The following is a 133,698-nucleotide window of genomic DNA, read 5'->3' on the forward strand; positions in this document are numbered from 1 at the left end:
CGCTGCAGTGCTGGTCCTGGGCACCTACACCCCGCAGCCACCCCCCTTTCTCCGGGGGCACAGCGGGAATGAGCCACAAGGCACAGCCCATCGCACCTGACCGTCCCGCTCCTCCGGGGCTCCGGGCCAGCTGAACCAGCAGCTCTGGCTGGGGAGCGCAGCCAGGAAAGGAAAAGGTGCTGCCAGGGCTCTGGCTCTGGCACTAGATGCTGCTACAGAGCAACATCGTTCTAATTATAGAAACGGTGTCAGTGCTCAGCAGTGAGAAAAACACGTACTTCAAAAGGTCTAGAACTGTGTGACTTGCTGCTGGCAAAACTCACTGAAAACCACGCCAGAACGAAAACCGTTTTTAAATGTGATTTGTACTCATCTGGCTTGCTTTAAATTGGCTAAAGGCTCAGCAGGGGAGCAGGGGGATGAGGTGGGCATACGAGCAGTAGAGATTTGTGGCTAAAACTGCGTTTCTACTCCTAGGGCTTTACACTAGTTTTACACAAAACAGCAACATTTGGTGGATCTATGTTTAACCTAAATATAGCACGGGAAAGTCAAGTCAGTACAGCAACACTCGTGGAGAAAGGAGGGAGTCTGGTGGGCAGGCAGACATTTAAATGTCACTCTTCAGATGTGTTTTTCTAGTGATGATTCCCTAAATTATTTGATTGTGTGGAGCAGAACCGCAGGGTTGGGGATTTACCATGAGTAAAGTACAACCCAACCCACTCCTGTAACTCCTTCTCCAGTTCCTGCTGTCCCCAGAACGGCCTGTCACTGTCACTGTCACTCCACCTGGAGAGCAGCTGTTGCTCTGTGTGTGTCAGCCCTGGGGTCCCACGGGGACTTGCTGGGGCAGGAGGTGAAGCGGAGCAGGTGGGACTCAAGTGAGAAAATAATAACCTTGGTGCTAAGAGCTGCCCTTTGAGATAGGAGCAAACCCCCATGGAGTGACCCAGACTGGGCCCTGTGTGAACACAGAACAAGAGACAGAGACAGTTCCTCCCTCAGGGAGCCACAGGCTGAACAGGTGGGACAAAGGGCAGGGGAGTGAACCCAGCAGCTCTGGCAGGGAGCTCCCGGCCTTCCAGCTCCTTTCCACCACCGCGCTGCCTCAGCTGCATGAAGCCAGCCAGATGCACGTGGCTTTTCCACAAGCTGGTGTTGTGCAGGGAACGTGTAACTGATGTTCTTGCCCCTCCTCATCTCCCTCTGCTCAGTGAACATCTCATTTCTGTGCCCCAAAGCCACACATCTCACCCACAGAAAGTTTGACTAAGCCAGTCCCTTTGTAACTGGTGCTGTGTGGTACAAAACGACATTTCTGGTCAAAAATGTCAGGGAACATCAGCTGTGGGAGGGGAAACCCAAACAGGAGTGGAAAAGAGTCCTAATTTGGCTTAGTGGAAATGATTCTTGTGCCATCAGTGGGGAGAAGGAGAGGATCACAGTCTGGCCCCACCTCAAATCATACTCAGTGCTGGAAGTTTCTGTTTCACACCAGGCAGAGAAATTTGCCCTTTGGGGGTGGGTGCCCTGGGCAAGGCAGCAGCAGGGAGAAGGAAAGAAACAGCCTGTCAGATGGGTGCTTAAATCAGAGGGACAATGAATGATGAGTCTGTTGCAGCCGAGCAGAAAGGGATGGAAAGAACAAGGGGCCCTTGGGAAGGCAACAAGCCGCTGATCTGAGGCTGGGTTAAGAGCTTGACTGGCAAATACCTTGAGAGCACAATGACATCCCCAGGCAGTGGGGTTTACTTACATGTGGTGATTCACTTCTCATGCAGTTCCCTGCATTTCCAAATCCAAATTCCTTTGGCACAAGAACGCTTAAGCCTACATTGTCCCCTGTGGTGAGTGGAGGAAGACAAGAGTGACACTGCTGTCTTCCTGCCGAGTGCCTCAGTTTCCCTGCTGTGCACTGGGTGTGGGTGGGGAATGCACATCAGAAAGCAGGTCCTGGTGAAGCTCCCACACTGCACACAAGCCCCAGGCTGCACAATCCAAACTGGGAGAAGGAAAGCTCGCTGCTGCTGGTGGGGGAAGGGGATTAATCAGCAGGAGATGACAACAGAAGTCCAGCCTTTCATTAATTAGAGGAGGGCACAAGCTGATTCAGGGAACATCTCCCACACAGCACCGGGGGGGTGTTTTTCTGCAGCCATTCTCCTGCTCCCTGGAGGCACTGGGAGTTTGTGGGTACTGCTTGAAACCACAGCCCTGTGGAGCAGAACTGTGTCACACAACACAAGCCATTCCCCTGGGGAGAAGCTGCAGGCCTGCCAGGAAAATAAACATGTTTGGCACAGCACAAACCAGGCCATTACCCTGTCAATCAGAGGGCTGAGGATTTGGCCAACAGGCAGCTCGGATGCAGAGCTCAGACCAAGCCCTTCACAATTTTTTCGAAACAGGTACCCCAGAACACACAGACCACCCTCCATCACCCATCATCTCTGCTGCAGAACTCCTCTCACAGAGGATTTATGAGTATCTGCACAGGAATTCAATAATTAATGTGGCAGAATGAAGCCCTATGGCTGCAAACCCAGAACAATTTCCAGCAGAATTAAGGCACAAGGGGAATTGGCCATTGCCACAGCTGATCTATGGATTTGTGGCTGCTATGGAACTTCACGTTTTTCTTGGAATCTGAATACTTTTCTACGAGACCTAGCCCAGCCCAGCCATGTTCTGACACCAGGAGATAAAATTATCTGGCTTGTCCTGTGCAGAGCAGACTGGACAGCTCCTTCTGGCTGGTAAAGAATCCATATGCATATATGTATAACTGGCATAATGAGAACCCAGTTTCAGCATGGCCTCGAGGCACTTTACTTTAACAAATAAGAAACAGACAGTAATAATCCTGGGCTGGTTAGAAATGTATCTTTCTGGAAATATTTGGGTAAGTATTTTTCCTCACCATTTTGGCTTACATGAGGTGCCTGGTTACCCAACATAAATGGCAGGGGTTTCAGTTCTGGTTTAGTTATGTTAAGGGGCATCTTCCTCCTGCACCACATCCCTAAGAACAGTCTGGAAAAAATGTAATAAAGACCCTTTGCTGGATTAAGCACAAATCAGCCGACCCAGCTGCCAGTGGGGCTTTGGGGCTGGAGGTATTTTGGGTACCTTATCTATATTACAGGTACCGTGAGAGCTTTTCTAATTAGTCTTCTGGAAGATGAAATGCCTGCAATGACAGTGGCAAGTGCCATTTCCAGCCTGCTCACACAGGACTGAAATGGCTCGTTAAGTCATCTGCAATCAGTGGTGGGGCCCTAAAGCTTTGAATACTTGATTCGCTGCCATACAGCAATTTTCTCATGTGAGGAGAAGCAGGAGCAGTCAGGCACCTCTTCCCCATTTTCCCTCTCTCTGCCAAATGAGCTTTTCTTTTTTTTTTTTTTTCCTTTTCTTTCTTTTTCCTTTTTTTTTCCCCATAAACTGTTCCCTTAGAAACAGCCTGTTCACCCTTTCACCCTGCTCCTCCCCTCCCTGCCGTTCCCTGCAGCTCCCGTGGCCTCTCTCCTGCTCCCTCTGAGTGAACAGGGACTGACGTGCTCAGCCCTTTGGTAGCAAAGGGAGGTGATGTTTCTGGCAGCCCTGCTGTGACAGGGGAGGTGGCACGCTGTGACCTCAGCTGACAGCCACAGCCGTGGCGGCTCCCCAAGGGAGCTGTCAGGCTCTAAACGCCTGGTTCAGCTCCTCATCACATCCAAGGAGAGAAAATGTTAACCCCAGCCTACTTCCAGCTCTGCACTGAGCTCCCAGCTTCACCAGAGCATTTCATTACGGAATGAAATCATCCTGTTTGCTGTCAGCTCCAGCAGCTTCTCGCCAATTTGTTTCACAGAGCTCAGAAAAATTGGAAGGGGCTGAAGCAATGGAGAGGAACACGAACATCTCAAAACCAGATTTTTTGTGTTGGAAAAGATTACATGATCCACAGAGACATGTGACCCAGGGAAAAGGTTCAGAGCACATCTGTGATTGAAATAAACCCGAAGAAGTTCAGTCTGCTCTGAGCTGTGCCAGTTCTGTCTAAACTTGGGTCTCCAAAGCACAGATGGGAATTTGGGAGATAACTGCTAGATGAGTTCACACTGTTTGTCCTGTCAGACCAGGGCTCTTACTGGCAATGCCTGGCACCAGCTCTCTGCTGAGAAGGTCCAAGAAATCCTGCTGCACACTAGTCAGGGGTAACATACTCCAAGTGCAAGCTTACTCCTGATTCTGACAAAGGGTGTTAGTTTAAATCACAATTTGGAAAATTTATTGCCCTGTAATGTTCTTTTTTTTTAAGTGAAAAGGTCTCTACCAGAACTCAAGGTCTTCTCCTTCTCCACAGGAATGTCAAATATCATTTTGATCTTGTTAAGTTTCCGCCAGGCCTCAGGAAAACACTCAGGCAAAGGCAACTGCAGCCACGCATTGGATAACTGGCCTTTTGGATGTTTTTTTGTGTGCTACAGCCTCAAGCAGGATGTATTTACAAAGAGTAGGAATCCAAAAACCTTTTCAGTCTCACCTGCACTGTGACTGCTGCTTCTGAAATGCATTTTGACTCTGTTCTCCAGAGGAACTATCAACATGTTCCCTTCCCAGTTTGTTCCTACAAGGAACAAAAATTCATGGTGGGGCACATTCTGTGGGAGCTAATTTTGGTGGCTTTGATTGTGTGGATGATCTCTCTGCAGGGATCAGACGGTCTCGGACCTCTCTGTAGTTCTTATCCACTGTGGAAACATGGATGAGGTGGATTTCGGGGGGCTTTGGCTTCCTGTCATCCCATATATACTCTGGAGAAAGCACCTTGGAAGGTTTGTGGCACAGGAAGTGCCTGTTGAGGTGACTCTCCTCCTGCCAGGCTGCCACAATCCCTTTGGCTTTTGTCTCCAGGATGGTCATGTGGCAGGTCTTGGTGAGCTCATAGACCTTCCTGACCAAGCCTCCAAACACGGCTCCTCCACAGTAGAAATCCCCTTCTCCCTCAGGGATGAAGGCTGCCGAGGAGCTTCTCCTCTCACAAAGAAACTGCTCTCAGGGGTCTTGGGAGTAGCCAGGGTGGATGGCTGCCACCACATCCCCCAGGATCTCGGGGCCCCAGGGGCTGTGGGACACCATGCTGATATCCAGGCAGAAGAGGCACCGATGGCTCACCTCGGCCACGTGCTGGTTGATGGTCTCCATCCTGCACATGGACATCTCCTGCCAGCTGGAGTAGTTCTGGATGGGGATGGTGACAAGCCTGCACCCTGGCTGCAGCTGGACGTGGGGAATGGCCTCGGGGCTGTCTGTGAAGGTGTAATAGTTCACCTGGGAGCCCCGCAGGAGGTGCCGCTCTGCCGACTCCAGGAAGCGCCGCACAAACCTCGTGTACCTGCACAGACACAGCCCATGGAGAGCACTGCAGGGACAAGGAGGGGCTTTCTGTGGAGAGGGACTTTTTGCAAGGGCATGGAGTGGTAGAGCAAAGGGGGAATGGCCTTCAGCTGAAGGAGGGCAGGGTTAGATCAGATATTAGGAAGGAATCGTTCCCTGTGAGGGTGGGGAGGCCCTGGCACAGGGTGCCCAGAGAAGCTGTGTCTGCCTCTGGATCCCTGCAAGTGTCCAAGGCCAGGTTGGTGCAACCTGGGATAGTGGAAGGTGTCCCTGCCCATGGCAGGGGGTGGAAGGAGATGAATTTTAAAGTCTCTTCCAACCCAAACTATCCCAGGATTCCAAGGGGAGGAGTGGTGGATTACAAAGGGCATGTTAGTGAATGCAGGACAAGGAGTGAAGAGAGTTCACTGATTATCACTGCAAGAATCCACACACTACACAAGCAACAGGTGTAGTGGAGGATGAGGAATAAGGGGATTATCCCCATTTTGACCAGCTCTAATTCCCAAGCCACCTGCTAATTCTTAAAAAATACTGCCCACACTTCAGGTTCCTTAATTGTTGTCATCCCGTGGGCTTGTGTGATTATGGATGCACTACACAGGCACAAAAGCCCCCTTTAAACTGGGACAAATTCCAGGAAAAGAAAAGCCAAAATCATCTTTCCACAGAGGAAAGGCATCACCCTGAGAACTGTGTCCACTGAGTGCTTCCCTTACTTTCCAACAGCAAAGGCTGTCACTCCCATGCTCAGGTTCAGGGTCTGTGGCACTGTCCAGGATCTCAGGATTGAAGGTCCCTTCCCAGATGATGGGGACCAGCCATGGTGTGACTGTCATCACATCCTGGTGGCTGAAGGGGGAATAAAAAAGAAATGCTGATGAAATGTAACTTCTCGTTTTGGTGTTGAGGCCAGTAAATGTGAAAGAAGCACTAAAAAGGCAGCAAGAAGAGTGTGTGAATCAGCATTAATTCACCATGGAGGGTATTAGCCTCAGGTATTTTCTCCCTGCACTCTGATTTGAGGTTACAGACACAGATATTTCAACTCCTGGGCTGAAATTAAGCACTTTAAAACATCAGCAAAAACCTGAGGATCTGCTAAAATCTCATTTAAGGACTTTCCTGCTGAGGAGAGTTTAATGACCACTGAACTCTCAGAATGGGAAGCTGTGCCTATTTGCTATCAGCCTGATGCAGATTGCTACAAGCAGATTAAAGCACAAGTAATAACATGAAAATTACTATAAAAATATACCCCATTGCTGTGTTATTAAAACACAGCATGCAGCACGACAGCTTATTTTTCCAGTATTTATATATAGCTCCAACACATTCAGATACAATTTAAAATGCTGTATGTGAGCCAGCATTCAAATGTGTAACAAAGTTAGAAAAAAATCCTTAATCTCCTGTGAGGAAAGTGGAAATACTGAATATAAATGCAGCAGAATCTGATTATGCCCTATTACAGCTCTGCAACGCTGTTTCAATTTGCTGCTTTGTTTTCAGTGTTTCATTCTTACCTTTTTGATTTTAAAAGGAGATGTCATTTATGGTGCAATTCACCCCAGCCTGCTCACATCTGTTCCAGACCAGGAGCTGGAGCCCTCTGCTAATGGAATTTGGCACACACAGCACGTGGCCACACTTGGGGGCTGCCAGGCTCCCACCTGACACAGTCCCAAGGCAAAAAAAGCACCAGAACCAAACTGGGGGAGCTGTGGGGAGCAGCCTGGTGCTTCAGGCAGCAGATCCAATTAGATCCTCCAACCCAGATATAATACTTTCAGTCTGAGAGGATACAAGAATAACAGTTTGACTCCTTCCTACAGCAATGCATGTGATTGAAGGATTAAATTATACAGGAAGAAGAATTTGGGTTGGAGAAAATGTACTGACTTGATCTGTTTCTGGGTTGGTTATCCTTTTTTTGGATGAGGGGGGTGAGGGAAGGAAACATGCATGTTCCCTTCTCTAAGCTTTTAAAATTTCATTTTCAAGGGCTGCCCTGGGAGTCATGGTCATGGTCACCCTCTCAGTGCCAGTGAACTCTCTCCAGAAGACACAGAGCACAAACAGGTTCAAGATTCTCCCCATTTAGCCCAGTACATACCAGCTAATCTAGCCCAGAAATTGATTCCAACATGGAAGAATGAAATATTCAAGCTGAGTACATCCTGTTGAAAGGTCAGGGAGGAAATAACAGATAACAGTAAGTGTGTGTACCCACAGGGTGTGTTTGTTAACATGCAAAAGGACGTGGCTGTTGAAGGTGAACTGCTCCAGATAAAAGTCAACTCACACTAGCAGAGCCAAAGGAGGCTGTAACAACCCGAGCTGCACAGAGAGTGTGTCCAAACCACTTCCTGGTGCTGCTGTCCCAAATCTTCCCTTAAACTCCCTGCTTTGGCTGGGTCTCGGAGATTTGTCTGTGTTTGCTGAAACCGCTGCTGAAGGTCACACAGAGCACCTGCTTTATTTTGCCCTGAAATGAGCTCAAAGCTCTCCCACAGCTGGTTGCAGCTACAGCACAGCTCCAGAAGGTATTTCCCACCATCTTACAGATATTACAGATTTCCCATCTCAAAAAGAGTTCCTGCCCATGACAGAGTGTGTGTGCTAATGTAATATTTAGGAATTAACAGTAAGTGTGCTAATAAGTGTGCAGTAACCAAACCCAACCTTAGAGCAGCACAGGCAGCTGCTGACACACCCCTGTGGTTGGGATTCTCAGGGAACAAGGTCCTGCCCAGTGTGCCCCAGGACCCTGGAACTGTGAGTGCTGCAAAGTGCCCGAACCAAACTCAGCAGAAACAAAGTTCAAACAAAGAAACTTACTTTGGCGCCAGCACTCTTGGCTGCTGATAAAATAATCTGTAAAAAGGAAGAAATATCCATTGAATAATACATGAATATGCCTGGAAGAGAGGAACAGCAGTTTAAAGGTCAGGAGATAAAAAACCAGTACTTACTGGGGGAAAAGCTGGATTAGCTTCTCTTCTGTATATTGGAGTTTTATGGAGCTGCATGAAGGGGTGGGAAAAGAAAGGGATTGTTATGCTTTTCCTAAAATATCAACCAAGTTTGGCTTCAGGACCTGCTGCTGCACTGACAGCTGTCCAAATCCAGCTCCAGCTGCTGTGGATGCTGCCCTGCCTGGCCCAGGATTAGGCATCACCTGGGGCTGCCAAGCAAGGGACAGCTTTGGCACAGGACACACAACATGATAGGGACAGAGAGATGCTGCAGCCATCCCAGTCTGTGGGGAAATCAGGGTTTAGGGGTCAAAATGCACATGGGACTGTCAGCAGGGGTCATGGATGTGCTCCATGCCTGACATAAATGTTCCTGGTCACCTGGAGGGCTGAACTACCTGAAATACACCACATTTCCAACAGCATTCAGAGAAATAAGCACCTGACCAGACACAGTGGTTCAAAACGGGCTGAAATCATGAGAAATACCTCAATGAAACATGAATTCTTTTCTATTTGCATAATTCTGTTTTGTTTTTACAAGGACAGTAGGTCATGGTAAGGGATGGGAGAAGCCGTGGCTCTGGTCCCAGCTCTGGTGCAATGTGGCAGTGAGGAGGTCACTGGGGCTTGGTCCTTGTCCCTGTCCCTGTAAATTCTCTCTGGGAGAGCTCGTGGCACCCAGGCCAGGTCAGGCACATCAGTTTGCAGCATGCAAGGAAGCTCAGAAGCAGCTCCCCTTCAGCTGTTCAGGTCCAGAGGCCAAATGCCACGGCACAAACACATTCACAGAGTGCAGGGAGAGCACAGATGGCAGAGGGAAGAAGCAGAGCATGATAAGAACTGGGGGTTATTCCTCACTGTGACAGCACTCCTGGGCCTGTTCATCTCACCTCTCTGCTTTAGGTGTCTCTGTCTAGTGAGTGGATACTTAAAGCACAGTTGTGCATGTGCAGGTGTGTGATTACACCCTGATAAGGAATCCAGCTTTAACCTTTAGTCCTGGGCTCTGTGACCCACAACAAACACAGCCTCCCCCACCTGTGCAGCCCCAGAGCTGTCCTGCAGGGCAGGCAGGCCCAAACAGCATTGTTAGCTTTTTGTTTTAAGAGAGCGACTAATTACAGCTTCATAAAGAAAGAACAAGCGACTTGTTAATCACTGTTTGTGTTGTCAGTGTGAGTAACAATGATCTGTGTTACTCATTAGACACAAAAAAAAAAACGTACAAGATTTCAGGGCACGGAAGGTAGTAGGGCAGGTACTGCACTTTTCCACTCCCAGATGTAGCCCTGTGGGAGCAAAGAAACATCTGAAGGTGAGTAATGTTGAAGGAAACCTTCCTAGGATTTTCCAAGATCACCTAAGGATCTGGCACAGATTTTTGAGAGGTAACTGGCTAACTCCATGTCAACTTTGCTAATTAGTGTAGGATCTCCTGGGTTCACATTTTAACATGATGTCCTGCTGCTGAGGCAAAACTACCCACAAGGTGAAAGTACAGCAAATTGCAACATCATAAATAGGGGATAATTCATAATAATTTAATAATCAGTATTTTAATAATTAATGGAATGCCTTATCTCAGATTCCCTTCCAGCAATGTTTGAGTTTGCTCCAGAGAATCTATAAGCCACACTCAGTCATCAGAATATTCAGTTACAGAATTTGAAAGCTGCGATGTCTGACAGCTACAAACCTGTCCCTGGTGACACTGGAGTGAGTTTGGACTGTTTGAAGAGACACATACTCACCTCTGTTAAGGCCTGAGCTGAAATGTAATTGGAATATTCTATACTTAAGCATTTGTTTGATTTACCAAAATATGAATATCGATCTAATATCGATATACAGCTGAGACAGACAAAAACTCTCTAACAGTTTAGAGTCAGAAAGTGAATGTTTTATTTGGTGCCAGGCTCAGTGTGGGATAGTTCCCTAAGACGCAGGGCCCCGATACAAACAAACACAAAGCTTTTTATTTACAAAAACTATGAATATCCAAAATACAAATGCATATTCATAACATTAACACCTCCCATTCTCTGCTTCATATGGAAATGAGCTTAAATGTCATTAAGCATGCGTAGTGTGTGTCCTGAATGGAGTCGGTGGTCTCGAATTGGGTCAGTGGTCCCAAGAAAGATGAAGTAACTCATCTTCCTCATTTTGACATTTTTGCCTTTCTGAACTTTAACAATCCTAATTACTTTAGTGACCTCTACGTTTCCTCTTGGGTGACTTTTGAAGGGGTTCCCACCAAGGGAGGAAATTGGTAATTGTCCTTGTTCCCTACACCAACTCATCAATGTTTCTATTCCTCGTTCTTAGCACAGCTAAGCAAACATGCAAATGACAGATCATCAGTTATTTGGTAATCAGTTACTAACATCTTAAAACCCATTGCAGGTCCAGCTCTCTTAACTATTTTAATTAACTCTAGCTGGGCCCATATTCCTTCTTATTCTAACTAATTTCAACACAGCTAGCCTATAATTAAAACCTTTATGTTTCTTCTAAATCTATGTTTCAGTTTGCGAGTCACTATGGTGTTAGCAGCCTGATTTGGACACAATTGTTCTTTTTTCCTCACTCCCTTAGCGCCTTCTCCCTCTACCAGTGCTCCTTTATCTATTACACAAATTGCTGTTCATTCTTGCAGCTTGAACAGGGACTTCCCATAAAAGTCACAGCCTTTATTTTCCCCCTCCTATGAGTTCTACCACAGGGTATCCACAGGATGTTTTAGATACGGCTGAGATGGCCAGCAAATGCTTACCAGATAACTGCAGCAACAACACCCAGGCAGACAAGAGATCCCACCACCACTCTCCTGGAAATCATATCTTCTAGAGTAGAAGGAAGGGCAAATTCTGAATTCCAGCAGCTTTCACTCTGTAAAGAACAAAAAGAAGGGGAAGTGAGCTGTAGGTATCTCGCTCTGGGAGAAACTGGTTACTTCCTCAGCGGAGGATGAAGCTTCTCAGCAGTTTCTCTTCCAGTTCTGATGTGATGAACATGGAAAGTGCCAGACTGTAAGAGCCAGGGCACTGAGGCAGCACCTGTAAAGTGTCTGAGCAAGTTCTCCATTTCAGGGAGCTTTAGCCCTGGGTGTAGTGTGTAAGGAGCCTTTCTGATCTGATTCCACTTTCTGTGGATTCCATTTTCTCATCTCAAGCAGCCACCTTTGGCAATGGAATCAAATCACCCACCTCAATTCTATCAGAGAGCTAACACCGTTATCACCTGAGCTGATAAACTCCACCTTTCACAGTCCAGTAACTGCCAGAGGCACTCCCTGCAAAGGTGCCGGTAGGAAAGGTAAACTGAGGTGTGACACTGGCACAGAAACATCTCACAATCCTAATGCATGTTGGGTAGACATTGAGCCAAAGAAATAATTTCCTCTACAACAGCCATGAAAATCAACTTTCCCAAGCCCAGCAGCCTCACCTTAAAACATGAAATCAACCTCTTTTTCTGTTCACAAGGAAGGAAAAGTGCCCACAGAGTGAACTTTGGTCCCTGTGACGAACACACAGAGCATTTGCATGAGGCCTCCAAAGGCGTTAGGAGCACATTAATTGTTATTACTTTGGTTATTACCTTCAGTGAGGACACGAGCAGGGAGCTGTGGATCAAGCTCATGTGGTTTTGTTTCACTGCTGCTGTCTCAGGACCCAACCCTCCACACCAAGTGCTCTTCCAGGCCGGCTGGAAGGACCAGATGCATTTCCAGTTAGAACTTTCTGCTTTCTAGAATGTGATTGGAGCCTGCAGGAAAAAATAAGAAGAAAGAGGCTGTTTAGCAATTCTGTTTATAGAGTTGGTAGCATTTCTATTAGTGGGAGGAACTGGTGCATGGTGCCTCTTGGAGAGTGCTGAGGTAATCCCAGAGATCATTACTGGCTCTTGGTGAGGCACAGGACAGTGCCAGTGGATCTCAACAGGAAGGGGTGATTTTCCTCCTTTAATTTCTTTGGCTGGAAAAAGACAAGTGGCAAAAGTTCTTTAATTTGCTTTACTGTTTCACACAGAAATCCTCACTGGTGCTTCTTCCTCACCTCCCTGTGAGACAATCTAATTAGCTTTCACCAGGAAGCATCACAGAATCCTACTTTAAAATAACGACTGACTTTATACACATATATATATGTAGGTGTGTGCATATATATAAATATATATGTCTTAAGGCCTTCCACCTAAGGCCACCACCACTTAAAGCCTTCGTAGAGTCATGCTGAGCAGTTCTGGATTCTTGCCTAAAAATGCTGCAGATCCTCAAACACAGAAGGAAGTGCAAACAGCCTTCCCCCTCAAGCTGTTATTCTGTGTTTTGACCAGTTTTATCTCATTCCTGTGCCAGTTGTGTCATGAGAGCTGCTACGCTGATGCCAGGATTTGTCAGTGCCACGTTTCTTACCTTGTGCTTGATGCTTCCAGCACATGCAAAGCAGACAAATGTGCAGAGGGGAGTTCCAACAGTTGTTTCCAGTCCTTCTTTGAGAGCAGGCTGCACACAGGGCAGGTAGGAAAGCCCTTCTCATCAGCAGGCTTCCAAATTTCCAACCAGGATCTCACTCGCTGCAGTTCAGATCTGGGCAGTCTCTCTTTCCATACCTGAAGGCTCTGATGTTTCCTTCCCTCTTTCTGTTCTGTGACCTCCTTCCATCTTTCTTTGTAATTCCCTAACTTCAAGATATGGGATTATTTCTGTCAGTTCTGACTGGACTCTCTCTAATCAGCCCATCCTCGTGAAATTGGTGTCAAAGCAACCCAAATTCTCCTGCTGAGCCCTCAGCAGTATGAAGCAAAGCTGGATTACTCCCCAAACTGAAATGTTGTTACAATTCATACATTCCCACAGGACATTTGCCTACTTTGCAAGGACCAGCACTGGGATGACATTCAGCCTGTGGCCAAATGGAATCCACATGTTTTCTATGGAACCTCTCCCAGCCAGGTCTGTGGCATATAAACCCTTGTACTTCATGAAAACAAACTCAGTTTTCAGGCTCTTTGTTTTTCTAAAACATCAAGCCCTGACTGAATCCTGTTTTCCCTGGGGCTTGCAGCCCCTCCCAGCTTGATGCCACTTTCCAATTGCATAAATATCCTCTCAACATTTCCACCCAAAGCATAAGGGAACACACAAACAGTCCCACCTAGGAGCAGAGTCTCCTGGGGGTTCCCATTTTCTGCACCTGACCCATGCTCTTATCTCCATGGCATACAGAGGCTGATAGCACAGAACGTGGGCGATGGGGAAGGACAGAGGATAAAAACAGAGAGAAGAAAGGGGACTAACAGTTACCCTCAAACAGGACAGTAAAATTAACACAGAATAAAAAAAGTTGTTCTGGTTATTTTGGTGCAGTTTCAGCTGTTGTAATGGGCACAGAGTACTTCCATGTGTCTTTTACAGAGTAAACATCTAATCCCTCAGGAAGAGAAATACACATATTTTGAACTATTACATCATTAGGAGCACAGCTGATGCATTCACCCTTTGCTTCAATTTCTGTGGTACAAACCTGCCAGAGCACTGGAGCCAGCTGAGATTGGAACATCTTTTGCATCTAAAACCATCTCACTGAGATTTAGCTCAACTGATTTACAGCTTACCATGAAAACATAAATGAAATCAATGAGGTTGCAGCCAATGAAAGAATCTCCAACCCAATAGAAATCACAGCTAAAGCATTTTTAATAGTTACTCAGGTTCCTCGAATTTGTTCAGAGAGTTTTTTCAAAGGGATATGGCTGAAAGTAGCTCTGTTACTCCCAAATGAACTTGCTTGACCTCCCAGAACAAAGCACTACTTTATCTTCAAGCCCTGCTTGGAAAGCATTCTGGACAGCTGATAAATACCTCACTTGTAGACTGTTCCATGGAAAATATTCTTTGCAGAGCAACTATTTCAGATTTCCAAACGTGCATTTCAGATTTCTACAACTGAAGTGGTGAGCTGTGACTGCAGGGTTGCTCAGAACGTGGAGAAAGAGAAGATATCCGTGGGGAGGGCTCCATCTGTACCCAAGCAGAGGTTTCCTTGCAGGACTCCAGTGTGGAACAGGCTGCCTTTGGCTCCCGTGACACAAACGTGTTCAGTCACACCTGAGGCTTGAACACGAACTTCTGCACAAACCCACTGCTCGGGCTCCTGGCTTTGCAGTGTCTCAGATTACAGCTGCACCACGGAGATACCTGGGCTCTGGCAGGGATCCAGCTGGGAAGCACTGCCCAGCCTGCATCTCGCTCACAGCACATTCATCAGCTTTACTGACAGGGCAAAAAAGAGCTTCTTCCAATGTGCCAGATGGAGAGAATCGAGAATTCAATTGGACTCAATTTATAACGTCTCTGATCGCAGTACAAATCATCAGTTCACACCAACCAAGATCAGGAGGACATCAGCAAGATTTGACTGATCTCAGGGGCAGAAAATATTCTGGATGGATTATCCCCACCAATCTTCCCCAGGCTGAACTGCCAGCAGCCAAGCTGTACTTTCTCTCCTGAGCTGGGCAAACAGCTGCTCAAATTTCCATTTGTATTTCTGTATTAACGACAATAAAGGACAAAATTGGTAGCAACCAAATGCAATTTTGCACTGACGAACTGCACAGAGAAGAAACCCTTGCAGGCACCTGTGGTTGCCAGAAATCTGGCTTTTTTTTGCCAAATTTTTTATTACTGCCAAAAATAGATTGGGAGCAAATCCTTCTACCATCGAAATCAGTCAGTGTCCTACAGATGATCCAAAAAGATCAGTTAGATCCACAATAAATCCATGCACGTTTACATGTGTGTGTTTATGTCTATACTGACCTAATGATGATAAAAACTAACTCGAAAGATACACTAATAGCATTGCCTAAAATTGACAATTATTTCCAGTTTCCTTGTGATGGGGAGGACAAATGTATCCAAGATGCATTTTCCTTTCCAAAGGCATCATCTAAGTTCGTATTAAGCAACGGTTTTACAACACCTGCAGTGTCTTTGTGTTGAGATGAATCCCATGTTCGATCCTTTTGCCTTTTTGTTTCCTCCTCCCCCTTCCCAGGGGATGCAAAGAACACACTGCGCTGCCCATCAGAGGAAGAGACAGCAACTGACATTCCCCCTTTAGAAAAATAAGAATTCCTATTAGAAATCAGCCAGAGGGGGTTTCTTTGGGATAGAAAACTTTATTAACAAACATACAACTGTTTTTTTAAATATGATGAGGCTGGGAAACTGTGGCAGTGCCTGCCCCACGGCCTGGGACAGTGACACACAGCCCCATGTGACAGACGGACACCCCACCGTGGAACCCCAAGGCCAGGCGTGACTGCCTCGCTCTCACTTTAACCCAGCTTTTTTCAAGTCCTCTGGCAGAACTCGGCCTTTCTTCCGGGCCCTGGCTTTCTTCTTCTCTATCCTCTCCTTCTTCTTCTTCTTAATGTTCTTCTGGCGCTTGTCCTGCCGCTGCTGCATCTTTTCCACCACCCTCACAGTCCGTTCCTCCCACTGCCTCTTGCGCTGGGCTTTCCGCTTCTCCTTGCGCTTCAGGGCCTCCTTCAGACGCTCCTCGTCATCACGGATCTTCACCCCTTCCGCCTTATAGAGAGCATTTGTCCATTTTATCTTAGTCTCCAGCTCCTGAGCTTTCTTCTCGTCCTTCTCCTTGAGCTCCTCCAGCTTATTCTTCCTGGTCTCCAGCCTGCTCAGCAGCTGCTTGTAGTTTTTTCCTGTCAGAGGAGTGATATTGCCTTTCACTGCTTTCCTCTTCTCTTTCTTCTTCTGCATCTTGTTCAACTCATTCTCTTCATGAACTTCAACCCTGTTGAAGACAATATCAGCTCTGCTCTCCTCCTTCTTGTTTTCTGGCTCTGCTGGTACCTCCTCAGTTTCTTTCTTCTCCATTTTTGCCTTCATCTTCAACTCCTTTCGCCGGCGCTTCTTTCTCTCTCTCTCGTACTTCCTTCGCTGCCTCTTCTCCAGGACTGCAGGAGTTAATTCTTTGGCATTATCCTAAGGAAAAGGATGGACATGAATGAGCAGCCTTAAAAGGGATAAAGCAGAATTAAAAGCGGGCTGTCCCCAAGTTCCTGATTTCAAACTTCTCCTAAGAAGCACTACCTGTGATGTGAAGCTGTGATGTCTCAGCTGCTAGGGACACTAAACACAGTAGTAACACTTCACACCCTTTGCTTTCCCTCAGCAGTCCATAGCTGTCCCCTTTCAGGCTCTCACTATTTTGCTTTCTCCTAAAAATCACCAAAGGCATGTTCTCATCCCAGCTGACCTGTCGGCGATTGAATCATGGACCCACACCGTGATTCAGGGAATCTGAATCGTTTATTCAAAGGAGTGAGTTGGTTTTACACACCTTTCCAAGGCACAGTATTTCCTTCTGTGGTGTGACCTATCCCGTGTTGCCACATCAGCAACACGCTTTTTCCATGTCTTTCTATGGGGTGATCACTCACTGTTCACCCGTCTGTCAGCTCCCGGCAGGCTCCTCTCCGTAGGGCTCTGCCGTGTGACACCTCCTCTCCCCAGGGTCTGGTGGAGACAAGTGTCTGTGTGCTGCCATGTGCTCCTTTGTGCTGCCAGGTGCCTCTGCAGGCAGGTTTTACAGCTCACAACCCAATTCTCTCTTATAATTCTCCATACTGACCCCACCTTTTCTCACAGGTTTTTCCGAAGAACACACACAGGTCACCTGGCAATAGCTACAGGCAATTCCGTATGAGATGGAGTCAGCTCCAACCCTGAGCCTGTGAGATCTGTCCCCACACCCCCTGGGAGGCTGGGGAGAATTTCAAGTGCATAAACACACATATGCACACACATTCAGAGTTCCCATACCTGTCCAGAAGCCTTTTTAATCTTTTCGTGGAGTCTCTGACGCAACAGATTGATTGCAGAAACAGAAGGGGAACTCAGTTCACTGTTACTTCCTGAGAGAGAGAAAATAAAAATACTTCAAAAGCAGCACCAGCTAAACAGAAGCACTTTCTCTGGCTATGGGAAAAACTCTGGGAACTCTTTAGATGCTGTGAATGGAATGGAAAATCCAAACAAACCCATAGTTTCTATTTCATTGGTTTCTTTAGAATTTCCTCGGTTTCTTTAGAATTTCCTCTTTTATCATTCAACACTGCCAGCAGTGGCCTGGCATGCCCTGGGGCTGCCTGGCAAGCCAAAGACAAATACCAAGTCTGTGGAACAGAGAGGCTCAGGACATCTTTTCTCTGTGATCTGGCTTTTCATTGTCATAAAGGCAAGCTGAGCTGGCAGGACAGGGGTTGCATCCACCCGTAATTCCCAAAGTTACATGGGACACGCACAAAACCTCTGCAGTTCAGTCAAACACCGTTTCCAGAGAGCCACCCAGTGGTGATGGCACAAATTCATGTCCATAGGCAAAAGCTTCTGGGGCACACGGGGATAAGCAAAGGTGTTCTCAATTCAGGCTTTCCAAACCACACTTGTGGGAACCAAGTGAAAAGCAGCCAGCTCAGCCCAGGTCACTTTCACGGTAAAGCTGGAATTCTTACCTGCAGCCACACTCTCATTTCTGTTCTGTGTACCACCCTGTGGAGATGATTTGCTGGCTTGAGGGGCTGCTTTCTGTCCTGGAGTGGGTTTACTGGTGTTAGAAACCACCTGTTTGGCTGAAGGAGCATTCTTCTTCTCAGCTTGCTTCCTGGGTTTCTTTTTCTTCTGTTTCTTGACCTGTCTGCCAGCATCATCGGGCTGGCCTGGCTTAGACACTAGAAGGCAAAACCAAATTAAACAAAAGAAGACAATGCTACATTCCCACTCTTAACATCCAGTTATTACTGAACACTAAAGTTCCAGCATTGCAAAGACATATCTTAATGTTCAAAAAGTGTACGTTTGAGGATTTATTTAAATAGACCAAACATCCTCGCACACTTTCGTAAAATCCCAGCTCTCCCACATTCATCACCACAGTGAATGGAGACCACTGATTTCCAGGGCTCCCAGCACAAGGTGCACAACGTGCTCGGGAACTCCGTGTTTCAGCAGACTGGTATTTTGTTATAAAACGGCACAACCCCGGGCCAAGCACCCCGCGGGGGCACGGCTGTCGCGCCCAGCCTCCCACAAACCGGCCGGAGAGGGCAGAACCGAAGCGTTACTGCTCCAATACCAAATTTCCTCTTCCGCGACTCCGGGGCGTACTGCACGCCGACCCTCCTGGCCAAGCCCTGCAGGTAGGAGTCCTGGGCGGCCAAGCTGGCCATTGCTGCCCCGGGCCCGGGTTCCAGAGGCACCGTCCCCTCCCCGGGGCAGCGTGGGGACCGCGTCCCCTCCTCGTGGAGTCCCCGGCAGGAAGTGATGGATGAAGCGCGCCGGCCGGGAAGTGACGGCAGCGCGGGGCGCACGGAGCGGCCGCAGCCGCCGGGCCCGGAGCCGCCCCGCCTGGGCTGCCGCGGGGTCCGTACGGCCACCAAGGCTCCCTCAGCCACACCGGGGTGCTCTGGGCTCTCCTGGGGGGCTGCGGGTCACCCCGCGACCCCCGTTCTTTCCAGCCACCACCCCGGAGCCCCGCAGGCAGCCTCCGGCTCGCCTCCGCCGCACCTCCCAAACCTTTCCTTGCCCCTATATTGTAGGGCAAAACCGAGCTTCCCCCTGCACGGGGGTGAGGTCCCCGGAGCACGGGCGAAATTCGTGATGGTTTCTGCAGCCCCTGTACGGGAACAGCTGCGCAGAGCAGGGTTTTTTTCACAGCCTGCAAGGGAACGCTTAATCCCATTGCATGTGCACGCTCATATTGGGACACTTCCACAAAGCCTCGTGGCTGAAAACACACGCCTTAAAAATTATACAAAACAGTTTTATTAAATCACCTAATTACAAAAATAAATGGAATAGAAGAAAAAGAAACAACAACAAAAAAATAATAGCAAAATCCACATCCTAAGAAATGAAACATTACAGCAGAAAGCTGGGGAAGCTCAGCTCAGTTGTTGGAATGCCCTGGTGGCTCTGTGGTGCCCGTGACACCGAGCTGTGCTGACAGTGTTCCAGTTCAGTGGCATCTCCCTTTCAGCTGCACAGCTCGAGCCAAGGCATGCTGAGCTGCTGAACAGCTGCAGACCAAGCACCAAATGTGTTTCTTTGGAAGGAAACGGAGAGTTACCGAGTATCCCTCACTGCTCTCAAGATGTTTTCATTAGACAAAACTAAAAGCCAACATAAACAGTGGCTCCGTGTTAGCTCAGACTGTTAATAGGAATTTCTGTGTAAACACTGAAGAAGGAATCGACTGACTAAAGCATGACACTGCTTCTCTTTGTGGTTTTGAGCACGTGGCATCGTTGATCCCTCAGTCTGATCCCTGTCTGCCTGTTGGTCTTCCAAGGGGGGAACACTGCTGTTCCATAAGGGTCTCCTGGGAGCCTCCTCCCAAAGCAAGAGTTCAAGTTTGTAAAGCATTTTGACAGTGAAGACTGTTGTGTAAAAATACTATAAGACTCTTTACAGTAGACCAGAGGTTGTCGGATGCCATCCTGAGAGAGCTTTTAAAGCAGCCAGAATGTCAATAACCTTGGGAAGCAGAGTAAAAACCCCAACACACTCACTGTGCCCACATTTGGCTCAAGTTTATCCCAAAGAAATTCAACTCCCAACACTCACACGGAAACAAACTGGACTTCTAATGAACTCTACACGTAACTATCACGCTAAAGCAAACCTGACTCTAATTTGTTATAACGAGATACACTTTGTGTCTACTTATCTCTATCTCTTAAGGGACAGGAACACTCCTGGCAAGGTCCTGGGGTGGAGGAAGCACACGCAGGGAGCAGAAATCTGCCAGCACAGCTCCAGTGCCTCCTCCCGACAGCAGGAGCCGCTTGCTCAGCACAGCAGGAGGAAGACTTCCAGCAGCGCGGCGCTGCGGCAGGGGCAGGGTCATCACTGGATGAGCCGCACCCGGCAGCAGCGGATCCTCTTCAGGAATGCTCGGCGGGGCCCGCCCCGTGCCCGTTCACGTGCGGGTGCGACGGGGTGGAACTCTGCGAGGTGGCAACGCTCTGCTCTGCTGTGGCAGCTGCCAGAGGCATCGAGAGGCTCTCGGGGGACAGCGTGGCAAAGTCTTGTCTCCAGTAGGCTTCGCACAGTGGGAGATCATTGCTGTCACACAGACTGTAGCTTTCCAGAATAAACAACCCCAGTGAGGAGAGAGCAGGTGTGGTGACAGAGGAGGGGAGGGATGGAAAGGGTGGAGGGAGCAAGACAGAAGCAAAACATTAAGAAAATGGCAAAAAAAATGCTGGATGTAAGGTCTGTGTTCATGAAATCATCCCAAGTCGTGTGACACTGGCCTTTCCTAAGACACCCCCCTCTAAGGGCCTGATGAAGACTGGGGCAATTTCAGAGACAAAACTGTGGCTACAAAATGAAACAGAGGCTCAATTCTAGTCCAGACACTCCAAGTCTCTGAAAAGATCTGAGCTGAAGTCCTGGCACCGCCAAATATGGCAGTTCTGCTACTGGTGAGTGAGACATGGACCTTACCCACAATTTTTTTACTTGGAACTAGACTGCAACCTATGTGAGGAAAAAAATAGAAATCCTGCTCTAATTTCACTTCAGAAAAAAACCTGCCACAATTGTTTTGGGGTCTGTCCCTGTCACAATAAAGAAGAAACTTATTTGCACCCTTGCCCTTCCAAAAAGTGCTCCAGAGGTTTGGGTCTTCCATTGAAGCTTCCCAGTTTGATTATAAAGTACTGACAGCTCCTGCCTTTTTCCAAAGAGCCTGAGCTAACAGTGCTTCTAAAAGCAGCTGGCTGGATTCCAACACTGGATGAACCAGCAGTGTGGGAAAATAAGGTTTTTAAACAACTGGCTAATTCTTCCCCGTGCTCTGAGGAAAACATAATGTGGAAGGGCCAAAACTAAAAAGAAACATGGAAGGAACTGGAACAAAACCAACACAAATCCCAAAGAGAAGAGGGAGCTGCATACACAAGAGACACCCAAGACAAAGTGAGTGCTGGAGCAGAAAGCAGCTTGCATTCAGAGAAAAACAAACCCAATGGGTCAAGTGATTTTGTTGTTGCAGCTTTATTTACATTTGTAATGTATGGATTGATGCTTAGGGAAATATTTTAAGTATAGAAATATGAGACAGTTCATATTGCACAAACATGAAACGTGAGATTTAACCCCACACTCAAGACAGCTCCTGTGATCTCAGAGGAGGGAGCAATGGAACACAAATGCAGGTCTGGGGGTTAGGATGAGAGAAGGCAAGCTGGACTTGCAGTTACCACTTTGGGGAACAAGCACACAAAGCACTAGTTGCAAGCTGAACTCTTTTCTGGCAGCATCACCCAGCTGGCTTTGCAGGAGAAGTGAGAAGGCAGTGGATACATGTTTTATATCTGGGCCTCTGTAAAATCCTCTGGAAGATGAGCCCCCAACACAGCGGAGCTGGGTTCAGTTAACAAAGACCTTCAGGACTGAACCAGAACTGTAACTCCTGTTCTGTCATGGACCTCAGGCCACGATTTCCCAGGAGAACCTGACCACAGCATCCACACATCATGGCAGGGGAGTTACTAACCACATTTCAGCTGTGTCAGAAGCATGACTGTTTCTCCTGCTGCCCCAGTTAGAACAGTTCAGAGTCTGAGCTCCACCTCTCAGGTAACACTCCTCAGAAGTCAGGGTCAGTGAGCAGCTCTGCACAGCCCCCAGGAGCAGTGGCCAGCCTGCTGCTCTGTCCTAGGAGGGCTCCTCAGGGCATGGAAGGGACTTCACTACTCCCCTGAGGCACCCAGCCAGTCTGAGTGCAGAGGGACAGCTCTAGGAAACTACTTGAACACAGGGCAGGAAAGCAAAGATTCCTTCAGGACAATCTTCTTGGGTCCAGTTTCAAGGATCTGGTTTTGGGTCTCATCAAAAGCCCCATGTGCACATAAAAAGCCTGGCAAACACCCGACCCTACAACTGAGAGGTATCCCAGGGCTGCCAGGACAGCAAGAAACTCCCCTTCGGGGGCAAACAGGCTGTTGTGTTTACAGCCACTGAAACATGGCTGTGACATAACAGAAACCCTTCCCCCACATTAGACAATAAGATTTCATTAAAAATATTGTAGTATTCTAATTATAAAAGGACTTTGAATAAATCGCTGTTTCTGTATTTACACAGACACAATTTCTTTGGTGCAGAAAAAGACAGGAAAGAGCACAGGAAGGGAGGAAGTGCTAAAAGCAAACGACCAAGTGCTACATGATCACAAGTGTCAGACCACAGCTCTGCAGAGTTGCCAGGTTTCCTCACCTCAGGACCAATAAGAAAGAGCAGGAAGGCAAATCCATCTGATGTACACCAACATTTGTGCTTCCATGTCAGTTCTGTCAGCAAGGGTTGCTTTATGTGGCACCTGGGGCCAGGCAGGTGAACAGACCATGCCAGCACGGTCAGAACCCCTCAGTCCAAAAGTGAGTGACCAGCACACAGTGGTGGCAGTCTGGGGACAGGGTGAGTGAAGCATGCGTGGCACATGTGGGGCACTCTCATCCCACACCACATCCCTTTGGATAAGCTCACTGCTATGTCATGGACCTATCAGCACCTGCACAGGTGCTTGGGTTTGTGATCATCACAGCTTCCGCAAAAAACTGAATAAAGTTTGAAAAACAACTCTTCACTTTTACCTCTAAGCTGTGTCATATTATTATCTTTTTACTCTTAAAATATATATTACTCATAAACAATGGCCTTACATTCAAAGATACTGAGCAATTTAGTTGACTTAGCTGGGGTTATTATAGGCATTCAGCATTTTTAGAAAAAAAGGAAAAGTGAAATGTAGAAAACCTGGTCATTGAAATTTTAAATAAGATTGTTTTAAAGTTTTGTTTAAAAGTCCTAGTATTATTGCACTGACTTCACTTAGCTTGGAAAGTGCAGCCAAAATAACCACGTTTGCATTTGTTTTCTTCTGCTTTCATTTACTGCATCATTAACTAGAAGTGCTGGAGTGCATGACGAAAAAAATAAAAAATAAAGTGTCTGAATTCTCTAAAGTCTGTTTGCTAGGTAAGAGGCTTATTTTTTTAGTAAAAATACTAAAAATCCCACAAACAAATCAGTAATAAGTCATTCCTTAGAAAATCCTATCGCAATACTTCATAATGCAGTGAAACTGAGCAAGTTTGTTTGCTCCTTGCAAATGCTGACCCCAGCAGGACTGGAGGCAGTGGACCGTGAAGGAAAAGGCACAATGTGTGACCAGGTCACTTGTGAAAGGACTCACCACGAAGGTGTGGTGACATCAGGACCCAGCTCAGAAAGCTGGTCTCTAGGGAGAGAGCCAGAGGCTCCTTCAGAGGGATTTCCCCCAAGGGAATTCATTTCCTTTTCTAAGGATTACAACAGAAACCTAAGGAAATTACCTATCAAACCTGGGATGCTGTGAACAACTCCTTCATCAGGACATTTATACCCTGTAGAATATCTACAAGGAAAAGGCAGTTGCTTTAGTTGCAGAAAAAGAGTTTGACCTAATTAAAAGTAGGACTAAAAATTTTTGGGAACATTCTCAACACCTATACTTTAAGGGCTACTTGATGGTCTGGACTAACTACCCCAAAAAGGCCTATAGTTGTAAGGCAGAGTCCACTGCCCTATTTGTACCTGGAAGAGTAATATTCTTCTTCTAGCTCGTACAGGTCAATGGAGATCTCATCCCGCAGCGCAATCAGCTTCTTGTCACACTCCTCCTGCAGACTCCTCAGCTGCTGGTTGCGCTGGTTGATGGCCTCGTTCACAGAGGGGAAATCATTGAGGATCAAGAACTGCTTCAGGTCAGACACGAGTTTCATCAGGGACTCGCCAGCTCGGACCTTGCAGCAGCGAGAAAAATCACACATCAGAACAGAGCTCTCCCCAGCTGCTCCTTCAGCCCAAACTTTGGATAAAAACTCCCACATTACATGAGGATTCTGACAAAATTCTGACCTAGCCTTCCCCAGTCACCCCAAACATCAGGTTACTCTCCTGGCAGCAGTCCTTGGGAATGTTATAAAGATCCAGTAATGAACCCAAAAGCCCTTGCAGGATGTGCTGCCCACAGATCTGAACAGGACAGTGCCACTCACAATATTTGCAGCTCTGACATGCATCTCGTAGTTATCTTGTTCACCCTGGGTTGCTCGAGAGACTTGAGTTTCATCCTCGATCTAAAAAAGTAAGTACACAAATCCGCCTCAATGTATTTAAAATCCAAACAGACAATTACTACGCTATAAGGTATTATATATGGGAATATATATATGTGCATATGTGTGTGAATTTCCTATAGATGTGAAATGAGATCGCACATTACATTTGCGAAATTCGCATCTGTATGTGAATTACAGTTCAATTCACACATAGTGTTCAAGGCCAGGTTGAACGGGGCTTGGAGCAACCTGGTCTGGTGGAAGGTGTCCCTGCCCATGGCAGGGGGTGGAACGAGACGATCTTTACGGTCCCTTTTAAGCCCTTAACATTCAGAGATTCTATGAAGGGTCCTCCCCTCCCCGCTCACGGGCTTCGCTCTTCCCTCACAGCCCCTTCCTCCTCAGTGCCCCCGCCCTTTTCCACTTAGCAGCCGGGGTGCTCCCGCGGGGGAGATCCCGCTCAGGCCCACCTTGGCCGTCTTGATGATCTCGGTGAAGTTGTCCATGATGGACTTGACATCGTCCTTGAGGCGCTTGTTGTAGGACTGCAGCAGGGTCTCCTTGCTCTGGGGCAGCACCCGGGGCTGCGCCATTGCCGCGCCCGCCCCTCACCAGCCCCTCCGGCCCCGCCCCTCCCGCGCTCTCGCGAGATCTCGCGCCCCGTAGATATTTCCCAGCATGCACCGCTCCGCCTTTCTCTCCCGCTGCCCAAGATGGTGAGTGATGGCGGCGGCGCGGGGGGGGCCGGGGCCATCCGCCGCCATCCGGGGCTGCCCGCCGTCATCCGCACCGCGCGGGTGCTCGGCAGCCGGGGGAGGCGGTGGAGCGGTGTCTCGTGCCCGGTTTGCGGTGATGGGGGAAGGCCGCATATGGGCCTGCCCGCTCGCGCTGGGGAACTGCGGCTGCTGCCGGCTTGGGCAGCCCGGGCAGGCCGCAGCGGGTTCCCGGGGTAGGTGGGATCGCGGTGGTCAGTGACGCGCGGTGAGGGTATCTCGGCTGCTGTCGGGGAGCGCCGGGCCGAGAGAAGTGATCAGCACGCTCGGTTTAATCCTTTCCCTCGCGGGGAGGTCCATAAAGCTCGTAAAGGCAAAGCGAAGGATTTGCTCTCTCTAGAAGAGCAGGATGAGCATGGGAGGCCGCCAGGCTGGTGAAACGCTTAGGAAAATAAATGCATTTCCAGGGTGGGCTGGTAACTTGTCCAAGCACGCAAGTTTTGGAGGCGAAAGAAGACAGAGTGTGTTTCTTGCTTGCAGCCGAAAGGAAAGAAGGCCAAAGGCAAGAAGGTGGCCCCGGCCCCTGCTGTAGTCAAGAAGCAGGAGGCCAAGAAGGTTGTCAATCCCCTCTTCGAGAAGAGGCCCAAGAATTTTGGCATTGGTGAGTATGTGGATATTTGGGATATTTTCTCCATGTTTTTTTCTTGTTCAATGAAAGATATCTGAATTATAAACAAATAACTGCTGCAGAGGGGAGAGGGTGATGAAGGCAGTTGTTTTGCTGCCTGCAGTTAATAACTGTCCATATGAAGGTGATATTGGACAATTTGCCCAATTTCCCTTATTACACGGATTCGTTATATGATCCTACTGGGATGAGTGTTTCCCTTTTTCATGTTCTGTGGGAAATCGCTCCAGACTTGTGCAGTGCCATTCTTGTACGGGGCGCAGATGATGTGAAAGAATATTTGCTATCTGAGTGGTCGTGCTGACACATCACCACCAAGATCACTGATGCTCCTGTGCTGTTCCTGTGCTGCTGCTCTGGATTTGGGGCAGTCCTGAGCTAAAGGCTGTGTTTTTTAGGACAGGATATCCAGCCCAAGCGTGACCTCACCCGGTTTGTGAAATGGCCACGCTACATCCGGCTGCAGCGCCAGAGGTCCATCCTCTACAAGCGCCTGAAGGTGCCTCCTGCCATCAACCAGTTCACCCAGGCCCTGGATCGCCAGACAGGTGAGGATGTGCCCCACAAGGTTCTCTTGGCTTGGGTTGTAAATGGGATGTGCTTCAGGGAAGGGGAACAAACCAAAATAAGCCTTAACAAAGGTAAGCTGGGGTGTATCTGTGGAAGCATTTTAGGGAGGCTTTAATAGTGACCAGGGTGGTGTCAAAATCAATTTGCTGGCTTAAATCTTGGATTGCTGCTGTGTACCCTGGAAAGGGATTTAGAAAATAGCAAAGCTCTATTTACTGATTCAAACGCTGTGTTAAATCTTAACTGTGATTTCATTCTTCCAGCTTGATATAGAAACTGCCCAGGGTGGTGTAAACAGATTGAGAAATCTATAGAAGGGGAGGTTTTGGGGGAAAACCAGCATCCTACTGGCTGGCACTGAAGGAAGAAGGGATTTAGGGGTCTTCTGTGAATGAGTCTATGTAAAAAACTTTGGACTTGGTATAATAATTTCCTCCTTGTAGATTCCTTGCTTTAAAGGAGCCAGTGCACCACCTGTAACCATAATTGCTGTGGGGGTCCACAGGCATTTCCTCATGCAGACAGTCAAGGAGCTCTCAGTGCCATCAGAGGTGCATGCAGATGCACCTCTGAGTGTTCTTCTCTTGGACTGTGCAGATGATGATCACTTTTTGCTGTGTAAAGAAATGTGATGACAACCACCAAGATCGCTGATGCACTGCAGTATTTTTAAAAAGTAATGCTTAGATTTTCAGGTCATGCAACTAATTAGTAGGTGTTCTCTTCCAGCTACACAGCTTCTGAAGCTGGCACACAAATACAGGCCTGAAAATAAGCAAGAGAAGAAGCAGAGGCTACTGGCTCGTGCTGAGCAGAAAGCTGCAGGAAAGGGCGATGCTCCAACCAAGCGGCCACCGGTCCTCCGAGCAGGTAACTTTGTACCTGAGCTGATGGAATATGGGAGTGTGGCACTTGGTGAGAGAGAAAACTGATGGAAGAGTTGGTTCTTCAACCAGACAGGCTTGGACAAGCTATGGCAATGATGTATGAATTTCTTCACCTGAGCTCAAAGTGAAGAGCAAAACAGACGAGCTTTTTAACCCTGAGCTTTAGCAAATTGTCCATGAAGTGTCTTTGTGCCCTGATGTGAAAAGTTTTTGTAACTTCCATAGTGATGCTGTGGTGTGGAATCAGAGCTTTAAAAATGAACTGAGAGGAAACAAAGCTTATCTAGAACTTGTTTTTCAGGTATTAATACTGTCACAACTCTGGTGGAGAACAAGAAAGCTCAGCTTGTTGTTATTGCCCACGATGTAGACCCTATTGAGGTGAGCATGTTACAGCCTACCTGTGTAACTTAGGGTGGGCTCAGAAGTGCTTTTAAGGCAAAAATGCATTTTAGGACAAACTTATTGCATGAGAGAGAATCCATTAAAAAAACCCCACACATTTACCAGAACTGGGATGTGTATGCATGTTTGTAGTTGTCCTGGTTTGACAGCGAGGCTGGGCCCTTGCAATGATGTTTTGAATTTCTTCACCTGAACCCAGCAGTGAAGAGCAAAACGAGCTTTTTAACACTGAGCAATTGCCACAGCCGAGGCTGGCACCCAGCACAAAGGGATGTTCTCCCTCAGTTCCTCAGCACTCCCTTCCCTTTCAGCTGGTGGTTTTCCTGCCAGCCCTGTGCCGCAAGATGGGGGTTCCCTACTGCATCATCAAGGGTAAAGCCAGGCTGGGCAGACTGGTCCACAGGAAGACCTGCACCTCCGTGGCCTTCACCCAGGTTAACCCGTAAGTGTTCTGGGAGCTCACTTGATTCTGTTGTGGAGAAAGCAAACTGCCCTAAGCACAGGCTCTAGAGCAGGTGGGTGGCCAGCTTGGGTCTCTCTAAAGTAGTAAAATTAAAATACCACCTCTGTAATGTCTGATAAAAATGCCTCTATCAGGTCTTGAAGGTGCAGATTATTTTGGTTTACCAAAAGGGTGGTTACTCTAAAATCTATGTAGAACTGTTAGCCTTAACCTGAGCAGTGCAAGATTCTGAGTGTTTATGCTTTGCAAGTGATGCTTTTGCTTAACCTGAAAAATTGGGTTGCCACTAGAAGCTCTCAAATTCTGTGGCAAAATATTAACAGAAAATGTTAAATCGAGACTCTAAAGGAACTAAAACTGTCACCAACAGGGAGGATAAGGGAGCTCTTGCCAAGCTGGTGGAGGCTGTCAAGACCAACTACAATGACAGATATGATGAGGTAAGTTTCTCTGGGCTCTTGGCCTTGTCTTTATACTGTGAACATTCCCAAAAGCTTCCCAGAGAAATGGGACATAGTGACATCAGTTTATAGTTCTTGGGTGTGTTATACCTGGGTTTTCTTACAGTGTACTCAAATTCTTTACCTGAAGATGGGGTAAAATGTGAAAGCTGTCACCAGGTTAGAAGTAAACAGCAACCCCAGGGCAAGGATTGTAGAGGGGGCAGCAGCTTTTGCTAAGCTAAACTCCATCCCCCAAATCCAGGAGTTACGGGATAGCTGAATCCAGTATCCCTCACTGGGAAAGATCTTAAGCTTTTCTCTTTGCTACCCCAAAATGTAGTGCAGTGCTTGAAATGTGTAGGACTTTCTAGTTGAGGGAGCTCTTCCCCTTGTGCAGAATTGAGTGATACAGTAAGAGGTGGAATGAGGCCTCTAACCTGTTGTCCCTCCCTTGCAGATCCGTCGTCACTGGGGCGGGAATGTCCTGGGTCCAAAATCGGTGGCTCGCATTGCAAAGCTCGAGAAAGCAAAGGCTAAAGAACTGGCCACGAAGCTGGGCTGAAGATGTACTGCATTGCACCGTGTTTTCTGTACATAATAAACCCCAGCTGTTCCAGTGTCTCTGTTTGTGGGAGTGTTCTGGGCAGGGAGTAGCACAGTGGCATTGCTGTACTTTTGTGCCCTTCCCAGTGACAGAACACTGCTGTGCAAAAACAGCTGCACAGAGCTGGTTATTTACTTGGTACAACTTCCCTTAATTACTAGTCCTGTATAGTAACTCCTCTCTCTTGAACACACAGCCCAGCATGCTCTGGGATCATGAAGTTGGGCTGGGCTAGTTCTGGCTTTAAGCCTGGCTTGGTTTTGCAAATCTAAATTGGGAATGGTACTTGATTTCTCCACTAGTACTTAGGGCTGGGTTACAGTGTGGGTTATGCACAGTGTTAAAACCTTCCAGGGTTGCAGTGCCTCCTCCAGTGAAGGCAGGCTGAGGGGGGAAGAATCAAGACCTTCCTGCAGTTCTGTTCTTTTCTGAGTGCTGACTTGGTGTGGTGGCAGTGTGGAGATTACCCAGGTTCCAGCTGTGGTAGGTGCTTGTTTTTGCCAGCCCTCATCCTTTTGCAAAGCCACAGGCCTTCCCCAGCTAGACCTGAGTGTCCACAATAACCTCTAATTCAGGTCTGCTGCTGTTCTGTGTAAGATGCAAGGTGCAAGTCACAAGGCAAAGACCTGCAGGCCTTTATTTATTCGGCTGCAACTGCTGTGAGCCATTCCTGACTTCAGGAATGACTACTTGCTGCAAAAAGGCTGATTCACAAAATCCTTTGGATTTTTCTTAAAGAAAATAACAGTGCAGATGTTAAAATGTAGCTTCCAACCAACCATGACAGAAAAACGTATCCTTGTGATTCACGTTGAAGTTCAGTGCTCCCACGCTGCAGCCAAATCACACTGGTGGGAGCTCAGTTTGCAGGGGTTGCTTAAAGTCTATTTGCAGCTTGATAGCTGCACGTGTTTGCTGAAACTGCTCTGAAATTCCAGGTGCTTCAGTTATTTAGGACTGATCAGGCTCCTGTCATCTGTAAAAGTCTGCTCTTGACTGTAGCACAAAGTTACTTCCCAGCCCTCACAAAGGTAGCTTCTGTATAAATTTCTTGTACCACAAGAAGGCAGTTGCAGCACACAAGCTGTACCTATGAGAGAAAATCACACATTGGCACTTTTCCAGGCTGGACTGGACCTCCCTACTAAGGACAGCTGCAATAACGAAGTCAAATCACCTAGCACAAGCTATTTAGGTTAAAACTGGGCTTTTGTAACTCAAGAGCTCACGCAGGCATTCCAAAGCAGCCCGGGGCAGGTTCCTCTTACCAGGTGACGATGTACTGCATGTGCTCGTTCCGCAGGCTCACCCTGGTCTGGCCCCCGATGGGCCCCCCCGGGACTGTGCTTCCTGCAGGGACAACACAGCCAAGGTAAATCTTTGGTCTGCACAGCGTGGAGCTGCACTGTGGGTAAGAGGGGAAGAAGGTGTGGCAAGTCTGGTGGATACCCTGCACTTCCTCAGGCAGTGGCGTTCCCAAGTTCATAGAATCCCAGAATGGTTTGGGTTGGAAGGGACCTTAAAAATCATCTTGTTCCACCCCTCTGCCATGGGCAGGGACACCTTCCACTGATCCCAGGTTGCTCCAAGCCCTGTCCAACCTGGCCTTGGACACTTGCAGGGATGGGGCAGCCACAGCTTCTCTGGGCACCCTGTGCCAGGGCCTCCCCACCCTCCCAGGGAAGAATTTCTTCCCAATATCCCATCTAACCTTGCCCTCTGGCAGTTTGAAGCCATTCCCCCTTGTCCTATCTTCGATGCTCCTGACAAAAGTCTTTCTCCAGCTCTGTTGTAGGCTCCCTGTCACCTTCAAAACAGTGGGCTGGCAGAGCACAGGAAGAGAACTGAGGGGAAAGGGAGGGAGGGTGATGTAAATTGGATGTGGGGCTGGGTTCCTCTGTGACTTACTGAAATCTGCATCGATGAAGATGGGCTCAGCACCGGTCACCTTGGCCATGGCCTCCAGGTCCCGGTAGTGCCAGCGGTTTTTTTCAATGTTATTTTCAGGCACAAAGGGTTTCCTTTTTTCTGTTAACCTCACCACCCCAGTGAGATCAATTTCATCTTCAATCTGAGAAGTGCAGAGAGAGAAAAGGAATCTTTTCAAGATTGATTTCATATTCTGACACTTCGAGTCCTGTCATGAAAATGTGACACTTAAAGGGTCTGAGCATAAATGAAGTGGTTGTTTCCTGTAGTGGGGCAGTGCTGTAACACAGCAGGGAAAAAAATAGAACAAGAACAGCCCCTTGCTTGTAAAACACATTATTTACTTAACAAAAAGGTGGGAAACAAAGATTTGTTGTCTTTGAAAAGTTCAATGGCTGTTTAAGTCACCTCTCATGCTACTGAATGTGGCTCCAGCCTTTCTGGATTGGTCAGTGGTACCTCTGGGTAACCAAGGGGCACAAAGTAACACCCCCAATTCCCTGGATCCCCCGTACCTGTCCCTTCAGCCTGGTCTCTGGTTTCAATTTCTTCCTGGGCACAAATCCTCGGTTGACCAAAATCATGACCCTAGAGTTACATAAAGAAATGAAAGGGAATTTATTCCTGCTGCTGCCTAGAATTAAAGACCAAAGAAAGAAGCAGCCCACGTGTTTGCTGCCACTTTTGCTGTCACCTGAGTGCACATTATAAAGGAATTTAAATACAATTTCAAATCGAGCCTCAGTGATGTCACAGACTGAGAGATGCCTTTTAAGGCAGGGATTGATTGATGCAAACCCAACCACCAGGATTCAGCTTTTCCAAGGAGAAGCAAGTGCTCCCATGGAGCAGGACTCTCCTGAACTCACCCGAGCTCTGTGCAGTAGAAGGGGGTGACGATGTTGGCTCCGTTCTCCGGGTGGGATGTGATCCTCCCGGCTTCCCGGGCTTCGCGCTCGGGGTCCACCAGGGAGCGGGGCAGGATGTAGAGCTCCTTGGAGTGGTCAAAACGCCCTCGGACCTTCACAGGTCTGTACTCCAACTCCTTCAGTTCCATGGGGCTGCATGGGGAACAAGAGCAAAACAAAATCATGGCTGTGAGAGGCGAGTTCAGCCGGGAGGTTTTATCATGGGATTCTCCTTTTCCCTAATGGTTCACTCTGGAGCCTGTTGGCAGAGGCAGAAGACAAACACCTCATGGAATATGCAGCTGGGTTAATATTTTTCTACTATCACAGTGAATCAAATAGACATTATCAGGAGTACCCAGGGAAGTAGTTCTTTTCAACCCAGGTATCACAGAGCAGGTGGACTCACTGCCTGTTCATCCAGCTATGGGAAGTGTTTCTTTCCCATCCCAGACCATGAAATCCAACTGAGCCCTTCTGAGAGTTGTGCCAGGTGACCAAGTGACCTTAAAAATCTCTCTCACATCTGACACAACTGCTCCACATGTGGGGCAGGGCCTGCTGTTGATCCAAGACCCTGTTGTAGTAGCAATTTCTTTGGGATATCACAGACACCAGCTACCAACTCCTTTCCCCAGGAGGTTTACAAATAGTATGAGCTACATCCCACATTCTCCTGAACAGAGATTCATCCTTCCCCATGCATTTAGAGTATCCCATAGAAAAGCACTGACTTATCCTTTTACTAAAAATTAAAAAATTATCAGTGTCTCTTTCTAATTTGCTTGGCACATCCCAATCCCCGTTGCATCCCTTCATTTTCATGCAGGTTAGTTCAGCACAAGCTCAGTAGTGCATGGTCCATATCTAATATTCCCAGGAAACCGTCAGTGCTCTGTAGACAACAAACCATCCCTGTTTCCATACTCTAATGTCAGAGGAATGGGATCTGCTGTGATTCTTGATGCCAGTTGTGCAATCAAATCTAATTTCCACTTGCGCCGCTGAACCTGGGAGCAAACAAACACAAAAGTAACACCTTAGGGCTGAACAGAGCAATATAACAACCCCAGCAAGCCTTAAAACCTTGGCCATAATTTTCTCATCAGACCTGGTCTAAATCAGGGTAATTGGAGAAGTTAAAAGAGAGGCTACTGAATTTAATCTGAGGAAGTATTTATACTAAAAAGTGTAAAAGAAAAAGACTTCCTTTAAAGACTTACAAGTGGACACTTGGAAAACAGAAATGTAAAATAACAGCAAATGTTTACCCTGCTTGTGGTGTGAACTAGATCAAACAGATGGGAAAACTTGGCAGCCTTCAAGTGATCACTTCTAGAAAAAATGAAATATTTATTTGTACCTGCCATGTGCCAAGACCAAAGGTGGTCAGAGGGATCAGGAGAAGGCCCCATTTCAGCAAGGTATCCTCTCCAGATGTGTCAGCAGCTGCTGTAGAACTTTGTGGTTTGCAGAACCTCAAACAAACATCTACAGAAAACCAGAAAGAGGAACAGGATTTATAGAGAAGAGATGCCAAATTCTTGCACGAAATATTACATCTTGGTACTAGGATGAAACAGGGCAGAAGCCCAGACATATTTTCTTACCTCTAGTCTTTTGAACCAGACCAGAACCTGCTTTAGTTAGGGGATATCCAAACAATGTTCTTCTGATCAAGCACGGCGATGCCTACACAGAATAAGAACGATCTTTTGTAATGTCGCTGCTTTATAAAACTTGTATTTAGGTGATATCAGTTAACTTGATGATTGCATGAAATATTGTTTATCTGTTGATTTAAGTCTCAAATGAGCAACCGCCTCTGAAATACTATGGGTTTGGTTATAATTTAAATGAAATAAAATATCCGTTACAGAGCTGCCTATAGCACAGCAATGAACTTCCATCCACACTATCAACAAACACACACCAGCTTAATCTACTCTTGACAGAAACAAGGGCCTACAGGGGACAGGATCAGGGGACAGACGCAGGGACGGGATGAGGGGAGGGGATGAGGGGACAGGACGAAGGGATGGGATGAGGGGAGGGGATGAGGGGACAGGACGAAGGGACGGGATCAGGAGACACGATCAAGGGACATGATCAGGGGACAGGATGAGGGGACAAGATCAAGGAACAGATGAGGAGACTGGATCAGGGGACAGGATCAGAGGACAGGATCAGGGGACAAGATCAAGGAACAGATGAGGAGACAGGATCAGGGAACTGGATCAGGGAACTGGATCAAGGGACTGGATCAGGGGACAGCATCAGAGGACAGGATCAGCGGCTTACCCGTCCCGGCCCCGCTGCCCCGAGCCTCCCCCGGCCCCGCCGCTCCCTCAGCAGCTTGGGCCCCGCTCGCAGCACCAACGCGGCCATGGCAGCCCCGGCCCGGCCCGGCCCAGCTCGGCCCGGCCCCGCTGCCCCCGCACCGCCCCCGCCCTGCCCGCGGCCCGGAACGGGAAACGCGCCCGGGCCCGGCCCCTCGCGATGGCGGCGCCGGCCCCGGGTGGCGGCGCGGCCGTGCCGGAGGTGCCCGAGGCGGAGCGGCTCTTCCTGAGGCAGCACCCGCTGCTCAGCCCCGCGGGGCCGGGCAAGGTGCGCCCGTGTGAGGGCTGGGGGGCACCCTGAGGGTCCCGAGGGGATGGAGCGGCCTCCCTGAGCGTCCGTGATGGGGCCGGGACCTCGTGGCACCCGATGGGCTCGGCCCCAGCGAGCTCCTGCCCCAGGTGTTTGTCAGGCGGAGGAAAGGCGGGGAGCAGGGCGCTGGTCTGTCCTGCCCTCCTCTGCCCTGCGATGGCTACGGGAAGGGTGATTATGATTAGACTTTGGAAGGGGCTGCCCAGGGAGGTGATGGAGTCCCCATCCCTGGGGAACGACGACGTGAGTGCCATGGTTTGGTTGACAAGGTGGGGATCGGTCATAGGTTATACTTGATGATCTCAGGGGTCTTTTCCAGCCGAATCGATTCTGAGGTTCAGTGGGATAATCCCCTGGGTTTCCTGACCATTAATGTTTTTTTCAGGTGAGGTGCAGGCTGACAGGACATGAGCTGCCGTGTCGCCTGTCAGAGCTGCAGGCTTACACCAGCGGCAAGAAGTACCAGCGGCTCATAAAGGCAGCCAGAGAGTTTGACTATGGCACGTTTGAGCCCCACATAGTGCCCAGCACAAAGAATTTGTACGTATTCTTCCTTCTGTGTGTTATGCTTTACACTTTGCTCAATCTCAGACATAAAGTGGTTGGGCTTTACAAACTTTGTTATGGGTTTGGGGAGACTGGGAAAGTCTTTACAAAGTCTTATCAACTTTGAGCAACTTACAGTGCTTGTAAGTGAAAAGTTGTGAAGTCAAAGCACACTTTAACTCTGTTGCTGGCCCTTTCTGTGTCTGTCAGACACCAGCTGTTCTGCAAGCTCACCCTCAGACACATCAACAAGCTTCCAGAGCATGTCCTGCGCCACGTCCAAGGGAAGCGCTACCAGAAGGCCCTGAAAACTTGTAAGTAGCTTTTCTGAAGCTGTAACCAGATAACATTTCTTTCCTGAGCTGTTGAGATTCCAGTGGATCTCTCTGAAGGGGCAGTTTTGTTTAAATTCTCAGCAGTGTGTTACTATGTGTCCTCCTCAGCTAGGAGGGAAGGTCTCAGATGCAGGGAGCAGTTGGCCTCAGGCAAATACCTTGGAAAATCCTTCCTTGAGAGGATCAGCTCTTAAACTCCCCCATGCAGTGTGATTCATGTGTCCAGCACAATCTGTGTTAACATCTTCCCTGATCCGTGATGCTGTCGATTATATGGATGTATATTTGGATTGGAGCATGCTGTACTTTTGAGTTGCATTTCCTACAAGGTTGAGCTGGGAATGGGAGGACTCAGGGCCTGGGCAGCTGACCAGTGCTGCCTGACCCTCGCTCTTAGATGAGGAATGCCAGAGGGAAGGAGTGGAGTATGTCCCTGCCTGCCTGAGACAGAAGAAGCAGCGGGGACAGCACCCTGATGACCAAACAAATGGGAGCAGGCAGCCTCACAGGAAAGAGGAGTTCTGGGAGCCGAAGTCCAGCGAGGAGGATGGAGAGGAGACAGACGACAGCATGAGTGACCTGTACCCACGTGAGTGAGAACCTTGGTGTCATCCATGTCCTGCAGGGAGTTGGTTGGTTAATTTTCTCCTGGTTTCTTTACAATTGCTGCCTGATGCTGCTGTGCCAGAGGCACCTGACTTCATCCAGCTGGGGATCCTTGGGTTTTGGAAAAGCTTACCACCACTAAATAAGAAATAGTTAATGCTAAGTAAGAATGAGTTGGATCATGCAAGGTGTGAGGGAAGGGGATATGAGATCCACTGGGATTTGCTGCTTTAGAAATCTCCAGTTTGTTTCTCAGCAAGTGCTTGACAGAAGGTGGTCAGGCCGTTCTGCTGCCTTAGATCTGGAGGTGCAAATCCACCTTGCTGCAGCAGCAGAGGTGTAACACATGGCAGCACCTGTGCTGAAGCTCCCGGAATGGGAATAGAAAGAGCACCAAGGCACATTTCCAATAAAACACCCACGTGTTTATTTCCCAGGTATTTCAGTAGTGACACATACATGCCTGGTGACTGGAAGCAGCTTGGCACATCATCTTTAAAGTTAGGGGATGCAGAGCCTGTGTGCACAGGGAACTGATTTTGAGCTAAATCTTTGTATTTTAGCTGCGCTCTTCCCCGAAAAGAACCCATCAGCTCCACAGACCACAAAGGGCACGGATGACTTCGTGACAGACAGCGAGGACGACGAGGCCAAGCAGAACGGAGACGTGAATGGAGAGCACGGGGCAAGGAGGGATGGCAGCAGAGCAGTTGACAACAAGAGAGGAAAGGTGGGAGTCAAGCCGCTGCCTGCAGCAGCAGGGGGTGTGGAGCTGGGATCCCATCCCGTAGGAGTTCCAGCTATTCCTGTCTGGGAACCAGCAGAAGGTGCAAAGCTGTTCAGAATAGACTTTCCTTGTGTGCCAGACAGTGACTTGCATCCCGAGGTGTAAATTCCTGCCAGGCAGTATTTATCCTGGCTGCGGTACTGAGGGATGTTCCTGCCTGTACAAACAGCTCATCTTTGGTGGGATCCTGCCCCACACTGTCTCAGAAGGAAAGCTGATGTTTGTCACGTGGGTTCTGTAATTGTCCTCCCTATACACAAACACAAATTCAGCCCTTTTGCAGTCATAGAGTCCCTCTAGACCCTTTTCCTGCCCCTTCTGAGGCACTGCCTTACATGACATCGCTGATCCTGCTGAGTTAGATACATAAAAAGGGATAAACCTTTGAGGCAGGCACTGTGGAATGGGCTGGATCCTTTATAATTATGTCAAACTAGAAAGTTAGGGCTGGATAAAGTTTGGATTCATTGCTGCAGGGAGCCTGCCAGTTTGTACCTAATGAAATCATCAGAAAGGGCTGCTGAGCTGCAGGATCCTGGCTCCATGAGCAGGGCTGGACTCATTCTAGCTGTTGAAGGAGATCACACTCAGTTTATCTTTAAGCTGTCTCAGGCAGGATGTTGGAAATAAGCTGATTAACTTTCTTCCCTACAGAAACAGACAGGCCCTTTAAAGAAGAAATTCAAGAGCCATCATCGAAAACCCAAAAACTTCAAGAAGGCAACCAATGGGAAATAAATTTTATGATAAATACCTGGCCTGAAGCCTTTTGTGTAACAATTCCAGTGGGAGCACAGGATGAAGTGTTTGCCCGTTCCAGTTAACTGTTACAGGTGTGGAGGGGAATAATAGGGTGGAATTAAGTTATATTCCAAGAGCTTCAAGCCAGCCTCACAGCAAGGGAAGGATGTCTGCTGCAGTCAAGTCCAGGCAGCTCAGGTTTTTACAGAAAGCTGGTTTTTGATAGGCAGGAAAGCACAGCAGCTCTGCAGTGGAGCATCACCAGCCACACACGCCAAGTGGATACAAAGATGCCATTGTTTTATTTTGATTGTTTTCAAAAATCAAAACATTTTCAAACACAACTAAGGTACAAAATACAGCATAAAATGAGAATTTATACTTATTTCTTTTTTTTTTTCCCCACATAGAAAGCAAAAATATATTCAGAATGAATTCCAGAACACTTTGCAGAGCCAATTGGTAGCTGACATCCTGCTTGTGAGAGCTTCTCAGCCACGGGGAGAGGTCACTGGATTTCTGGGAGATGCACAAGTACAGCAGTGTAGGTAGGAAACCAGAATCTTCTGCATCAGGACTCACAGTCAGTAAGTCTGCACATTGTGCTGCCTAGAAGTATCTGATAATGCCCTCCACCTAACTGTGCCCCTGGAATACTGAAGTAGTCCTGCTGCAGGGGACAGCATCAGTTCCTTTTCTAGGGTCTTGTGTTGGAAAGGAGACTTGATTTTCACGGAGGAAACTGGTCAGTTTTCTTCAGACTAGTCATCCAGCTCCTTAGTTAGACAGGACACAAGGAAGTTGAGAAAGACAAGGGGCTACTTGCAGGAGTAGTTTCTGTAATTTATAAATACTATGAACATCAACAGCAGTTCAGGTATCTGGGAATGGCTGCCTGATCAGTCTAGAACCGTTGTAAGACCTGCAGTGAAACAGTGAAAGGCTCCTGTGCTGCAGATCTGTGACTGAAAGGACCAGTTTGTCCAGCCTGGAAGAGTCAGGCACAGGGAACCCTTCTCTTGCAAAACTTCCTTGGAAAGCAAGCCATCAGTGACCTGACCTTAATGCTGAATTTGCCTCCCATCAATATGGACATGGGAGTTAGACTAGATGATCTCCAGAGGTCCCTTCCAACCCTAACTATTCTGGGACAGCAACTGGCTTCCTCCAGCAGCAGCCCTTACAGAGGCTATTATCCCCTTAAGGTGATGAAATCACTGGTTTAACTTTCAACAGTGCTCTTCTATTTTTCATTAGTTCTTTCAGCCCAGTTTTCTCTGCTAAAAAGCAACTGTTTAACTGAACTGTCCAGGTGAGTGTCCTTATCAGGAGACCCTGAACAGCTCCCACTGGAGATGTTCACCTGCATTCCTCCTTGAACAAAGAGCTGAGCATCTTCCTCAGGGGAGACAACAGTGCAAGGAATCAGTGTAATGGTAGGAAGTTGGTAGGGCTCATGCTGTCTAGAATTCCTCCACAATCTAGTGGAACAGGTTCACACCTAGCTAAGAGAGGACAAAACGTCTCCTCTGAGCAGCACTAAGCATGGTCGTGGCACAGAGGTCGTGGCACTGAGAGGCCAAACAGGGCCTTCCTCTCCTCACCCTCACGAGTCCCTCCCGTGGAAGGTCCATCCCTGGCTGCTTCTCCACTGCCCAGGCTTTGCACTCACATTCCTCAGCTATAACCGTGTGCAGAGTTGGGAACGGGGGCCACTTCCACATTTCCTCCCTGCACAGCTCTGGGTGGTCTGAGATGGCAGAGAAGGGGCTGTCCTGGAGAGCTCAGCACCCCAGCTCTTCAGTCAGCTGGGACTTTTACAGCCAAGAGACTGACAGAAGTGAATCTAAGAAGCAAAGACTACAGATCAGGAGATTGACTGCTCTCATCTGGCAAGTACTGAGTGCACAGAAAAGGGGAATTTCTGTAATTCTCAAGACATTTTCACCAATAATCTGCAATTCAAATATGAATTTGGGGCATATATGGATGGAAACTGGTTAATAGCAGAAAGGAGCTTTTATTATGGAATCTGCAGCACAACTTGGCTCCCTTCTTGGGAGTTCAGGAGGGGCAACTTTGGGGAAAGAATGTAGAATAAAGAATTCTTTTGGCACAGAATTTCCACAGAATCTACCATTCTGTCTCTTCAGGATTATCTCCCCCACTTCCTTTAAATCTGATTAGCAGTACAGGATTCATGCTTAATACAGGGTTCTCTCTTGTTCCCTCAAGGGCAGAACTGGGACATGTTAGAAAACTCTCCCCCTTTTCTTACCCAGAAAGGGGTACAACTACTTTTAGGGGTTTTTTCTGCCTTCTGTTCAGGAGCAGGAAAGACCTCTCCCTGCTAAACAAAAGGGAATAACAGGCCTCTGAGCAGCAAAATAACAGTGATTTTCTTAGATGCTGCTTTCCACCTCGATAAGCAATGCTATAACCAGCAATGGAACTCGTTATGCACAAGACAGCTTTGATGAGGGCAAGAAAGGGGATCCACTTTTTTAGTTATAGCTACAACCCAACAGCACACTGAATGATCCAGCTGTATCTGCTCACCTTTCTGCAAATTTTAAGACATTGCTTACATTCCAGACAGCAACTTTCTACTGCAATTCACTGAAGCATCAGCAAAATGCAGGCTCCTTGGGTTAGTTCCAAATCTAGGAAGTTAGAATAAGCCTAGGCAACATTCCTTGAAGAAATAGGGTTTTATCTAATGTATTACTGGTGCCACAGTAAATAAAATTCAAAACATCTGTGCCTTTTATAGGAAGGGGGCATGTACGTGTAAAATGCTGGCAGTTTTTGTTGAATCCATAGAGAATCAGTTCTGGACTTAGTACAGTATGTCCCAAGAAGTGTTGCTATTCCTGTTACCACTCTTTTTTCTTCTCATCCATGGAGACTCCGCCGGGACCCAGTGCAACCACGAGGAGGAGCCCTCCAATGACAGACATGGTCTGGAAGAAATCGTATTTGAGGAAGTCGTGCATGGGCTTGTAGACTGGGATGGTCCAGAAGGCATTGAAGTAGATGTTGATGCCAAACAGCCAGATGACCAGAGTCAAGGCAGCCAGCTTAGTCTTGAAGCCGATTGCCACCAAGATAATCAGGGCTGTGCCCACAATGTTCTGCAGAATCTGCAAGGGGAAAAGCCATGAAAAAAGCCATTTACTTACACAGTTCTTAAACACATACACCAACATCAGAGCAGAGCTTGGATAAGTTCAGCTGTCACGGCACAGACAACCTAATAACATTTTTTAAAGTATTCATTTTATTTATAGATTTCAATAAGCATTGAGCAGATCCTGCAGGCCATCTAGGCACTGCTACTACATTCTAGATGCTCAACTCATACTTTAATGCTGGGATACTTACAGAAAAGAAGTTCATATCAAAGTGTAGCAGGGTCATGAACATGAGGACGAGCAGCACACGCCCCCCCAGCTGCATGTACTGCTTTGGGGAGCTCTCCCTCATGGTGGGGACACCAGCAAACATGCTCTTCCCCTCCGAGCGGGACTCAGCCAGAAGCAGCAGCAAGCCTCCCCCAAGGGCAAGATTCCTACAGAAATGGGGAAAAAGGAGGGGGGAAAAAAAAAAAAAAAAAAAAGCAGTTTAGTACAGCGTGCACTCTTCTATATCTGTAAAATCTTATCTGACAATTTTGATAAGGATCTGAGTGAGAGTGAGGAGTGACTTGCTCTGCACTGTGGGATGTGTTCATCTGTGTTAGACTTCCCAGCCCCAGCAGCACTGAGCACACCAAGGATCTGTGGGAACACAGCCTTCCAGGGAAGTCCAGCACCCACCACTCAGGTAGAGTTGCTCCAGTGGCTGTTACAACACAGATTTAGTTGTGTTAAAGTTATTCTGTACCTCAGGTTTAGCCATATATGCCAAAGTAGTTCAGAGGTTGCTTTGAGAAAACAGAGCAGCAGCACTGCTAAGAAGTTACACATTGACAGGGCTGTAGTAAGCCCAGAGTGTAGCTGTTGTGCTGTCCTCCCCTCAGAGGGGTGCAAAGGCAACAGCAAACCATCACTCAGGGCCTGACAGGAAAGCTCATGTTTATAATCTTGTCTTGTCCTTAGGGAAGGTGTTAAGAGGTTTAAAATCCCAGAAACCACTCCAGAGACTGCATGCTGTAGTTTTCTCAGAAAATGGCTTCAGTCATGCAGAAGCAGAGTTGCTACTTAGGCACGTAGGGAATAAAAGCAACTCTGATCCAGTGTAGACAGTTGGATGAGCTCTCAGCCAGGTTAGCAGCAAAAGCACTTGGATCCTAGTGGGTTAGGATTAGTCTTTGCCTTCCTGAGCCTGCTGTCTACAGTTCAACACAGACTCTCCTGATTTTTCAAGTGCTGTCATTTCTTGTTTAATGTAAATGCATCGTTTGTAAAAATCTTTCTAGTAAATACTATGTACAACTATCATTTCCTCTGCCACCAAGTGTCAGTTTTCATTCTGTTTCCATAAAAACTTCCAGAAGCAGGCATACCTCATCAAGAACTTCAGGTCCCACAGAATGCTGTATGCAATAGTCTAGGCAAAGAATAAAACAGGTTAAAACACCATAGAAATGACACTGAAGTTCTGAATTTCTGTTATAATCTCAAGTCTGTATCAGCCATAGCAGAATTCAATTATAAACACAACACAGGGAGGGAACCAAGGTAGGTTACATCAGCATGCTCCAGTGAGTCTGTGTAAAACAGGGAATGGAAGCCAGAATTTGATTTGTGCTTTAGGGCCCCAAAATGCCCTGGTTTGGTAGGGGAAGGATGCTACTAGCTAGGATCCTTTGTGGTGGGAACACAGCTGAAGGCCAAAGCAACTGCAAGTTCCACATTTGGCTCATTAACTGACATCCAGGTAAATTGCCAGTTACTTCTGCTAAATTGGTCAAGGTCAAGTATTGAATGAATGTCTCCAAGCTGACTAATTGCAATTACATCTATTGGGCACATCAGGAGAACAGAAGCAGCAAAATAGTTCAATGCCATCAAGGACTGGCACTAGGCCAGGGTGGAGAAAAATTCCAGGGTTCCAAGTTATATTTAAACATGTTGGGAATACTGGGGCTAAGAGGGATTTGAAAGGTACAGTTTCAAAGGGATGAAGATTTAAGCCTCCTACCTGTAATGCTATAATTCCAAACAGTCCAAAGCAGGCATATTGCACAAAGTTCCTACTCAGCACCAGGATACAGCCACCTGAGGTGGGGAAATTGAACACAGTTACACTTGGAAAAGCTGCTGCAGGAATGCTAACTTGGATTTTCCCTTTTTTTTTTCTTTCATGAAGTAACTGTTAGGGCCATCATGTTGTATTGCTTTTCCCTGAGAGGATAAAACCCAAAACCTTTCTCAAGTCTTCCATCAAAAAGCACTGACAACCTTCGTCACTTTGACATGAGGACTGGCAACTGCATTAAATTAAGGTGACCCTCTACACAAAATAGTGAGGGCAAAAAATCTAAATCCAGACACAAGTTTAAAAATTGGCTATCAGGAACAGTAAATCAGGGACATAATATAAACAGAAAAGGATTTTAACTCTCTCCATTTCTGATAGCCTGAGCCCACCCAGCACACATATAGCAGAGCACTCCCTTCTGGGATTATTTTGATTCCTAGGCTTTGGAAAAATTTCTGACACAAGCACCTCACTCAGGCTTAAGTGCACCCACCCCAGGGTAAGACTTTGCCAGGGAGATGAATGCCCATAAAAACAGGAGGCTTAGAAAGTCTCAACATTGCCCCATTTAAGAAAACATGAGTATTTAATTTAGAGAACTCTGGGTGTGGTTTGTATTTATGGATGCATGTACAGAACTGAAACCAGATTGTCCTGATGGATTCTTGGCATCTCTGACTCAGAGGCAGTGTGTCACAAGAAACTCTCCACGACTGCTTCCAGGAAAGGCTGGAGCAAGTCAATTCACAGTTCTTTTCATTCAGCCCATGTAGTACTATCAGTTCTGAGCTGTCAGGGGCTATTAGGAAATCAGTGAGGCATCCCACACTGCCACGATTCACAGTGCCTGCATGAGCCAGGGCTGCAGCCACGCTGGAGTGCTCTGCCATGCACCTGAACAGCCCCAGAGCCACTTACTCAGCTGCCCGAAGAGGTTTAGGAACACAAAGATGGAGGCCAGGAAGTAGCCACAGTTCCACGTGCCATCGATGTAGTCCCTCTGTTCACTCCACTGGAACCACATGCGGATGCCATCCTCCAGGAAGGTGCTGATCAGGCACAGCCGGGCCACGTGGGGCAGGTACTGCTTCGTCACCCTCAGGAACTGCACGGGCACACACGGCATTAGCAGGGAAGGCAGCAAAAGGGATACTGCAGGGATAACAGAGCCCTGCTCTCCACAGACTGAGGTCAGCAGTTCTCATGCACTCACGGTCACCAACATTTCGAGAGAAACTGGGACTTGGATTTAAGGAAATGCTTCTTCACCCACTGGGAGCAGCAGGGGAAACCTGTCATTCTCCATTGGACTAGAGCTTGGAAACAAGCAGAATCCAGCAGCACATTTCTGTGTAACAGGAACTGTACTTTGATGGAGCTCTTGCTAATGAAGGCTGACCTTGGTTTTAGTTTCTCTATCTCAGGGTTTCATGTTACAGCTCAACTATCAGATAGCCAGGAGCTGAAAGGGCAATCCTGCTCCCACCCACATACTCCAGCACTCACCACCCTGGAACAACCCAGATTCAGGGAGCCAGGCTCATAGAAAACAAGTTCTGTACAAATTAGAAAACATTACACAATTTTTTGCCAAGCTTCTTCCCTCCAACAGCTCAGAAAAACAGCAGCAGCAGATCTTAGATCTACATGACCACTGCATGGAATTGCACCCTCTATCCTCCAGGCAGATTCTTACTTCCAAAAAAAGGAGCATCCTCTGCAGAAAGGAAACAGACATTTACAGCCACAGTTCAGCGCAGTGGTTAAAAGGAAATGATATCATCATGCAACAGATGCTGAGCTTTAGTTTTGGGGAATGGAAGATGTATCAGGGCCCCCTTCATCCTGCAGGCTCCTGGGGCAGTCTGCTCTGCAATTGCAATAATTAAAGAAACAAATACAGAACTGCCAAACAGATTCTAGAGGGTCATGTTCTATAGGGCTGTGGGGTGCACAGGAAAACTTACTGCCACTAGGTTAGGACAAGTGTTTATTTGTCTGGGCAGCAGTGGTTATTACTTAATTGGGACTTCCACCAGGAAGGAGATAAAAGCCATTTCTGACAGTTTATTCCTGCCAGCAGCAGTCAGTCAATACTAAAGACTACGCAAATGACAAGCCTAACTCACTGTGCAACTATAGATTATCACAAGAAAAAAGTCAGCAAACATGCTTAATAGTCAATTAAATAGTTAATATTGGAACAAACTGCACTGTTGTACTGCCTGTATCCAGAGTCTAAGGGTCAAAATTCACCTTAATCAAGTGCATTTTAAGTGCAGCTGTACTCTGCCTCCAGGCTGCCACTTCAGGCTTTTTTCAGCCATGTCAACAGTTGGATGAATGAGTCAGAAGAGAATTTCTGATCTTTGTCACTCACTGAATGAGACACACATCTTGGTTTACAGCTTTCCTCCCTCCTGGGTTTCACTGTGAGGTTCAGGAAACTTGCTGAGGAATACTAAGAATGAAGTTCTTACAAGCCAGAAGTCATTTGTAAGATACAGAACAAGCAACTTTGGTCTAGAAAGAAATGAAAGAAGGTAAGTGCTGGGAATCTGTAAGGAAAGGATAAAAACAGTGCTGTGGAAAGGCTGAAAAAAGCAACAAATAATAGAGAATATCTTCCTCCAAGCCCCATCTTTCCTGTTTTGAAGTGGGTCACGGGTGCTGACCTCATTTTCCTCTCCCCTGGAACCAAACAACCCTGAACAGCCCAGGTGAAGTATCCAAGAAGACACTTAACATTTACCTGTTCTCTTGGCATACAGAGGAAATTTAACACCGGCCATTAAACACGAGTGCACACATCCAATGGGCTCCAGACAAGTCAGAGAGGCTGCAGCCTACGGCAGCTCCAGCACTAAGCAACCTCATGGCACACACATCATCCCTGGACACCCACAGCTCCTGGAGCTGCACTCAAGTTGAGCCTCCTGTACACAGCAAGCTCAAATAAGCTTCAGAAACAGCCTGTGGGAACAAAAATCCAAGCCAAAGGAACCAGGAGATCCAGAGAGAAAGGAAAACAGCTACAACACAACTACAGGAAGAGAATGTAACAGGCATCAAGTGATTTTACAATTAGAGGATCTGGGTGTAAATCACTCAAGTAATTTAACTAAAGATGGAATAAATTACAAGAAACATGAGAGCCACAGCAGTGGGACTGAATGAATAGCACCAGTCACCCTGGGTTGGTCCCTGCACAAGCACCATGTGGCTCAAAAGCTGCATCCTGAGCCCACTTCCTTTAAGATTCACACAGACAGATAATGGGAAACTTGGTGGCTGCAGTTCAGTATCTGCAGCTAAGGAAGGGGACCTGAAACACACCCTGCACTGAGCACAACACATCCTAATCCAAACTGTTTGCACTGATGGAGGTAGCAGCATTAAACTCACGACATCAAATAACTGCATGGCTTTTTCTGCTCTGGGCTTTGCATCAACTGCTCTCCTCCCATCCTTGGAAGAGGTGAAACATTGTGAGAAAAGACAAGAGAATGCTAAATAAAACTATTTTAAAGAAGAACAGCTGGTTCTGTGTTGGCAGCCACGTTACTGACATATGCCAGAGGGGCTTTGTGTTGCCACTTCCCCCTCTAATGGGATTAGAAAGGCAAAGATAGATTTAAAGGCTCCTTTAAGTTTAACAACCAAGGATGTACAAGAAGATCCAGGGATCCCATAATTAAAGCTCTGCTCAACCCCCCATTTTTCTAAAGGAAGACTGAAACATTCAAACCCATAAAAACTGACCAAGAAAGAGGCAATAAAGTGATTCATTTTGACCCCACCTCCAATAGTTTCAAATTTGCCAGAAGTCCACTCTGATAAAAGTGTATATACAATGGTACAATTACAGGTATTTAAAGTCCAATAAATGGACATGAGTTGGGAATTTTTGCAGGTATGTCCTGTCCAAGCACAGAAGCCTTTTCCTGTGTATTCTTGGATCAGGGAAGTTGTGACCATGGTGAGGAACGGCACATTGCTCATCTACACAGAAACCCTCCTGAGCTGCACAGCATTATTAGTCTAGAGCTTCTGATAAAGCATATCCAAAATATCTTGTATACTTTTAAGGGATTGCTTGGTTCTGGGAGAACAAATACCTCCAGCAGCCTGGGACACCACTGATCTTACCTGGAAGAGGATGCTCAATCCAATGGCAGAGAGAAAAATCCCTTCCTTTCACCAACCTGGATATATTCACTCAAAGAGATCCCACCCAAAAATCACAGGGACAGCAACAGCCATTACATTCATTAGCCCAATGCCTACAAAGTGCTGTAAAAACTGGGAACAGGCTTTCCCGTTTATTTCCAAAGGCAGGATGAGGGCTCTGACCCACTAGAGCATTGCCAGCAATATTAATCAAGTTTTTAATTGCAGGAAGATTTCTCAAAGCTTTTCCCTTCTGAAGTGTGCTTTATACCAATTCCCTTTCCCAAAAGGCTATTTATTAATGAAACCTTTTCAGTGGTACTTTTAGTAACTTATTGCATTTTATTATCACTGTTCATGGGAAGATTTTTCCCCAGCCTAACCAGAACAGGCTATTTGGCTGATAATGATAAACAATCAGTGCACTGTCACCACGAAGCTCTAGAGAACATTTCTAAATTCAGTTATTTTAATATAACAGACAAAGTTCAGATTAACAATGAAATGTTTTCTTCTCCCTTCCATTTTCTGCAAAATAGGATATTAAGGACAAGAAATAGGGGTTCAAACTGAAAGAGGGGAAACGTAAGCTAAATGTTAGGGAGAAATTCTTCCCTGTGAGGGTGCTGAGGCCCTGGCACAGGGTGCCCAGAGAAGCTGTGGCTGACTCATCCCTGGAAGTGTCCGAGGCCAGGCTGGACAGGGCTTGGAGCAACCTGGGATAGTGGAAGGTGTCCCTGCTCACAGCAGCGGCTGGAACAAGATGGGCTTTTAAGGTCCCTCCCAACCCAAATGGTTCTGTGATTCTATATCACATTTATCTGGACAAGATACATCAGCATTTATCTTGGAAAATTAAATAAACCCCCCCAGTCTGGCTCTCCCTTGCAGCCCTCTCACTGCTGTACAATGACTCAATAGTCTCCTTGCATTTTTGTCCGTGAATCTTTTTTTTTTTTTTTTGAACAGCAGAAATACCAAGCACCCACATTCCTAAGGATTTATTCCTAAAGATTATTACAGACATTAGGAAAGTTGCCTGAGATCTGCTCCCTCTTAGGAAGGGATTACAAAGGAAAGACAGTCCTAAACACTCCATGCAGGCCCCAGATACAGCTATTTTCAGTACATGATGGCTGCACTGAAGGGGTTACCATGTAATATTTTAACAAAAATCACTAAAAATGGGCTTAATTTCCGAGTATGTAAATTATTTAATTAACAACATTGGGCTGGTGTTACAATGTCTCCTCCACTGCAGTCCTTGGGAATTCCTTACAGCTCAGAGCAGCCTATTACCAGCAATCCCATCCCCAGTACTGCTCCTCACTCGACCTAAACACAGAGATAACTGAACCAAGTGAAAAAACCAGAAATCCTCAATTTTTTTCCCTGCCAGTTCAGCTCCCCAGTTCAATGGTGAGAGAGAAAAGGGGAATGTAGCCTTGGGAGAAGTAGGACAAGCCCTTTCACTGACAACTGGCTGTCTGGCAAGCTTAGCTGCCTGTAAGACAGTGCACTAGTTCACCTCTGGATTAAGAGCCACTTATTACTGCTGAGTATCTTGGCATCTAGGGCATAATTTGCTAATTCAAAGGGAAATTACAGTATCTGAGAAAAGCTAAGCGTTACTGTTTGAATTTAAGGAACAGATTATTCTTGCTTTTGTAAGAGACATTCAGGATTTCCTGATAAGCCGTGGAATTAGCTATAACATTCTCCCACAGGGTTTTTATACTACAGAAATTAAGACTCATTATGTGTTGAGCACTAGTACAGAGAGTGGAAAAAGCAAGAACATCACTGAGAATGCATTCAGCTCCCAGAACAGCCATTGTCCAGCCTCCACCAGGGGAGTTTCAACACAATTTCAGTCCAAATGTTCCAAGCACTTTTTTAAATCCAAGATGAACTAACAGCTCATGTAATGCCAAGTGTTAACTTCACAATATATACCAAAGGTTAGTGTTTAGCAAGTCACTCCTACATTGGTGTGACACTAAGCTTTAGCAGCACAGACAGTACTCGAAGGTTCTGACTGAGCTACAAGGCAGAATTAACACAGGAGTTATTACTCAGAACACCATAAAAATTGTTTTGCAATCTGATGGTAAGAGTAGCAAAACTCCAAATTCTGCAGCTAAAGGCAAGACTCATCTTTAAACAGGATGTGGCCAAGCACAAGTAGATTTGTCCCATTTAAAACTCACTTCAGGAGGAGGCAAACTACATTTAAGCTGGACAAAAGAGCTTTCAGCAGAGTGAAAAAAGGGGTGTTAAAGACATCTAGAAATAACCCCACAGGAATAAATAGAGAGGTGTTATAAAAAGGTCAGGACGAGCGTTGCAAATTTTGGCAAGTAATGTGAACACTGCAGTGATGGTTTACTTTCTCCTCTAAAAGGAGCAAGAGGACAAGGTAAACAGAGAATGACCAAGATAATCCAGACATCCCTTAAACTGAGTATTCCACACACCACAGGAAGCTCTGTCTCTAAATCAAGTCTTCCTTCTTCCATCTGGGGGTGGGGAGGAAGTGCAGAACAGGTTTTCCCAGTGAAATCAGTGAAAGACAGAGGCAGCACAGCCCCCTCAGAGCTGTGACGTTTTATCGTGCACCACACAACTCACACTAAATCACAGCAGTTGTAGAACCAGGCAGAATCAGATTTTCCAGCCAATTTGCTGAATATGATTACTCGCTGCCTCTTATTGTCGATTAGATGAATCACCATGACTGTGAAGATCTTTGCAACACCATCCCCAGCAGTGCAACTACTTACACTCAAAATATTCCTGTTGTCACACATTGTTAGAGATCACAAACTTCTATTTAAGAGAGAAATCACTCGGGCCTCCACTGAAATAAACGTAAGAAGGTTTACAAAACAACATCAGCTTGTTTGCTTTCCTTTTGCCCCAATCCTGAGCACAGCACCACAGTGCTGACCAACCTTTTCCAGTTTGGGCTTCCAGACACGGGTCAGGATTTCACGAAATCACAGAATGGTTTGGGTTGGAAAGACCCTAAAGCTCATCTCGTTCCAACCCCCTGCCATGGGCAAAGAAACCTTTCCCTGTCCCAGGTTGCTCCCAGCTCCATCCAGCCTGGCCTTGGACACTGCCAGGGATCCAGGGGCAGCCACAGCTGCTCTGGGCACCCTGTACCGAGGCCTCACCCCCCTCACAGGGAAGAATTTCTTCCTAATATCCTACCTAACCCTACCAGGTTGGATAACCCGGTCACTGTCCCATCCCTGCCAGCTCACACTGGGTCCCCACACCCCTCCGTGCCCTACTCACCAGCCGTGACGGCTCCTGCTCTCCTTCCACTTAATCCCTCCTGGGAGAAGCCCTGTCCCCAAGGAGAACTCGCTGTACGAGAGGCTCGGGCGCTCACTCGAGGGCACGGGCGGCCGCTGGGCCTGCGGCGGTGGGAGCCGGGCCCGGGGTCCCCTCGGAGGTAACTTACAGGAAACTTACAGGAAAGACACAGACGGACTACTTCCAAGAACATGTAGTGAGAAGGCAAAGTAGAATGGGCACAAATCGAAAGAGGGGAAATCTAGGGCGGATATTGGAAAGAAATTCCTCCCTGTGGGGGTGGTGAGGCCCTGGCACAGGTTGCCCAGAGAAGCTGTGGCTGCCCCATCCCTGAAAGTGCCCAAGGCCACTTGGACAGGGCTTGAAGCACCCTGGGATAGTGGAAGGTGTCCCCGCTCATGGCACGGGTTGGAAGGAGACAATCCTTAGGATCCCTTCCAGCCCAAACCACTCCATGACTCTATAACTCCATAAACCCCCCGCCCCGCCACAGCGCGGCCCCGAGGCGGCAGCGACCCCGCCGCCATCCCGGACTGGCTCGGCCGGGCCCCTCAGCGTGGCCCCGGCGCACAAAGGCTGCCGGGCAGGCGTGGGGGGGAAGGCGAGCGGGCACCCACCTGGTCGGCGAAGTCCTCGGCGGTGTTCATAATGTCGTTGTGGCCCATGGCGGGGCCCGGGCTGGCTCTGGGCGGGCGGGGCGGTGGCGGGGCCGGGCCGCGCTCGGTGCAGGCGCTGCCACGTCGGACGGGCCGGGCCTTGAAGGCGCCGCCGCGCCGGCGCGCGGGGGGCGGGGCCTCCCCGCCGGGACACGCCCCCGACACGCCCCTCAGCGCTCTTAAAGGGGCCGCGCCCCCGGCCCCGCTCCTGCGTGGCGGGGGGGGGGGTCTCTCATTCCCTCGGGGCTGCCGCCCCGCAGTCCCCGGTGGGAGGCCAGGCTGTGCCCCCGCCATGGAGAAATATGAGGTGCTGCTGCCAGGCTTAGGCTCTGCTCGGCAATAAGCGCGTGGCTGCAGCGTTGTGGGGGGGTAGATGGTGCTGGAGGTGTCAATGTGGGGTGCATGGCCCTGAGGAGGGGCATGTTCCCTGGGCAGGGACTGTGGGTACAGGTCCCTTTAGGGACATGCCGTAAGTGGCTCTGAGCGGGTTTAGTGGTGCTGGAGGGGTTTATGAGGGGACATGGCCCTGGGGAAGGGGCGTGGGTACCCCTGGGAGCAGCACACAACCGTGGGAGGGGGAGTTGAGTGGGCCTGGGGGGGTTACATGGTCCTGGAGGGGCTGTGGATCGCCCTGGGGGTGCTCTCAGCGCAGGGGATGCCCTGAAGGGGAGGGAGGGGAAGGCCTGTGTCCCAGTCAGGAGTTGGGGTGAAGGTGGGTGTGCCCCTAGTCCTGCCATGGGGAGCTGGAGGCCTTCCCTGTGTGGAAGCTTTCCATGGGGAAGCGAGTGGAAGGGGTTTTTGCCTCAGATGTTCTGCCCTAGCTGAGCAGGTGCTCTGGGGGTCTCCTGTGCCTGCAGGTGCTGGAGCAGCTCCAGCCCGGGGCACTGGACACCATGCTGGCAGCTCGGCTGAAAACAGATGAGGGTGTCCAGAAGAAATATGCAATAAAGCAGGTGAGGAGGTGGTTGCTAGGAAAACAAGAGTTTGGCATGTTTGTTTTCTCCAGGGGCACCGTGATCATAACAGGAGACACAGGCTGGGCAGCTCAGCTGCTGTGAAAGAGTAGGCTTGCTCGTTATTGTGCTGCTTTTTGGGAAAATGGGAGATTCAGATCAGTTTACTGGAATGCTGAGGCTCAAAGTGGGGAAAGGGCAGCAGCCTAGGTAGGTCCCCTCAGTGTTCTCACCTCAGCTCCCTGCAGCCCTGACAGTGTGGGAGAAGCCCTGGCTACCACACACTCATTTACAACTCTGTTTTACCTATCTCCTGACGCCAAAACTGCCCCAAACATTACAGATTTGAGCTAGCATTGAAAATTTGTGTCACCTCACACAGAATTTCCAGTCCAGTCACCGTGACAACAGTGTTCTGGCTTGAAGTTCCCCTGTGTTTCTTTTACAGTCTCATCCTTGTCTTTTGTTTGGTGCAGGTTGAATGCATTGACCAACACCAAGCAAATGTGGCCTTGAAGGAGGTATTGGTGCAGTCTTTTCTTTACTACTTCACTTACAAAGACCAAAGTCTTAATAGAAACAAGTCTTTTATCTACAAGGATTAGCTGAGTAAATAATAAGTAAATCAGGTAGGACTGTTTGTGGGGTGTGCTCTCTGCCCTCTGCTTGGGCTCAGGCCAGGATTTTGTATTAATTGTTGTTATTTTTGGATATGTAAATTCAAATGGACAATTCTTCTTGGAGAATAGTCCTTTCTTAGAGTTTTTATTTGTTTTGTGAAGCCAAGGCAAAACTCATGCTTTTGGCCTTTAAGCTGAAGGAGAACCTTGGTCTGTTTTAGTTTATTATTAATAACTCAATGTCTAGAGAACATATTTAATGATATGCTCATTTCTCAGAGTTGGACTTTTTTAATGTGAATGATTTGACTGGTTTTCTCTGTTTGTTGCACTTTTTTTTTTTTTTTGGTGCAAATTTGTTGCAATGCCTCGAGTAAGAAGCATCAGAAATACTCTTAAAATACCAAAAATGGTTGCAATGAAATATGTGGAATAGCACATGATGGATGAGTCTCACAGTGCCCACTACACACAGCATCTGGAGTTGGAAAAGAGTGACAAGAGATGTCTCTGCAGATATTTTATCCTGGTCAGAGAGGTGACCTCTTTCTGTACCAAACGTGGCATTACCAGTAAAACTTGATCCAATTTTTCAGTTGAAATAAATATTGAAATCCATCTATTGAAATAAATGCAGTTGTGCTCTCTGGGAGCGTGGCTCTTTTTAGTTTTTCTGTTGTGTCTGCACAGCCACAAACACAACTACAGAAGAGTAACTTGAGTTCTTTTTATCTTCCACATAATCAGCAAATTTGCTGAAGTGATTAGGATTTGTTAGAGCCCTACACGGAAACCACCTTCAAGGAGGTAAAAACCTCTTGTGTCATTGTATTTGCTGAGGCTTGAGCTTGCATGGAGGTTACAGGAAATAATGGCTGCACTTGAAAAATCGTCCTGACTTGTATTCTAAGATGTGTTTTCAGGTTTGGATGTTAGGAACTGAAGAAGGGGGTTGTTCACACATCATCCCCCTGTGGATCAGTTTATATCCTTGGATCTGTCAAGGCTGTTGCAGCACTGAGTAGAGTCTGAGTGAAATATTTTCCTTCTTTCCACACTTGTGGATGCAAATATTTAACAGAGCTGGTGCTTTGGAGAAGTTTGATGAGAAATGTGACATGAACAAGTCAGGAACTGGCTTAGGGTGTTATTTAAGGTCCTGTTAAAGGGAAGGACTGCTATAGAAAGCTCTCTATTTTATCTTTTTTTTTTATTCTATGCAGGCAATGGATTTGCTAAAACTCCGCCATTCACACATCTGTACTTACAAGGAATTGTTTGTGACTTGGAATAACGAGGTGAGAATGGAACAGGATTGGTTAAACTGGAATGTGTGGCTTATGTTCTAGGCACATAAGCATATTCACAGATTTAAATTTGGGGTCATTGGGGTGAGATGCTAAAAAAGAAGGTTATTTGGTTTCAAACAAGCCTGGGTTTTTTTGACTCCTGAATGAACACACTAAAAAGACGTGAATATGTATTTGTTGGAATCCATCACATGGCAGACTCCCAGATTCTGATGGGAATTAGTGAGCAATTCAGATTTTCATGCCTGCATGAAAACCTTTCTATAGGGGATCATAAGAAGCTGAAAGCCCTGACTTATTTATTTGCAGGTTTTCTTCAGTGCTTGAACAGAATCTTTGATGGTTTCGTGGATGTATAATTGATTTGAATCATCCCATACAGCTTCAGATAAGATGCTTGATAGTGGTGGTTTGTTTCATTTGCTAAAACAATGAGCATGCTGTATTTTTAATGAAAGAAATTAAATATTATCTCTTCTGTGAGGGAATAATCATCTCAGAACCCTTTTGTACTGTGAACATCACACCCACCAGTTTGGTTTTGTCTTTCTTACCTGCAAACAATTAAGCAATTTTGGTGTAATGTTTTATTACAGGTCTCATCTCCGTTCCTCTGCCTGGTAATGCAGCACTCAGGGCAAGGAGATCTTTCAGGTCTAATCGAGGAAAAGAGGCAGAAGTCAGAAAAGATAACAGACATGGTAAAAAGTACAGAAGAGGCACCTGTTTGAACTGAAAGACTTGTTGCTTTTGTGGTATTCCTTCTTTCTGAAAATCCTCCCTAAAGTCTTCAAAGCACGGGAGGGTGGTTTTGGAAACTCTCTTCTGAAAGATATTTGAAAGTTACTGTCTTTGTGTGACACTTTCATGTCTATTTCTCTCCACAGGTGGTTCAGAAGTTCCTGGGACAGATGGTGGATGCTTTGTTTTACATACACAAACAAAATATTTGGCACAGGTGAGCAGAAATCTCATTCTCTTTGTCTGACAGGCCCTTGTTCTTTGCAGTGTTGGTTCAGCACAGTGCTCAGAGGCAGGGATTTTTACTCTTCCAAGAGGAGAAGTAGGGAGTAGAAATTCCAGACTTTAGATTAGTTTTCTTTTACTTCTGAAGTTACCTACTTCCTGAGTTTTGTCTGGAATATTCATTTGACTGAGGTATTAGCTCTTGTTTTTTTGAATGTTAAAAATTGCCCATCTCTGTAAATGCTCACATTTTGGTGGCTGTGATGGACAAAGTTTACTTTGTGTATCTGAATAAGAGACAACCCTTGCATTCCATGCTCAGATCAATTTGTGTCACAAGCACAAATTTTAAAGCATTTAAAGAAGAAAATAATTGTATTTTGGTTGATTATCACTTGTATATTAAAAAAACCCCAACAAAACACAAACAAAAAATGTCCAAACCAATCCCCCACCCCCCTGCCCCCCCCCAGAAAACCCACCACAAATATCAACCCAACCCTTCTGAGGGCTAAAGATGCAGGAGATTTGTAATGATATGTAATTAGACTCTAATTTCACAGGCTGACAGAAAATATTTGTGTTGCAGAAATCTCAAGCCATCAAACATCCTTGTGACTGGTGGAGCATCCTTCATGCTTAGTGACTTCAGTACTGAAACACTTATGAAAGATGAGCTGAAGTGGAGAATAAGAGTGGAAAAAGGTAGGTATTTGTTTTTTCCTATTGTATTTTTAAAAGATTTGGTTGTGGTGGATGTTTTTAGTCCTCAGAGAAAAATTAGGAAAGAGGAAAAAGTTATCTTCCCTCTCCTTTCTCTGCATGAGACTATTTGTCTTCTAAATAGGATTTTCACAGGCAGTTGTCTGCAGCATTAATTGTGTTTACAAGTGAAAATTACAGATACGTCTGTGACTCTGAGCTCTGCAACCAAAACAGTTGGAATCCCTTTTAGCTTTATACTCAGAAACATCTTAGAAAATTGTTCTTTAGTTTACAGTGTGTTTTGTGGTCTTTGGAAGCACAATGCCAGCAATGTCACCCTGTGATTCTTGTTTCTGCAGACAGCAAGTCTTGGATGGCTCCAGAAACATTTGGGTTTTCTTTTACTGAGAAATCTGACATCTGGTCTCTGGGCTGTGTCCTCCTTGATATGATGAGCTGCCTTGTTCTGAATGTGTGTAAGAGTGATTTATAAGGGATTTAAAGGGTCCTGGGCTCACCAGGATATCTGTAAATGAATTTGTGAGAGCTGTCTGACACTGTGCTCTTCCCAGGCAGAAGAGATAACTTCCTTACTGCAGGATATCAGAGGGGACAGCAGCTGCCTTGAGGGAGTCCTGACACTGATGCAGGATGGAGAAAGCAGCTATTTGCCTTTCTTTCCAATTTTACTGATGATGCTACAGATTGAGCCCGGCATGAGACCCACAGCAAGGTGAGTTCTGGCTGCATTCCCTTTATTGATTTTGTCCTAAACCCCTCCTACACACACAAATTGGGAATGTTAGCTGCTGTTGGAAAGGGTTGAGTTAACATTGCTTATCCTCCTGCCTCAACAAATTGAGTTATTAAAGACTTGATGTTCATTCAGAGTGGACACTGATATGCACAGGTGTCCCTTTTTGCAGTTATATTACAAATTCATGTTATACACAATTTTATGAGCCTGAACTTGACACCTAAGTGTGGCTTGTACAGTGTGAGCTCTTTCATTAGTTGTTTTGAAGTAAATTGTTTTAAGTTCTGTCAAAAATAATCTAGTCTAGAAGTAATATTAGATTTTTTTAATATAAAAATTAAACAATGCCAGTAGATATTCTTTTTTACCTTACCAGTTCTAACACTGGTGCTGCCTTTGTCTCTCAAAATTCTAGGGATCTGGTCACTGTTCCATTTATTGGGAAATGCCTGGCTTTTGCTGGTGACACCTCAATAAAACTGAAGAAGTCTGTGTCTCCCATAGTAACAGATGTGCTCTTTCAGGGAGGAGTTGAAAGTGTTCTAGGTAATAAGGAGAATAAGATTAATGTCAAGGTGATTTTCATAGGAAATAGACCCTTCCAGTCAGGATGGATTCTACCTGGAAATAAATTCTTGGACACTCATTTTACCTGAAATAAAATGGAATCCTCTTTGGAGCAAGGATCACTACAGAGCCTTTTCTCTAAACTCCTAAGATTCTCAGCCATTCCTACTGCAAAAGTTAAGCAGGGTCAGAGGTCATTCCTCAGAAGATTTGGGAGCTCCACTTTGTTTGCATTGTAACGTATTTGCCAATTTATGCTACAAAGGATCTGCTCCATCATTTTCCTTCTAAGTAAAGGAAGATGTTCTTTTAATCTGAAAAGTCTATTGGAATAATGCATTTAAAGCTCCTGTTCCTGCTGTGATTTAATATTCCAACAGGTCCCCAAATATATATATATATATATAATGCCAAATACATTGTGAATCATCACACTTTGTAATAGTGAAATGTTTGATGAGTTGAGGGAAAACAATCAACAGTCCTTTTTCAACAATCCCAAATTTCACTATTTTCATTCATATGAATTCACATCTAGCACAAAACACAGACAATTGGAGTGCTTTGTGTTTGTGTGGAATGGTTAGAAGAATTTCCTTGGTTTCTTAGACTTCATGCAGGCTTCCTGGGATATTGAAGAAGTCCAGGCTAAAGGCATTCAGCACCTTGCCAGCTTTGTAAAGGATAAAAGTGGTAAGGCACTATTTGATCAATTTATTTATTTATTCTGCTCCTTCCTTACACTTTGAGATAATAGGAAGAGGAAAAATTTCTAATGTCAATAAATGAAAATGAAATTCCTCTCTTCCTATTTCTCCAGGCCAGTAGCTGATAGGATTGTGTTGGTTCTTGTTCTGTACATGCTTTTGTTAACCAGCAGAGGTGTTCTACTGGATAAGAAAAATGGGCACTGGAAAAAAAAAAAAAAAAGTGATATTTAAATTGGCAACAGACTGACATTTGAGGAAGGTGATTTCCACAAGTCCTGGAATGACTTGGGGGTAATTCCTGGGGCTGCAAGGCTGGCAGAGCAAAAGGAAGCTACACCTGGCTAATTCCCGTGTGTCTTGCAAAGCTGTGAGGGTGAAAGCTGTCTACTTTCTCCCAGAAACTGCACATTTTTCAAATGAAACTTTCAGATCAAGGTTAATAGTTCAAAGCACTGTGTTAAATCAGTTGTAAAATGCTCTGTCCTTTGACAGCACTTTAGTGCTGGGATTGGCTTATGATGTTAAAACTTAGGGTTATTCATAGCTTTAATTGATAAAGAAAAAGAATAATTTGGTTTTTCATTAGACTTACCTTTATCTTCAACTTAAGAAAGCTTTACTTGGTAATCCAGTGGGTTTTGGTTGTAAATAACAAAATGAATCTGTGGGATTCTCATCCAGTCCTGGTGACAGCAACACGAGGCTGTGCTCACATCTGGCTTGTTTGGCACTACTGCACCATGACTGAGTGATGCTCTCAGCTTCACAAGTGCTCAAAATGGACCCCTAAAAACCATCCAGTTTTCCTCATCATTTATCACATATTTGTGGGTACACTGAGTAGCTGTATGGGGTATTCTGAAAGCTCCAAGTGTTCCTGGAAATAGGAGTTGGGGTGAAACACTTTGCTCTGCAGATTCTGAACTGCATGGCTTGGCATTCCCTGCACCCCAGCACTTGCTGCATTCCAGTGTTGGCTACACTTGGCTGGCACAGCCTTCAGCTGTCTTAAATAGGAGATATTTTCCACACAGATTAAAAAAAATCACTCTGTTTTGTTCTCTTTGATTCAAGAACCTCGTCTCAAACAATTTCTTTTCCCCACAGCATTCCCCTGTCTGCTAAAATGCACAGAAGTGATCACTGGTGCCATGAAGACTCACATAGATTCTCTGGACTTACAAGTAGAAGGCTGCACTTTACTGCTTGAAATTCTTAGTCAAGGTACAATTACAAGACTTCCTCCTTCTGCTGGGTCGTGTAAAGATTAATGGAGCAGATAATGGGTTCAGTAATGATTTTAGGGGATGAATGTAAAGAACTAAAGGAAGTTAAGCAGCTTTCTGGATTCTTGTGGCCTTCCTTCAGGACTGGCATACAGGAATTGTGTGTTAAGACTTAATTTTAAATATAGATACTGATCTTGTCCAACCAAGTTTGTTTTCATGTTATGTAGGGTGTTACCAGAGTGCATAAATAAAAGACTCACTGTTTTGGTATTTACATTTGAAACCATAAAAGTGGTTTTGGGTCTCCTGTGTGGTCCTTGCTGTCACTTTCACGGCAATTTACCCAAAACAACCTGATAATGACACAAGCTTAAAAATACTGAGAATTGACTTGCAGAAAATGAAAGTTTAAAGTAACTTTTGCTTATTTTATGTGAAGTAGTGCTGTTAATTGAATGTTTTGCTATGCTGACAGCAGGGCAGGAGGGTTCAGATTTCATTCAAACCCACTGAAATCTTTGTTCTATTCCAATGTTTGTGGTGACAGCTCTGGAACACGGGGTGATGATGGCCCTGGATGAGTGCGTGGCCAGCTGCCTGTTAGACACAGTGAGAAAACACTCTGAGAATGAAGAGTTCCTGTCATCACTCTGCACATTATTGATGATGGTTTCAGCCAGTGGTGGGTCACCTTGCTCATTCTTTGGGGAATATTAATTTATTTTTGTTTTCTGAAACAAATCCAAGATACAATGCAGAAATGGTGGCTTCACTGAGAGTTGTAGATATCTGTGGGCATGTATTAGTTTAATAGTGGTAATATTGGTAAGATTGACCAGATATTGATAAGAGAACACCCCTGAAAGTATGATATACAATGCTGAGGCTTCAGGGACTTACAGGACCCCTCTAATAGATACAATTCTGTATTTCCTCTTGGTTTGGAAGCAAGTACAAACTCTGCAAATAGTGGTGCTTGAGATAATGAGGGCATAGAACCTGAATCCTATTTTGGACTGTGCCATGATGAATGGAAACCATTCTACCTAGTTCTTCTGCTTTGTTTCCTTCTGAACTTGTAATTGCTAAATATTTGTAGTATTTTTAGTTGTTTTCAGTGTCAGTTCAACAGTCATCAAAGACTGTTTTTAGAAATGGTTACAGAAGGATTTAGCAGCAAGGGTGTAACCTTAAAAAAAATTATTACAAAAAGTCATGTGTGAGACCAAACTATTTTTATCCAGCGTTTCCTAATTCTGAAGCTTGGTTTGAATCGTTAAAATGGAAACAGGTGAAAAATTGTAATTTACACCCCCTCGGTTCCTTTCCTGCTCGGTGAGTTTAAAGTCTGTGAGGAAAAAGGATGGGCAGACATCCATTTGAAAGGATCAGCTGGGTTAAGTGCATCTTGTTAAAGAATTCGGTGTGTGCTCTTGCTTTCTTTTGTCCAGCTGATGGGCTCATGTTACCGGTTTGTTCTCTCAGTTTAAATACGTTTAGCGCTGCCTGTTTCGAGGCCAGTGAGTGAGACAAAAATACCGGGTTCTATAGAATTTCTGTGGTTTTCAGAAGTAGCTGCGGAGAATCTCAGGAAAGCTGGAATCATTCCAGACCTTCTGTCAATTTTAAGACGTTTTCTTCATAATGACCAGATCTGCTTCTCTTGCTGTGCCGTTCTCTGGAGCTTGGCTGTGAGTGGTAAGTAGAACACAGCCAGTATTGTGCCTGCTCTCATGTGACTGAAGGGCAGCAGGTATTGTGCCTAACTGAGTTCAGACATTCCTGTCGCTGGGATTGGAGTTTTCTCCCATTCTTGTTGGCAGGGAACTGGAATGAGATGATCTTTAAGGTTCCTTCCAACCCAAACCAGTCTGTGATTTTGTGATTCTGGAGAGTTATTTCCACAGCACTGCTAGAATCACTTTGTGAGCCATTAAATCACAAAGTGATTAGATTAGATAAAAATAAAAATTAATGCAGATTTTTTTTAGCAGCCCTTTATGTGATAAGGTGTCAAAGCCAAATTTTTGCCATTCAGGCCAAGATGTGACCTGATTTTATATTTACTGATTTGTTTCTGTGACGTGTTCTTGTAGAGGTGTGTGGTGTTCTGATCATCAAGGAAGGCTGCAAGCACAGACTGTGCACAGTTGCACTTGGTGTGTTTTATTCCCTCTGTACAACAAATCACCCGTTGGATTTATGGGAATCTCCATCCTGCAGCCCAGATTCTGTCAAAACTGTGGTTATTTCTGGAGGTTTCTTGCTGTGATCCCTCTGCATAATTTAAATGGCAAAGAACACAGGTTCCTGCAGAAGTTCAGCTTTCCCCAAGAAACAGAATTATTTATTAGTCCTGTAGCATTTGGTCTGGTTCTGTACATTTTTGATTCCTTCCCTCTGCTGCCCTCCAGACTAAAGCAATGTTGTATTATTCCAATGCCAACACCCATTAAGGTTTTACTGATAAAATTTGACATACAATGATATTGTCACTTGATTAAATAACTCTGCCTGATGCATTTCCTTTCTGTTAAGGTAATTCAGAGAATAATAGAGACCAAGCAGTGCTGGAAAGTGCTGTCCCCGTCACCTCTGCAGTCCTTCAGAAACACCTCCAGAACGGAGTCGTTGCAGAGTCTGCCTGCTCGGCTCTGTGGGCACTGTCACTCCAAGGTGGGTGTTCCCAGTCTCCTTGTCCCTTGGGCATGGAAAAGGTCTGTGTGTCAGTGGTGAGCCCTGCAGTCCAGGCTGCTCGGCTGGAGGAGGCTCTGCAGATGGCAGCAGAGTTAGGAATTTGCATCCTCTCTTGGTCACTCTTCCCTGCACTCGCTGTGTGACTCCCTAATGGAGCCATTTGTGATGAACTGCAGCAATTAAATCACCAGATACTGCTAATGGGGACTGCATTGGTGGGCAGCCAATTTGCTTGGTTGATTTGGAACAATATTTCATGTTAAAAAAGAAATCATCTCTTTCATTATCATGTGCACTTAGGAACCCATCATTGCAGTAGTACTGTCTTACACCAGAATATTGTCACATTTACCTTCTGCCTGCCCTTGTGGCATTGATCCACTGGGAAAAGCTGAGCAAAACACCCTCAGCAATCTCATTTCTATTCCCCATCAGCAGAATAAGTTGAGTATTCAGGACTCTTTATTCTTTTGGCTTGGAGGACATTGAAATTTTGGGGTTTTCTGTGTGTTTTGTTTATTTTATTTAAAGACTGTGTAACGGAGAGTGACTGTGAACCCACAGCAGCACTTTTGTTGGATGCACTCAGGATGAACCCAGAAAGAGCAGTGCTGGTGAAGAATGGCTGCCTGGCATTAGCCAGCCTTGTGAGGCTGTCAGGTAACATCCTGCAATTCTGGTTTTATTAATTACAAATCAGCTCAATCAATATGAAAACAATCATTAAAATCACTTCTGCCCTGCATGACAGTGTCAGCTGCGTATCTGGTCGTCTTCTTGTTCCCAAATGCTTCAGAATAGCTTTTAGGAAGACTGAAAATAATGGGCACAACTTCCTGAAAACATGACACGTGCCAGCTGGGGAGGGGATGGGAAGCAGATCACGCAGTCTGCAGCTACAATGAGCCCAGCAGTGTTTGTCCTCCTTGCAGAAACTGCAGCTTTGGCAATTCTCCTGGACTCAAAAGGCAGTGGAATAGAGCTGATCAAAGATGAGTATCATCTTCACTTCGATGAGCCAGGGGTGGCAGAAGCTCTGTGCCTGCTGATCAGCGAGATGGTTCAGTATGGTGAGATGGCTGGTGCTGTTACTTGCTGAATCTCCTCCTCTATCCCAACCCCAAAATCAGTAAAACCACAACAGCAGCTGCTCAAGGACATGTTAGTTGTTCTAACAAAAGACTTCCTTTGTGTCTGAGGAAGTTCCAATTCATCCTCCTGAGAATTCACTCCACTTGTTCCCAATAAATGCCACTCTGGTGGTAAAACATTTTAACTTCATCTTACCTTGCCTTCTCCTTGTGTAGCTCTGCCCTCTCCCTGTGCTCCTTTAGCTCCTGCTCCATTGGCAGTTGTGCTTTAACCATAAATTATCCTGTTCATTGACACTGCAGACGAGGTTATGCTGGATATGAGGTCCCAGAAAATGGAAAAGCTGCTGTCTGAAATAAAACTCCAGTTTCCATTTAGCACGGTATGGAGAAGTGTCTCTGATAATAAAGAGGGGGTGCTTAGTATATTATTTCTGGTGATGGATTTTGATCATAGTGCAGAAATTTAGAGAATTAGCTGCATGTGGAGTGAAGAGTGAGTTTGTAAGCATAGTTCTAACTGAGAACTAGTGGTTGAAAGTTCTTTTTTCTTGTTGTTTATGCTGAAATTAAAAAAAAAAAAAAACCTATGTCCTTGCAACATGACATTAATTTACTACAGTCTTCATGCTAAACCAGGCTAAAGTTTACAGGAATAAAGCCATAAGTACATTACATCCAATTTATTTTTGGTTTGGAAGTGGCATCATTAACAAAATAAACAAAAAACCAACAAAAACTTTCTGAGAGTTTGTGGGAAGATTTAACATACATTAAATTTCACCAAGTAGTCACATTGAAAAAAGGAAAAAAACAGCCAAGTTATCAGAGCTATTTAATGTGTGACACTAATGATTCTTTTGCAATGGCTTGCTGGCAAGAAACCAATGATTAGGTTTGTTCATCAAGCCAGTAAAACTGGTTAGTCTTAATTTTGCTGATTTTAGTTATGTGTTTATAGAATTGGTTTCAAAGACAGTTACAAACTGTTCTCCAGGGTCTCCTGCAGGCATTGCCTGCACCACTTTAAGCAACACTGCAGCCACAGGGTAGTGCAGAAAAAAATAATCACAGATGAGGAGAAAGCTCCCTCTCCTGTTGTAACAACAGCAGCCACTTTAAAGACCCATGTTAGACACATTGTTTTTATTAATAAACAACTACAAAAATAAGTGGAGCAACAAGGTAATCTTCTATTTGACACACAAATAATCTTCACATCTCCCTGCAGGAGATTCTGACCCTGGTGGATGCCACACTCTCGAAACTGAGGAAGGAAAAATGCTTTGTCTGAGAACAAGACTTGGGCACTGCTGGATACCACAGCCTGGATCCTCCATTAGAAGATTCTTCTCACCAGGAAGATGAATATTGGGCTATTAATAATATAAAAACAGGTATTATTGTTGGTTTAGGTACCGAACTGTGTGACTAACAGCAATAATTAAGAATTCACCTTGTGGTTGACCTCACTTTGTGCACCTCACCATACTTGAAATAAAGATTTTAGTCCGGGCAGTTTTGATAAAGCAATGGCAGTTTCTTCTTTCATCTACCATAATTAAATTTCTTTTAACTTATTCAGTGTCCGTTTCCCTTGAAGAAATTTAACTGAAGTTTCTTCCCAACTGCAGGCATTTGTCACAAAGGTGGTTTGAACACAGTAGCAGGCATCAGGCACAGGGGCCATCCAGCAGGGATACCAGCAGCTTTCTTGGACAGCAGCATTCCTGTACTTCCAGGTTATTGTAGAATTGTCTTTGGATTGATTTTATGAAGTAGCTGCTGTCAGTTCTGACTTATCTCTAAATTTGGAATGTGACATGAAACCAGCAAATGCTGCAGATGGAAGATTCTACCCTGTGTTTTTAAGTTTTACAATTTTTGTTGTTAGCTTTGTTCTTAACAGCAGCTTCCCATTTCTTTTTCTCCAAGGTGTAAAGTCTCATAGCTGCTTGTGCATCCTGGATCTGGAAGAGAACAGACCAGATGAAGATGTGAGATAATAAGCAGCTAAATCTTCCATCATTTTAATACATCCTTCCAATTAGCATTTCATGATCTCCCTTTACATTTAGGCTCTGTGCCTAGTGAAAGGGATAAATGGTGTATTTAGAGTCCAGGGCCCACCACAAGGCTCTGCACTTCTGATTGTCACTGGGAAAGTCATAATGAAAAAATTCTCTTGATACAGTATCTATGAGCTCCCCTCCCAATTTTGCTTCCCCAGTTCATTCCTCTTTTCCATCCTCCTGCCCGCTGAAAGAAAGGATCTCACACTGTTTATGCATCCTGCCACAGTACAGCAGTGCAGAATGCTGCTTTCAAGGTAAGCAGATCTTGACCATTACATTTTCCCCTGGGGATTTTAAAATAACAAAAATTCAGAGTTAAGAGCTGACTTGTGCAAAAGTTGTTTATGAAATAAGGAAACAGTGAGCAAGCCTAGATGACAATGTCACTGCTACTGGTGTCCAAGCAGAGCTTGCTGAGCTTCACTGGAATGAAGGCACTGCATTCTGACCTGAATCCAGAACGCAGAGCTGGATGTTCTGAGGAGGTACCTACCGAGCAGTGCTCTGCTGTCTGCACCTGAACATTGAGCAGCTTCTCACAGAGCAGCTTCAGGGATGGCCTGGAACTCTAGAAACAGTAAGATCATAAACCATGCTGTCTCACAGGACTTGAAACAACAGAGAGGGGTGTATATATATAAAAACATTATGCTCCACAAAGAATAGCACATCTTAGCCTCTGCTGGTGAAATATCAGGAATAATGAATGCATTATGAGACTTGTGTGCATAGGTAGGAAAGAAGGAACAGGGTCAGGTAACAGCAAGCACAGGAGCCAGTCAGCAACTCTGGAGTCTGTTAATTGAGCTCCTTCCCAGCAGTCTCTTACCTTGACTCTCTCTTTGAAAGGTTTGTATCTCTGTGTGTCCCTGATCTTCTTCTGAGGATGATCAAGAAATAGGACCTAGAAGAAATCACATTTTCAGACTAAATGTGCTATTGGATGAAACTTTACAGAGCTGAATGTGCAGCTGCCTGGTTTTTCCTTCCATCCATTATAAGAGACTCTTTAAAACCATGAAAGGACAAGACCCAGATCATACAGACACAGGCTGGATTCAGGACCATGCTTTCCAGGAGTTCAGGTGTGTTCCCTTGATCCAGAATGATGCATTAGAAATTTAATTTTCAATGTACCTTTAGATCATTCTTTAAGGCGTGTCCAACTAAAATCCTTCCCTTCAGGATCTCAGCAACCTCCTTCTGAACCGTTTTAAAGTCTTCACCTAAAAATGCCACACAAGGAAACATTTTCCATGAGCAAACACTGCATCTTTTCTGGGAAGTAACTGTATCCTTGGGACAGTAGTTAGGCAAACTGCACAGTACACTGAATCCCTGCTTGCTAGAACATAGAGGATTCCATATAGAGCACAGCATGAATAGGAAATGACTTTTTTAATACCATACTCCACCAGTTAATTCCTTCAAGGGCATTTGTCATCACTGCATAAAAGCACTTCTTCCCACAGTTTTTCTTTGCATTAAGTTTAACATAAATCTCAGCATTTTGTTTCCCCAAATTAGGTCTCAAACTGTTCCAAGCTCAGCCAGTGAGGCTTCTGTGACAACCCATTGAATTCCCCCTCTTTAAAAAACATTTTGGGGGGAAACCCCTCGTACCTGTGTTTACATTCTGAGGCCGTATGCCACTGACAGCTGTCCTGTAGTCTGTCACCTTCTCTGTAGGCCTGACATACTTGTCATAAATGCACTTCCCAAACTGGTTGACGATGGACACCCGAGCCACGATGCTGTCCTCGCCCTTGGGGCCCACCCCCACCATCTCACAGTCCATGGCCACAGCTCGGGTCAGCCTGAAAGGCAAAGGGACAGCTTGGGGACACCTCTGCAGGGCCCAGGTGGAGCTCACAAGGTTCACACATGGATCTGAACAGGGCAAAGCCTGTCAGCAGATGAGGGCAGATGTCAGCTCAGTGTGCACCTGCACATCAGTTCTCAGAAGCCTCTGCTGCCATCCCTCCCCCTGGAATGTCACTCACCCATCAAAAGCCTTTTCCTTCACCAGCACCTGCTCCACAGACTGGGATTGCTCCGTTTCAAGTCCCAGGTTCCTTCTGGCAATTTTTGCTGCTTCAGGTCCTATTGCTGCTTCAATATCTTTTGGATCAACATCATCAAACCAGATGTCAGCCCTGGGAAGAAAAGATGTAATTACATTTAACAGTCTCAAAGCAATCTGGTGTCTGTTGTATAAAAAGTATGTTTACTTTTTAAATCAAGAGCTAAGCCCTGTGAAAATTAAGTCTATGACTGTCACCTCTGCAGGTTTCTTGCTGTGTCTGAGGAGTAGGGGCAATGTGTGTCTTATTTCTTCCAGAATTTGGTCTGGGAGAGTGCAGCTGTTTTGAATGTACCTCTCTGTGCTCCCCCCAAAATGAATATTCACATCCAGGGCTGCTGCCTTCAAGTACTCACTCTTTGGGCTGCTGTTCCACGTGTTCCTCAGCTTTCCTCCTCTTATGTTTTAGCTCATCCTTCTCCTTCACAACAATGCCATTTTTCTTCTTTTCTTTGCAGCCTTTCCCGTTGCTTTTGGTGCCATTTAAGTTCTTATTCACTGTAACCCCCTTGGATTCTGGCTTGCCTGCAGGAGGACTGTCTTTAGCAGAACCAGTGACCATTTTATTTGTGGATTTGGTCTTTACCACAGTCCCATTCCCATTGACTGCTGGGACTTGTGGACTTTTGGTTGCTTTGAGTGGCTGCTTCTTTTTGGTGTCTGTTTGACCCATGGAGAGGGGTTTGCTGGAGTTATTTGCCTTTTGTTTCAGTAGCTAAAATGACATTAAAGTAAAAAAAAAAAAAAAGGAAAAAATATAAAGGAAAAGAGCCCAGAGAAGACAAGACTTTAGGGTGACCTAATTGTGGCCTTCCAGTACCTAAAAGGAGCCTTCAAGAAAGAGGAAGAGCGACTACTCACAAGAGCCTGGAGTGACAGGGCAATAAGGGCAATGACCTCAAGCTGCCAGAGAGCAGGAGTAGATGGGATATGGGGAAGAAATCCTTCCCTGTGAGGGTGGGGAGGCCCTGGCACAAGGTGCCCAGAGCAGCTGTGGCTGCCCCATCCCTGGAAGGGTCCAAGGCCAGGTTGGACGGGGCTTGGAGCAGCCTGGGACAGTGGAATGTCCGTGCCATCGCTCCGTGTCAACCCCACCGTGGAGCCGCATTCAGGGAATGCCAGCCTGGCCCCGGTGCTTCCCCGTTCCGGCCCCCGGGCTGTCTCCCGCTCCCCACACCGCAGCCCCCGGTGCCCCTCACCTCCTGCAGCGCCTTCCAGTTGGAGGAGAACTCCTGGGGGCTGCGGGGGGGACCCACGGCAGCCATGGCGGCGCTTTTCGACACGGCCGCCGCTTCCCCGAGGGCCTTCTTCTTCTTCCTCCTCTTCTTGCTCTTCTCGCGGGCCGCGGTGCTCGGCCCCGCCGCCTGGGCCACCGCAGGACTCTGCTTCGCCATGCGGGGCTCAGCGGGGTGGGACCGGGACCGGGATCAGGGGGCAGCGAGTCCCAACCGCGCCGGCGCTACCGCAGGGGGACCGGCACAGCGCCGCACCGCCCCGGCGGGGAACGCCGACCCGCGCTTGGGTTCCGGAGCGGGGGGGGGGGGGGGGGGGATGGCTCCGGAGTTCCGGGGCTGGGGGGTCGCGGGGTGACCCCCGCCACACACGGGTGTGTCCCCAGGGCCACATGGCCCCCATCCCCCCAGAGCCGCCCCTTGGCCGCCGGGGCTGGCGCACGCTGCGGAGAAGCCGCGGGCATTGCGCAAGGCGGCCGCGCTCCAGCTGCCGGTGCGGCCGCGGCCCCCCGCTCCGAGGCTGTTTTGTTTGCTCAAAGCCTGTTTGCTCAGAGGCTGTTTTTGCTCTTCCCTTCCGCTCCACGTGATGCCTTGGGCCCAAAACTCGCCCTGCTCGGCGCGGAGACCGCGGCTCCTCCAGCATGACCGTCAGCTTGGCGCTGCGGGCGCTCGTGATGCTCCCGCTGGGGCTGTGTTGGCCGCCGCTCCCAGAGGTGAGTGTGACCTCCAGAACAGTCCTTCCAGGAACGCTTCGGTGTTTCTAAGAAAAGTTAAAAAAAATAAAAAAATAAAAAAAAAAAGAAGAAGAGGAGACGACAGGATTCTAATCCAAACTGCGTCCGAGCTCACTAATCACGAAGATAAAGCTGTTTCCTCTGGGTGGCTGTTGTGCAGCCCGTGCTTAGCGCGGAGTAAAGCCACGAGAACTTGGCTCTGGGACTTGCTGAGCTGTTTGCTGGCGTTCCTTCCAGGTTAGGTCCAGAGAAGGGATAGTCTTGTATCCATTTGTTTTTCGTGAAAAAAATGTAACGCTCTTCTTCTTCTTGCAGAAATTCCTCAGCGCTTTGGATGTGGAAGATGTTCTCTCTTACTTTGGAACCAGCTCAGTGCCTGATGGTATGCAGGGCTCAAGTCCTTCTTCGGTTTAGAGCACATCTGTCAGTTGATTTCCAGTCCTGGGTGTTTGACAGTGCTGAGAACACTGATTAACAGCCCCTGGTCTGACAAGCATTTGGTGTTCTTGAGTCCCAGTGCAAGTGAGACAATCTGGGTTTCAGTGTGAGAGTGGCTGAAGAGCTGGGTCAGAGTGTAAAATCTGCTGAAGGAGATGTGTTCAATCTCTTTGCATATTTCTGCTGCAGTCCCCACTCTCTGCATTGGTGTTTTTCTATGATCTTCTGACAAAAGCTTTAGACTAAGGGTAACTTTAAATACTTGTTAATTTTTTTTTAAGATAAATGCACAAAGAGATTTGAATTCTAGGTCTGGATTGATGATAGTTCAGAATAAGGATATGTTTTGGAGTCTCAAATCCCTAAAGGAAGGGTATTGTCTCCTTTTGAATTCACCTAGTGCTCATCCCAGTGTCTTTTTCTGGATTGTAATTCCCACTCAGTAATAGGTAAAATCTGCAGGAATGAAACTGTCTCAGCCTTTTTTAGATGAACTGTTCTCCTTAGTGAGAGAGCAAAAGCAGCAATAAATGCAGTGCTGTGTGTTCCCAGTCAGATTATCCTCACTTTGGAATACCCAAAAGCACAGGAATTCTCTGACTGTTGACACCATGACCCCAAGAGGCCACGGTTGGCGTTTGTAGGGTATTTTTCCTGGGGAGATAGACCTTACACTGGGGTTTTGTGTATCATCATTTCTCATAACTTCTCCCCTTGTTCTGATCTTGTTTCATTTCTTTCAGTACCTGAGTTCGTTGTGGCTGAGCCAACTTGCCCTTGTAAAGAAGAACATTTTGGGCTGAGGCCCTGTCGGGTCCAGCATTGCTCCATCCAGGCCTGGGGCCAGCTCTATGCCTTCGAATTTCTAGAGGACCACGCCCTCCTTTCCTCCTCCTTTGTGAGCAGCCAGGTGGTGAACTCTTCCTTTATTTTACTGAAGAGATTCCCAGGGAACTGCTTTGCAGGTGGAAAGCCCCTGCAGCCTCCTGGGGCCACGTGCAGGGTCACCTTCTGTGATGGGCAGCTGGTGAGTATGAGCTGAAAGAGCCTTTGGAGGGTGGCAGCTTCATGCCCCAAACGTGTGAAGCATCCACTGAATGAATCTTTGCCATCTCCATGGATAGCAAATGTCTTTGGAAAAACTCAGAGGTGGAATTTAATCTCCTTTAGCAAGGACTCGTCACCGTGGGTGAGGAGAAGATTCACATCAGGCCAGTCAGGAGCAAAGATGTGGCTCTGCTGAGGGACCTTGGCTTCTCCAACCCTCACATCCTGTTCAAAAGTGCTGCAAGAGAGGCAAAGCCAGCGAGAGGTAACAGACATGGGGAGGGAGCCCTGCTGGAAGAGCTGTCTCCAGGGGGATTGCTTCCATGAGCTCAGAGGAAAAATTGGTGTTCACAAATACATGAGTAGACTCGAAAACATTTTTCACCTTGCTGAGGTGTGCCCAGTGTGTTTGATGTGGGTGGTTGTTATTTTGATAGCACAGGTGTGTTGTTAAAGCTGCTGACAGGTGGAAGACACCAACAGAAGTGGGAAACCCGAGCTGGCCCCTGGAGAAGGGGACTCACAGCTGTGTTATTGCAGCCTTTGGGGAAAGGGAGTGGATCTGTAGGATCTTTTATGGTGCTTTTGAACCTCCCCGTGCCCTTTTGTGCTGTTCAGCAGGGCGGGCTCCTCCTCGCCTGCAGAAGAGGGCTGAGGCAGCTGTCAAACATCTGGAGCTGATGGTGGTGGCAGGGCCAGATGTTTACTTGTACCACAAAGAGGACACAGAGCGATACGTCCTGGCCAACCTGAACATTGTGAGTGGCTCTGTGGTGCTGCCCCAGAGTGGGCTCCAGGCTGTGTCCCAGGCAGCACCTCTGGGAGGGCACTCTCAGGGTGGTTGGGGTCACCTGTCCCTGGGGCAGAGCTCATGTGCAGGGCATTGCTCTGTGCTTCCCTAGGCACAAAATTCCCCGAATTCCCTTGCACAAGGAGCTGCATGAGTAAAAGAAGATCTTAGAGGATTTAAAACCCATGTAGAAAATGTAGCTCTGAGTTTCATGACTAATGTTGCAACTCACATAAAGAGTTTTCTCACCCTGTTGCTTTCAGGGGGATTGAGCTAAATCCACTGAATCAATCTCATATTTTACATTTCAGTGTTTTATTTCTATTGCATAATTTTCATGTCTCCCTTTGCTATTATTAAGAACTTGGCTTGGCATTTTCAATGTGTGTACTGCAGAAAAAGTCTTTGGCTATGAAACTTTTCATGCAGATTCTTCTCTCTGCTTCAGAGTGTCTGACAAATCCAACCTCATCTCTCGACAGGTTTATTCACATTTGTATGTGTTAACATTTGCATATGTTAATGTTGTAGTTACCTTTGTAGTGAGTGCAGCCCAGTTCTTGGGGAACAGCGAGTGGGAATCCCCAAACCCCTTCTTTACTGACTCCTTTCTGTCTCTTCTCAGGGAGCAGAGCTGCTCAGAGATGCCTCACTGGGGGCTCATTTCAGGGTTCACCTCATGCAAATGCTGGTTTTGAGAGAGCCAGAGGTAAGGAGAGGGCTGTGTTTGAGTGTTGTCCAAGCTCAAGGCTGTTTGGAATGTGCCAACGTGTGCCTTCCCTCCAGGCAGAGCTGAACATCACAACCAACATCACCTCCTCCCTCATCAGCGTCTGTGAGTGGAGCAAGAGGGTGAACCCCCAGAACGACTCTGACCCCCAGCATGCTGACATTGTCCTCTACATCACCAGGTGCTGAGCTCCCTGCCCTGGGAGGGACTGGGAAATAGGATTAGGTCATTTCATTCAGTTCTGCTTGTCTGAGGACATCTGGATTTTTTAATGGGGAATCATCATAAATTTTGAGCAGTGGGCACTCGTGGGACCCTATTGCTGCCATCTTGCCCCAGGGAACTCCATGTGTCAAAAGAAAGGTAGCTGGATTCCAGACCAGGAAAGCTCGGATCAATTCAGCTGAATGCCTAAACCTGACTTTCCTTGCCGTGGGGGTTCTTTGCTCTTTCCTCTCTGTATCTCCCTTACTTTAGGTTTGACCTGGAGTTGCCTGATGGGAACAAGGAGCTTCGTGGAGTGACTCAGTTAGGGGGAGCGTGCTCCTCCTTCTGGAGCTGTGTGATTACCCAGGACACTGGCTTTGACCTTGGAGTCACCATAGCCCATGAGATTGGGCACAGGTCAGTAGGAAACTGCCAGAGCAGCTCAGGAGGTTTTACTCAGGTAAACACATCCTCCAGTTCAAGGAAAAAAGCAAAAGGACCCCTTGACATAAAAGGGAATTCCCCATAGATTATTCTAAACCTTTTGGTCATGGTCATGTATTTTGGAAAGAGTTCCTTGCATTTCTTGCGTTCCTGCAAGCTCTGTGACAATTAGAAGCTGCAAAGAGGAGAGAAGCCCTTTGTGACAACAGTAGAAGGAAGGGCTGCAGAGGGAGCTCAGTCCTTGCTTAGCGAAGAGAGGCTCTGAGGGAATGCAGCCTCTGGGTTTCTTCTCCTCAGGGCTCTGTGCTGCTTCTGTTACAGCCTTGGAATTGCCCACGATGGCGAGGGGAATCTGTGCAGCAGCAGTGGTTACATCATGGGCTCAGCAGGAAACCACAACAGCATCGACCTCACCTGGTCTCCGTGCAGTCGGGAGCAGTTCCTGGCCCTTGTCAGGTAAGGGAATGGTTGAGTTCTTCAGTTCCCTGTGCTGGGAGCTTAGGAGAGAAAACCTCAAAGAATAAAAAAAAAAAATACTGAAAAATGAGGAACAGTGAAAAGCTTGGGGGTTGTTTATCTCTTAGCACTTGTTGCTGAGGTTAAACCCAGTTTTTGCTTCGTGTAGCTGGAAGTGGCTTTGGTTGGTGCCTGACGTGCCTGGGCTGGGGTGGATTTCTCAGACACTGGCTCAGCCTGCACATTTTATTTACACCATCAGAGCATCCAGGCTCAGACAGGCACTGCAGGCTGTGTGCTGGCTGGGTGCAGGACAGGAATGGGATAGAACTCCAGCAGCAGGGAACTCTGAGCATCTCCAGGCAGCTGCTGCAACTAAATCCATCCCAGCCCACAGCGAGCATGTGTTGTCTGGGAAAGCAGCAGCCAACTCCCAGAGTGAAACTCAGCACAAGTTTGCAAACATGTCATTGTCCTCACTACCCACAGCTGGGAAAGTGATATTCCTCATGTTTCTATCAGTACAGGCCAAACAAGCTGCTTGAATGACCTGCCGGACATGGACGGCAGCATCCCGGGGTGGAAGCCTGGCTTGTACTACGGAGCAGATGAGCAATGTAAAATAGCCTTTGGGAGTGTGGCCACAGCTTGCACCTTTGCTGACAGCAATGTTGTAGGTAGAAAGTTTGTCTGTCTTGCTAAGGGCAGCAGGGAAACAGTCAGGAGCCAAAATTCGGGGAAAGGGGGCTGGCAGCATTTTTATTCTGACAGGATTGAAGGTGCTTTTCTGCCACAGATTTCTTGGCAAGGCTTTAAAAACGTTTCCCTTCTTTCCATCACTTCCTTCCTCCACATAAATCTCCTGTAAGGTTTGCACAGTTGGGTGCTGTTGTGCACAGCTGGCCTGGCAGTGCTGGGTGCACCCACCCAGGGTCCTGCCTTGGGGAGTTCTTGTTCACTGGATTCCTCCAGCTTCCCCGCCACAGCTCAAATCCCTTTGTCTGGGAAACACAGCGTGTTTAATAGCTGCCATCTGGACATGTTTTGTTAATGAGGAAACACTAAGGTGGGTGAAACTTTAATTGCTTCAGTTGATCATCTTCCAGCATTACAGCTGGTGATCACTACAGTGATGGTCTTTTGACTTGCCCACAGCTTTTGCCCAATAGCAGGAAAAATGAGGGAACTTGCACTGTTGGGTGTCTGTGAGAAAAGCTGGGACATGCACTCTTTAGACTTTTGGGGCTGCTGTGTTGTTGAGCCTGACTCCCTGATTTTCTTGTCACACCAGGACATCTGTAAAGTTCTCTCATGCCATGTACAACCGGCAGACAAATCCAGCTGTACTCGGCTTCTGGTTCCCCTCCTGGATGGAACTGAGTGTGGGATCAACAAGGTAAGGAGGCTCCCACCAGCAGTGGGTGTGGTGCTGTGGAGCTCAGACAGCGAAGCTTTGTCAGTGTCTGGAGGGTACCTGGCACTCGCTGCCCCTTGGCCAGGGAGCTAAAACCAGTCACAACCTGGTACCATTATGTCCTGATCGTGCTGTTTCCACCTTGTCTTTATCTCTGGAGTTGCTTCGCAGTTCTATAGCCTGATATCTGAGCTCTCCTTCAACTTGAAATGACCTGCCTGCTCTGTTTTTTAACCCCAACCTCATGTTAGACCCTAATTAGGCATGGGACTTTTCAACCTCCAGCGAGAAGCTGCCTCATTCACCTTGGGATTCTCTGTTACTGGGCTGCCAAAGATGGGGACTTGTGCCAACCAAAAGGTTGGCCCTGCTGGGTTCACTGCTGCCAGTTCTCTGTGTTCTTGTGTGTTCTTGGTCCTAGTGGTGCTCCAAGGGTCAGTGCAGCTCTCTGGAGGAGCTGAACCCCATGGCTGTGGTCCATGGGCACTGGTCTGCCTGGAGCCCCCTCTCCCCGTGCTCCCGCAGCTGCGGCGGGGGGGTCGTGGTGAGGCAGCGCTTCTGTAACAACCCCAGGTGAGAGTGGGGACCTGGCTGTCCTCAGGGTCTCGGGGCTGAGTCTTCCTCTTTGCTGGGGACAATCCTGCCTCTGTTGAGGAATTCTGTCATTTCCAGGCCTGCTTTTGGGGGGCAGGAGTGCCACGGTGCCAGCGTGCAAGCAGAGATGTGCAATACACAGGTAATGGAGCTCGACATCATCTGAACTTCTCTTTGAACCTTTTGAGGGCTGTGTGTTTTGTGACTGTCGTTCCCACAGCTGGCTGTTCTGGGAAAGAGGACTAAAGATCTGGTGTACAGCCTCCATCTGTCTGACAGCACGAGAGGTATTTGTGCCACTGAAGGCAGCAGGATTATTGGATAGCATTGTTCACATGTAATGAAGCATTTTCTCTATGCCCCCATAGCAGGACAGATGCTGAGAAAACAGTGACTCACAATGATGGTTTTCTTCAGAGGGACTTTCTTGTATGGTTCCTGTTTTCCTTATCTATTTATTTTGTATAAATAGCAAAGATATCAGCTTCCAAGCACAATTTTCTGCATATCCTGCAGCCTCCCTTTAAAGTGGTTTTCTTTCTTGGCATTGTGTGGGTGTTTTACTTAGCAGCCACTGCGTTTTGCCTTTAGCTAGAGGGTTAAATGCTGCTTGGGACCCTGTGCTCAGTCACTTCCTTTCCTTACACAACAATCTCTCTGGGATCCAGGCCTGTCTGATGACCCAGCAGGACTTCATGGCTGAACAGTGTGCAGCAACAAATTTAAAGCCACTGTACCTTGATGTAGAAACACCCTCCTTTTATACCTGGACGTCTGCTCTTGGCTTTGCCAAAGGTAAGGAGTGTCTGAAACCTCAGTTTGTGCGGGGAGTGCTCATGCACCTGTCTGTACTTTGGAGTTGAAAGGCTGTTCCACTGTTTTAGTTTTCACATGAAACCTGGGTACTCTCTGACAGATCATAGAATCCCAGATTGGTTTGGGTTGGAAGGGACCTTAAAACTCATCTCATCCCACCATGGCAGGGACACCTTCCACTATCCCAGGTTGCTCCAAGCCCTGTCCAACCTGGCCTTGGACACTGCCAGGGATGGGAGTCCACAACTTCTCTGGGCTTTTTCCCATTGCTGATGAGCAGCCACGTGCCTGCCTGAAAGAGTAACTCCTTCCTTGTGCCTGCTGCTCCAGGGGACCTGCTCTGCAAGCACATGTGCAGGGCCGTGGGGAAGGAGTTCATGGTGAGCCGCGGGGACAATTTCCTGGATGGAACCAGGTGTGAGCAGGATGACACGGAGCACCACGGGGATCTCCATCTGTGTGTGATGGGGAGATGCAGAGTAAGTGACTGGGGAGTCCAGGTGAACCCCTGACAGGTGATCTGCACCAAAGGAGTCAGGGGAAATCGTGCTAGGAAAAAACACAGTGCCCCAAACAACAGAGCAAGCTCTTCTCAGAAGAGAGTTTTGTTCTTGGTGTGTTGGATGGAGTCCAAAAATCTACTGATCTGTCTGTGCATCCAATGCCCTCTAGATAAGACATTCTGCTAATTATGCAGTAAACACACAGGGCTATTCACCCCTAAGCCAAGAAGCAAATTGGTTTATGTGTTGGTGGAGGAGACGTCATGAGCTGCTCAGTTTGCCTGCTGTAATTAGCCCCACAAAATGTCTTGGAGGCAAGTTCCATGACTTGAATTACTGGGCCAGTGGCAAGATAAGGAGCAAAACCTGGGGATCACAAGTCGACAGATTGATTTTTGGAATATCACTGATCAAAACTGGAGTTTTTTTCCTGGGTTGGACCTGAGGAAGGCATTCTTTCCCGATGACCTTGGATACAACTCCCCCGCGCCGTCTGCATTTTAGGAACTGCTCGGAGCTGACCCGGCTGGATGTTTTCTGTTGTTTCTTTACATTCCCAGAATACTCTTTGTAAATTTTATGTTTTTCTCATTATCCTCGTGCTCACTGTGTTTTGTGAAGTGTTTCCCCCCATGAACAGCAGAGGGTGTAGGCACAACCTGTTCTGATTTTGGCTGTTTTATTGGCAGCAGTGATAAATATGCATGTTATGGCAGCTTCCAAAGCCTGGGATCAGTGCCTCCAGCATAAATTCAGCAGTTGCATATGTTTTGCTGTTAAGCCTGCTGAGATCCTCCTGTAGCTTTGTGTAAATTAGTCTTGTTCGTGGGAATGGGGATAGAATCTCTCTTCTGAGTTCCATGGGACTGAAGGATGTGAGCTAGGTTTGGCTTTGGGAGTTTGGGGAGCTAAAGATTCCTTCAGAACCTGCCATTCATGTTTACTGTCCCCCTGGGCTTTTGTTTTTTTCCTCCCTCCCTCCCTCCCTCCAGAAAGAGTTCATAGAAGAGAGCACAGAGCTTTGGGTTTGGGTCACAGGAGAGATCTTTTTGGGCTGCTTCTTATGGGAAAGAAAATGTCACAGTTACTGAGAGCTGTGCTCTCAGCTAAGACCTCCCAGTCCCTGGCTTTGCACGCTGCTGCCCAGTGGTAGGTCTAGGTACAAACTGCATCTTTTTCTTCAATGTCTTCCTAAACCCAAATTGCAAAGGGAAAGGGCAGTTTCAGGAATTCAGGCAATGTTGCTTTTGCTCACTTGTTTTCTCAGAGCAGGCCAGGCTGACAGACTCTCCCCTCTGCTCAGGCATTCGGGTGTGACGGCCAGATGGGCTCCAGGAAGGTCATGGATCCCTGCAAGGTCTGTGGGGGTGATAACTCCACTTGCACCCAAGTGAGTGGATCCTACACAGAAGGAAAAGCTCAAGGTGTGTAGCCCTCCCCCTCAGGCTCTGCATTGTGCTGCTGTTTGTGTGCAGAGTCAGTGTTCACAATCTTCTGTATGTGACTTCTCCCTTCTGCTTCTGCTTGATTTTATTTTATGGAGGATATGGAGATGGATTTTGGGTGGTCCAATGGAGTGAGGTAGCTCTCGCGTAGGCAGAGTGCTTTTTTGGTCAGAATTCTCTGGATGTGGATCAGAAATGTAACTGTTTGGGAAGCCCAGCAAATTGTTGGGAGCTGGGGGTGATATCAGATCACAGAATCATAAATATCCTGAGCTGGAAGGGATCCACAAGGATCATTGGGTCCAACTCCTGGCCCTGCACAGGACAGCCCAACAATCCCACCACATCCCTGAGGGTGTTGTTTGTGCTTCCTGAGATGTTCAATGTCCATTTGGGAACTGGTCTGGCTCTTGCAGTCTCACCTTGAGATATTAGCAGAAAACCTAAAAAGAACCACAGAAAGGTGAGAACAGGACACAGAATCCAGCTCAGTTGTGTTTGCTGTGTCACCATCACCGTGTTCAAGCTGAGGAGCAGGGTCAGTGTGAATTCAGGAGTTGAGCTGCAATCTCTAGCCTTCCCAACAGAGGTTCAGTGCTGGAAGGTGACCACATCTTCCTCCTTTCCACCCTTCCAGAGTACGTGACATTTCTGTCCCTGCCCTACAACACCACCTCGGTCCATGTTGCCAACAGGAGACCTCTCTTCACACACCTGGGTGAGTGGAATGAAAAGGAGAGGAGGGGATGCAGGCAGGGCTGAAAGGAGCTTGTGCCAACAAAGAAATGGAATTCTTGGTGCTGCATTTTGCTCGTGGGATGCTCTCCAGTGGGAAGCTGCAGAAGACACGCTCCTTGGGATGCCCAACTTGGGCCAAACTGGTTCCTACCAAGTGGGCAGCCAGTAGCTGCCAGCACCAGGGGATCCTGGTGACCACACCTTGTCTCTTAACATCACTGCTCCTCCAGCTGTGAAGGTTAAAGGCGAGTACGTGGTGGCTGGAAAAGGAAAAATCTCACAGAATGTCACCTACCCGTCAGTTCTGGAGGACAACCAGATCAAATACCAAGTGTTTCTCACCAAGGACAACCTGCCAAGCCTGGAGGAGATCCATGTGGATGGGCCAACGCAGGAAGAAATTGAAATACAGGTACATTAAAGCAGCAGAGCTGGAAGGGGGCCAGGCAGAAGTGGGCAGGTTTGGGTGGCTTTGCTGCAGAACCCAGGTATGGTGGATTCAGGTGACTTTGTGTCCAAGGCTGGGGGAGATGGTGTTCACTGGAGAGCAATAGTATTGCTTTTCTGGGGAATGGCTGGGGCTTCCTGCAGGCTTCCTGCAGGTCTGGGGGTGATTGTGTGGGGGAAACCCACACCAAGTTAAACCTTCTGCTTGGTTTAATCATTTTCAGTGCCCAGAATTCACAGGGTGAGTGCTCTGACTGCATCTGCCCGGGGCTGAGGCATTGCAGTGAGGCTCAGGGTTGGATGGAAAGAAGGGGGATTGGCTGCTCCTTCCTCCATCCTAAGGAATAAATCCAAGTTTTCTTGTGCATTGACCACAGTTTTTCCTTGTCCAGGTCTACAGGAGGTACACAAAAGAATATGGCAATGTCACCAACCCAGACATCACCTTCAGCTACTTTGTCCCCAGGGAGAACCTGACCTATGTGTGGATTCCTCAGCAGGGCCCATGTTCAGTGACCTGTGGGGAAGGTGAGGCAGCAGGACTCAGTCTTCCCTTTTTATGGAGACTTCTGGTTTGGTCTGAACTGAATTTAAAAGCAGAGTGCTGGAAATGATTGCTGCAGTTGCCGGTGTTAAACTGAACCAGAGAAAAACGTGGTGGAGCTTTTGAATGAAATGAACAAATCAGCAAATGGGCTGAATCCTCAGAATGATACTGAAAATGTTTGATCATGGAGAGGATTTTTAGACAGGTTTTAACTGAACTCTTGGTTTTAAGACTAAATAATTTTCTCAGATTTTTCAAAGTTCTTGAAGACTGTAATCTGAAGTTGGCTAAACATCAGAAGTCTGAGACCAAAGGGGTATCTGGTATCTAACTAAAGCCTCAGAGCTAATTATGAAACTTCCTTCTTAGAATTCTATTCCTGTGCCATGGCTAATCCTTTCTGTCTCCCTAAAGGAATCATAATGCAGATTGTAACAGTTCACTCTGATAGATGGCCTGACATCTCGTTTACCACATAATTCAGATGACACTGTCAGGCCTCTCAAGACTTCTGTGACGAGGATTTAGAAAATGCATTAATGAATATTTATGGAAGTCAATCTATACAACTAGTTATGCCTGGAGAGCTTTTCTCCAGCAAATCCCCCAGGTGAACTGAAGTAAAGAGCTCAGAATGCTCCAGAGCCTCCAGCTAATGCAATCACAAACAGAAAAAAAAAAAAAAAAAAAAAAAAAGAGAAAGTCAGGACTTAAAATAACAGAAAGTTGAGAATCTGGGCTGGAATTGCACCTTGAGAGCTGTAAGTGGTGCACAGGCCCTCCTTAGCAATGGTCATTATTTGAAAACAAGGAGGGTGGAGCAAAGAGAAGGTTGCTGATTGATTCTGGACATTTGGTGCTCAGGGCTCTCATGCTGCCTGAGATTCAGGAATGCCTGGCTCTCCTGTAGCCCAGTCCTTGAAAGGAGACTCCTTTTAGCTTTGCTTGTAATTTCTTTGAGTCTGACTTTTCATCTGCTTTGCTTTTTAGGTTCGTTATCGTTACAAATCTTCTTTAGAGCTGTAGCTTATGAATATTTCATTCCTTGCCTGCTGCAGGCACTGGAAGTCTCCAGTTTCTCTGCCAGCACCTCTAGCCTGGTTTTGGCTGTTGATGATGCCTTTGAGGAGGTTGGTGCTGTCTGAGCACAAAGGCTGTGTGATGATATTACCTGGTCACTTCTACACTATGGCATTTAAAACCAGCTCCTCCTAGAGCTTATTTGCTGTCCCTCATCAGTCAGATCATTAGAAATAATTTGTTCCAAATTATGATTGATATCCTTGTTCTTTCAAACAGCCAGTTTAGGGCAGCCCTTCCATTTTGGGGATTATCAATCAAACTTCTCCTCTGCTGGGGTGCTCACCTTGGAAAATCACTTTAAAACTCTTGAGGGAGGTTATGTCACAAAGAAGGGGTTTGTGTGTTTACAGAAGTCTGTATTCCCACACACCCCATTTTCTTACACAGGTGATTGAGTGAAGCAAAATCTCTGCATCTTCCTACCATAGCAGAGGGGAGCTGTTCACTCTGGTTATAACTTCATTTCCTTTTCCTTTTGTATCCCAGGGGTGCTCCCAGTGGTTCATGTGTGCTTTGATCAGACCAGGAATGAAGTAGCAGAGGATCAGTGGTGTCTGGAGCTGCCCCAGCCCCTCCCAGAGCACAAGCCCTGTGCCATGGAGCCGTGCCTGTACAGGTTGGTGTTCTTGGGAGCTCAGCTGAATTCCTGCTTTTCTCTGCCACTTAACCCAGGCTCTGCACTGGTGTTGTGCAAGGTGGAAAAAAGAGAGAAGTATGAAGTGGTTTCCTCATAATTACAATGGGGTAGCAGATCCCAAGCCATGTTCTGTCTTTCCTGGTCCCATGAGGTAATTGAGATGTCAGCTGAAGGATTGGGAAATAGTCCTTCCAATGTTTTACAGTAATCTGCTAAATGGAGATACTCTGAGGGCATGGCCAGAAGGAGATGGCTCTCACATCCTCTCCAAGATGGTGCCAACAAAGAGGGTTGACCCTTGTGTTGTTTATTCTGGAAGGAGGACCAAGGGCCAAGCCTGCCCAGACACTGCCCTCACAGACATTTTAGTGTTCAATCAAAAGTGATCACACTGTGAACTATAGCTCCTTAGCTTAGGTGCTTTTAGTCCTTGAAAGCTGTCAGTGAAAGGACTTAAACTGTCCTCTCAGTCACATCCAGACAAAGCTCTTGAAACAGAGAAGCTGAATCCTCTGCATGACCCATTTCTGTAACCAGTGTCCCGAGTAATGAACCTCCCTGATCCAGGTGGGAAACAGAGCGATGCCATTGCCTCCCATTTAGGTGGAAGATGTCTCAGAGAGATGAATGCTCTGCTGTCTGTGGGACTGGAGTTGCCCAGCAGAACCTGACCTGTGTGCAGTTCCATGATGGCCTGGAGACTGTGGTGGATGACAGCTTGTGCCCAGCAGAAGAAAAACCCCTCTCCCTTGTGCCATGTGTGGTCAATGTGTGCCCTTTGGGCTGGGACAAAGTGAGTTTGCTGGCTTGGCTTTTCAGGAACCTCACTGTGAGCTTTGCGCTTTTATCCACCAGTTAAGAACCACCAGCTTACTCCTGGAGCCTGGAGGGTGGTTTGCACCACTGCTCTGCCCAGTTAAAGCTTCATCCTGTCACTTTAGGCAGCTCCATCCCTCTTTAATTAAGCTGCTGGATGCCTCAGTTCATCATGGTGGTTTGTTTAGGGCAGCTGTTTTTTGCTCTGTTCTGAGGAGGAAGATGCACACTTACTTCAGCCTCTGGAGTCACCTGGGCACATCCAGCTGGAAAATCGGACTGTGTATGTCTGGAGCCCTGTAGCTGGGGAGTGTTCTGTCTCCTGTGGTAGAGGTGAGGCCTTTCTGTGCTGCAGGGAAATGTTGCTTGGCTCTAGGTGTGATTTCAGTGCCTGGGAGCCTCGGGGACCTGATCTTTCCCCCTCTACAGTTCCAAGTGTAGCTGTGTTCACAATTATTTTGGAAGGGGCAAGGAGGCCTGGCTCAGACAGAACAATTTAGAGGGTGGTCTGGCTGCTGCTGTGCTTCAGAGCTGGGGTGATGAGTGCAGTAAGAGTGCCATGGCTTGGGCAGAGTTTGCTTGGTTTATACACACAGATGTGACACTTCTGACTTACTTTCAACCCTTGCACATCCAAACCACGCAGTCAGATTGCTTCCCTTCCTAGGTAAGGCTCAGCTGCACTATGTTTGTGTGGCTTTTGACACCAAAGAAGAAACCCAGGAGGAAAACTGTCAGCCAGTGCCAAAGCCAGAGAGCAGGGTGGAAGTCTGTGATCTCAACCCCTGCCCACCAAGGTAAAGCAGTTACCAGGAGACAATGAGCCAGTGAGGGGTCTTCCTTCCTCTCTCTGTCTCCAGGGACATGGTAAAGGAAGGGTCAAGCTGCTCTCCCCTTCTTTGGAAGCAAAGCCAGCTGCAAAAACTGTAGCACTGCTCCATATCAGCAAACTCAGAGTTTTTCCTGGGCTGGTACATCTCAGACAGAAATTAAGTGTAGTCCTCAGAGTCTGACTCCAGAGAAAAACTGAAAACCTCTCGATCCCTTATTACTCTGGGAAGCAGGAACAAATCCATAGCTGCAAAAGGTGGTGACACATTTGCCAGCTGTACAGTTTCCACAGAGCATCAAGGAAAGTAGCAAGAATTAAATACTCTCAGAATCTGGAATAGCTGCTCTGAAAACTGAAGGAAATGGATTGCACTTTCCTTAGGATTTGTGGTGAGCTTGCCCTGCCCTATTTGCTGTGGGACTGGAAAGCTACTGGAACTTTTTTTACAGGATGCCACTCCCAGGGCCTCTGGGTCTGATCCTGATCTGAGGGTTCAGTGGTGTGTGTGTTTTGGAGGGAGATAAGATTCTTTCTGCAGTTAAGCCTGTGTGCGTCACCCTGGGGAGGGCGGTGATGGACACAGAGGAAGATTCGGTGTGGATTTGAAATCTGTGGGCTCCTGGCAAAACAGGAATGCCCTCTATATCCAACTCCAAACCTGCTCCAGGCTGCATTCCAAGTACCACAGAGAGTGTGAGGCAGAGAGTGAAGAAGGATTGAAGAGTGAGGGAGCTGCATTGCATTTTCTGCAGTGAGAGACAGGGTGGGGATTCATCACTAACTCACTTTTTCTCCTCCCTGCCCTGCCAGGTGGAAGGTAACCCCAGCTGGGCCCTGCTCCTCCAGCTGTGGGCTGGGCTTAGCAGTGCAGCTGGTCACCTGTGTGCAGATCCTCCACGGCCAGGAGGTCTTGCAGGAGGAACATTTGTGTCCTGTGGCAGAGAAGCCCCTCACCAGTGTCCCCTGTGTCATCCGAACGTGCTCTTACGAGTGGAGCTTCAGCGAGTGGTCAGAGGTACCTGCTCCCCTTCAGTTTTCCAGCTCTTCCCTTCCCTGGAGGCTACAGGGGAGAAGTACAACTTCTGCCTTGTCTGTTGGATTCCCACAGAAATGCTAAACTGTTTCCAAGGATGTTTTCCATCCTTTCCACTGCCCTGTGTTTAGCAGCCGTAGGTTTGCTTCCCACCTTCCTCAGCTAAAGTTTTGGCTGCAGCCTAGAAATGGTTTTGGCATGTTTTCTCCTGGAATGCAGATATTTTGGGACTTTTTTAGGAAGTGGTTCTGCAATTTAAATATATAGTTTGGAAGATCCCCTGGAAGGTGGGGCATCTTAGAGCTGATGGAACAAGAGCACTGACAGGGCAAGTGGCAGAAGAACATCAGTGAATCCCTCCAGATCGTGCCTGAGCCTATCAATGCATTTATTTCCAAATACCAGCTGGAATGCAGGGATAAAAGCAGTTCTGTGGGTTTGTTCCTCTGCAGTGTTCAACATCCTGTGGGAATGGCATTCAGACCAGGCAGGATTTCTGCCTCAGCTCTCTGACCCACAAGCCCGTGAACCCCCTTTTCTGCCGGCGCTTCCCCAAGGCCATCGTGGTGCGTGGCTGCTCCGCAGGGCCCTGTCCTGAGCAGGAGGGACCCGTGTCCCCTGGGGCAGAGCTGCAGCCAGTGCCACCAGCCACACACCTGACAGGAGCTGCAGCTGGCACAGACCACAGACACAAGGACCTGGATGTCCCTCTGTCTGCTGGGCCCCGGGAGCCGACAAAGCCTGGTGGAGGTGAGGAGGACACGGCCAAAAGGTGCTTCCTATGTGCAGCTGGGCTGTGGTGATCCTGCTGCCAGCCAGGGACAGCAGCATGGGAGGGAATACATGTGGCTGGGAGGGAAACCCTGCAGTTCCAGCATGTCCATGGTACCTGAGCTAGGAGCAATGCCTTACTTCCCTGTGCTTCCCAAACCTCTTCTGACTTGGGAGCCTGTGGGACAGCAGCTCAAGGCTTCAGGGAGTGTTTAGACAACACTCTCAGGCACATGGTGTTATTCCTGGGGTAGTCCTGTGCAGGGCCAGGAGTTGGACTCCATGATCCTTGTGGGTCTCTTCCAACCCAGGATGTTCTGTGGTTCTGGGATTCTGGGATTCTATGACTCTTCCAGTGCTTTACCCAGAAGATGTGACTTTGTTCATTGTGCCACGGAGGGAATTGCCTTCCTGTAGTTCCTTCTGGGTGTGTTTCTCACCTGTCTCTGCTGTCCAGGTGTGTGTGGAAACCTCTTTCTCAATGCCAGTGGGATCATCAACATGACAGGCATGGAGAGCAGGGACTGCACGGTGGCCATCGGGCGTCCCCTGAGGGAGGAGATCTCAGTGACCATCCTGGAGAGCTCCCTCAACTGCACTGCAGGTACTGCCTGGAGCTCTGGGATCCAGCCTGGCCCTCTGGCAAGTCTGCACCTCTTCTGGTGCCCTGAAAAATTCTGGTTGCCTCAGAGCCTGTGTAATCTCTGAAACCATTTCACTGATTTTTTATGTTCCACCAAGTTGTTGCCAGATGGAACAAAATGAAGATGCTGCTTGTCCTCCCCTCACACAGTGGCTTCTTACCTGTTCTGTTGATAGATATGAGATGAAAGGAACTTATGGGGTTAAAGAAGCTGCTTGTTTTGGCCTGTTATAAAACCAATGTACCCTCTAGCTGGAATCAGCACAGTTAGATTAGTTAACTGGCCTGTTCTCATGACAGATTTTGATAAGATAGAAACAAGATGCAGAAATTACTTGATTCCAGACCTGTATAAGAGAGACTGGCTTTTACTTCAAATAAAAGTGTTTCTAGGCCCTGTGCTCATCCGTTCCAGGTGAGGTCCTGCTGTTTTCTGGGCGAATGATGTGGCGGACAGGCTGCAGGAAGCTCCCTCTGTCACTGATAAATTCCAGAACCAACACACTGATTGTGAAACAGCGTGTTGTGCTGCCAGGAAACGGGGTCATTCTGCAGTACAACAGCAGAACTGCAGCCAAAAAGTATTACCAAGGTACTGTACTGAGAGCTTTGCTCTTGCTGTAGATTAAGGCCCACAGAGTTCCATGAATGGTGGTTGCCTATGGAAATCTATGGAAACCTTGCTTCATTTTTAGCAACTCACAAACCCCTTCTTGAGGAGTGTTGGAATTGGTATTAATTGTGGGCTACCCCTTTGTTTTAAAGGCAAACCCCAGACAGGTGTTTGCTGATGCTTGGAGGTTCCCAGATAAAAATCCCTAGAGAAACTCTTCTGCCTGTGTTTAATTTAAATGATTTCCTTCTTGGAGATGCTGGATACTTCTCTAAACCATCTTCTCTTCTCCCTTTGCTCTGTCAGACTGTGACCAGCAGCTGTTTGGCCCCCAGGGTGAAGTAGTGAATCCTGTGCAGTTGCCTGATCAGAGGCAAGAGGTCGTGTGTCGGACCTTCATCACGGTGGCTCCGCGGCAGCGCATCTCCATCCGTGCCCTGAACACTGACCTGGGCCCTGAAGGCAACCAGACACACTTCAACTATATCCTGGTGAGGAGGCAGGAACCTCACTGGAATGATTTGGATGGGAACAAACCCATCCCCTTTAGAGATTTCCACCCAGATGCACAGTTCAGTCACAAATCAGGGACTCTGATCTCTGTTGTGTAAATGTAGATGGGAATGAGAATTTCTGATACCTACTGTATTTCTTCTAACCTTTGTAGCACAGCTTTTCCCTGAGTGATCAATCTGCAAGTCTCCAGTATTTTTTTTTTTTTTTGGTATTTATTTCATCTGTAGCCTGCTGAGATAAAATGGTTTGGTTTTTCCCCTTGCAGGTCCGAGATGTCAGCACCATGAAGACAGTGGTGTTCCATGGGAAGCAGCAATTCCTGTGGGAGTCAACAGGAAGCCAAGCTGAAATTGAATTCCATGAAAACGTTAAGGATCATAGAACCCATTTCTGGGCTGAATATCACGCTATTGAGCCCAAATAAAAGGGGCCAGAGCTACTGCACTGCCCAGTTAGTCACTGCTGCCTGCTCACTGCACACATTTAATCTTCTTGCAACTTCTTCCTCATCTGTTGAGTAGGAACAATATCTGCTGACTCCTTTGGGATCTCTGCATTGATAAAGATCATACAAAAGATGTGTAACCCCCAAATATTTAGCAAATCTTTCTCATACGGAGTTTCTGTCTGATTTGGTTGGCATTAATGCAGTTGACATGTCTGCAGGGGGTGACTTGGGCACTGGAGTGTCAGGGTGGGTCCTGCCTCTGTAATGTGGTGGGACCTTTTAGGAGAGTCATTTAATTTCTTGGTGGCCCAGTATAAACCTCTGTACACCACCAGTTACGTTTTAGCCCTTAAATTCACTCTCTTGCAGTGTAAATTCCCCTCAAAATTGAGGCACAGTGAAACTGTGGAATGGAATGAAGAAGGCAAAGATGAGCTGCCAGCACAAGGAGATGTGTGGGGAGGGCAGTGCCACCCTAGGACAGGTCACTCAAAGCTTGAATGTGTTCAGGAGTTGGCTGAGCTGAGGCACTGCTGGCCTGGGCAAGCCCTGGTGACAGCTGGCTTTATATGGGAGGACTAAATGACATCCTGAAGTGCCTCCCCAGCCACCCTTTCTGTGGTTGTACTATTGCCTATCTGACAGTGATACCAGTACTTCTTTTCTATGAGAAAATAAAAGAATTCTGTCTCTTAATGCCAGGTTTGATGCCAGGTCTGACTTACTCAGATAAGAACAGTAGCTGTGCTATTAATCTGTATCTTCACTTGACAGAACTGTGGTTGGGGCTGCATGGACAAGCTCTGGCAGAAAAAGGGATTTTAGAGCAGTGGCAAATATTCACATGAGCTTCATTTAAATGTATTTTTTAGTTGGGGTTTTTTTTTTAATATCTTGGACATTGGACTGTGCTTTGGTCCAAATCTGTCATCCTCCTCAAAATCACAATATACTGCTTAAGGGGTCTTTTCTGCACCTGGAGCCTGGCTGAACACATCTGCACTTGCTCTTCATGCTGGATGCAATAAATGGTTCTGCCTGGGCAGTTTTAACCCTGCTCCTGCTTTCTCTCAGTTGGATTCTCTGACATCCTTCTACAACCACAAATATTCTTCTTAATTAACAGTTGGTGTTTTTTTTTTTTTTTTTTTTGCTGGTTAAACCTGGAGTTTTCTGCTTGCCAGCCTCCAGATTTACGTTCCATTCCTGGAAGAGCCAGAAAGTAGAATCCTGAAGTGAGATCCTCGAGGAGCTGGAGACATCAGCTATCCCACTGCAGTGCGTGGGTGATGCAGGCCCTGGGCCTTCATTTCCTGTCTGACAGGAGATGGTAAAGAAAAGACATCCTTTCCTTAATCCTTTTTCTGTAACCTTTTAGCAGATGGGATCTGTCTTCCCACTCTGCTCTGGATCCCAAGTCTCACTGCTATTTATTGTTCCAGATCGGGCTCTGGTTGTGCTCCATGTTCATCTGCACAAAATGCAGCTGTTGCCTTCATAGTTTAGGAGAATTCAGGGTGTTCCCCTGTCCCATTTGTTTGGACACCAACGGGCTGCCAGCTGGGGTATCTACTTACAAAGTGCTACTTCTGCTCCCATTTTCTAGGGAGAAAACCTGATTCCAGTCAGATCCGGGGAGCGCGACCCTCTTAACCTGGAGGGCACGATTTTGTAACAGCGTTCAATTCCCATCACTGCGAGGATTCCTGTTTCCCATCCTGGAAAAGCAAACACCGGCTTGCCTGGATAACAGGCGGCATCCAGAGCTGCCGTGCCCGCAGCCCCAGGCGCGGGGTGCGTGGCGGTGTCTGTGCCGATGAATCCGTGCAGCAGAGCTCTGCCCACAGCCCTTTAATGCGAGTGACATCAAAGGCAAAGCCCTGCCTGCTGCCGGGGGGGACCCACAATGCAGCTCGGGACGCACTGGAGCAGCTCCAGGGCCGCTGGCATCGCTCCGCAGCCAGAGCCCCTCCATTGTCAGCCCTGGGGGGCCGGGCCCTGCATGGGGACACGGGGACAGGCCTGGCTTTAGGGGCTGTCCCCTGGGCTGGCTGGAGGAGGGGGTGTCGCCTGGCGCTCGGGTGGGCAGCAGGGCGCTGAGCCGCCGGCAGCCGGGGGGAGATGAGCTCGCAGGATGAGCAGTTCCCAGCAGCAGCCCCCGAGCCAGCGGCTGCCTCCGCCGAGGAGGGCATGACCTGGTGGTACAGGTGGCTCTGCAGGATTGCCGGGGTCATCGGGGGCATGTGTGAGTATCCCCTTCCCTGGCAGCCAAAAGCTCCCCCTCCTGCATGACAGAGCTCGTCTGGGGCTCCTGCCGCCTTCGGTGCAGGGCGGCTGTGCCGCGAAGGGCTTTGGGGCTCGTGGGTTGGTGCCGGCTCTGGCCGCCGCTTTGCTGTGTTTGGGGCCGAAGGGAGAGCGGGGGCCGTGCCTGGAGCGGGGTGGCTTCAGCTGCCCACGGGGGATGTGCTGTGTGCTCACCGGACCTGCTGAGCTTTGGCACCCGGGGCAAATCCCCGAGCTTCTCCTTGGGCACGGCACTCCTGGCAGCGATGGGAGCGGCAGCTGAGCCCCTGCTGCTGCAGGAGGGCTGTGGGCAGGCAAATTAGATGATTTTACTGTGAGCACCAGGCCCAGAGGGGTCAGGTGAGGGCTAGAAGAGCGGCCACAGGGTTTGGTTCATCCTATTTGACTTTTGGGTGTTTATATGTTCCTGCAACTTGTTTTTTTTTCCCCCCCATCCTGACTGTCAGAGCGTGTTTCCTGTTACTCCTGTTGCTGATTGCAGAAGGCCTGCCCGTGGGTTTTACTGAAGGCGAAGAATGCTTTTGGTTTGTGCTGTGTGTTTTTAAGGGGTTGGGTAGGACACAGAGAATGGAGCTGCAGACGCAGAGTGAGTTGGCTGAGCTCGGAATTACCTGCTGCTGAAAAAAATTTTCCCAGGGAAAGAGTCTCAGCAACTTTGCCAGGAATCAGCCTGTCCTGGAGTGCTGTTTTGCTACATTCTGTGGAGAGATTAATAGCTCTTAAAAGCGGGAGGGACTGTTATGACCGCTTAGTCTGATCTCCTGCAGAGCACAGGATGGAGAATTTCTTCTGCTTCAGGTCCACGACTTCAAGTTAAACAAGAGGATTTCTCAGCCAGTGCAGTCAGCCCTGATTTATTCCATCAGCTGCAGCTTTGTGTCTGATTCCCCTCTCCCCCTGCCCCTTCCCATGCCTGCCTTTTGCCTCGGGTCTGGGCTGCACAACCCCACGGTGTTTTTGGAGCTGACATTTGCACCCTGTGCTATCGCTGGGCAGGCTCCTGACAGCCCTTTTTGGCCGGGCTGGTAAAACATGTGCTGCTCTCACCGTTTCATGTCCTAGGTGCTGAAATTCTGGAGGTGTGACAGGATTTGGTGGGACTGCTCTGATGGGGCCAAACGCCGCGGCCTCGCCGTGCCCTGCCGGAGGCCCCCGCGCTCCTGGCCCGGCCGGCAGCCAGGAGAACCAGCTGGGAAGTGTCTGTGGAGCAGTCCCAGGTGGGGGTTCAGAGCAGCAGCATCTTTCCCACGGGCTGTGGCTGTAGCTGGAGCCTCGGCGCTTTTCCTGCGCTTCTGTCCCGTGCAGAGCTCAAGGTGACGTGGATGGAGGGTGAGGAGCTGATGGGTCACGCTGGTGGCACTGCCAGCCTCGTGCTAGAGCTGCTCCTGAGTGCCTTCAAAGTGCAAGTTTATTTTTTTCCCCCTCTCTGTCTTTATGTTTCAAAGCAGCTGAATTATACTTGGATTATTTTCCCAACCTTTTGTTCACGGCTCTGCGAACTCGTGGCTTGTTTTTACAGGAAAGATGAGAGTTTTATGTATTTGGGTGAGTCTGGGAGAAGCTTTTGGAAGAAGAGCCAGGTTCTTAAGAGGGTTTGCCAAAGATCTGGGGAGTGACAGCTTGCTCTGGAGCCCTGACTGTCTCTTTATCAGGCAGAGAACGAGGCACAAACTCCCCTTATGAGCAGGGAAAAGGGAGATTGTGGAAAAAAACAAACAGTGCCCCATGCTACCAACATTCCTCTTCAAAATGCTGCTTGTTCAGCATCACCTTGTTGAAGGTGGATGGTTTGGAGAAGAGGTGATGAATAATCCAGCATGGCTAAGGTTTGCTGCTGTTCTCACAGCTCGCTGTGAAAGAACAGAACTAATTTATAAGGATTGTGAGCAACTGGATTGTGGTGCTGGATTATTTCTTACAGAAGGAAAAATTCCCTCAGAAAGGAAGAGAAACATCGTTAGCGGAGGTGAGACCAGCAGACAACATCTGCCACATGCAAACACCTGCAGCCACAACTTGCTTCAGCCAGAAAAATCCGAGGGCTGGAGCAAGAACCAGACAGACAAGGTTCAGGATCCGCTTCTGGCTCTTGCACGCTCTGGCTTGGTGACCTTGGCCAAGTCCCTTCTCTCCCTTGTGTTCCTGTTTGTAATGGGACGAGGAGAGCCTGTGGCTTTTGTAAAACGCTCTAGGAGCAAAAATAAGTTTGTGTTGAGGACAGTGACCAGCTGCTGGAAATGAATAGAGCCTTTGTAGGGAAGGGTGTCCTTCCCCCCTCATTTTAGCTCCCAGTTATTTGTGCTTCCTCAGGGATTCGGGATGGGACAGCAGTTAAACAAATGGCAGAACTGTCTGTCTCCCATAGCTTACGTGCCACTGAGCATTATCTGCATTTTAAGCCTGTTGTGAGGCCTGCGTTCAAAAAGAAAATCTTTCAAAAAGAAGCCTCTGGCTTGGCAGGGGTGGGATCAGGTTCCTGCCTCAGGAGCTGATCCTGCCCCGGCGGGACAAGGATGTTCCAGGCTGCTGTGGGATGAGCAGCTCTGCAAAGGAGACCCAAGGTCACCGAGTTGTTCTGTGTCTCTGTGGCTGTTGGCAGCAGCTCTGGGGGCAGTGCTCCTGTGATCCCAAACCTTTGACTCCTTTCCTGCTGACGTGGGGCTTGCTCAGCTCTGCTTCCTGGGTCATTAGTCCTCTGGCAAGCGGGGTGGTTGCTGAGCCAGGACTGCTGCAGGGTTGTTTTGGAGTGTTTGAGGACAAAACCAAACCAGAACCGTGGCAAAACAACCCCTGGTCGGTTTGATTAGGGAAAAAAACTTGCTTGGAAAAGAACATTCTGCTTCCCTTGGTTTGTTGTGTGGTGGAGACCTGCTGGGAACTGCCCAGACCTCTGTGCTCTGCTGTGCTGCTCAGCAAGGCAGGGTCCTGCCCCAGCCCTGGCTGTGTTGTGGGGATAGCTGAGAGGCTTTGCTGTTCTGCTGATTATAAAGTGCCAGAAAGTCACTCAGCATTATTGTCAGGGGTGTCCTTTCCTGGGGGATAACAAATGCTTCCCCCAAGCTCCTCTTCCATCAGCATCCAAGGGTTTGGTGGTCACAGGGAATTGGAACCACCCGTGTTGTGCCCACAGCTCCCAGGAATCCTGCTTGCCATTGCTTTTCCAGCTCCCAGGAATCCTGCTTGCCGTTGCTCCTCTCCAGCTGTTTGCAAGTGTGACCATGAACAGATCATCCCACCCCAGTGCCTCAGTTTCCCCTGCAATGTGGGGACACTGACACCTGTCCCTGTGGGATGGGAGGATGAGAAATGCCCATGGAGCACAGGTACTAACACATCCTCTGGTGTATCCCCTCTGCTAGCTGATCTTGTTCTTGCAGGATTCTCGAAAAGATTTTGGGTCCTGTGGAATTAGTTCTAGGAAGTGTTAAAAAATAACGTTTTTTGGTGTTTCCTAAGACCAGGATGTCATTTGCTTGTGGGATGACCTTCGATGACCTTGCCTGAAATTCTGCTTCCCAGCCTGGTAAACGAGGATAACTATTTTTAAAGGAACTTTGAGGATTCAGCACTGACTGTTTAAAAGAAACCTTGCAAGCATGTGCCAGGCTTTTGAAGGTCAGGGCTGCTCACAGCAGCTCTGCTCAGGGATGCCCTTAGCATACACTTGAAATCCCCAATCCAGGGCTGGTCTCATCCTCAGAGAGGGACTCTGCTGCTCTCCATCATCCCCAAGACAGGCTTTAAAGGCTATAGAATTAATTTTAGCTGGAGTTTTGCAGTGTGATGTTGTTTACTCAGCCCGTGTTCCTGCCCTCCCACTTGGGCTCGAGTTCCCGGTGCCGGCTCCGGCATTGGCAGAGGGAAGGAGCCATATCAGGTGCCGGGAACACTCTGCAAGTTTAATGAGGCAGCAAGGAGGTGGATGCAGCTCAGCTTGGTTGCTGCTGCCTGATTCCCCTCCCTGAGTTACAGAGCCAGGATTATTTTGGGCTTTATTCACTTGCTTTTGTGTTATCAGAGACCCAAACTTGGCTCTTTTCTGCCCGTGTCTGGTGAAGCTGCACAGAAGCAGCAGCGAGTGGCAGAGGCTGGGTTCACCTCTGCTGCGTTTATTATTTGCCTCTGTGCAAGTCCTGTGTGTGCTGAACTTGCCCTGTGCTGCTCGGAGATGGAGCCTGCTGGCACTGCCTGTCCACCTTGGGACAAAGCAGTAATTCCTTGGCACACAAAATCCAGGTGCACGTCCTGGGCTCCATGTGGAAGCAAATGCTGTTCAACACAAGGGAAATAATTGTTGGAACAGCACTCAGAGCAAAAGGATACCAGAGGAGGGCTCTTCCCAGCATTCCAGGCTCCTTTTGGGCCACCAGACCTTTCTGCCCCCCCTCCTGTGCTGCTGTGCAGTGCCCACAGTGCAGACCAAGGGCGCATGGGGTTGGTCTTTGTGGTCACTGAAAGCCTCTTTCTTTCCAGCCTGTGCCTTTGCTGGTCTCTGGAACTGTGTCACCATCAACCCCCTGAACATTGCAGCCGGTGTGTGGATGATGTGAGCAGAGTTTCTTTTCATTTTCCTGCTGGGAGGGAGGTGTTGTTAACCAGAGCCCACTGAAGGGGACAGATCTGCCCTACGTGGGCAGTGGATGGGAGTGAAATGCCCGTCATACTCTGGGAATTGCCAGATCTTGCTCCATCAGGCAGGTTGAAATGTTAGGTTATTCTATTTATATGACTTCTTTACGCATTTTTAGGTAAATACTGAGATACCCTTGTCCGAAATAAGTCTGGGGCAGCAGGGCTTGGAAGTTTGGAAATTATCAAGATGCAGGGGGGAGCACAGTGGGGTCCAGCCTCACCATTTCCTTCACCTGCATGGAGCATGGAATGTCCGGTCTCTGTGGGGCTGGGGGGCATTGCTGACCCTCACTCTGGGTGACTACCCAGCAGGATTAACTCTGGTTTGCTCTCTCTGGAGGCTCAACGCCTTCATCCTGTTCCTGTGTGAGGCCCCTTTCTGTTGCCAGTTCATCGAGTTCGCCAACGCCGTGTCCGCGAGGGCCGACAGGCTGCGGGCCTGGCAGAAAGCAGCTTTCTACTGCGGGTGAGGAGGATGCTCCTGGGGGATGGTGGTGCACACATCCTGGGGAATGAACATCCCTGCATCCCGTGGGGAGCGGGGCCCGGCTCTGAGGGCTGCCCCTGTCTTCCAGGATGGCTGTGTTCCCCGTCATGCTCAGCCTGACGCTGACCACTCTCTTCGGCAACGCCATCGCCTTCGCCACCGGGGTGCTCTACGGCCTGTCAGCGCTTGGAAAGAAGTAAGAGAGGTCCAGCTGCTCGTGGAGGGCAGGGAAGGGGGAGATGGAGCTCCAGGCCTTGCCCCATCTGCCTCTCTAAGTCTCTGCTTTCCTCTTGCACAAACTGGGCTGAGGGGTAAATGTGGCCAGAGAAAATCTGCCTCATCTCAGAGCCCTGGGAGGGAAGGTCCTGGGGGTTGCTGAAGCTCTGAGCTTTTGGGAATCCAGACCAGGTTGTCCTGAGGGTCCCACTCCTCTTTCTGCAGCTGTTGGGTGGATGGACCCAGCTCTGGGGCAGAGAGCAGCTTTGGGGGATTGGAGAGGGACAGCAAGTCTGGTTTCCCTCCTGGAATCCCTTGGCATGGAGAGCCAGGCCCCAGCTGGGCCATGTCTCTGCCATCCCCACGCTCTCCCTTCTCTCCACAGGGGAGATGCCATTTCCTACGCCCGCATCCACCAGCAGCAGAAGCAGATGGATGAAGAGAAGCTCACGGGGACCCTGGAGGGACAGGCTCTCTGAAGGACACGAGCTCGGGGCAGCCTCTCCTGGACACTGAGATGGTGAAGATGTGGAAATCCACTCTGCCCTTCCCTCTGTCTGCTCCACTCCCTGCTACACCACGATTTCCCTGGACACTGCAGCAACTGGAAATCTCAGGGGCTGGGGCAGGCTGTGTCCTCTCCTCACACCAGCAGCCAGACCTCAGCACGTTGCTTCCTCTCTCAACCCTCCACCCAATATCTCATTTTTTAATCTTTTTTTTTCTTTTTGCTGCAGAGGTGCTGGCTCTCTAAGTGCTGCTTTCCCAGCCTTTTTTTTTTTTGGAGTGCCCCTTTGGGAACTGCCCTCTGGATGGCTGAGGAGGGACAGAGGACCTGCCAGTGCAGGTTCTGTGTTTAGGAACACTCTCTGGGATGGCCCTTCCCAGGCACAACACCTAAACCAGGGTTTGCAAAACCCCCTGGTGCTTTAGCTTGGTCTTCTTCCACTGGGTCTATTTTAATATGAGACCAGGCACTGGAGGCGTCGCTGCACAGGAAAGGACTTCCAGCAAAAACCCATATAAAGATAAAATCCATCTCTGCAGGGGAGCTGCCAGAGCTGCTGGGCAGATCCTGGGGCCTACAAAGCACAGTCCCTGCTTCCTCTGGATACAGCTGCAGGCAGTTACTGCAATTTACTTGAATTATAAGAATTAATTACTTTGTCTTAATAAGGGCACATTTCTTAAGCCTCGCTGTTTTACTGGGGGAGAAGGGAAACAAGGTGTGCTGTACCTCAGCTGAAAAGGGCGTTGCTTCTCAAGCCAGGCGGGATTTTTTGCTGGTGTGAGGGTACAGATGTGCAAGAGCATTCCTGCCTCGTTAGGCTGGGACTCTGCTCTGTTACCTCCCTGCATCCCTCTGTGAAGGGACCTGCTCTTTGCTTGCCTGGTACGGCCTTCGTCTTTGGGACTGTGAATTTTTGCATTAATCCAGAGCTGGTTTTGTATGGGAAGGTGGCACATCCTTCCTGTGCAAGCAGAGAGGTGGCTGCACCACTTCAGTGTGGACAGCTGGGATGTTTTACTTTATTATTCCAGGCACTCTCTGTGGTTTTCACATTTTATTTTCTGTTTGCTTTGTACCACGAGGTACAAAACTGCTCACTAAGTCCAGATCCCCCTCTTCTCGTCACAGTTCGTCCTGGGGATTTTAATTTATTTGATTTTTATATGGTTGCTTTTTGTTTTGATTAGGAAAAAGGGGAATAATTTATTTCTAGTTATTTAAGTATTTTGATGGGGCTCATTTTCTCTGGATATAGGAGAAAGGAGTGCTCTGTTTCCTGTCCTTCACAGGGCTGCCTCATTTCACCAGGGATCTCTGAATCCAGGGACAGCCCTGGCTGCTGCAAAATCCAATTTCAGCCTTCAGAGTGTTTCTCAGACTCTTGCAAAGAAGTGTGTTGTCCTTTGACCCCTTTGTCTTGTTCTGGCCCACAAGCTTGACAAACTGTGTTTCCCCCCTCTTCTGGGAGAGAGAAGGGAGGAAAACTGGGCTGTAACTGCTGAATTGGGGAAGCCACCAGCACTCTGTGTCCCCATTTGAATCGTTGGGTACAGAGGGGTTGTGCTGTGGTCTGAGAAATGCTGCTGGAGGCCGGGTGCTGTCTGTCAGAGGGGTCTCAGCCCATGCTGAGAACTCTCTTTAGACCCTGCCATTCCTCAAGCTGGCTCCTGTGAGCTGCTGCTTCTGCCCTGGGGCTCAGGAGCTGTGAGGATTCACACTGGTTAGGATTTCCAGAGGCCCTTGCAGCTGGATGTGGCCCTTTTTGTGCTAAGCCCCATTCCTCCCGGCCTTTGAACTGGGATTGCTCTGACACCCCTTGTCTGGGATGCAGAGCAGGCACCACCAGCCTGGATTTTTTCCATAAAGGCAGCTTTTTTCCATAAAAGCTGTGCTGGTTTGGAGCCCCCAGCCCTGGGCTGATCCCTGGTGCTGAATGCAGTGCATGGGCCATTGGCCCACAGGCTCCTGCTGCCTGCAGGGATGGGTGCTGCAGGAGGAATCTGGGATACTCCAGAGGGAATAACCTGTGGGTGCTGCAAGGGCAGCGTCCTGCCTCAGGAATGGGCACGTGCTTTGATTTCAGGGGGATGTGGGGAGTTCTGTAGTGTTTAGTAGAGGAATGTTGCAGAGTGATGCATGTAAATGTCTCTGGTAGTGACAGCTTTGCTCTGTGAGTAGTTCTGCAGTAGCTTTAGTGACAGGAGGCGAAAGGCAAAGCAGAGGTGAAGGGCTGAGACTTCCAGGGTGCTCTGAGGAAGCACAGAACTGGTGGGACCCTCGTTGGCTTAGTCTGACTGTCCTCCTGCCATGGCTCCTGGGGCTGGGGCAGCTGGGTGCTGGGTGCTCCTTGACACAGCTCTGCACCCTTGGCACTGAGGCAGAAGTCCCAGCAGTGCTGTCACCGTGTGTTTTGTGGCAGCAGGGTCCGACCCTGGGGCTGAGGCAAGGGAACAATCTGCATCAATCTGCCACTGTGAGCGGGTGGCAAAGCTCAGCCCTGAGGTGAAAATGGGCCTCAGGGACTCCTCTGAAAGAGCCAAGCTGGAGCCTTTGGCCACCAGTTCTTGAAGGGTCTGTGCCTGCCAGACTGGAGGTGTCTCAGATCTGTGCTCCAAGCGTGGTTACTCCTACAGGGGCCTGTCTGGAGTGGGAACCCTTGGGAATTTTGGCTGGTGTGTGCAGCTGGAACCAAGCTGGATGCTGCCACCATTGCAGACAGGCTTGGTGACAGCACCCATGGCTTTTAAGAGCTGTAGTGACAGATAGTGGATGGTCTCACCTCCGTGTGGGCCTGCTTGGTGGAGATAGGAAGGAGCTTTAGAGTAGTAGCATCGCAGTAGTTAAATGCCAGTGCATGGTGGTTGTTAGTTGTGTTTAGAGGCACCCTCGGGGTGCTTGGAGCTGTGCAAGGACAAACGAAGTTCAAACCCTGCTCTGGAGGTTTCCCAGGCTCAACCCAACCCCTGCTGAGGGCATCCAGGCCAGATGGCTGATCCACAGGGGCTCTGTGGAAGAGGTTCTGCTCGGAAAGGAGACGATGTGAGAGCTCGGGGGCGGGCGATGCGCTGAGGACAGCGAGTTGTTGGCCCCAAGAGTGAAAGGACCCCTGGGGAGCAGTGGCCTGTCACAGCAGTCGCCAGGGCAGCATTTATGCACTGTGCCACTCTTCCACGCCTGTGCCACTTGTGCGTGGCAGCTCCGTGTCCCCTGGGGCTGCCCACTGGGCGTGAAGAGCAGAGCAGAGCTCTCTGCTCTGGGCAGGAGCTGCTTTTGTAACACCCATTGATTCTCTGTGTGTGCAGTGAATAAAGAGACCATTCTACCTCTGGAAAGAGCCACTGTGATTTCTCAGACTCCAAACGTTGTAGCAAAAGCCCTCGGACTTTCTATGCTGAAGAAAGGAGGTCACTCAGAGAATGCTTCTCCACTGAGGTCCTTGCAGGAGCTGAAGAGTCCAACCTCATTTCCTAGTGGGGCATTTCCTCCTTAGGCCGAGCCCTGGGAAGCTCAATTCATCTCTGTCATTTTTTCCTCAGGAAAAAACACCCACTGTCTTCAGGGAAGGGTTTCACTGAAGTGAAGATATCGAGACCTGGTCCATAGCCATGTGAGAAAGAGAATGCTCAAGCACAGGGCTGCCAGAAATCCTGATCTTCAGAAGGTCAGTGGAAACCAGAGGCTCTTGAGACCTCTCGTAGTCAGGCCATGCTTAGAAAAAGTTGTGTTCCAGCCAGGGCTGAACATCTTTCTGGAAAAGGGTCTCAGCAGCAAAGGGTAGGTTTAATACTGAATGTTTTCTGTGTTTTTTATTTTGGCCCATCACTCTCCCTCTGTCCTAGGCTGTTTTAAATTAATGCTGTGATAAAGCACATCTTCTCTTAGGTGATTTCTCATCTCCTGCTGCAGGAGAGTGAAATGGCAGCTGGCACATCTGGAGGGCTGGGTCAAACAAGCTGTTTTACCCCCTGCTTCCTTGTGACAGCAGGCTGAACGTCCCAGGAATGGGAGGATGCCAGCATTTCTACCAGCCCTCGGGGTGCCAAGTGCATTTCAGGAGCTTGGACAAGTGCTTGGGCACATCATGTCCCAGCCCAGCCTTTGTGCTTCTGCCCTTTTGGGAGGAATCAGGTTGGACTCAGCAAGGCCATTTGTTCCTCACAGCCACAACCGCTTCCTGCAGCCATGTTTTACCTCGGGTTAGCTCTAAAAAAATACTTTATAAAAAGTTCTTAATCTTTCAGGACACACAGGAAAGGGGTAAGACTGATTTGCTACTAACTATGCAGTTGAAATCTCAAAGTGATGGAGGTGGAGGCTTCACACAACCGTGGTGGAGGCACATCCACCTCCCTCTTTGTGGGTGGGTCAGACCCCGCGGTGGGAAGGACCCACCCTAGCACAAGGTGTTGTCAGTACTCACTGTGTCTTTCCTACAGGGAATCACTTGCACTACAGCTGAATGTTTGTCTGTTCCCGTTCTTTTGTCCTGGGTCATCTTTGTGAGCTGTATTTGGTCTTGTTCATTAGGCTTCTAGTGTAATGTGTGTTTTTAGAGCAATAAAACGTGGCAGCTTTTTATACAAAAGATCTGGCTCTGCCTCTTTCACGGTCCTTGAGTGCCTGAGGCTCCTCTGGGGAGCTGCAGGCTGCTGTGGTCCCCTTGTCACAGTCCTGCTCTGCCTCTCCCATCCCTGCCTTCTGTGCAAATCAAGGCAATGTCTTGTAGTTGGAAGCAAAACTGTTTTATTCTTGCAGCTACATGATGAGCTTTTGCCAGAACGGCTCCAGCTGTAAACTCTGCCCCTGTCAAGCCCTCAGACTCTCAGAGGACAACCATGGTGTCCTGTCACAGCCACACCTTTATTCTTCCAGGGCACCTCTGTCTCCTGGCCCTGGTTGCCTGCTCCCATCCCGGGAACTGACAGGTTGTGCAGAGAGCCACAGGTAGTGTTGGGTGATAGGAAGAGAAGGTAAAGTTCCCGCTGGCAACTTCTACAGCCAGAGCAAGATGATCATTGCTGCCCCTTCCTCTCCCACAGGGAGCTCCAGCTTCCACTTTCAGCAGCACAAGTTTGCTTTGCCCTCGAGCCTGGGCAAGGGCAGGTCCTACCTCAGGAACGACCTCCGGCCAGTCCTGAAAAAGGCCTCGATCTGCTCCAGGGACCTGCCTTTGGTTTCAGGGACACAGCAGCCTGTGAATAAGATGTTCCCAGCACTGATGACGGCAAAGAACAGGAAGGGCACCTCGAGGCCGAAGGCATTCTGGAAAGTGGGGCAGAAAACAGCTGTGAGCTGGTGCAGAGAGGGGCTGAGGAGGGGACCCGCCCCAGGCAGTACCCACCACGGCTGGGAGGAAGAACTGGGTCAGGGTGAAGGCTGTCAGCCAGCTCACGACCACACAGAGGCCCGAGGCCACCCCACGGGCTTTGAGAGGGAGGATCTCCGACATCAGCAGCCAAGTGATGGGGCCCCAGCCCATGGCATAACCTGCAGGGGAGGAGGGGAAGGGAGTGAGGCTTTGAAGGCCCCTGAGGAGTGCAGAAGAGCCCTGTGTGATCCTGCCCTGCCACCTCAGCAATCATTATCTCCCCCATTTGTGTCATTCCTCAAAGTGACTTCAGATGCCATCTTTCTTGCTTTTCCAGGGACATCTGCCTTCCTTCCAACTCCAAACCCAATCTCCTTGCTCCGTGTCACCCTGCCTTGGGTGAGAAACACCCTCCCCTGGCTGGTGGCCAGTCCTGTGCTCTCTGCACCTACCCATGATGAAGAACATGATTGCCAGGAGGGGGATGAGGGTGATGTAGTTTGTCGGCTCAGCAGGGAGGTTGGCAGAGCTCACCAGGGTCGTGTTGGCCACGGTGCCATTGTGAGAAGCTGGCACGAAGTGGATGTAGAGCCCCATGGTCAGGTTGGAGACCAACATGACACCAGCTGTGGAGAGAGGCACAGTGGGAATGATGGGTGAGTGATCCCCTCCAAGCCAAGCTCCTGGGAATGCCCCTGCTGAGGAGCTGAACCACCACCAAGGGAAAGAGACCTCCCTGCCTCCATTCCTGAGCCCTGTAGGGCTGAAGTTTCCACTCCTGCACATTTGCAGAGCTCCTGAAAATCCTTCCATAAGAGCTTCCCTTGGGAAGAGAGTGGGAGAAGCAGAGAGAGCCATACCTGATACAAAAAGGAGGATCTTCCTCCCAGCTTTATCCATCGACACAGCAGCGATGGCTACCGAGGACAGACGCACCAGGCCAACCAGAGCTGCGTCGTACTCTGGTTTCTGCAAAAAACCAGTGGGGAAGCTGAGCTGGCGGAAGGGACAGGTTCCTACAGCTTCTGCCTTTGGCTGATGACTTGGCCAGAGCTGTTCTCAGAGTAAGAGACTGGAGAAGATGAGCCTGAAGCTCAGAGGAGGAGAGCAGGGAGACAGTGGGGCCTGTCCTGTTCCTCATCCTCATGCAGCATTTTGCAGGGCAGGTACTTTAAAAAAGGCGGTTTCATGTCTGTAGGGAGCTGAGAGCATTGGGCAACCCTCACTGAAGCCCAGGCAGCCCGAGCAGGGCCCAGAGCCCAGGGCTCACCAGGATGACCGATGTTTTCTTGAATATTGGCTGCAGGTACACGAGGATGCAGGTGACCCCCGAGAGCTGCTGCAGGAACCTCATTCCCGCCGCGATCAGGATGGGCTTGTAAAGGAAGGGGTCCTTGAGCTCAGCACAGGAAACCCGACGGCTCTGGAGGGGACAAAGGCAGAAACACAAGGTGCTAGCACCTATGGGAACCACCTGGCATCCATTTTGCAGTTTTCATGTTACATCTCCCCGTGCTGAGCTTCCTCACCTGCTTCCTCACGCTGTCCTTGATCTGCTCGTACTCCCGGGCATAATCTGTGTCCTCACCCCGCAGCCAGCACAGGGAGCCCAGGGCCTCATCCTCCTTCCCCTGGGAGAGCAGGAACCGGGGCGAGTTGGGCATGAAGCAGAGCAGGAGGACCATGGCAAGCACCGGCACCTCCCCGGCCACAGCCAGCCAGCGCCAGTCCAGGACCAGCCCTGCCAGAGCAGCACAGTTAGGGGGCAAACACTCAGGAATGGGTGTCCTGGCCTTGCCTCCACCTGGGCACCCCAATGAGTTAATTTAATAAGCCCAGCAGGAAAAATAGTAATAATAAAAAAATAATTGCACATATTTTCTCCTACTAAAGCAGTGTTTCAAGCAGTATTATATGGAGAAATTCCAGCAAATCTGGGAGTATCCAGCAAGATCCTGCAGCAAAGGTGATGCCCAGGAATATCATCATGTGCTGCCCTCCAGCCCTGGCAAAGCCTCATCAGGACCTGGATCTGTGGGCACGGCGCTGGCCACGGGTCCATGTGGGCTATGGTTCATCCCTCAGAGCACACACACCAGGGCAAGGGGCATGAATGACCCTGTCCAGCCCCCTCAGCGCAGCTGTGGTGGTGGGGACGAGGGGAACAAGCCCTCAGCTTGCTGAGAAGGTTGTTTATTTTAACTCCCTCTCCCCGCAGTCTTTCCCTGCACACGGAGACACCACGGAGGTACTTGCCCAGTGCGTACAGGACGAGGGAGCCCAGCACTGCCATGAGCTGGGGACAGGCACCCAGCATCCCCCTGACCCCCGGGTGGGAGATCTCCGAGATGTAAACCTGGAGAGGGACAACACACGCTTCACAGAGCTGCACATCCTCACCCGCCCCCTGCCCTCTGTCACCTCGCAGTCATCCCCTGTGACCAGGGGAAACCCAAACTGCTGCGGAATTAGGTCTCGGGGTGGCGACCTGATGGGTCCAGCTGCATGTGGCCAGAGGACAGGACAGCCTGGCCGGCATCGCCACTTCCCTCCCTCCCCCCAGTGCGGGAGAAGTGCTCCAGCAACTCCGTTACTGGAAAGAGGTGCCCTGGTGTTACTCAACTCCTGCCTTCCCCTCTGTGTGAAACACGAGGGTGGCGTTCGGGAGGAAATAACTGCTGGGAGGAGCAGGGACTGAGGACCTGCCTTGTCTTTCCTGCAGGCGAGGAAGTCCAGCACCAACGGGCTCAGCCGGCTGGCCATGCCAGGGCTGCTAAATGAGGGCATCCTCCCCATCCCTGGCTGCTGACCTGCTGCATCCTCCCCATCCCCAGTGCCCCAGACACAGCCCTGGGGCTCTGCTGATGCCTCCGAAAAGCAGCGGGGTGCCCTAGCTCATCCACGGCACCACAGCACCTCCTGCCCTGCAGCCCCCAGCTCATCCACAGCACCTCCTGCCCCGCATTCCCCTGCCGCGTTACCGGGATGGAGGCGGAGGTCACTCCGCCGGCGTAGCCCGTCAGCAGCCGGCCCAGCAGCAGCATCCAGAGGTCCTGGGCTCCGGCCAGCAGCGCGTATCCCAGCGCCGAGGGCAGAGCCGAGAACATGATGCTCAGCTTGCGGCCCAGGCAGTCGTTGAGCAGCATCGTGCTGAGCCCGCCCGCCGCAGCTCCCAGCGTGAACACCGACTGCGGGGCATGGAGAGGGGCTGTGTGAGCCTGGCATCCCCCCGGGTACCCCCCGGCTCTGGCCCACCCTGGCGGGGATAACCCCGCTCCTTACCCCAAACCAGGGCGCTGTGTGAGCCTGGCATCCCCCCCGAGCATCCCCCGGCTCTGGCCCACCCTGGCGGGGATAACCCCGCTCCTTACCCCGAACCAGGGCGCTGTGCGCTGGTCCAGCCTCAGCACAGGGTTGGGATGAGCCTCCAGGGCAGGGATGACGGGGGAGGGATAAACCAGGGCGAAGCCGAAGCTGAAGTTGCCCAGGACAGCGGCAAACACAGCCAGGTAGAGCCGCTTGTTGTGGAGGCTCCTGAGGGAGAGACAAGGACGTGCTGGATGCAGGCAGAAACTTAAACCCTGCTTCCCGCAGCCTTTGCCGAGGCTCTGGTGACACCCACGGAAGGATTTTCCTGGGGGAAGGCCATGCACAGCCCCAAGCTGTTGGGTTTCTCTGAGCTCCTGCTCCACCGATGCTTCCCTCTGTGCCAGGCAGTTTTCAGGGGGTTCAACAAAGCAAGAAAAGCAGAAGCTGGAGCTGGGTGGCACCACGGACCCAGCGGCAGCCGGTTCATCCCAGCAGAGCAAGGAAAAGGTTCTTTCAAAGCCCCCCTGCCCCCCAGCAGCACCTCATGCCCCCGTGGGAGTCACACAAACCTGTCGTGCTCCCAGGCGGGCTCACCCAGCACCCCACATCGTTGGGCAGGATGAGGTTCTACCTCAAGGCAACTCAGGAACGGCAGGAATACGGAACAGCTCTTCCCCCAGCCCACTGCCCTCAGGATGGGGGCCACAACCTCTGCCCACCCTGTGGTCCCAGCCTGGTCCTTACCTCAGGTACTCCCTGTCGAGCCTCCTGGCAGTGCTCTCGGGGAAGGTGTGGTACGAGGAGCTCGTTTTCCTGACGAGGGGCTCGCGGTCACTGCGCTCCATGGCCGTGCGTGGCTGTGGCGGTGCCCGTGCTGCTGCGCTTGGGGCGGATGCTGGGGCTGCCCAGGGGAAGGGGAGGAAGAGGCAGCTGAAAGCGAAAGGGAAGAGGCTGCCTGGCCTTGCCTAATCAGAGAAATCTGTGCCTCGTGGGCTCGCGCCCGACTGCCCCTCGGCAGGAAACTGAGGGGGGCCGGAACACCAGCAGGAGAAGAGCCACGGGGTGACAGTGGCGGTGACAGTGGTGTCCTGCAGCCTTCACCCTGCCCAGATGGAAACCAAACCCTCCCACTCAGTGACAGTTGCAGGGATGGTCCTCGCAGAGCTGTGTTCACCAGCAGAAATGTCCCTTTGCTAAGGCCGTATCTCTCCTGTTGAGGAACTGGTACCAGTCAGACTGGCCCAGTGCTGCCGCTGTTTACAAGGGAAAATTCCATCTGTGGGCGTCTCCAGAGCCACCCCGGGGAAGGGTTTTCAGCATAGAACAGAGATGGGGAAGAGGAAGGAGAGGAAAGCAGAGGGAGGTGAACGTGGAGTGGGCACAAGGAGCAGGGGATGGGGATGAAGGGCAGTGATGAGGATGGAAAAGGAGAGAGCAGCATCCCTGCCACCTTGGGCGGGCACCATGGGTGCCTTTACCCCCTCACCCTGATCCCCCCAGCCCCACAGGGCTCTGTGGGCAGCGTTGTGCTGGGACAGCTGCAGGTCCGAACTCACGCTGTAGGAAAAGGCTTCGTTTGGGCCTTGCTTGCTCGGAACCCAAAGCCGCTTGGATTTAATTAGCAAAAGGTCTATTTCCCTAAACTACTGTGGTGCTCCTCTTGTTTCCATCATTCCCCTGGGCCCCTGGTGCTTTTTGGAACACGTGGATGGTTTCTGCATCCCCAGGCCTGCGTGGGAGCTGCAGTGACACCTCAGGAACTGCTGTGTCTTCCCTCCGTGCAAACTGGTTCCCCTTCTGCAACCACCAAGAGCTGCCTTTACTGTCTGATCCTGTGGGGATTTTACAGCTGACTCAGGCACTCAGGGCTCTGATTTCCCAGCAGGAAGAAAGGTCATGGACTGGGGGGATATTGGGATGGGCAGAACAGTTCATCCAAAAAATTTCCAGCACCATGTTGGTGTGAGCAGGGATGTCACAACAGACCTGGAGCTGGTCCCCTCCATCAGCAGACACCACCAGTTTCCTCCCTTGCTTGCACTTTGCTCCATGAATTTGGGCTTGCTTCCACTACATGATTTCACAGCATCCTTCCTCTTCAAATTCCTTAAGGAACTTGAATTTCCATTCATTGAGAAAATTATTCTGTATCTACTCTAACCCCTCCAGGCCTCAGCTTTTTCCCAAACCCAGGTACAGTGAGCCTCTGCAACGCAATACTTGCCCTGTTCCATCCCAAAGAGCCGCTTTTCAGGATGATGAGGAGTATAAAAAGGGCCCCTCAAAGCTGGGTGCTGTAGCAGAGTGGGTGGAGAGCTGCAGGATGATGCTGGTGGGGCTCATCTGGGTATAAAAAGCTGCAGGTGCTAATGATGAAGGTGCTTGCTGGGGAATATGGCTGCAAGGTCAGGGCTTTGTTTTTTTTTTCCCCTCTCTGATCCTTGTTTTTGCTGTGGATGTCAGCAAGGATGAAGAAGTGGGTTTGCTGGTTCTTATCCCTGGGACTATCCATCGTGGAGCTGCATGGCTGATGCTTTTGGGGGACTGTATAGGGTCCCACCAGCTCTTGGAGAGGTTTCTGTGGTGGGTTTTGGTCCCTGCTGGGAGTGATTTATTTAGAGCAGAGATGTGAAACTGGTATGCTCAGGGTGGGTGGGAGAGAGGCATCCAGCTGTGTTGATGGATCTGTTATTCTGTGCATCCTTCCTTTGGATGTTTGAACCTCTCAAAGATAAGGGCTGGGGGCTTCCTGTGTGCAGAGGCTAAAGGGGAAGTTGTGGGAGATGCTGTGTCCTGCTGCAGTGGGAGGAATGGGTGATTTAATTCTCACGTTTCTGGCTACAAAATGATGTTTAACTAAAGAGTCATCAAGCCCATAAATGTGTGTTCGGTGGTTTTGCCCTGTTTATGTGACTATTTGATCATCAAGGTTTTCCCCCTAAGTTTGTGGGAGGTTTTTGGAAGGAAGCAGTGAAGGCTGGAGGTGGCTCCAGTGTTTCTTGGGATGGGAATGGGAGCCTGCTTTGGGCTGGGTCACCTCCTCAGCATGTGGTCACTGCATGCACTCGGAGTCAGAACCACTGAATATCCTGAGTTGGGAGGACCCACAAGGATCATCCAGTCCAGCTCCTGGCCCTGCACAGACACCCTAATAATCACACTTGTCACAGGACACAATATCTGTCCTAAACCTGAAGCCACATGGACATGGGGCAGAGGGAAGTGCTCATTGCAACCTCTCTCCATTATATTTAGGGGGAAAAAGCACATTGGAGAGCAGCCCTGAGCTGGAGCTGTCAGATCTCCCTGAAACACAGAGGGTTCTCTAGTTTCTGTGCAGATTTGTCAACTGCTTCAAGCAGGAAATTACTTTGTGTCTTGAAAACCCTCCAAGCACCTGTAACGCCGGGAGGCTCAGGGGGGAGCTGCTGTCTGTGCTGCTCTTGGCTCAGGGCTGAGCCCCTGGGCAGGTCTGTCCCCGAGTGTCCCCTCAGGGAAGGGAGTCCCTGAGGTGTGGTGGAATAGGTCCTTGCACCACATCCTCGCTCTGAGATTTGGGGTTTTTTACTAAAAGTGCATTTTTGGTAAGGAATAAAGGATCCACCACCTTGCTCCGGATCTGCGTAATTTGCTGTGGGTCCTTCCAAAAGAGACAAGGGGTGGGTAAGGTGCAAGCAGACTCAGTGGCAGCGTTGTCTCTGGTGGGCTGTGCTTGGCCATCATCCCATGGAAGTGGCTCCTGCACGTCTGCAGCAAATAACAGCTCTGGGATGAACTGGGGAGGGATGAGGTGCCCACTTTGGGAAAGCAGCAGAGCAACCCCTGGCTGATTAAAGGGCAATCTGGTTTTGTTGAGAGCTGTTGGCTGCCTCAGCTGAGTGATGCATTGCTCCAGCTCCCCAGGACCTTCCTCCCCACCCCGACAGCTGGGAGATAGATCACGAACATATGCAAAAAAATAGCCAGCATCAAAGCCACTTGGCAACTCAACTAACCCAATTCATAAATTAATTTCTCTCCCCCTTGTAAGGGAGAAATCAGTCACTCCTCAGGGCTATCCATCTCTATCGCTCATCTGGCCACATCCTTCCATAAATCTTGCCGTGAGTCTGAGCTGGTGAGTGCTGGGTCAGGATGGAAGAATGCCCGGTGTCTGTGCTGGGTCGGGGCAACCCCAGGGCTGGTTTGCCCTGGGCTGGGGCAAGGGTGGTTCTCTCTGCATCCCCCCACATCCTGAGGCTGGAGTAGAGCTGGGGTTTTGCAGCATGGTGCTGCTTAGTGGGTGATTTTGGGGAGCGTGGTCCCTGTTGAGGAGCCATCAGGGTGGTGCAGAGGTGCAATGATGAAATCTTTCCTTGCAAATCAGCTGGGTTTCCAGAGCCATGCAGGGGGTGGCTGCTGGGGACGCATGGGGGGGAAGGTGGGTGCTTGGTGGGGTCTGGCCTGGCATTGGATGCACCCCTGAGTGATGGTGCTGGTTTAGCTGGGGGCCTCCCAGGTCAGGAAGTAGCTCCAGTTGCTCCCCCCACAGCTTTCCAAACCCCATGCCTTTACAAAATAACGCTGCACCCCCAGCTCCCCGTGGGCATCAGCACCTGGAGCCCAGGTTAGCTTTTCCAACCAGGCAGACAGAGCTCAGCTCTTCCCTGGCTGCATCCCTCACCCCACTCCCCCCGCAGAGGAGAAAATCACCACCTTTCAGGCTGCCATCTGTTTATTTTGTTGGACTCCGAACTTGCTGAAACGTCTTTCGATGGATGAAGGAACGCAGAGTAGAAGAACAGAGCCTGGCAGGCTGCGTGGTGAGTGGAAAATAGTTTTTTGGGGCTTTCTGGAGTTTGAAGGCCCGATGATGGATGTGCATGCAAGGGATGGTAATGGCTTTGTAAGTATCCAAACACAGAGCAGAGGAATAACTCTGCCTAATAGACTGAGAAATGTGTGTGGGACAGGATCCTTCCCGCTCTGACACGGAGCTGAATGATGGAGTGCTGCGGGCTTTGGGAGCAGAGGCTGGCATGGGCTTCGTGTATTGGAAAAAAGGTGCAACTAGTTTTGAAATAATGTTAAATCCTTGCTGTGAATGCATTGGAAAATGTTGCATCTTGCCTTGGAATGAGGCTGGAGGAGCCTCGATGTGTTTGCAGTGATCTGAGAGGGGCTCGCTGTGGCTCCGACTTGCTGGGCAGGGCTGCTGCTCCCTGTGCCTCCTGGCTTCCCTTCTCCTGCTCTGCTCCCAGTGCCCAGAGCTACTGACAAAAGTGATGGGTTTATGTGGAAATTTTGTGGGGATAAATATTTGCCTGTCAGCAGGGCTGGGTCCGAGTGTGATTTCTCATGTGCCATTTGGAAGTGACATTTCCAAACAAAATTAGAATTTCCCATTGAGGGTATTTGGGGATTTTTGCTGTTTATAAGTTGGAAAATGGTTGACTTTGGGGGCTTTTTCCTTGTTGCCATGCAAATGGAAGAGTTGCTCATCTCCCCATGCTTGGAGGGAGGGGTTTTGGTGTCCTGCTTCCAACCTGGCTAATCCAGGAGCTGGGATAAACTGGAAGATGTGTGTGTGCCCTTCAGGTGGGTGAGGGATGTACCAGAAGTGGGGTATTTTAACCTGCTTCTGGGGCTTTTTTTGACGTCACACAAAATCTTGTGACCCACAAATTCCGGTGGCTGTGGGTACAAGTGAAACTGGGACCGTGGATAAAAAGGGGACGTGGGCAAAGGTTGTGGATTTCCTGCCCTTCCTGTGCCATGTCGTGGCTTTGGCACTCGCTGTGTGTTCTGTGACAGCTTTGGGGGTGAGCAGTGTCAGGGTAGGACAGGTCCATGCTCTTCTGGAGCCTGAGTGTCCCCAGGGCTGTGATGGCTCCTGAGAGAGGGAGGGGTCCCTCTCTTGCACCCCTTGGATCTGTCCTGCCTTGCCTGACTGCTGTGGTTGGGGTCACCTGTGCAGTGACAAATGCAGGGCTGGGTGTCCCCAGGGGTGCCGTGCTTTTGGATTTTCCACAAAACGCAGAGCTGGGCAGGATGAGCTGGCATACGGCTGCTTCCAGCTGGGATGAGCCCTGGTGGCTCTCAGTGCCCTGGTGCTGAGCCAGGATGGGGTTTGGGTGCTGGGTATTTATGGGGATGGGTGAAAACTTGGTGATCGCAGGGCTGCACATCCATGGGAATCCCTGTAGGGATGTCTCCGGGGCAGGGTTGAGAGGCTGATGGTGACCTGTGACCTTGGGATGATGATTTTGCCACTGCCAGGCTCAGCCTGCATCCAGGATGCAGCCACAGGAGCTAAAAATTGAATTTTAAGAACAAGTGCAAGAAATATCCTGTACATCCAGAGGCACCAGCAAGGTTTTTGACACCCTGTGTTTGCTGGGAGGTGGCAGGATAAATAAAATTATTTGAGGAAAAATTTTAAGTACTCTTTTTTTTGGCTTTTTATTGCAGCGTCCAGTTGGAGCTGCTGGGCCCGGCTTTGGAGTGGTACCTGTTGTGATGCCACAACCTGGATTTTTTTGGTTTCCCCTTCCCTTGCCCACTTCTGCTGGGTATTTTGAAGTTGAAGTTACTTTTTCTTTGATGGCAAGGGCTGGATTTCTTTACCCTTGGGACAAAAAATCTCCCCCCTAAATTCCTGAGAGCTGCTGCCTGCTCCTTCCTTGGCTCAGTGTGGGTTTTGCCTGTTTAATATGATTTAAAAAGGGGGGAAAAAAAAGAGCAAAACAAAACATATCATTTCCTTGCTTAATGTGAGCCAATTATGGCTCGCAGGCTGTTAACTTCATCACCACTTCTTCCAGCAAAGCCCTTGGTAAAATAAACCACAGCAGAGCTGCCTTCCCTGGACCTGCCATCCGGCACAGCCTCGAGCCACGGCATTTTATCCATCCCTCCCGGCTGGAAAAAAACCCCCAGTGGCTCTGTCCCACACATGCCCGCTAAAATATCCCAGCACTTGTTGTACATCTGCTGACGGATACCAACTGGAAAGGAGATTAGGGCTCAGACTCTGCACTGGGCTGTCTGCCCCTCCTAATGAGGAACACATTGGAGCGTGGCCGTGGCCTCCAAATGGCAAAATCAGGAGGGCTGGGGAGGCTGGAGGGTGGCAGGGCATGGCACAGAGGGGCTGGAGTGTGCCAGCAGCCAGGGAGAGCCCACGGGGGCGTTGTGTGGGGTGCTGAGCCCAGGAGACACTGGGAGCTGGGGACGCCTGAGCTGCTGCGCGTTTGCACAGGGTACCAGGGATGCTCTGTGTGATGCCTGAGGGCCTCCTGTCCCTGCACTGTCCTGCCCATCGCCCCCAAATCACACCTTGAGGCAGGGTCTGACCCCTCCAGCCTGGGCACCGCTGGCTTAGGGACCTGGAGCTGGGTGGGGCCCAGCCCCAGTGGAATCCTGCGTTCTGTGGGGCACCTTTCGTGCGGTGTTTCCCAGCTGCTTTGCCTTGGGAGGAAAAAGGCTCTTGGCATTTGAAAGCCTGTCAGGACCATCCCCAGGAGCACAGTGCAGAGCTCCTGCTTTTCCCACCTTTGGCCACAGCCATTTCTCTGGAGTTTTCCACTGAGACCCACAGGCCCTGCACCCGTTTGCTGGGGACGGCATCCCCATCTCCTGAATTGCTCCATCCCCTGGCTGGGATCCAGGGCAGGGATGTTAGGTTTTTTGGGGTTTTTTTGTGGCTGACCTGATGCTGCCTTCTCCCTCCCTCTGCTGCAGTATCCTATAAAAAGGCCATGATGAGCTGGGATTCCCATACAAGGGCCAGTGGGAGGCAGCTGCACCCTCGAAGCAGGAGCATCAGGAGCTTCTGATAAGCCCATTTTTACAGGCACCTTTTAACCTGTTTATCCTGCTGTCAGAAAATCTCGTGGATGACATTTGGAGTGAAAGCAGAGACCTGAAAGCACATTTCTGCCCTGCTGCTGATCTGTAAATGGGGTAATCTTGTTGCAGCCACCTGTTAGTCCTGCAGTGAATCTTGAGGATTTCTGGGCAGATATTACATTGTTTTAATGGCATAACAGTGCCCTGTCCTGTGATCCTGGGGTGTCCCCAATGTTCCCATTTGAAATCACTGAAAGGGACACTAAATATCTTCAATTAAACCAAAGTGGATTGGAGGTTTTGGAAGCTCAGGGTGCACCAGGATTTTATTTAGGGGCCTTTGGGGCAAAGCCCTACGTACATTAGAGAAATCTTCAGGCACCTTCACGACTTTGAGTTTCTCTGAATTTTGTGACTGGATTGAAGAGAAAAAATCCCAAAAACATGTTCTGGTCATGGGAGTTAACTCAGAGCGAGCCTGTGCCCCTGCCACAGAGCTCCTTTGCTGCAGCTCCTCGGGGATGTCGTCCCTGCACTTTTAAACCCCACGGGCCGCGTGTCCCCTGCAGCCCCTGAACTCTCGGTCACCCGCCGTGACAGGTAGGGCTGACCCCATGCTCCCAAAATTCATTTCCCTTGGGAAAGCCTCCTAAGCCCATTGCACATCCCACTGCCCCCCGGGTCCCTGACGGGTGAGCCAGGCCTTGCAGGAGGATGGGATGCCAAAATACAGGAGCAGGGATGGGGGGTGTCACCCCTTGCTCGGTCCCTGTCCCCTCCTGGGAGCTCCCTGGAGCTTTTGGGTGTTCGGAGCCCCTGGGGCTGTGCCCGTGTCTGGAGGAGCTCATGTGAAAGCCATTAAAAAGCGTAAGGAAAGGGAGCACGACGGTTGGGAATGGTTTTGTTTGGGTTTCTAAAACGTGCGCATGAAAACACTGTGTGGTTTTCTGACAAATTTGAACCAGCGCTGCTCAATCCGCTCCAGCGCTGCTACTGTTGATCTTGCAGACTGTAAAGCATTTATTGGAGCTGCTTGAGGCGAACTTAAGCATCTGTGGAATAACAAGTCCAGGAAGTAATTGCATCCACAAGGAAAATATTTTTATGTATAATTCGGTGACCCATTTTATAAACATTGCGGTTCCACCTTGGACTTTTTTTTTTTTAATCCTTTTTTTTTCCCCTTTTTTTTTTCACCCACGGCCTTCCCTCTCTGAGCATCTGGGTTGAGTGATCCGTGTGGGGCTGTGTTTGGTGGCTCTGTGGAGTGGGGTTTGGCGTGGCATGGGGCAGGAAGCAGAGGGGAAAACCCTGGAGCTGCAGGGGGATGAGGGCCCGGCTCCGAAGGTGGCAGCACAGTGGGGTGCTCCAGGGAAGCAGAGACAGCGTGGATTGCTCCTGCTGAGCTTGGCAGGCACAGAGGAATTGTTTCGGGGCAAAGGCTTTTCTTTCTTCCTTAGCAAACCAGCTTTACGAGAAGATGAGTCACTTCCAGCCTGGGTGGCACAGTGCTCGCACGATGCTGGGGACCTGGGGGCTCCGTGGCCTCTTTTTGGGTATTTTTGGGTTTAATTTCCAGCAGAAACGCACCCCTGCCCCACCTTTGTCACCCCAGGAGCTCTGTTTGCTCTCACAGCACAGGTGGGAGCTGGAGGGAGCTGTCTCACAAAGACCTTTGGTGGGGACAGGCCTGTCCCCTGACAGCCAGGTTGGGGGCCAGCGTTGGATACAGGTGTTTAAATGGGTGACAACTTAAAAATAGATTTGCTCTGACAGAACAAAGTTATAACAAGATAAAGCTGCAAAATCCTGTGTTAAAATTGCACTAAATTCTAGTGGGGTTAATATTGGCACCTTCACCCAGGCTAGAGCTGCCCCTCCTGGGGGGTGGGGGATTGATAGCATGGGATCTTGCTCTCCCTTTTCCTGCCATGGATTTGTTGGCGTCTTTCCCCCTTGGGAGGAATGAAAGTTTGACTCCAACTGAGTGGTGAAAGGCCTGTGGCTGCTGCTGTGCCATGAGACCTGTAGCATTTTGTGTGTCCCCATCCTTGCTGTGGCACTGTGGGGATGTGACTGATCCCCCCCTCCAGTGCCCATGCTGCTGGGATGGACCCACCACCTCCCATCCCAGCTCCTGCCCTGCTCTCTGTCCCTGTGCACTGGGCATGGCTCAAGCAAAGCCTGGCAGGGCTGAAAATCAGAGGGTGAAGCTCAAGTCGGAGGTGCCAGGCAGAGCCTCCCCTGCTTTTCTCCTTGCCCCCATCGCCCCCAAACTGCTCTGTCCTGCCCAGGGAGCAGCGATGCCAAGGGCAGCCACAGCCCCGGGGCCAGGCCTCGCTCCAGGAGGGAGAAGAAAACAAAACAAAACAGACTTGGAAGTAAACATTATCTGAATATAGAGGAACGCGATGTTTCTTCATATGGGTCTAGAATTTCTGCCTTTTAACAGCTAACCTTGACTCAGCCAATATCCACAACATGCAGCTCTGGCCAAAATATGCTGGGCCTTAAAGTACCACAACAGCTGTTTTTCTTGCTAAAATATGACATTAAATTTTTTGGACGGCTGGATGCTTCCTTGATGAAAGTGGAATAAGGGGCTATTTTTCCTCTCCCTTTTCCCCCCCTCCAGTCTTTCCTCCTCCTTCCGTGCAGGGCGATAAAGCTGGAGCCTGTGCAGATATCCCGTGTGGGTAGGCGGCCGCTGCGCCCACGGGGCCGGAGCCCCAGCTGCAGCCCAAGGGAGGGGGCTGCTGCTCACTGACCCCCCCCCTTGTTATTCCTGGATCCCTCCCACGCCCTGGCAGGATCGGTGCCAGCAGCAGTTTCAGCCCTGACATCTTGTTTTGCCGATGGTTTGTAGGATGACAAAGAGTTTCGCCCTTAAAATGAGGGCATCGCTCGAGGGACAGGGGCTGGTGGCTTTTGTGCTTCAGACCCTCTGTTCTCACAAAAGGGACAGTTTGGGGCTTTCCAAGAGCTCCAGCTGTGGTCAGTGGTGTGGGGCAGGAGCCTGGTGGCCACAACAGAGTGAGCCAGTGCTGGTCCCATCCCTGAACCGGCCAATATCTGGAGAAATTGCTGGTGGTGTGAGCTGGCGCCGGCTGGGATCTGCCCTGCTTTGTCCTGGGATAGCAGTGAGGGCCTGCACAGGGTTTGGAGCACTGCAAGCAGTGCTGCAGTGGCTTTTGCTCTGGTGGTGTCACCTGGTGTGACAGGTGCCTTTCTGGACAGCCTGTCCACCTGTGAGCTGCGTTCCTCAGGATGCAATGGGAACAGAGATGGGATTTGCAGTGGAATCACTGCCCTGAGCCTTAGAGCACAGGAATGGACATGGTGGGAGCAGGGATTTGTGCTGGCTGGTGCCAGCGAGGTGGCTCTGCTCGTCAGTGCTGTGGCCACCCACAAGCAGCATCACCCGCTGGCACCTGGCTGTGGCTCTGCGGCAGCTCGGGGCTCGCTCACACCTGAGGGGTGACGTGGGCAATATCAGGATGGGGTATCTGCTCCCCAAGGGCCGTCACTCCTTGCCCAGCTCTCGGTGTGCTGTTGAGGACAAATTCCCTGCCCTCCACGCCTCATCCTTCCCTTCTTTTTCCTTTATTTTAAAGATGAGCTTAATTTTAATGGGAGGCAAAAGAATTTTTAAGGCGGGGAGATGGCAACCAAACCAGGGTGAGGGTTCCATTGCCCAGAGCCTCTTGGGCTCACAGATTTCTTCTGGAGCCTGATCTCCCAGGCTGATAACCCAGCGAGGTGTGGCACGGGCAGGGTCAGCCTCCCGACTCCAGATTACCCATTCCTCCTCTCACTTCCATAACAATCCCACGGCAGCACCTTATTTGTACCCGCTCCCTGCCAAGCTCTCAGCCTCGCTGCGCTGTTTATTTAGGGACATCCACGCGTGCTCACGGCTGGGATGCACTCAGGGGGTGCTCGTGTGTGTGTAAGGGACGCGTTCCCTTTTCCCGGCCGGCGAGCATGTGGTTGGAATTAGCGGCGCGGCTGCAGGGGGAGCGGACAGCTGGGTTTCTCCGGAGCGTTTCAGTGCTTAATCTCTGAAGAATGCAGAATGTCTGTCTGGACGGCCCGGCCAAAATCAACTCCGCGGCACGGGGAGGCCAATATAAACGTTCATGTTTTGTGTCACCGAGATTTCATTAGATGTTTTTTATGTAATTGCATAAGTCGAACTACCGTGATGAAAATGCCACAGAGAGCAAATGGGATGAATTGTGAAACCTCTCCTTCGAGGAGACGCTGGCCCCCCTCCGGGCCGTGGGGATCCAGCTCCAGCGCCTTCCAAGGTGCTCGGTGACCTTTCGGGGATAAATAATAGGCTGTTTGCCCGTGTCTCCCCCCCGTCTACCCCTCACCCTGACGTCAGGGCGAGCTCAGAGCTGGGCCAGGAGCAGGTCTCCCCACAGCCAGTGCTGGGAGGCAGAGGGACTGGCTGCTCCTGTGCTCCAAAGGGGCTCCCATCCCTGCTTAGAAACCCAGGGGGAGGCAGTGAAGTGGGGGGAGAGGATGAAAAATCTCCCGTTTCTTGGCTGCCCGACATCCAAGTGCTCTGCAGCCTCTGAATGGTATCACTGCCCTCTTGACTTCCTGCTATAAACCCCTGATAGAGGCAGGGATGGAGAGTTCGGGCCTCAACAAGCACCTGCAGCGATGCTGTGCCCCATCCCCATCCTCTGACCCTCTCCACTAATAACAACTTCGTTAATCTGTCCCTTCGAGGCCTGGCGTGTTTTTCTGATGATAACAGATTAATGCTAATTTAATTAGGCCTGAATCAGTGCTTCCTTGGTTCAAACCCAGACATGCTCCCGATGCCGGGCAGCTCCGAGGGCTGCTGAGCGCTGTGACACGATGGTGCTGCTCCTCCTTGGGATGGAGGGCTCAGTGAGGTGACATCCCATCATCTCTGAGCATCCATCCTGGTCCTCCTCAGTGGCCTGGCAGCACGGCCACCTCCAGAGGGTGAGAGGCTGGACCCACCGGAGTGGCAGCCCAGCACAAACCCCCTGGGCATTGCTCCCGGAGGAGGCTCTCCCGTGGATTCCCAGTGGGGATGGGGAAGCAGCCGGCACCACGGGAGCCTTGGGTGCTGCGTCCCCGCAGCGGCTCCTGCGAGCCGGGCTGGAATGGCCGCCCTGGCCGCAGACACATCTGCTGGGCGGGAGGGCCTGGAATTTGGGATATTGTTTTTCTGGCGGAGAGCGGTGGGTGCCAAAAGCCTGATAAATTAATCACCTCTGACATGGGTCAGTCCAGCTTCTGGCGTGCGCAGGCTGGGCCCCCTGAGACGCTGCTGCTGCTGGAACGCGAAAGTTCATCAAGCAGCGAGGCTGCCCCGGAGAGCAGCGGATTTTGGGAAGGGGCAGCTGCTGCCAGTGAGGGGCTTGACCACTGTGGTTCTCTGGGATGGCTGCACAGCTCTTCCAGCTGCCTGCGCCTGGCAGTGCTGCCACCTGACATCACTTGTTTTGCAGCAGGACCTGGCTGGGTGGCTGCTGGCTCCTGGGGGATGGGAATGTATTTAGGATTTGTGCAGCTCCTGTTGCAGCAAGGTCCTTGCTCAGGGACTGCCGAAGGGCCCGTGGGCACACGGAGCCCAGGGAGGCTGTATGGGATGGGTACATGTGGCATGGAGATGTGCAGGGCATGGCAGGGGTGCAGCTGCAGGTCACAGGCAGCTTCTTGTGGGCCCTCAGCCCAGCCCCTGCAGGCAGGTGTCAGCTCTGTTGGGAGCTCAGGGCTGGATGTCCCTCTGTGTGCTGCTGAGCCTGGGGCTGGGCCAGTGGGGTGATGCTGGTGCAGCCCAGGGTGAGACCAGAATTTCTCCTCTCCTCCAGTGAGCAGCATCATGGGCTCTTCATGGTGGGTTTTCCTCTGTGGGGATCTGATCAATCCAGCCTTGTTGCTGGCTGCTCAAGCCCAAGGCAAGGCAGGCTCAGCCTGCACCTCACCAGGCTCCTTTGCCCTTGGGGAGGGGACAGGGGGGCCACAGGTCTGTGCTGGTATAGGGTGTCCATCCCTGTGGGGTGGCAGTTCCTGACCCTGCAGAGTCCCCGCTGCTCGCAGCACTCGCTGGAGAGGAGACGGGGAAGGGCTTTGTTCAGCCTCTGCTGGGGTTTCTGCACAGCTGTGGAACAAAGGGCATTTTTCTGTTTTTAATGACTCCTCTTACCATCCACCTCTTCCCCTCTCATGTGCTGCTTCCCACCCTGGTAACTGCCAGCAGCAGCATTTGCTGTACCTGCCTTGGTCTTTCTTGGGAACATTTCTGCTCAGAGAAGAAGAAAGAGGGAAGCAGAATGGGGAATAAAGCTCAGGGGACAGAGTCCCATGGGGTCTTTGAGAGCATCAAGGGCTCTGTTTGTGCTTTGCATTCCCCAGGGTATTCACAGGGGCCATGCAGGCCTGCTCTGGGTGGCAGGAGGTGTTAAGACACCCGCTGTGTGCTGTGACCTGCATGTGGGATCAGAGCAGATCTTATCAGGACGATGCAGAAGCCTCCCTGCATCCCTCCTGTCTTCTCCACTCGCTTGCTCTCCTCCTCTCCCCCTTTTATTTTTTTTGTCCAGACATAATTAATGTAAACCAAATGCTTTGTGCACAGCTGCTGGCATCCTGAAAACGTTTTGTGTGTGGTCTCTCCTTTAGGCTGGACAGGGATGCAGCAAAACTCTGAGCACTATCCCAGACCTGCCTGAGTAGGGAGCAGCATCTATTGCACAAGAGGCACCTTGAATTTCTGCATTTCCCTCGTGGGATGAGGTTATGGTTGATTCTTTACATAAAACCATGGAGCTGCCCTAAAACTTCATCTCCCAAATCCAGTCAAACGCAAGCTCGACTTTTCTTGCTGGTCGTGCTTAACTGAAACCCCAAATATCTGTCTCATTTTTGTGGCTGCCTCTGTGTGTCTGGGTTCCCCCAGGGCCTAAGGGATGCTCATGTAGCAGAGCTGCTGTGGGAAGGAGGTCCTCATGCTGCTTTTGGTGCCTCTGGATGCAGGGAACAGTGAGATCTTGTGATTTATATTTTTCCAGCCAAAGGGACAATTTCTGATCACTGCTGTTGTCACTTGATCTTTAGGGCTTGAGGTGTGAGGGAAAGAAAGTGTCTGGCCCTTGCTCCCAAAAGCCCAAGCAGCAGCCAAGTGGCTCCTGACATCCCGCAGCCCCTGGATTCCCTTCCTGCACCTTCTGCAGCCCCACACTGAGCTGTGCCTGCAGCTCCCCCTTCCCAATCCCTCTCAGGTTGTGCTTTTCCCCTCCATTGCTCCGATCGCGCCTCAAAACCCCAGTGTGGCATGTGGGATCACCAGCAAAAAGTAGCAACTTCCATGCCCCACATCCTGCTCGTTCACCCTGGGTGTGCTGGGAAAGCTGCTTAGTACCAAGGGCTGCTTGATTCCCAAAAATCCCCCTTTTTTTTTTTTTTTCCAAAACCCCTCTGGGGTGGTGTACTCGATCCTGCCATGGTGCAGTGAGGGCCATGGCTGTCCTGGCCTTCTGTGAGTCAGTGGCTGAGCATTTTGCAAATGTTGGAGCTAAATGGGAAGCATCTGAAATCCCTGCGTGGACGTGCTTTGGATTCCGGGATGATTAGGATGCTGCAGATGCCTGGGTGAGAAGGTGGGCTGGGTGGAGGTTTTGGGAGTGGCTGTTGTCATGTTTCTCCTCCAAAACTGTCTCCATGTTGTGGCTGGGAGATGGGAATGACAGCTCTGGGATGAATCCTCCCAGTAGAGACTGAGCAGCTGGGGCACGTCTTGAGGTGGCTCCTTCTGGGGAGGCTCTGAGCAGAGAACTCACATGCAACAGGACAGTCACAGTTTGGGGGAAATATCTGGAATTTAATTCCTCAGACAAAAGGCACTGGTTTGGAGAGCACATTCATGTGTCCACACAATATTTTACTTCAAAAAAAACAAATGCCTGACCTTCTGTGGAAGAGTTTACAGGGAAAACCTTAAAGCAGCCCATGGTGGATGCCTGGGGAGATGTGGGTGTGCAGGAGGGGCTATTTCTGCCCTCAGAGCTTGGTCTAGTGATGCTCACAGATGAGGGAAGGGCTCTGACTTGCAGGGAAATCTTCCCCTGGCCCCCCATCCTCACACCCAACCCCACTCCAGCATGCTCTGTGGTGCTGGTGGGTGCCAGAACACAAACTGTCTGCACTGAGTGCCCCCGCAGCACCCGGGCTATGACAATTTTAAATGAGTGAGAGGTTGAAAAATAGCGAGTGAGATTTTTTAAAAAGTCACCTTGGCCAAGGAGGCAAAAATTCTTCCTTGTGCGAGTGAGATGCTTTAGGAACTGCCTTAAAATTAATCCAAAACATGAGCCCGGCTCCAAATGAGTGGGACTTGGCAAGAGGGCTGGACACATTATCTGTAAATATAGGCAGGCATCCTGGAGGGTTTCTGGTGGTTTTCCTGGTCCCTTCTTCTTCCTCCGTCTCCCCCTCTGCTCCCCGCTCCTTGCATAATTCTCTCCATTTTAATGCCTCTTCCCACATTTTGGGAATGAAGTCTCCCCAAACCAGGCAGGGTTGCAACACTGTGAGAGATTTTGTGTCGGGATGTTTCACCTCCTGTGGCACTTTTCCTCAGGAGACCATTGCCTGGGTGGCCAGTGACCTCTGTCCTGAGGAGGCTGTGGCTCCCAGGAGATGGAGAAGGATTTTCAAAGGCGTAAACAGGTATAAATGGGTGTAATCCACCTCTGCCTTGTGGACTGGGACCCTCATGGATCCCAAGCTGTGCAAAACTGGGGTGAGACCTTGTGTGCTTGTGACCTAAGTGGGGCCTCATTGGTCAGTGCAGCCCCAAAACCACCCGTGACAGGGGCAGCAGTGCCCAGCACGCCTGGAGGTTTGTGACAACGGGTTCTGCGGTGCTTTCCTGAGCCCTTCAGCTCCCTTTGTCCTCTTCCTACCATAAACATGAGGCTGAAGGCTCACGAGAAACGAACGGGGCTCTGTTTAGGCCGGGAAGGAGAAACCAGTCCCTCACCACCAAAGCAGGGAGGCTCGGGACCCTCTCAGGCTTTGAAGCTGGAGATGTCTGGCCATACAAAGACACATCTGTGTTTAATCCTCCCCCTGTAACTGAGCCTGGGCCGGGGCAGAGCCCGGCAGCCCCTTGCCGCGTGCTGTGGGGATGTGTGCGGATGCGTTTGAAGGGCCTTGGCAGTGCGGAGGTGCTAGGCCGGCTAGAGCCACATGTTCTTGCAAATGCAGCTTCCTATTGACTTGTTAAACATTTGCTATTTATCAGATTTTGCTTTTAAACTGTCTGTAACAGTCTGGGAGAAGTTGTGTCAAAATCCCTTCCAGATGTGAAGGTGCTACCTGATACTTTGGTTGTAACCTGGACCCTCGCTCCTGCTCCATTCAGATTAGCTCCACTACTGTGGAAATGAAAATGCAAATAAAGACATAAAGAGAGCAGAGACGTGTGTAAAACTTCCCCCAAACCTTCCCTTTTACAGGCAAAACGATCCTGCCTTTATAAGGAGATTGTGAGTTTTATCAGTGAACATTTGCTTTGCTGGAAAACCAGAGGAAGGCAGGGGAGAGCAACCACCATCCCTGTCTGCCCACAGGGGTGTTTTTAAAGCATAATTGACTTTTTCCCCCCCCATTTAAAAAATGTTTCTTTGGGTCTGGGGCTTCCCAGACACATCAGCTCGTTTTATGAGCATCAGGTGATGTGTGCAGTTGGAAACCTGAGCGGTTTCCTTGCATTTGGAGCACGTGGATCAGATAACGAGGGCTCATTAAATGCTCATTGAAAGGCGGTTGCAAGGTTGGGAGCTTTCCTCAGAGCACCCGCTCTGCAGACCCCCTGCCCTGTCCCTTTCCAGGAGAAACTTTGGGGCCACGAGATATTCCCAGCTTAAAACAACTTCATGGTATCTGTGAGAGCGTACAGGGCCCGAGCCAGCTCCCATCGTAGCGAGGGAGGGTTTTTCCACTGACTTTAAGAGGCGCTGGAGCGGAGCCATCCTCTGTGTAATGCGGATCCGGGAGTGTGCGTGATGCACTGCATGATGACAGAATTTCTGGGAGATTGGCCTAAACCGAAAACCTTGGACTGCCGCTCCCTGGGACCGCTCCGCCGGAGGAGCGGGGAGGCTGGAGACACCAAACCTGGGCCTGGAGTGGGATTTTGCAGCTGTGAAAGCATCCCTGGAAGGGTCAAGAGGGCCCGGCTGCGCCGCACCTGCCCTGCCCGACACCGGGGTTTGGTCACTTGGGTTGAGTCCACAGCCGTGTCCGTGTCTGGTGCTGCTGGGGGAAGAGGACACCTGGGAGTGTGTGAGGGGCTCCCTGCTGGACCCCAAGCTGTCTGTGGTGCTGCAGCTGAGCTCCTCTGTGCCCCTGAGTGGCTCGGTCTGTCTGTGGTGCCCAAAAAATACCCCAGTGTTGCCAGTGGCAGCGGGAGGGGGCTGCCCTGCCTGCAAAAACTGGGCAGGGAAGTTTGGTTGGGAATCTTGCTGAGAGGAAAGTGGAGGGAAGAGAAACATGCTGGACCATTGTGTGGCATTTTAAGGAGAATCCTGATGCATTAATGTGTTTTTTCTCTCATTAGTGCTGGGTTAGGCAGCTTCGCACCCTTGCAGGAGGTACCGCTTTACTGATTCCTGTGGCTGTGTCTGCCCTAACTCCACCCTGCACTTCCTGTTACTGCTCAGAAGAGCAGGAGACCTTCTTTGTACGCTCTAAAAGGATGTTCATTGGGGCTGGGATAGCTGGAGAGATGCTGAGAGATACCAATATAGGCGCTTCAGTTACTCCATCTCCCCTTTTTTCCAGACTGATGGACAAGGCTGGGTTCTCACAGTGCATTTGCACCATGTCCCATGGCTGTGGAGCCCCAGGGCTGTGTAGGACACGGCTGGTGACTGCCCTTTGCCCCTGCAGACCTGATTTATCCCTCTCACAGGGCACAGGCACATCAGAACTGGAGGGTGATGGAGGACAAGAGTTCTCCCTTGGTCTCACCACAGGGCTCCTGCCCCTACAACTGCTCCTGAATTTCCAGGGGAAACTTTGGTTTCTTTGGCAATTCCAGGAAGGAGGCTGCTCCCAATGAGCTCGTGGTGCCTCAGGATGGAGCAACAGCACTCTCTGAAGTGGGGTGGTGTCACTGTGGCCTGAGGGCTTCAAAGTGGGCACGAGGAAAACCTCAGCCCCACCATCTGCATTGACCTGGCTCGGTTCAACACTCGAACATGCATGGGGGAATGACAGTGGGAGGGTGAGGAGGGAAGAGCAGCGTGTGGAAAAAACCCCAAAGCCATCTCTCAAAATCCCGTGGTGATAAGGCCTTTTCTGGAGTGCCCCATGCAGCTGGCAGCAGAAACCAGGCTCTTATATTTGGGTCTGGCTGGTTTTTCACTTTCTGCAGCCAAAAGGATCTGGATAAAGTTTGCCTGGAAGATTAGCTGGCACAGAGCCTGACTAGACATCTCTGGAAGCCTCCCCTCCAGCAGGAGTAGGTCCTAATTCCCTTCTCTGCCAGCCCTGCTCCAGGCAAGTGGGGGAGAATGTCCCCCTGGAGGGGACAGTTCCACCAGCCCTCTCCCCCTGGCACATCGGATCCCTGCTCCCACTGCAGTGGGGATGCTGGGGAGTGTGCAGATGAGATCCCAGGGGATCTTTGTCACCTAGGATGACAGGGAGGTCATGCTGAACAGCCTGAGGGATGGGACTGGGAGCACGGAGCATGGGCACCCACAACCCTTCCCTAGGGACACATCCTTCATGTGTCTGTCCTGGTGCTGGAACTGGGCTGGGAAATGGGATGCATGGGAGTCCCACAAGCAGGGCTGGCCTCCCCCAGTGCCAGCTCCAGGGCAGATGTGCCCCAGCTGCTGCACACTGCTTTGGCACCAGCTGTGCTGTCCGGCCACATCTGAGCTGCCAGCTCCAGGGCACAGCTGGCAGGGGATGGAGGCCGGGGAAGAGATGCTGTGCAATGCCATCCCCACAGGGTCTGTGGGCACCCCATGCTGACCCAGACACAAAGCAAAGTTTGGGTTTTGTGCCCGGGGAGGCCTGGCAGAGGCGGGGGAGGCTGCGCTGGTAGCAGATGCTGATGCCTCCAGAGCGGAAAGCCCAGTCCCTCCCTTCTCATTCCTTTTTTTCTATTTTCTGTCTTTTTTTTTTTTCCCCCCCCCCCCCGGCTGATCTTAAAAAAGCCCAGGCAGTTTGGGCTTCGTGAAACCCAAATGCCTTTTGCAGCATCAAGCCCGGATCCCATAAGTAATATCCCAGCACTGGAGAGTAAGACAGTATATGAAGTAGACGGGGAGCTATAAAGACACTTTAAAAGGGGCAATAAAAGTTTTGGGTTTCATATCGTCTTACCAAAGAAGAGAATAACAGAGAAGCAGGAAATTTCAGTAGCAGACATGACAAAGGTCACAGCACTCAGACTGCACCTTAGACGAAAACACCTACTCTTATGAAAACAGCCAGAATTTTTGGCAGGGGCTCAAGAGCTCTTACAGGCAAAGCTCTCGGCAGCGCTAAAAGGTTACGAGAGACTGTTTTGTCTACGTTGCTGTAGATGTTTATAATATTTCCCTGCATTGGTGTTGCAGGGGATATCCTGCCTGGGGTAGTGGATCCAGCCCTGCACCTTCCTCTGGTGTCGGGGTGCCGGGTGCTGCCATCAGCTCGGGGCTGATGCCAGCGCAGGGACCCTGTGGGTGTGCCCAGGTATGTGTCAGTCTCAAGGCTGGGTGCTGGTCCTGCACTGGGGTGCCAAGGGATGGATGGCTGGCACAGCTGGAGCAGTGTCCTGGGGCATCAGCAGGGAGAAGGAGGGGACAAAGCAAACCTTGCTTGAGATTTTGCTGTGTGCAAGACAATTTCAGGGTTTTTTTTGCAGCTGGATACGTGGCAGGTGGGAACAGGAGGTTTTATCTACTCAGCTGCTCCTCAGGTAATGTGCCCTCCTTGTTTGCATGGGGTTTGCCAACCTTTGGTCCCTCTTGCTCAGTCCCAGTTGGGTGTCGTGGTCACCCAGTGCCCTCCTCCCAGCACTGGACCCTCACCAGGCTCTCACCATACCCACGCTGCCCGTGTCCCCAGGGCTTGCTGCAGGGCTGTGCCGATCACTGCAGCCCAGGAGGGACCAAACAGTCCCAAAATGAGCTGGTGGGGCAATGGAGTCTCTGATCAGTGGCTGCAGCAAGCGATGGAGGCTGCTGGCATTGCTGGTCAGGCTCCTGGGAAGGGTCAGCGTTGAGAATTTACATTTGGGGTGACAAACACCCAGGAAGAGCCAGCATGGCCACGGGAGGCCCATGGGGGTGGCCCCTTGGGAAGCAGCTGTGGACTCTCAGAGGCATCTCTTGCAGGCAGTGCTGAGCTGCCTCTTGCACTCTGAATCAGAGCACTCGGGCCTGTTTTTTGGGGCCACCCTGAGCAGCCCTCACACGGCAAAGCACTCCAGTAGCGTGCAAGCAACGAGGACAGCCTTGCACGCAAACCCTGAGAGCATCTTGTAAACATCCCGGGGCCTGGATGCTGGGAAGGAACGGAGCTGTGTTGGTTTAGGTGCTGGGGAACCCTTTGAAAGCTCTTTGCTTGCTCTGCCTCCGTGTGCAGCTGCGTCAGCTGTGCCACCGCTTGCCAGTGACTCTTGGATGCTTGGGGGTTCATAATTCATTTATATTTTTGTTGGAAGCTCAGTCAGTTTTGGTTGTTGCCCCGTCGCAGGAAGTTGCTCTGATGAATGACTGGGGTGGATTTCTCTTCCAGAGGAACCCAGGCTTAATGTGGGCTTTCTGTGGACATCTCTGTATATCAATACTGCTCTAATTGTCCATGACATATAGTCTTGGCCTTTTTCCCAGACAGTCTAAATAAATCATACACTTCTGCTATAGTAAATAGTCTGTTAGAGGAGATGTTATAGGCTTACAGCCCTCCCCCCTCCCTCCAGGAGTTTCTTTTCTCTGCCTCTCATTTTCCATGTACTTTCCATACCAATGAGGCACCTGCTGCCTGCGCCTGCAGGTCTGCAAGGACAAAGTGCCCAGTGTTGCAGCTCCCTCCAGGTTTGAGGAGCTGTGGTGGCCGTGCCCAGAGCCCTGCTTTGGACTTGGCATCTGCCCTCGACTGAGCCAAGTGGAGCTGGAAAGTTTCCTGCCCCGCTTAAGAAATGCTGGCATCGCACACTGGCAAAGTCTTTGTTAGTATTATTTACATCAAGAGAATGCATAAATAAAATAGTTAATATCTCACAAAAAATACAGGTTCTGTTAATTGGGTGTTGCAAACGAAGCTTTGTGTGCTCAGGCTGGGCAAACCTGCACAGAGGGGACAACTTGGGTCCTGCCAGGTCAGTGCAAGGGACAGCCCAGGAGGTGACATGGCCTGGGAGTGCAGGGGTCTCCTGGGGCAGGGGACAGGTCACAGTCCAGCTGAGTGCTCCTCCTGGGAGAATACGGATGTGTACCAAACTGGAAGTGCAAACCCTGCCGGGGCTGACGGTGGAAAGGTGAATCACAGGATGGGTAGGAAGGGACCTTAAAGCCCATCTCGTTTCAACTCCCTCACCATGGGCAGGGACACCTTCCACTAGACCCCGGTTAGTCAGAAAACTTCCCAGGGGAGAAAATCCCAGAGTGCACACCGAGCCGGTGGGAAAAGATGCTGATGTGCACAGGAAAACCCAGCAGGCAGGCATTTTCCTTTTGGCTGCAGGAAAATCACCCCAGGAGCAGGAACACGCGTGCCCGGCGTGCCCGGGGGCTCAGACGCAGCAGCAGAGCGTGGAGCAGTCGAGCCTGGCGGGGGTTCCGGCACTCCCGGCCTTCTTGTTCTCCTTGGGCAGCAGCAGCACGAGGGCCATGGCCAAGGCACAGTGGTAGAAGCTGTGCACGTAGGTGTAATCCCACTCCTGCAGACAGGGAGAGCGCAGTGAGAAGCGGGAGCAGCGAGGCCGGGGGCTCGCGTGAGGTGCGCAACATTAAACTTCTACAAGTAGCCAAAAGGAAGGGAATAAAAAAGATTCCTGAACCTTCTGCCTCCCTTTGCTGTCAGAGAAGAAAGGATTTCCAATGAAAAAAAAAAAAACCACCTAAAGCAAAGTGGATTTAACACGTTCTAATTTGCACATTTCCCAATTCTTGAATGAAGTGTTTCATTACCCCGCAAAGGACGCGGCGGCGAGGCCGGGGCGCGCGGGGAGGCGGCTTCTGCTAAGTGACATTTTTATGTTCTGCTAGAATTTGCAATTACTAAATGCTTTGAAAAATAATCCTTGGGGATGCCTGTGAGGTTGTATCTCGCAGCTCCCAAAGCACAGAGCAGCTGTAACGGCGGGGCTGAGCGCAGGCACGGCCGGCAGCTCTGTCGGGGGGTTATCGCCTGCCCGGCGGGACACACGGACCCTTCGGAGCAGGACAGGGGGACTGGCCAGCGGCAGGAGCAGAAGGATATAAACACAGGAATAAGTGCCCCTGGGAGCCACTGAGAGTCTTTTCTTTGGCGTGAGCCAGCTCTGGATCTGGCTGTGCCTGGGTCGGATCCAGTCCCTGCCGCGTCGCTGCGATGTGTCCTTAAGTCACCTGTGCCCAGTTTCCAAAAAACCCTGCTCGCACTTGACAAAGCCATTCTGAGGACCACGTGTGCCTGAGGAAAGCACATCCCATGTCCTTGTGAATCACTGAAGGGGGAAAAAGAAACCAAGCATCACTCTGCTGTGACACCTGCCCCGAACGGAGCAGGGGCTGGCATGGGGACAAGCATGGAGGGACCATTGTGCTGCTGCCAGACCCCAGCATGCCAACCCTGGAGCCCCATGCCTGAGCTGGGGTTTGTCCAAGGCTGGATGCAGCCCAGTGATGTGGAGGGGGAAGTCTCCTCTCCTGGTGATGTCCCTTACACCTTGTAAAGCCGGGGAGGGTGAGTGTGCACACAGGTACCTCAAAGAAGAACCTCAGCATCAGTGCCAGCGCCCCAAAACAGAAGCCAGGACCGATCTGTTGGGTGTAGACGCTCCTGTCAGGGTAGAGCCCTTTTTTCTCCTTCATCTTCTGCAGCTGGGAGGAAGGAGAAGCACACCAAGTGTATTCACCTGGATTTAGCTGGCTGCTCCAGACTCATTCCTCATAATCATACTGGATTTTTAATATTCAGTCCCAAAGCTAGCTCAGGGAGTGTGTGCCCTCACAAACCCAGTCTCTGGGAGAGCAGATCTTGGCATAGCATCTGCAGACTGGAGGCTACAGGGTGCTCCCGTGCCTTGGTCTCCTCCTTGCCCATCCCCTCCCCGTGGTAGCCACTTGCTTTTAGCTGCAGGCTTAGTGAGAGTTTATAATTGGGATTTGCACCACTGTATTTCCACGATGCTTGGCACCATCTTTCTGCAATTTTTATCCCATCACTCCTTGCCCACTCCTGCCAGTGGCTTCCCCACTCCCCTCCCAGCTGGGTCCACAGCACGTGCTGTGAGTGGGGCACAGATTGCTGCACTCTGCCCGACTGTCCCAGCTGGATTCAGGCAGACTGCAGACAGATTCCTCCCCACTTTATCACCGTGTTTTATCCACATCTTCCCCAGATCCGGGGCAGTTCACCAGATCCCTCCGCCTCTGAGTAGCTGTAAAAACTCCATAAATACGTTCCTCCTGATTAGAGCTGCAGGGACAGGAGGTGTAGTAGATTGCTCAGACCAATCAAATCTGGCATTTATCACCAAGGCTGCTGTCTGCCTGCCTTCTGCTCAGGTTAAAGGAGAAATGCTGTTCAATCACCGTGAGATCGAGAGCTGGATCTTGAGGAGGAAATCACTGGCACAGGTTGGACTCCTCCATGTAGGGCTCAGCCCTTTTCCCACCAGGAGCATCCCACAGAGGCCCGTCCCAGTGCCCTGCCCCACGTACCCATTTGACAGTGATCACCAGCACGGCCGTCCCGATGGGGCCCGAGTAGACGCCGTAGCCCCAGCGGTCGTGGTAGATCCTCACGGCGATGGTGAGGACGCCGAACATGACGAATGTCGATCTCTTGGGCTCGTCAAACTCTGCCAGGGCTGGGGGACCGAGCACAGGGAGCATCAGCTCATACCCCCCTTTTCCAGCTGCCCCGCTAAAGCCTTCCTGGGGTCTGCCCTGGGGACCCTCAGCGTTCCATCCGTGTCTGGTTTCCCTTCTCATGTCACGTTGCTGGGGAAACTGAGGCACATGGGGCAAAGTGAACCCTCCTGAGCCATCTGAGTGGTGGGTCCAGGAGCTGATTTTAGGGGTTTATTTCAGTGTTGCACAGGGAAGCTTAAAGGAGATTCCCTACCTAGACAAGCTGTGGCTGCCCCTGGATCCCTGGAAGAGTTCCAGGCCAGGTTGGACAGGGCTTGGAGCAACCTGGGGTAGCAGAAGGTGTCCCTGCCCATGGCAGGGGGTGGAACAACATGATCTTTAAAGTCCCTTCCAACTTTAAACCACTCTATGATTCTATGATTTCCCTTTTCCCTGACCCAGAATTTAGAGGTGACTGCAAAGACCCTCATGCCCAACGAGCCCCCAATCATTCCCTGGGTTCATCCTGCATCTCCAGCCTTCCCAAACTTGCCAGCTTACTCTGGCACAGGCTCCATCAACCCAGTGCAGTGGGACTCCCCCGCTGGTGCAATGGGGTCCCGGCCGCGCCGGCACCTGCCCGGGGTTTGCAAGCTGGAAGTTGCCAGTGTGAGTAAATTATTAGAGGCTTTTGTTTAGCACAGAATGGGGTAATAACTGATAAAAGTTATGGATCCCAGTGGGCTCCATGCTTTTCCAGCTTGCACAGCTGTGTTATGGCTGTCCTGGATTTGCATTCCGGGAAGTTTGCCCGAGGGTCTGCGTCCGCACATGTGCGCTCGGGCTTTACAAGCCACAGCGAGAGGCTTCCCTGGGCTTCAGTCACCACACCTTCCATGTCCTTGGATCGTGCTTTTATAGGGAGTTTGGCTAAGGGATAATGTCCGCATTTTAATCCCTGTTGTTTCCCAGCGGGTCAATATTTTAAACCTCGTAGTCCAGGATTTGTATTTTTTCGCGAGGTTTTTGAACGCAGTAATGAAGCAATCAAGTTGAATTTTGCTGCAAGGAGCCAAAGTGTCTGGATCAGCTCTGCCCTACCCTGACACCGCTGTTATCCACTGAAAATGCCCTTTGGAAATGATCTGCCTCGTTGTCTTTTCTAGCTGAGCAGAGAGAGCACTGAGGTGCCGTGAGCAGAGGGAGGGTCCCCTTGGGACTCGCATTTTGAGGGGACAGAGCCATTTCTAAGGGCAATATTTTCCCCACACATTTCTCCCTGCATGGAAAATTTATCCTACTGCATGCCCTGGAAGGGGGATGCTGCTGCATCCCCACAGGATGAGCCTGCCCAGCTGAGAGGTGTTACCCTGGCTTGTGCTGGGCTCTGAGGCTGCAGGAACCCCCATCCCAGCTGGAGGTCCTGCACCATCCTTGGAGCCCTGAAGGGCAGAGGGGAATTTTGTGGGCATTTTGGGGCTGTACATCAGAGTGCTGATCCCAGCTCATCATGGGGAGAAATGGGGACTCTGTCTCGAGTGGGCACTGGTTAGAAATGGTCCAAATTTTCAAGCAAAACTTTGCTGTTGGAACATCTCTCTCCCCTGAACCTGCTCTCTTCTCCCTCCAGCAATACTCACATCCTTCCAAAAGTCGTGGTGACAAAATGGGAAAATGATAGGTTTGAACTTTTTGCCTTTCTTGTGTTTTTTTCCATTTTTGTTACATTCTGTTTCGGTGGCAAATAAGGAACAAAATGAGGAAAAAGAGAGTGAAGTGAATGTGGGAAAAGGAAAACTGAATAACAGGGCAAGGGGTGGGATTTATAGTAAAAAGGAAGTGAAATAAATTTCTGCTTTTTCTGAACAGATCTATTATTCCCATCAGCCCACCCCAGGCTTTTGATAAACCAGGAAGTTATATTTGTTTTGACTAAACACTTTGATTCCCATGCTACCAAGGGAAGTGGCAGATTCTGCATTTCTTAACGTGCCTAAGTGAGGCAAGACAAGCTGATGGGCCCAGTATGGGGAAGATGAGGAGAAATGGAAAATTCCCTGGTATATGAGGTTTCAAACTCAGTCATCTCATAGCCTTGTCCTGCCTTGAACTGCAGCACAAGGCTGCCAGAGTGTTCTTGTCATTTGAAGGAGATAATTCTGCTGTTGTAGGGACATGTGGGAGAGCTGGTGCAGGCAGAGGAACACCCAACCACCACCAACACCAGGTGCCACAGCTCCTTATCTCCAGGAGCCATCACTCAGGACAGTTCCATGTCTGGACCCCACCAATTATAATGGCTTTCCAAGGTGTTAATGATACAAAACTGGATTAATCCATAGCACAGACTGACTTCCACAAAGGACAATTTCAGTGGCAGCTTGGGTGGAGCTCAGAGCGAGCAGCATTTCTGGGGACTGTGCCCACTGACTGTCCCACCAGCCATGCTGACAAATCCAGCCCTTTCTGCCAGCTCTGGAGCTTTCAGGAGCCACAACAGAGCAGTTCTTACCCATCAGGGACACCCAGATGGACAGGGCTGTTCCGTAGATGCTGAAGTACTCCAGGATGTCGTAGCGCATGAAGCATAGCACTGATAACCCGGGGCCGTCACAAACATGGTAAAACTATTTAAAAAGAAAAAAGTATTAGAAAACCAGTTTTTTACCCACATACCAGTAAGGTAAAGGCTCTTATCAACTGGTTTGAAATAGTGTAGCTGCTGAGAGAACAGCCAGCCAGGCCAGAACAGTGTCAGCCACACCAGGATCACTGATATGCAGTAATGAATATATTTGAGTGATAATGTCATCGTTCCCAGTTGCAAATTGCCCAAGAATCAGCATTCTTCTCTCTTAGTACAAACTAAGACAGACTTTAATTTGCCTCTTGGCCAGAATTTGCAATCTGATGACCAAGCTGCTTTGAGCCGGGCGCTGGGGGACGGCCTCTCCAGCCGAAGGAGGACTCTGGGGTTGTGGTTTTAATTGCGAAAGATTCTTGTAAAACAATTCAAAATGAGTGTCCTGATTAAATGTGTATGGATGCCAGGTCACTGTCCAGGCTAAACAGGGTTTATATGGCCAGACTCTGCATACTGGGGAATTCACTCATTAGTGCATTCCCTTAAAAACCACGGTTCCTGCCCATTAGCTCATTGATTAGGTTATTTGCAAAAAAACCCCATTGTCATGCAACATAAATGCAGACCACGCCAAGAGACATTTTCCAGTGCACTCAGAGGAATGCTCCCAGTGTTTGCCTGGCTCTCTCGTTTTCCTGCCAGCCCTCAGCCCTGCAGGTTTTGCAGTGGCAGCACCAGCGAGCTCTGCTGTTCCTGAAGAAGTCCCTTCTCCGCTTGGCAGGGCGCCCTTGGAACGCTGCTCGCTGTTCTGGCCCGGTGGGGATGCTGATATTATTTATGATGGGAATTGCTGCGAGCCCTCTGGCTCGCTGCAGCTTCTAGAAAAGATTGCACCACCGCCATAATTCTTTTCCCTTCTTGCGATTGGGCTCGGGGAGTCTGGAGCCGGGGGGAAGAAAGGGTGGAAGACAAAGAGTGCGTTCCTGGCCGGCGTCGCGGCACTTGTCTGCCGTGGCCACGCGCTTTCACTGCTCTGCTCAGCTCTGCTGCGGGAGGAGGAGTGGGATGCTACAAGAAAGGCAACAGCAGCAGCTGCTGCCCTTCCTACCCCCTCCCCACCACGCTGGCAGCTGCCTCTCCTCCTTTCCCTTCCTTCCCTTCCCCACTTTGCTTCTTCAATCTCTTCGGAGAGGACCTGTTCCACCTCCTGTCGAAACACGTGCCAATTTTCCTATTGACTTCTCGGGGAGGCGGAGCAGACACAGACCCAGGGCAAAATGAAATTGTAGATGTCTGGCTTCCCTGGGGAGCTGGGCTGGGCGACTCAGGGATGTTTTTATATTAACTGGTCCTGTGGTTTTAATAGAACTGGCAGAATTTCTCCCCCTGCATCATGCTTTAATCAGCTCAAATGGTCAGGGATGTTCTCTGGATCCTTAATAGGAGAGCAACCTGGTTCTGAGCCCTGTGGAAGAGCTTTTCACACACAAAAGTTCCTCTATCTACTCCCTACCTCAGTTTCTCTGTACAAGGAATGTGCCAACCCTCACGAGATGCCTTGAGATGGATGGGGATTAGTGGGAAATGCAGTATCAGCTGGGTTGCTGAGCTGTTTCCCTCATATTCTTTAGCAGATCATTGCCATGTAGTCAAACAGGAGATTTTTTCCAGTGGGAATGCTGCTCTGGGTGCCCAGCTGGTGTCTGTATGGAGTGACTTAGCAGGCATACAAAGCCCAGGGCAGCACGTGGCTGGGAGCAGGAATAGGAATAGTTTGTATACGTACAGACATTTTTCCGCTTGTTATTTCCACACAAAGGAAGGCCAGGGAATCACAGCCGGGTAGAACACACATTTCAACCCACAAAGGGTTAATAATTATTTTTCTTAATAGCTCAGCAGCATGTTTTAGTCTCTCCTTTCCCAGTGCAGAAACTCCCCTGACTCCAGCATTGCTCCCATCCCCAGCTGGCAATTGCAAAATCAATAATTCGACTACTATGCGCTTTTGGCTAAAATGACAGAGGCAGAGCAAGAGATTCTGGAGGCAATTTAAAGCCCAAATTCAGCATGGCCACTTAGCAGCTGTAAAACAAAGAGCAAAGCCAGCTCCAAAGCATTGCAAATCAGTCAAGGCTCTTTGCACCCAGACCTTCTCCCTAACCTCATGGTCATAAAACACCACTAAATCTCTGTAAGACCACACTGTAGGACATCCTAAACTGGAGAATCAGCTGCTTGGCACCACGCACAGTGGGAAATAACTGAAAAGGGATATTTCAGGGGTTGTACTGGCTGCTCTTGGGTGAATCAGCTTCCCAGTGGTACGGTGGGCATTTGGGGGGATAAAACATGCAGGGAGAGGGGAAATTGGGACCTGCTTACCGCCACGAAGAACATGGTGAAGAAGTAAACCATGGCTTCCATGTGGAAACGCCGCTTGGCCGCGATGCTGATGGTGGGGAGGAAGACCAAGGAGCTGAGGGTGGGCAGAAGGAGCTTGGCCACCAGCGAGCCCATGG

At 49.4% G+C, this 133,698-nt stretch overlaps 13 protein-coding genes and 4 non-coding genes across 25 annotated transcripts in view; 9 read left to right on the forward strand and 8 right to left on the reverse strand.

Annotated features, from left to right (window-relative positions):
- Positions 1-3,732: 3,732 nt before the first annotated feature.
- Positions 3,733-12,697, reverse strand: LOC121676054 (globoside alpha-1,3-N-acetylgalactosaminyltransferase 1-like). The gene is given in 8 exon segments (XM_042051980.1): positions 3,733-5,383; positions 6,105-6,152; positions 6,154-6,237; positions 8,227-8,262; positions 8,361-8,411; positions 9,593-9,655; positions 11,143-11,258; positions 11,970-12,697. Coding segments are annotated over 8 exon segments (1,191 nt in total). The 5' UTR covers positions 12,012-12,697; the 3' UTR covers positions 3,733-4,632.
- A 2,840-nt stretch (positions 12,698-15,537) lies between these two features.
- On the reverse strand, positions 15,538-18,733 carry SURF6 (surfeit 6). The gene is made up of 4 exons (XM_042051974.1): positions 18,536-18,733; positions 17,916-18,131; positions 17,224-17,315; positions 15,538-16,383 (listed from the first exon to the last, which is right to left on the reverse strand). Exons 1-4 carry the CDS (start codon positions 18,627-18,629, stop codon positions 15,712-15,714), a joined length of 1,074 nt encoding a protein of 357 aa, XP_041907908.1. The 5' UTR covers positions 18,630-18,733; the 3' UTR covers positions 15,538-15,711.
- Positions 18,734-19,201: 468 nt separating this feature from the next.
- Positions 19,202-25,219, reverse strand: MED22 (mediator complex subunit 22). 2 transcript variants are annotated; one of them, XM_042051979.1, is made up of 4 exons: positions 25,043-25,219; positions 24,510-24,590; positions 24,046-24,254; positions 19,202-20,538 (listed from the first exon to the last, which is right to left on the reverse strand). In XM_042051979.1, the coding sequence occupies exons 1-4, from the start codon at positions 25,163-25,165 to the stop codon at positions 20,346-20,348; spliced, it is 606 nt and encodes a 201-aa protein (XP_041907913.1). In that variant the 5' UTR covers positions 25,166-25,219; the 3' UTR covers positions 19,202-20,345. The 2 variants fall into 2 exon arrangements, with proteins under 2 accessions (XP_041907913.1, XP_041907912.1); XM_042051978.1 differs by having other exon boundaries at positions 19,202-20,544.
- On the forward strand, positions 25,220-29,362 carry RPL7A (ribosomal protein L7a). The gene is made up of 8 exons (XM_042051977.1): positions 25,220-25,288; positions 25,826-25,946; positions 26,372-26,521; positions 27,273-27,413; positions 27,732-27,811; positions 28,147-28,277; positions 28,669-28,738; positions 29,199-29,362. The coding sequence occupies exons 1-8, from the start codon at positions 25,286-25,288 to the stop codon at positions 29,301-29,303; spliced, it is 801 nt and encodes a 266-aa protein (XP_041907911.1). The 5' UTR covers positions 25,220-25,285; the 3' UTR covers positions 29,304-29,362.
- On the forward strand, positions 26,232-26,304 carry LOC121676397. Its single transcript, XR_006020446.1, has one exon. It is a non-coding gene; the product is annotated as a small nucleolar RNA SNORD24 (small nucleolar RNA).
- On the forward strand, positions 27,136-27,201 carry LOC121676398. The gene has a single exon (XR_006020447.1). It is a non-coding gene; the product is annotated as a small nucleolar RNA SNORD24 (small nucleolar RNA).
- On the forward strand, positions 27,518-27,594 carry LOC121676396. The gene has a single exon (XR_006020445.1). It is a non-coding gene; the product is annotated as a small nucleolar RNA SNORD36 (small nucleolar RNA).
- LOC121676391 lies at positions 27,998-28,072 on the forward strand. Its single transcript, XR_006020440.1, has one exon. It is a non-coding gene; the product is annotated as a small nucleolar RNA SNORD36 (small nucleolar RNA).
- A 594-nt stretch (positions 29,363-29,956) lies between the features above and the next one.
- LOC121676051 (surfeit locus protein 1) lies at positions 29,957-34,608 on the reverse strand. The gene is made up of 9 exons (XM_042051976.1): positions 34,484-34,608; positions 33,793-33,874; positions 33,546-33,673; positions 33,110-33,192; positions 32,144-32,335; positions 31,790-31,862; positions 31,254-31,416; positions 30,614-30,695; positions 29,957-30,435 (listed from the first exon to the last, which is right to left on the reverse strand). The coding sequence occupies exons 1-9, from the start codon at positions 34,568-34,570 to the stop codon at positions 30,369-30,371; spliced, it is 957 nt and encodes a 318-aa protein (XP_041907910.1). The 5' UTR covers positions 34,571-34,608; the 3' UTR covers positions 29,957-30,368.
- Positions 34,609-34,663: 55 nt separating this feature from the next.
- SURF2 (surfeit 2) lies at positions 34,664-38,284 on the forward strand. Its single transcript, XM_042052322.1, has 6 exons — positions 34,664-34,789; positions 35,217-35,371; positions 35,588-35,691; positions 36,110-36,301; positions 36,882-37,048; positions 37,760-38,284. The coding sequence occupies exons 1-6, from the start codon at positions 34,682-34,684 to the stop codon at positions 37,841-37,843; spliced, it is 810 nt and encodes a 269-aa protein (XP_041908256.1). The 5' UTR covers positions 34,664-34,681; the 3' UTR covers positions 37,844-38,284.
- SURF4 (surfeit 4) lies at positions 38,126-51,295 on the reverse strand. 2 transcript variants are annotated; one of them, XM_042052321.1, is made up of 7 exons: positions 51,163-51,220; positions 50,005-50,081; positions 43,970-44,156; positions 42,992-43,068; positions 42,354-42,397; positions 41,231-41,417; positions 38,126-40,989 (listed from the first exon to the last, which is right to left on the reverse strand). In XM_042052321.1, the coding sequence occupies exons 2-7, from the start codon at positions 50,029-50,031 to the stop codon at positions 40,723-40,725; spliced, it is 789 nt and encodes a 262-aa protein (XP_041908255.1). In that variant the 5' UTR covers positions 50,032-50,081; positions 51,163-51,220; the 3' UTR covers positions 38,126-40,722. The 2 variants fall into 2 exon arrangements, with proteins under 2 accessions (XP_041908255.1, XP_041908253.1); XM_042052319.1 differs by lacking the exon at positions 50,005-50,081 and having other exon boundaries at positions 51,163-51,295.
- STKLD1 (serine/threonine kinase like domain containing 1) lies at positions 51,209-64,324 on the forward strand. The gene is made up of 19 exons (XM_042052789.1): positions 51,209-51,508; positions 52,023-52,154; positions 52,631-52,675; positions 53,998-54,072; positions 54,681-54,785; positions 54,972-55,042; positions 55,640-55,755; positions 56,115-56,227; positions 56,328-56,488; positions 56,928-57,058; positions 57,689-57,772; positions 58,897-59,013; positions 59,566-59,700; positions 60,588-60,716; positions 61,557-61,694; positions 62,247-62,375; positions 62,648-62,785; positions 63,110-63,189; positions 64,038-64,324. Exons 1-19 carry the CDS (start codon positions 51,209-51,211, stop codon positions 64,098-64,100), a joined length of 2,262 nt encoding a protein of 753 aa, XP_041908723.1. The 3' UTR covers positions 64,101-64,324.
- Positions 63,938-68,458, reverse strand: REXO4 (REX4 homolog, 3'-5' exonuclease). The gene is made up of 8 exons (XM_042052733.1): positions 68,164-68,458; positions 67,321-67,679; positions 66,885-67,037; positions 66,505-66,698; positions 66,019-66,107; positions 65,711-65,785; positions 65,375-65,449; positions 63,938-64,776 (listed from the first exon to the last, which is right to left on the reverse strand). The coding sequence occupies exons 1-8, from the start codon at positions 68,356-68,358 to the stop codon at positions 64,675-64,677; spliced, it is 1,242 nt and encodes a 413-aa protein (XP_041908667.1). The 5' UTR covers positions 68,359-68,458; the 3' UTR covers positions 63,938-64,674.
- An 86-nt stretch (positions 68,459-68,544) lies between these two features.
- Positions 68,545-87,995, forward strand: ADAMTS13 (ADAM metallopeptidase with thrombospondin type 1 motif 13). Of its 4 annotated transcripts, none has more exons than XM_042052728.1 (29): positions 68,545-68,909; positions 69,246-69,312; positions 70,112-70,395; positions 70,539-70,680; positions 71,034-71,173; positions 71,831-71,914; positions 71,992-72,116; positions 72,413-72,559; positions 72,908-73,042; positions 73,565-73,715; positions 74,334-74,438; positions 74,878-75,029; positions 75,129-75,192; positions 75,719-75,845; positions 76,197-76,345; positions 77,673-77,793; positions 78,452-78,532; positions 78,783-78,964; positions 79,392-79,527; positions 81,116-81,245; positions 81,870-82,059; positions 82,298-82,415; positions 82,750-82,879; positions 83,725-83,929; positions 84,400-84,697; positions 85,176-85,322; positions 85,777-85,953; positions 86,281-86,465; positions 86,756-87,995. In XM_042052728.1, exons 1-29 carry the CDS (start codon positions 68,838-68,840, stop codon positions 86,912-86,914), a joined length of 4,203 nt encoding a protein of 1,400 aa, XP_041908662.1. In that variant the 5' UTR covers positions 68,545-68,837; the 3' UTR covers positions 86,915-87,995. The 4 variants fall into 4 exon arrangements, with proteins under 4 accessions (XP_041908662.1, XP_041908664.1, XP_041908663.1 ...); XM_042052730.1 differs by having other exon boundaries at positions 82,301-82,415; positions 86,756-86,949; XM_042052729.1 differs by having other exon boundaries at positions 71,037-71,173; positions 86,756-86,949.
- Positions 87,996-88,088: 93 nt separating this feature from the next.
- On the forward strand, positions 88,089-99,673 carry CACFD1 (calcium channel flower domain containing 1). Of its 4 annotated transcripts, none has more exons than XM_042052737.1 (6): positions 88,089-88,268; positions 90,305-90,459; positions 93,716-93,788; positions 94,215-94,340; positions 94,450-94,557; positions 94,963-99,673. In XM_042052737.1, exons 2-6 carry the CDS (start codon positions 90,351-90,353, stop codon positions 95,054-95,056), a joined length of 510 nt encoding a protein of 169 aa, XP_041908671.1. In that variant the 5' UTR covers positions 88,089-88,268; positions 90,305-90,350; the 3' UTR covers positions 95,057-99,673. The 4 variants fall into 4 exon arrangements, with proteins under 4 accessions (XP_041908671.1, XP_041908670.1, XP_041908672.1 ...); XM_042052738.1 differs by lacking the exon at positions 88,089-88,268 and adding an exon at positions 89,098-89,183; XM_042052736.1 differs by lacking the exons at positions 88,089-88,268; positions 90,305-90,459 and adding an exon at positions 88,287-89,183.
- Positions 99,674-99,793: 120 nt separating this feature from the next.
- SLC2A6 (solute carrier family 2 member 6) lies at positions 99,794-104,910 on the reverse strand. Its single transcript, XM_042052732.1, has 10 exons — positions 104,450-104,910; positions 103,768-103,930; positions 103,378-103,584; positions 102,653-102,752; positions 101,926-102,137; positions 101,667-101,819; positions 101,257-101,365; positions 100,849-101,022; positions 100,430-100,575; positions 99,794-100,350 (listed from the first exon to the last, which is right to left on the reverse strand). Exons 1-10 carry the CDS (start codon positions 104,548-104,550, stop codon positions 100,195-100,197), a joined length of 1,521 nt encoding a protein of 506 aa, XP_041908666.1. The 5' UTR covers positions 104,551-104,910; the 3' UTR covers positions 99,794-100,194.
- Positions 104,911-125,746: 20,836 nt separating this feature from the next.
- Positions 125,747-133,698, reverse strand: part of MYMK (myomaker, myoblast fusion factor) — an 8,103-nt gene continuing 151 nt past the window's right edge. Inside the window, exons 1-5 of the mRNA XM_042052613.1 lie at positions 133,562-133,698; positions 131,105-131,219; positions 128,461-128,609; positions 127,501-127,617; positions 125,747-126,473 (exon numbers count right to left, since the gene is read on the reverse strand). The exon at positions 133,562-133,698 is cut by the window's right edge and continues 151 nt beyond it. Of these exons, the coding sequence (XP_041908547.1) occupies positions 126,327-126,473; positions 127,501-127,617; positions 128,461-128,609; positions 131,105-131,219; positions 133,562-133,696 (663 nt within the window). The 5' untranslated portion in view covers positions 133,697-133,698 and the 3' untranslated portion in view covers positions 125,747-126,326. The remainder of the gene's footprint in view (positions 126,474-127,500; positions 127,618-128,460; positions 128,610-131,104; positions 131,220-133,561) is intronic.

The sequence above is a fragment of the Corvus kubaryi genome, unplaced genomic scaffold (assembly GCF_017639235.1).
Source record: "Corvus kubaryi isolate FWS band 111438036 unplaced genomic scaffold, C.kubaryi_AGA036_p1.0 78, whole genome shotgun sequence".
NCBI lineage: Eukaryota > Metazoa > Chordata > Aves > Passeriformes > Corvidae > Corvus > Corvus kubaryi.

Coding starts and splice junctions, on each gene's coding strand:
- SURF6 (XM_042051974.1), bottom strand. CDS start 18,629: ATGGCCAGCTTGGCCGCCCAGGACTCCTACCTGCAGGGCTTGGCCAGG. Junction 17,316..17,915: donor AAATGAGAGTGTGGCTGCAG/GTAAGAATTCCA, acceptor TCTCTCTCTCAG/GAAGTAACAGTGAACTGAGT. Junction 16,384..17,223: donor TTAAAAAGGCTTCTGGACAG/GTATGGGAACTC, acceptor CCTTTTCCTTAG/GATAATGCCAAAGAATTAAC.
- MED22 (XM_042051978.1), bottom strand. CDS start 25,165: ATGGCGCAGCCCCGGGTGCTGCCCCAGAGCAAGGAGACCCTGCTGCAG. Junction 24,591..25,042: donor AGATCATCAAGACGGCCAAG/GTGGGCCTGAGC, acceptor TTACTTTTTTAG/ATCGAGGATGAAACTCAAGT. Junction 20,545..24,045: donor GAAGAATATTACTCTTCCAG/GTACAAATAGGG, acceptor TATTCTGGAAAG/CTACAGTCTGTGTGACAGCA.
- RPL7A (XM_042051977.1), top strand. Junction 27,414..27,731: donor GCCACCGGTCCTCCGAGCAG/GTAACTTTGTAC, acceptor CTTGTTTTTCAG/GTATTAATACTGTCACAACT. Junction 27,812..28,146: donor ACGATGTAGACCCTATTGAG/GTGAGCATGTTA, acceptor CTTCCCTTTCAG/CTGGTGGTTTTCCTGCCAGC.
- LOC121676051 (XM_042051976.1), bottom strand. CDS start 34,570: ATGGCCGCGTTGGTGCTGCGAGCGGGGCCCAAGCTGCTGAGGGAGCGG. Junction 31,863..32,143: donor TTCTACTGCACAGAGCTCGG/GTGAGTTCAGGA, acceptor ATGTAACTCTAG/GGTCATGATTTTGGTCAACC. Junction 31,417..31,789: donor AGACCAGGCTGAAGGGACAG/GTACGGGGGATC, acceptor TGCACTTCTCAG/ATTGAAGATGAAATTGATCT.
- SURF2 (XM_042052322.1), top strand. CDS start 34,682: ATGGCGGCGCCGGCCCCGGGTGGCGGCGCGGCCGTGCCGGAGGTGCCC. Junction 34,790..35,216: donor GCCCCGCGGGGCCGGGCAAG/GTGCGCCCGTGT, acceptor TGTTTTTTTCAG/GTGAGGTGCAGGCTGACAGG. Junction 35,372..35,587: donor GTGCCCAGCACAAAGAATTT/GTACGTATTCTT, acceptor TGTGTCTGTCAG/ACACCAGCTGTTCTGCAAGC.
- STKLD1 (XM_042052789.1), top strand. CDS start 51,209: ATGGCGGGGCCCGGGCTGGCTCTGGGCGGGCGGGGCGGTGGCGGGGCC. Junction 60,717..61,556: donor CTGGAGCTTGGCTGTGAGTG/GTAAGTAGAACA, acceptor CTTTCTGTTAAG/GTAATTCAGAGAATAATAGA. Junction 61,695..62,246: donor GTGGGCACTGTCACTCCAAG/GTGGGTGTTCCC, acceptor TTTTATTTAAAG/ACTGTGTAACGGAGAGTGAC.
- SURF4 (XM_042052319.1), bottom strand. CDS start 51,210: ATGGGCCACAACGACATTATGAACACCGCCGAGGACTTCGCCGACCAG. Junction 44,157..51,162: donor CCGAGGACTTCGCCGACCAG/GTGGGTGCCCGC, acceptor GTGCCCGTGCAG/TTCCTGAGGGTGACGAAGCA. Junction 42,398..42,991: donor TTGGAATTATAGCATTACAG/GTAGGAGGCTTA, acceptor TTCTTTGCCTAG/ACTATTGCATACAGCATTCT.
- REXO4 (XM_042052733.1), bottom strand. CDS start 68,358: ATGGCGAAGCAGAGTCCTGCGGTGGCCCAGGCGGCGGGGCCGAGCACC. Junction 67,680..68,163: donor ACTGGAAGGCGCTGCAGGAG/GTGAGGGGCACC, acceptor ATGTCATTTTAG/CTACTGAAACAAAAGGCAAA. Junction 64,777..65,374: donor AGACAGCAGAGCACTGCTCG/GTAGGTACCTCC, acceptor GTTCTCTTCCAG/ATCCAGGATGCACAAGCAGC.
- ADAMTS13 (XM_042052728.1), top strand. CDS start 68,838: ATGACCGTCAGCTTGGCGCTGCGGGCGCTCGTGATGCTCCCGCTGGGG. Junction 74,439..74,877: donor CTGAGTGTGGGATCAACAAG/GTAAGGAGGCTC, acceptor TCTTGGTCCTAG/TGGTGCTCCAAGGGTCAGTG. Junction 82,060..82,297: donor GCCCTTTGGGCTGGGACAAA/GTGAGTTTGCTG, acceptor CTCTGTTCTGAG/GAGGAAGATGCACACTTACT.
- CACFD1 (XM_042052734.1), top strand. CDS start 92,289: ATGCTTCCCCCAAGCTCCTCTTCCATCAGCATCCAAGGGTTTGGTGGT. Junction 92,566..93,715: donor GAAATGCCCATGGAGCACAG/GTACTAACACAT, acceptor CTTTCTTTCCAG/CCTGTGCCTTTGCTGGTCTC. Junction 93,789..94,214: donor GCAGCCGGTGTGTGGATGAT/GTGAGCAGAGTT, acceptor CTCTCTCTGGAG/GCTCAACGCCTTCATCCTGT.
- SLC2A6 (XM_042052732.1), bottom strand. CDS start 104,550: ATGGAGCGCAGTGACCGCGAGCCCCTCGTCAGGAAAACGAGCTCCTCG. Junction 101,366..101,666: donor AGAAAACATCGGTCATCCTG/GTGAGCCCTGGG, acceptor GGTTTTTTGCAG/AAACCAGAGTACGACGCAGC. Junction 101,023..101,256: donor GATCCTCCTTTTTGTATCAG/GTATGGCTCTCT, acceptor CTCTCTCCACAG/CTGGTGTCATGTTGGTCTCC.